Source organism: Neoarius graeffei, chromosome 24 (assembly GCF_027579695.1).
Source record: "Neoarius graeffei isolate fNeoGra1 chromosome 24, fNeoGra1.pri, whole genome shotgun sequence".
Taxonomy (NCBI): Eukaryota; Metazoa; Chordata; class Actinopteri; order Siluriformes; family Ariidae; genus Neoarius; species Neoarius graeffei.
In genome coordinates this window covers 15,182,992-15,304,175 of record NC_083592.1, presented here as the reverse complement: position 1 = coordinate 15,304,175, position 121,184 = coordinate 15,182,992, and the positions used below count along the sequence as shown (strand labels likewise).

General features: G+C 43.3%; 2 protein-coding genes across 5 annotated transcripts; one reads left to right on the top strand and one right to left on the bottom strand.

The window, feature by feature from the left end:
- The first annotated feature begins 284 nt into the window (after nt 1–284).
- Nucleotides 285–78,708, top strand: sart3 (spliceosome associated factor 3, U4/U6 recycling protein). Its single transcript, XM_060906775.1, has 19 exons — nt 285–684; nt 12,460–12,586; nt 17,289–17,396; nt 17,947–18,131; nt 18,308–18,413; nt 32,287–32,411; nt 32,511–32,666; nt 39,270–39,408; nt 39,919–40,026; nt 43,906–43,983; nt 44,227–44,285; nt 44,594–44,703; nt 44,917–45,029; nt 56,141–56,217; nt 63,814–63,982; nt 64,071–64,516; nt 72,133–72,285; nt 72,537–72,712; nt 76,753–78,708. The coding sequence occupies exons 1-19, from the start codon at nt 490–492 to the stop codon at nt 76,943–76,945; spliced, it is 2,823 nt and encodes a 940-aa protein (XP_060762758.1). The 5' UTR covers nt 285–489; the 3' UTR covers nt 76,946–78,708.
- Nucleotides 78,709–81,759: 3,051 nt separating this feature from the next.
- Nucleotides 81,760–91,077, bottom strand: ficd (FIC domain protein adenylyltransferase). 4 transcript variants are annotated; one of them, XM_060906774.1, is made up of 4 exons: nt 90,980–91,077; nt 90,139–90,320; nt 84,527–84,817; nt 81,760–84,079 (listed from the first exon to the last, which is right to left on the bottom strand). In XM_060906774.1, the coding sequence occupies exons 3-4, from the start codon at nt 84,795–84,797 to the stop codon at nt 83,001–83,003; spliced, it is 1,350 nt and encodes a 449-aa protein (XP_060762757.1). In that variant the 5' UTR covers nt 84,798–84,817; nt 90,139–90,320; nt 90,980–91,077; the 3' UTR covers nt 81,760–83,000. The 4 variants fall into 4 exon arrangements, with proteins under 4 accessions (XP_060762757.1, XP_060762756.1, XP_060762754.1 ...); XM_060906773.1 differs by lacking the exon at nt 90,139–90,320; XM_060906771.1 differs by lacking the exons at nt 90,139–90,320; nt 90,980–91,077 and adding an exon at nt 85,195–86,576.
- Between the last annotated feature and the right edge of the window lie 30,107 nt (nt 91,078–121,184).

The following is a 121,184-nucleotide window of genomic DNA, read 5'->3' as shown; positions in this document are numbered from 1 at the left end:
TAGCCTGCTGCCACCGTGACCCGACTTTGGATAAGCGAGAGAAAATGGATGGATAGATATTTATTTACCCTGATTGTATTGTGTAATGCGACTTTTGTAAAAATAAAGGATCATAAAAGTCAAAAGAAGAAAAAAAAACCTCCCCTCGGCCCTCTCTCTCTCTCACACACAATTTCACGGTGCAGAGTCGACTCCAGATTTTGGCTTCCCAAAACTTAGAATCAGAGAGTCGACTCCGTGTTCGACTCCCAGTGCTATTTTAACCACCGTTCCATTGAGTTGAGTTATTACATCAGTGTTAATACTTACTTTCGCAGGATGTTAGTGTTTAATTACTATCCTACAGCATTTTCCCGTTAATAAAGAAGACATTTCATGACATCGGCTCAGAGAAAATAAACGCAGGTCTATTTTTTTTTATACGTACTTCATTGGATCAGGCTGTAGCTCGGGCACGCGCATCTTGTTACCAGGCAGATCCACACAAACATGGCGGCGACTGGGAACGAAGCGGAGACGCTGTTAGCTGATATCAAGGAGGAGGAAGCCGAGGACATGGAGAGAGAAATGGAGTCGGGAGAGGATGAGGTAATGGGCGTCGAGAATTCCGAAGACGAAGAGGATGATGATACGTCGGAGGACGAGCGAGAAAATGAAGCAGAAATCCAGCGCTTGGAAGAGCAGGTAGGCTAAGCTAAGCTAACTAGCCTTCAGTTATGAGAATGAATGGCGAAGCTAACATGCTAGTTAGCCGTGGTACGCAGTTGACTAAATAGTGAAAAAGTGCCACTGTTTGTTACACCCTGTTGGTATAAATTATTTTTAAATTATGGAGACATTTTCCGCTATGTGGACCCACACGAAGCTTTCTTGGAGGCGATAGCTGCTAGTTAGCATCAACTCGTTATGCGCCAGCTAACTGTCTCTGTCCAACTTTAGCGTTTGCCTTTTACAACACACGAGCAAATGTTTATGTCGACAAAATGTCTGTCTGTAAACATGTAATAATCTGGATTTCATACGCAGAAATAAAGCTGTCTGGCTGAGTTACGCAGGGAAAAAGCTTCCTGGCGAAGGAACATGTAGTCAAACTGCGCGCCATGCCGTGGGCGTGCAACACAGCGCCTTCTCCTCAGAGCCCGGAGCGGCTGCTGAGGGGAATAAACAGATCATTATCTGGGTATTTGATCGGGTTAATCAGGTGTATCGAGACTTCTGCGGAGGGCGAACTAGCGACCCGCTGCGAAGGAAATTGCGCAACATCCTTTGACACGGGCGCATTGATTGATTGGGTTAAAAATTGTGATGAACGTCGATGCTGGTATTTTTATTCTCTGTCCGGGGAGAGTGTTGCCCCGGATGACGTCACACGTCAATTTGCATATCAATGTATTCATAGCGCTAATTTGCATATCACATTACAAATGAAGGTACAGGAAGACGAAAGATTTTAGCTGATATATTTTTTTTCTTCTAGGAAGAAGTGATCTTTGGTCATGGCACCAGGCACAAACTAAATTTTTCTAAGTTTAGGAAATGCTAGACTTTCTATCAAGAACAGGCGAAATGAAGCAGTGAGTGAGGAGTTAGTGAAAAGTGAGTTAAAGGTGCAATAGTCTTTTCTTTTTAATTTTCGTGCTTGCTTGAGTAATTTGAAATATATGCAAAACATGATCACAAATAATGGCCTCACCTCGGGTGTATTCATTTACTGAGGGGGAAAAAAAAACCCTGACTTCCAGTCCAGAGTGTGTGTTTTGCAAAATGTACATCCTGGGGGCGGAGCTTCAATAATGGAGGTGGGCTTAAGAGGACAAACATTTAAAGGTGCATTCGGTAAAAGATTTGTTATTTACCAGCTGGGAGGTCTGTATCATGAAATACCGTGACCGAGGTCTTGAAAGTACTGACCTCGGCCCGTCACGGTATTTCACCATACGGACCGACTTTAAGCTGGTAAATAATATATTTATTTTTTTCTTTACCAAATTCTAACAGAAAACGAGAGCGCCCGAAAGGGAAAACCGAACCGAACCGAGCCGAGCCGCCGGCTGTAATGCAAATTGCTTTCTCTTCGGTATACAAGTGCACGTCCATGGCAGGAAAACAACTACATTTTGCCGCCTATGTAGTCCCTTCTTTATACAAAATTGAGTCATTCAGGATTCAGCCATGTTTTTGCTTGGCGCTAGCAAGTTAGGTTTTTAGCTTTCTCCTGAAATGTTTTCTTTTATTTCTTCTTCCTCAGGGTAGTAAAACTCGCTTTCGCTGTGAACACTGTCGTTATCGCTATCCATTATTATTAATGCTATTCTCCTGAGAAATGCAAAAATAAATGTTGACAAAAAATGCTACTATGTTTGTTGTTGTTGTGAACGAGCGAGTCGCTAGAGGTCCGTAACCGGGGTCTGTAACTGGGGTCCGTACCGTAGGATACGGACCTGCTCGCCAGCCAATCGGAGCGCAGGATTTGGACCGTGAAAAAAATAAATGTTATTTACCAGCTGGGAGGTCCATATGGTGAAATACCATGACTGAGGTCTTGAAAGTACTGAGCGAGGCCCTCTGGGCCGAGGTCAGTATTCAAGGCCGAGGTCACGATATTTCACCATACGGACCGACTTTAAGCTGGTAAATAATATATTTATTTTTTTCTTTACCAAATTCTAACAGAAAACGAGAGCGCCCCGAAAGGGAAAACCGAGCCGCCATTTTGAATCCTCATTTACGGCTGTAATGCAAAAGGCTTCCTCCTCGGTATACAAGTGCACTTCCATGGCAGGAAAAAAAAGCTACATATTGCTGCCTATGTAGTCCCCTATTTATAGTCCCCTATTTATAAAATTGAGTCACTCAGGATTCAGCCATGTTTTTGCTCAGAGTTAGTAACAGTTACAGGTTTTTAGCTTTCTCCTGAAATGTTTTCTTTTATTTCGTCTTCCTCAGGGCAGTAAAACTCGCTTTCACTGTGAAGACTGTCGTTATCGCTGTCCATGCTGTAAAATTAATGCTATTCTCCTGAGAAATGCTGGCAAAAGTGTATAAGATTTTTGATAATCTTATAAATAAATCTTATAAAAAAAAAGATAAATGTTGACAAAAAATTCTACTATGTTTGTTGTTGTCGTGAACGAGCAAGTCGCCAGAGGTCCATAACCGGGGTCCGTAACTGGGGTCTGTATCGTAGGATATGGACCCGCTCGCCAGCCAATCAGAGCACAGGATTTGATGGCAACCGCACCGCAAAAAAAAAAAAAAATTTTCAGATTTGTTAGGTGTGTTCAATATTTAAATGGTTCCTGCCCACGTTTATGAAGCGGCACCCTCAGGATTGAAGGTGGCCTGTACATCGTGTTTATAAAATGACTGACAGGAGGTGTATCCAAACACAAACTAGCATTCTGGACCAGAGTTCTGTTTTCCAACCGGGTTTTCTCAGTGATTTAATATATTTTTTGCTAAGGCCATGGTCTAATCCATCCATCCGTTATCTGTAGCCGCTTATCCTGTTCTACAGGGTCGCAGGCAAGCTGGAGCCTATCCCAGCTGACGATGGGCGAGAGGCGGGGTACACCCTGGACAAGTCGCCAGGTTATTGCAGGGCTGACACATAGACAAACAACCATTCACACACTCATTCACACCTACGGTCAATTTAGAGTCACCAGTTAACCTAACCTGCATGTCTTTGGGAAACTGGAGCACTCGGAGGAAACCCACGCAGACATGGAGAAAACATGCAAACTCCACACAGAAAGGGCCGGGCTCGGACCCAGGACCTTCTTGCTGTGAGGCAACAGTGCTAACCACTACACCACCATGCTGCCCATGGTCTAATCCATTGATGCTTTTTTTTCCCCTTCCCTATTATATGAGACATGTCTTCCAAGTTATTTGTACAATTGAGGAATAAAAAAAATTCACCTATTGCACCTTTAAATACCAAACCCACTTACTTAATCATTAGAGACCTAATCTTGAAAAACATGACTAATTTTACCTCATGCACCTTGAAAATGGATACTCAGTTTTATTACTGTATCGCCAAGAAGAGACTTGAAAGCCAAGAAGGAAGATGTGTGAAGTTTGGACAAACAGTGGCGGTCAGTGATTGGTTGTTGGGAAACAGTGGTGATCAGTTATTGGTTGCAGGCGTAACGCAGTCAGGCATTACACATGGATGGTGAGTCAAGCGAGCCTGCTGTCTCAACTCGTATAACAGTAGCTGTGATGTGAGCTGGAGAGCTGTATTGAGTTCATTTTGCTTGTCATGTTACTGTCATGAGAAACCGAAAGCTATAGACACGCATGGGTAGCGGCATGTCACTAAGCGTATCGGTCAATAAATTAAGTGTAGTGGGGCCGCTACACTATGATGCTTTCAGGGAAACCCTGAACTATATAGATAGCCTACAGATTTTCCTGGACTGGAACTGCATGTTTATCAACCACAAGTAAAGTTCTAAGATTATATAGGATGAAAAGAGAGAAAATTGCATTTAAAGATTTAATTTTGACCGCAGCACAGGAGCATCATGGGCATTTTGACAGATGATGTCTGTTTCAAAACTTAACAGATTAGGCTTTGGTCCATTTCACAACCGCACGGATCTATCCAACAATTAGTTGGTTGATCAGGAACTTAGTCTCATGTGCTTCCTCCAAGACACACACAGCCAATTAACTGCATCTTTTCAAATTGCATCACAGGATGGCGTAACACGCTTGGAGTAAAGCGCTATCTACCCTCTTCTGCATACCTGAGCTCACAGATGTCTGTGATTGGCTAGTGTCTCTGTGATTGACAGGGAAGAGAGAGTATTAATCCCATCCAGCACTGAGATATTGTCATGACAACAGTAACAGCTTATTTTTTATAGAGTGCCTTTAGGCAAGGAGAGTTTTGTTAGAATTTGCTTTAGTATTGAGACTCCTGTGCAGTTTGTTATCCCCGCTGGCCGAAAGGCCCGAAGGGGGATTATATCGTGGCGATATCCGTCCCAAGAAGGAGAAATCCCAAGAACTGAAATCAACTCCTCTCACAATTTTTGGAGCAATTTCACGAAACTTGGCAGGACTCTTTGTTATAACGATAATGCGTAATTGTTATTTTATTCAATTCGGTCGCATTTTACCAGAGTTACAGCCCTTGATTAATAAAATTATGCTTTGACGATTTCATGAGTGTGTTTTTTCCTTCTGACATCAACTCCTCTCAGCATTTTTGGACGAATTTCTCGAAGCTTGGCAAAAGGCCTTGTTATATGACGGTAATATGCATATCGCAATTTAATTTCAGTTGTGAAAATTTTCCCAGAGTTTTGACCCTTGATTAAATAACTTGTACTTTGTCAATTTCATGAGGGTGTACGTTCTTCTGAAATCAACTCCTCTCACAATTTGTGCAGGAATTTCACCACGCGGACACGGGGAGAACATGCAAACTCCACACAGAAAGGCCCTCGCCGGCCCCGGGGCTCGAACCCAGGACCTTCTTGCTGTGAGGCGACAGCGCTAACCACTACACCACCGTGCCGCCCCGAATATGAATTGAAAAATCAAAATTTTCTGAGGGAAGGCCCCCCAGACCCCCCTCTTTGTGCAAGCACCTGTGGTGCTTGCAGCGGCTGCCTGCGTGGTTCGGGTACCGAGTGCATTCGGGCCACCACATTTTCCATTTGGGCCAGTAACTTTTCAGTTCCACTGGCCCAACAGGCCACCAGTGGTAAATGCTTAATGTCTAGGCCTGAACAAACTTGTACTTTGGCAATTTCATCAAGGTGTGCTTGCTTTCTGAAATCAACTTCCCTCACAATTTTTATCCCCCGCTGGCCGAAAGGCCCGAAGGGGAATTATGTTGTGGTGATGTCCGTCCATCCGTCCCGGATGATACATTCTGATATCAACTCCTCTCATGATTTTTGGAGGAATTTCACGAAACTTGGCAGGGTTCTTTGTTCTATGTCGGTAATTCGCATATTGCAATTTCGTTCAAATTCAGTTGCATTTTACCAGAGTTATGGCCGAGTTGCCAGCTTGGGATATTGTGCTGTCAGAGCACTCTTGTTGTAAATGCTATGGAACCGTTTTCTTTTCCTTTCCTCAGACCTCTGAATCACAGACTTGATGATATAATGTTGTTGCTGTTTTTCTGCTACAGTAAACCACCGTCATCTTTGTGTCTTTGTCTTAATAGCAAGGGTGGACCAGGGTGTATTATCTGTAATAAAGTCTCTGTTGCTGGTCTATTATTAATCCATGCACACTGAGAAACTGTTTTCTTTTACATGCTGATTTTGTCGTGATCTTTTGCAAGCTTCAGATTTCACTAAACAAACATGAAACCAGCGAGTGGTGCAGTGCTGAATAGTGAGAGTCTGATTAGTTTCAGACAGAAGGCTGTGTTTGGATCAGAGTCTAATCTTTTCACTAATCATGGCTCTTCTGCCCATTTTGATAAACATGTCTGTGTAAATTTACGAATGGAAACTTTGACTTATTGACTTCAGATAGCAATTACGATTTTATACTTTGATCATGAAGGTGAAAAAACTAAGTTTTTTTTCAGTCGTACACACGGATTTCGTATTAATGACTTGAAGGAAAGCAATCTTTAAATTAAGACAAATAAGACTAGCTGTTCAGTTTGGACAAAAGTAATGACACCCTATAAAAGCCAGATGTGTCGCTGATATGCTGCAGTACTGGAAAATTTTGCAGATTTAGGTGTAGGAGGGACTCTTTGACCATTATTCATTATTTCTGTTGTGTTGTGGCTGTCACCAAATGTAAATTGCTTACATATTTGGTCACTTCCAGGTTATTGGTATTTCTCAACATGTGTATGTGTATGATGCAAATAAGCCTTACTGAAATTTTTGTAAACCTGCTGTGCGTGTTTAGGTTGGTTTAGTAGAGGAAAATATTTCCATACACTTTTCTAAAACTTAAAAGTAAATAACATTAACGCAGTTAGTGGGATTGGGTTTGAGTAAATCTGACTGCTGAATAAATGCTATATTTTGTGAGCAGTATACTATTTTTTTTTTTTTTTCGTGGTCCAAATCCTGCGCTCTGATTGGCTGGCGAGCGGGTCCATATCCTACGGTATGGACCCCGGTTACGGACTTCTGGTGATTCGCTCATTCACAATAACAAACATAGTAGCATTTTTTTTTGTCAACATTTATCTTCTTTTTTTTATAATATTTATTTATAAGATTATCAAAAATCTTATCAATTTTTGCCAGCATTTCTCAGGAAAATAGCATTAATTTTACAGCATGGATAGCGATAACGACAGTCTTCATAGCGAAAGCGAGTTTTACTACCGGGTTGTTTTACAATCAGGGTACGCAAGCTAAAAATCACATTTAACACTTATTATCTTCAATATCAAAAGGCTTGACTAAATACACTTCAGGGTTCTCGCCAGCGCTTTATATGGTTGCGGCCCGCTACGCTAAAATTTCAGACCGCAACGGTAATTTCCCCCCGCTACGCTAAATTTTTAATATAGCGTAACGGTTGTTTTCAGTTGTTCATCACCATCGCCAAAAGTTTTTTTTTTCCTGCGCACTTGAGCAGTTTTCAAGGTGTCAAAATCAGCCTACGTTTGTTAGGAAACCCATGCCTGGAAATCAGTTCCGAGAGAGAGAGAGAGAGAGAGAGAGAGAGAGAGAGAGAGATCCTGGCGATAACTTTCTCTTGAGCTGGACTTCGGTGAATGACAATGGATGACGGACCCCCTCGCAAAAAAAGAGACATTCGCTCTTTCTTCACAGTTAGAAATGTAAGTGCACCACTTCTACAGGTTTTCCATCACGCTTGAAAACTTAACCCAAAGCCCTTTGATGAATGAAAACGTCTACTTTGTAAGCAGGTTTAGCAATATGACAGGGCGCACGTATCGGATGATTAGCGCTAATTTACTGGATCCCACTGTGGCTAACATTAACACACTGGTAATCTGCCTGCATGCCATCCATCGTTATATTTCTATAAGGAGACAGGCACAAGAGAGGTTGGAGGAGATGAAGGAAAGGACATAGGAGGCAGAGGAAAGGAGGTTTATAGATTATAATAGATTATATATTAATTATTTATTAAGGGGGCTGGGTGTATGTTATGCCTGAATGAAAATGCAATTTGTTTTTTTTTTTATTTTTATGTGCTCAGGCATTTCTTAATTTCTTAATACAATAAAACATTAATTATCTCTTTGGTTGTGTCTGAGTTTACATATCTTTTGACAACACCCTTTGTAGTTCAGTGAAATACAACAGTAGGTAACACATTGCCAAGATCCAAAGATGTAACAATTTTCCATCAAGGATATACAACATAAAAAATGCAATTTATCCCCTCCAGGAACGTCAAATATGGCCAATTTTGGGCATGATTTTTCAAAATCTCCGCACCATCCCCCCGCTCGGTCGCTACGCTCCCTCGCCATAACCCATTACGCTATTGTAGCCCTGTGATAGCTCTATTTACCATGCAAAAAAAATTTGGTGATTAACTTTATTTTTGGTGAATGTATATGTCATATTTAGCAAAATTACTCGTGTCATTTAGAAAAAGTGCTTTTTTGACCACAGGTAGCTCCAAAAGGGATGCACTTAAATCATTCTTTATACCATAAAACAAATATTTGGTTCCATATCATTGGAAACATAGTTAAGTTTTAATGTTGAATGCCAGTAAGTTTTCAGACTATTTTGATCAAATTAGTATGTAATTGTGTCAAAAAAATGTCCTCTCCGAGACAGCTAATTTTTCAATATAAAATAACATATCTAAAATGATTATTTTCATCCTAAAATGTGGTCAAGATATTGGGACATAAATATTAGAGACAACTAACACAAAGCTTACAGCCTTATATTTAAAAGCACTATGGAAGTAGTGGATTCTGAATTGTCCAAAAAAAATGTCCTCTCCGAGAATCACTTCATTTGTTTCTCCCATCTTATAGCAGATTACACAAAACTACCATACACACGTCAAAAAATTACCTGAAATCTGCTCTTTAACTTGTCCTTCACTTAAAAACTGGTACAAGAACCAGTTTGAATCAATTTGAATTTTGGACCCCTGTGACACAAACTTTGTAACTTGATTGTAAAACAACCCTACCCTGAGGAAGAAGAAATAAAACATTTCAGGAGAAAGCTAAAAACTGTAATTTGCTAACACTGAGCAAAAACATGGCTGAATCCTGAACGACTCAGTTTTGTATAAATAGGGGACTACAGGCAGCAAAATGTAGTTTTTTTTTTTTTTCCTGCCATGGAAGTGCACTTGTATAGACCCTTTTCAGTCACGTGACCTTCGTAAACGCGACCGCCATTTTGGACATGTAGTGGACTTCGGCTCGAATCAGTTTGAATGCGAGGAAGGCGACAAACGAAAAACAAAAGAAAAAGGAGCGAGATGCAGAAAACACCTTCACTAACCAGCGACGTAGGGCATTTACAGGGCGAGCAGAGGGAGAGGTATTTGCAAAAATTGAGGTTAGCAGGCTTAGAGAACGACGTTTACCTGCTTCCACCAGGATTGTTCACTGACGTACGGAAGTACACGAAGCCCTCGTCTTTACCTGACTTCGGCCCACATGATCTGTATACCTATGTCGTTAAAAACCCATCACCATACACATACACGCCAACATCCGAGGTTCCGGAGCGCGCTCCGGCTTGCTCCAGGAGTCCTCCGGCCGAGGTTCCAGAGCGCGCCCCGGCTTGGTCCAGGAGTGCTCCGGCCGAGGTTCCGGAGTGCGCTCCGGCTTGCTCCCCCTCAAATTAAGCAGCGCGCTCCGGCTTGCTCCCCCTCAAATTAAGCAGCGCGCTCCGGCTTGCTCCCCCTCAAATTAAGCAGCGCGCTCCGGCTTGCTCCCCCTCAAATTAAGCAGCGCGCTCCGGCTTGCTCCGGAGCAAGCCGGAGCGCGCTGCTTAATTTGAGGGGGAGCAAGCCGGAGAGCGCTCCGGAACCTCGGCCGGAGCACTCCGGGAGCAAGCCGGAGCGCGCTGCTTAATTTGAGGGGGAGCAAGCCGGAGCGCGCTCCGGAACCTCGGACGTTGGCTCCGGCAGCTATTTACACTGGATCCGGTGTAAATAGCTGCCGGATCATAATTACAGTAAACTAGTAAATACAGTAAAGGAAAAACTTGAGACTGAAAGGTTTTAACAGTCATCCAAATGACTGAACGTAAACATTGCTACAGTAACATACCAGCTAGTATGTTGTTGACATTAGCTAGTCAACAATAGCTATTACAGAAGAACAAAGAGGTTACAATGGGTTATTTTAGCCTATTTGGTTACACACTCGCCGCCACAGAATGTTAACAGCAATGTAATGCCTTTTCTGGCTAATTTTATTCATCTTACCTCCAACAAAGTGGTCACTACACAAGCGCTGGTATGCCGAGGGCTGCCAATCTGTCAATGGCCGCTATCCATCTTCTCCGTCGGGATCTGATAAAATGATAAACCTTGCCTTGTTTGTTGATGGTTACTACATCCAGGTGCACAACAATATAGTGGCATGATGGAAGTCTTGCTGGAAATAAACACTTTCTTTGCTGCCATTCCTCAATGTTGGCTGTGGTAAACTACTGGTAGTACATGTCCAAAATGGCGGCCGCGTTTGTCGTGACGTCACGTGAAAAGGGTCCATACCGAGGAAGCTGTAATGCAAATTGCTTCCGTGAATGAGGATTCAAAATGGCGGCTCAGCTCGGTTTTCCCTTGCGGGCGCTCTCGTTCTCTGTTAGAATTTGGTAAAGAAAAAAAAATTTACCAGCTTAAGGTCGGTCCGTATGGTGAAATACCGTGACCTCGGCCCTGAATACTGACCTCGGCCCAGAGGGCCTCGCTCAGTACTTTCAAGACCTTGGTCACGATATTTCACCATACGGACCTCCCAGCTGGGAAATAACACATTGATTTTTTTCGCGGTCCAAATCCTGCGCTCTGATTGGCTGGCGAGCAGGTCCGTATCCTACGATACGGACCCCAGTTACAGACCCCGGTTATGGACCTCTGGCGAGTCGCTTGTTCACAACAACAACAACAAACATAGTAGAATTTTTTTGTCAACATTTTTTTTTTATAAGATTTATTTTTAAGATTATCAGAAATCTTGTAAATTTTTGCCAGCATTTCTCAGGAGAATAGCATTAATTTTACAGCATGGATATTGATGATAAGTGTTCACAGTGAAAGCGAGTTTTACTACCCTGAGGAAGAAGAAATAAAATAAAACATTTCAGGAGGAAGCTAAAAACCTGTAACTGTTGCTAACACCGAGCAAAAACATGGCTGAATCCTGAATGACTCCTAGTTGTATAAATAGGGAACTACATAGGCGGCAAAATGTAGTTGTTTTCCTGCCATGGAAGTGCACTTGTATATCGAGGAGGAAGCAATTTGCATTACAGCCGTGAATGAGGATTCAAAACGGCGGCTCGGCTCGGTTTTCCCTTTCGGGCGCTCTCGTTTTCTGTTAGAATTTGGTAAAGAAAAAAATAAATGTTATTTACCAGCTTAAAGGAACAGTCCACCGTACTTCCATAATGAAATATGCTCTTATCTGAATTGAGACGAGCTGCTCCGTACCTCTCCGAGCTTTGCGCGACCTCCCAGTCAGTCAGACGCAGTCAGACGCGCTGTCACTCCTGTTAGCAATGTAGCTAGGCTCAGTATGGCCAGCGGTATTTTTTGGGGCTGTAGTTAGATGCGACCAAACTCTTCCACGTTTTTCCTGTTTACATAGGTTTATATGACCAGTGACGTGAAACAAGTTCAGTTACACAAATTGAAACGTAGCGATTTTCTATGCTATGGAAAGTCTGCACTATAATGACAGGCGTACTAACACCTTCTGCGCGCTTCGGCAGCGCATTGATACGGAGCGCAGTACTTTCAAGACCTCGGTCACGGTATTTCACCCTACAGACCTCCCAGCTGGTAAATAACATATGTATTTGCCACATTTAATGCAGTAGCCTGTAACTATTACTATGAAAATATGTGCTTTTTTAATTTTTATTAATGGACCATGGTAGATTGCTGGTCAAAGACATCAGCACTACTTCATACGAATAATTTAATTCCGTTTTAAGCTGCTTGTTGTTATTCCACTTTCCAAATTGGCTATTCTGCAAGTGGCTTAGTGGCACAGCGGCTGATGCCAGATCCAGGGCACTGTTTAATGGATATGTGTTGCATATTCATGCAGCCAGTATTTCTGTAATTTTTTTTCAGTGTCTCTTTAAAATGATGAAAGCGTTTGATTATAAATATCATGACCTTTTTCGTGAATCAGTGATGATAATTAACTATTTCATACGAATTTCTTAAAGTTTGCAGCAATACGTGACCGTATTAATGGAAGGTGATTGTTCTAGTCATGCCATTTTCATTAACGTGTGCACTGTTGGTTTGACCTTGCAGCTGTCGATCAATGCGTTTGATTATAATTGCCATGTGGACCTGATCAAGCTGCTGAGGCAGGAGGGGAAGCTGTACAGGCTGCGCAAGGCCCGGCAGAAGATGAGCGAACTCTTCCCTCTTACTGAAGGTGGGAGCTGAATTTTTTTTTTTCCCTCCATTTGCTAATTAATAAAAATAACGTTTTTATCCTCCTAGTCTGAGATTCCCGATGTATGTTGTTTGCCCTCCTATATTTCATATATTGTATCATATATATATGACATGTTTGTAAAATGGCTTTTAGGTGTATAGCGCATCATCACTGCTTTTTTTTGGGGGGGGGCTTACTTCATTCTAAACCAAATTTTTGCAAACAATGAAGTGAAACATTTTAAAGGGCAGAAGGATTTAGTTATGTAACTGTTCATTTGTTTGGAGCGTGGCTTTTTTTGTGTTCTTCACAGATTTGCCTCTGTGTCACGGCTGGTCCTTTGTTACTCTGAAAAACAATTGTTGTTTTTTTAGGACAAGCTGTTCTTCATAAGAGATTTGTCATGAATGGTGAAAGATATGAGTTACATGAGGTTTATATAAAACATGAATAAATTAGTGAACGTCTGGTGTACTTTTTGTCTCGCTGTGGGTGGGAGCAGTTTCTATTCCTATCCATCTGCGATGTTCATGCTCGGTGCAGTCGTAACGTATTGTTCCTCAGGGTGCATTCATTTAATGTGCTTGTGGAACTCTGAGTCACACATCTGAAACTCATGAAATAATTACCCTTGATCTTTGCCGGTTAAATTGAGCCTGTTATGAGCAGGTAACATAGTGCAGGAATCGCTGGAATGGAAAAGAAAATGCCACTGCAGATGACTTTTTATCCCCCGCTGGTCGAAAGGTCCGAAGAGGGATTACCGTATTTTCTGGACTATAGAGCGCACCTGTATATAAGCCGCATCCGCTCTATTTAAAAAAAATAAAAATAAAAAAAAGATATACAAGCCGCACCGGGCTATAAGCCGCAGATATCTATGTTGAAAAATTAGATATTTACTGCATGTACAGAACGATTTTGTACTGTAAATGTACATGTATGTACCTGAACAGATTCTTTCCGAACAGTGCCTTTTAACACGGCAGCAACTTTGCTGATTAAAACGGAACAGAACCAAGAGAAAATAACCGGTATTTATTTACCTTCATTTCTCCTGTGTTTGAAACCACAAGTCACTTTAATCATCTTCGCTGGATTTGAAAATAATTACCAGTTAGTAATTTGTCGTGCGCGTTCTATCTGCTAAAGATCTGCTAATTCTTCTTTGCATTGATTTTTCGTCTATCTTATTTTTGATTCTACTTCCAGTTAGAGCGCCCCAAGCGGTGGAAGAAAAATCCACAGAATAGCCGCACCTTTGAATAAGCCGCATGGTTCAAAACCTAGGAAAAAAGTAGCGGCTTATAGTCCAGAAAATACGGTATGTCATGGCGATGTCCGTCCATCCCGGGAAGGGTGCTCGCCTTCTGAAATCAACTCCTCTCACAATTTTTGGAAGAATTTTCCGAAACTTGGCAAAAGGCATATGTCTGTAGTACGCATATTGTTATTTTGCTCAATTTGGTCGTAATTTACCAGAGTTTCAGCCCTTGATTACACTACCGTTCAAAAGTTTGGGATCACCCAGACAATTTTGTGTTTTCCATGAAAAGTCACACTTTTATTTACCACCATAAGTTGTAAAATGAATAGAAAATATAGTCAAGACATTTTTCTGGCCATTTTGAGCATTTAATCGACCCCACAAATGTGATGCTCCAGAAACTCAGGCCCTGTCCACACGGCAACGGATTCAGGTGAATCTGATAAAATTGTTTATCGTTTCGGCCTCGCGTCCACACGGCACCGGCGTTTTGGGTGCCCCAAAACGATATTTTTTTGAGAACTGTTTCCAGAGTGGAAAAATCTGGCAACGGCGCCGTTGCGAAGTCGTCTGGATGAGTAGAACGGACTTGTTTACGATGACGTCACAACCACATGACTAGGGCCCTGTCCACACGGCAACGGATTCAGGTGAATCTGATAAAATTGTTTATCGTTTCGGCCTGGCGTCCACACGGCACCGGCGTTTTGGGTGCCCCAAAACTAAATCTTTTGAGAACGGGTTCCAGAGTGGAAAAATCTGGCAACGACGCCGTTGCGAAGTCGTCTGGATGAGTAGAACGGATTTGTTTATGATGACGTCACAACCACATGACTAGAACAACAGCACTCTTGCTGTTTTGTATGAACCACTGCATTGCATTCACTTTTGTATACAGCTTTTCTTTTAAATAAACAAGTAACTGAACCATTTCTTGAATTTCTTTTTTTTTTATTGGATAAGACTGCTTTTCAAAATGTTCACACACACAATATAAAAAAAGTTATCTAAATTATATAAAAATGCTTTTCAAAATGTTCACACACAATAAGAAAATTAAGTTATATAAAACTATGCACACTAATAAAACTAATTTGTACACACAGAAGGCACGATTTCCTCGCGTAGTCGCAGCCATCTTCTTCTTGTTGTGTGTTTGTTCCTGACAGTGCTTCACACCGGGTAGAAGAAGGGGTTTATGCGCATGCGTTTACTTCTATTGTTCTGGTGTCTCCGATGGGACCGTCTTACAGCGCCCCTAGAGGTGTGGCATGTGTATTGCATCGTTTTCAGCAAGCGTTGCGTTGCCATGTGTACCTGACATTTTACTGATCCGTTGCCCATGTGGACGCGATATATATATATTTTTTAATCTGCTAAAAAAAAAAATCTCGTTGCCGTTGTCGTGTGGATGTAGCCTCAATCTGCTCAAAGGAAGGTCAGTTTTATAGCTTCTCTAAAGAGCTAAACTGTTTTCAGCTGTGCTAACATGATTGTCCAAGGGTTTTCTAATCATCCATTAGCCTTCTGAGGCACTGACTACGTTTACATGCACATCCAAATCGAGCTGCTGTCGGTAATCGAGCTGAAGGTCCCAGCAGGGTGCCAGAGAAATCAAATCCTACATGCACAGTGTTTAAATCAAGCTATTGTGTGAGGTACATTGTGCACCCGAGCCACAGGTGGTGCTACACGCCCCATCGTGTTGGTACACTTCCGGTTGTCGTCATGAAGAAGAGCTATTCAAGAGTATAAACAAAGTGACTACAGGCGGAAATTAGCATGTACTGCTATAACCTGGTACAGACATCTGTCCTTAACACAAGGATAATGTTTAATTTGTGCACTGTCCCTTTTAAAAATAAAATAAACTCTAAGAAGAGTGTTTGTAGTTTGTATGTACGAACAGAAGTGTTCCTAATAAAGTGGGCGGCTAAGGTGAAGTGTCATGCCGACCGAGGCTGTTTTTTTTGACACAATTCATAGCTATGCAACAGCTGTACAGATGTATTTGGTGATACAGTAAGTGAGCTAAATTTTAACAGTGCAAACAATGCCACAAAAAGAAAAGATTCATGCCGTTGTCATGATTCGTTGTCATGCCGACCGAGGCTGTTGTGTTTCCCTTGTGGTCTTGTCACTTCCGGAAGGGGCAGTGCTGAAGTAAGTAGCTCGAATACGTAGCTCAATAGGGTATACATGCACTAAGTAGCTCGGCAGAAATCGCATAATCTAGATCGTGTAGCTCGATTCCGAGAAATCAAGTTCGGTTCAATTTCAGCCGAATTAAGGTGTATACATGGCATTTTGAACTTCGATTTCAGTCGAGCAACGGCAGAAATTCGATTCTCTCTATGTGCATGTAAACGTAGTGAATGAGCAAACACATTGTACCATTAGAACACTGGAGTGATAGTTGCTGGAAATGGGCCTCTATACACCTATGGAGATATTGCACCAAAAACCAGACATTTGCAGCTAGAATAGTCATTTACCACATTAGCAATGTATAGAGTGTATTTCTGATTAGTTTAAAGTGATCTTCATTGAAAAGAACAGTGCTTTTCTTTCAAAAATAAGGACATTTCAAAGTGACCCCAAACTTTTGAACGGTAGTGTAACAACCTCATACTTTCACAATTTCATGAAGGTGTGCTCACCTTCTGACGACAACTCCTCTCACAATTTTTGGACGAATTTCTCGAAGCTTGGTAAAAGGCCTTGTTATATGACGGTAATACGCATATTGCGATTTAATTTCGTTTGTGAAAATTTTCCCAGAGTTGTGACCCTTGATTAAATAACTTGTACTTTGACAATTTCATGAGCGTGTACGTTCTTCTGAAATCAACTCCTCCTCTCACAATTTGTGGAGGAATTTCACCAAACCTTGTTCGTATGACAGTTATACGCATATTGAAATTTCATTTAATTTGGGCAAATTTTACCAGTTATGCCCTTGATTATTAACAAACTTGTACTTTGGCAATTTCATCAAGGTGTGCTTGCTTTCTGAAATCAACTTCCCTCAATTTTTGGAGGAATTTTATGTAATTTGGCAAAAAGTTTTTATCCCCCGCTGGCCGAAAGGCCCGAAGGGAGATTATGTCGTGGCGATGCGCGTCTGTCCCAGGAAAGGTGCTCACCTTCTGAAATCAACTCTTCTCACAATTTTTGGAGGAACTTCATGAAATTGACAGGATTCTTTGTTATATGTCGGTAATATGTATATTGCAATTTTATTCAATTCAGTTGTATTTTACCAGAGTTATGGCCTAGTTGCCAGCAGGGGATATTGTGCTCTCAGGGCACTTTTATTACAATACTATGATTTTGTACTATATCATATAACACGTATGTTTTGGGAAATCCCTGTGTATGTGTTACATGTTGCATTCTTTCACTGACGCCATATTCTGATTGGTTGCACAGAGATCTGGCTGGACTGGCTGAAGGACGAAATCGGCCTGATGGAGGGTGACGAAGCCGAGCGTGAGAAGATCTACGAGCTCTTTGAGAAAGCTGTAAAAGACTACATCTGTAAGCATGGCCCTGTTTCTATAAAACGAACAGTCTGAATGAACAGTAATCTGACTCGCTCATTCCAGTAGCGGTTTGGAAAGCTCTTCCAGTTTTTTACATTTTTGTGGCTTTTGTTTTTACCCCCATCTGGTAGCAAAAGAAAACAGCTGGCACATTGGATATAACTGACCTATTAAATCCATTGTTTGTGGATTTATGTTATTACACTTCACTCTATATTTTGAGTTTCTAATCAGGAAAAAGCCATCTGCGGTGACGGCAAAAGAAATTTCATCCAAAAAAAAAAATCCATGACTCATTGTTGCTTGTGATTAGAGCAGATGTTATTGGTAGGTTTCTTTTAAAAAAGGAAACAAAAGTTAAGGCTTATCTGTACTAGAAAGTGCAATACAGACTGAAGGAGAAGGTGCAGCAGACGAGACAAATAAAAATAGAAAAGCTAGATTTGAGAGACAGTTCTTTTAGAAATAGTGTGACATTGCAAGAGGAGGATCCCCGTTCTTTATGTTGACGGTATTTTTGGACTTCCTCTGTCTGTTTTCCACAGGTCCTGACATCTGGTTGGAGTATGCACAGTACTCTATAGGTGGCATGGGGGCTGCGGGAGGCATCGACCGGGTGCGCACCATCTTCGAGAGGGCTCTGACCGCCGTGGGTTTGCACATGACTAAAGGAGCTGCGCTCTGGGAAGCCTTCCGGGAGTTTGAGATCGCCATCCTGTCCACCCTCCAGGTATTCTGTTGCTTTTCGTAGAGTTGGCGTGCACTTGGTAGCGAGCTTACAATCCAAGTTTTTGTGCAGACAGAAATGTAGCAGTTTAAGGTGGGGGAATAATAGCTGATTATACAAAAGATCCTGCTGTCTGCTACAGGGGATTAAACATTAACATGCTCTGCTATCTGTTACAGCCTCCTCCTGGCAGTATCTCGAGTCCTGAGCAACAGGAGCAGCTGAATGTGCAGCTCGAAAGGATCCACACACTGTTCAGAAGGCAGCTTGCCATACCTCTAATGGGTAAAGAGGTTACCTCCCTACATTCTGATTCTTTCATCCAGGTGGATCGGTCTGTTTCCTTTTCCTTGTGGTCTCTTAGACACAAACGCCTCTTATCCCTGTCTTCCTGTACGTCTCTGCCTTTCATATGTACAGTGGTGCTTGAAAGTTTGTGAACCCTTTAGAGTTTTCTATATTTCTGCATAAACATGACCTAAAACATCATCAGATTTTCACACAAGTCCTAAAAGTAGATAAAGAGAACCCAGTTAAACAAATGAGACAAAAATATTATACTTGGTCATTTATTTATTGAGGAAAATGATCCAATATTACATGTCTGTGAGTGGCAAAAGTATGTGAACCTTTGCTTTCAGTATCTGGTGTGACCCCCTTGTGCAGCAATAACTGCAGCTAAACATTTCCGGCAACTGTTGATCAGTCCTACACACCGGCTTGGAGGAATTTTAGCCCATTCCTCTGTAAAATAAAGCTCCTAGTCTGGGATGTTGGTGGGTTTCCTCACATGAACTGCTCGCTTCAGGTCCTTCCACAACATTTCGATTGGATTAAGGTCAGGACTTTGACTTGGCCATTCCAAAACATTCACTTCATTCTTCTTTAACCATTCTTTGGTAGAACGACTTGTGTGCTTAGGGTCGTTGTCTTGCTGCATGGCCCACCTTCTCTTGAGATTCAGTTCATGGACAGATGTCCTGACATTTTCCTTTAGAATTCGCTGGTGTAATTTAGAATTCATTGTTCCATCAATGATGGCAAGCTGTCCTGGCCCAGATGCAGCAAAACAGGCCCAAACCATGATACTACCACCACCATGTTTCACAGATGGGATAAGGTTCTTATGCTGGAATGCAGTGTTTTCCTTTCTCCAAACATAACACTTCTCATTTAAACCAAAAAGTTCTATTTTGGTCTCATCCGTCCACAAAACATTTTTCCAGTAGCCTCCTGGCTTGTCCACATGATCTTTAGCAAACTGTAGATGAGCAGCAATGTTCTTTTTGGAGAGCAGTGGCTTTCTCCTTGCAACCCTGCCATGCACACCATTGTGGTTCAGTATTCTCCTGATGGTGGACTCATGAACATTAACATTAGCCAATGTGAGAGAGGCCCTCAGTTGCTTAGAAGTTACCCTGGGGTCCCTTGTGACCTCGCCGACTATTACACGCCTTGTTCATGGAGTGATCTTTGTTGGTCGGCCACTCCTGGGGAGGGTAACGATGGTCTTGAATTTCCTCCATTTGTACACAATCTGTCTGACTGTGGATTGGTGGAGTCCAAACTCTTTAGATATGGTTTTGTAACCTTTTCCAGCCTGATGAGCATCAACAACGCTTTTTCTGAGGTCCCTAGAAATCTTTGTTCGTGCCATGATACACTTCCACAAACATGTGTTGTGAGGATCAGACTTTGATAGATCCCTGTTCTTTAAATAAAACAGGGTGCCCACTCACACCTGATTGTCATCCCACTGATTGAAAACACCTGACTCTAATTTCACCTTCAAATTAACTGCTAATCCTCGAGGTTCACATACTTTTGCCACTCACATATACACTACCGTTCAAAAGTTTGGGGTCACTTTGAAATGTCCTTATTTTTGAAAGAAAAGCACTGTTCTTTTCAATGAAGATCACTTTAAACTAATCAGAAATACACTCTATACATTGCTAATGTGGTAAATGACTATTCTAGCTGCAAATGTGTGGTTTTTGGTGCAATATCTCCATAGGTGTATAGAGGCCCATTTCCAGCAACTCTCACTCCAGTGTTCTAATGGTACAATGTGTTTGCTCATTGCCTCAGAAGGCTAATGGATGATTAGAAAACCCTTGTACAATCATGTTAGCACAGCTGAAAACAGTTGAGCTCTTTAGAGAAGCTATAAAACTGACCTTCCTTTGAGCAGATTGAGTTTCTGGAGCATCACATTTGTGGAGTCGATTAAATGCTCAGAATGGCCAGAAAAATGTCTCGACACTCTTTTCTATTCGTTTTACAACTTATGGTGGTAAATAAAAGTGTGACTTTTCATGGAAAACACAAAATTGTCTGGGTGACCCCAAACTTTTGAACGATAGTGTATGTAATACTGGATCATTTTCCTCAATAAATAAATGACCAAGTATAATATTTTTGTCTCGTTTGTTTAACTGGGTTCTCTTTATCTGCTTTTAGGACTTGTATGAAAATCTGATGATGTTTTAGGTCATATTTATGCAGAAATATAAAAAATTCTAAAGGGTTCACAAACTTTCAAGCACCACTGTATAATAATAATAATAATAATAATAGATCTTTATTGCTTAAGATAAAAACACATCCTATGTTACAGTGGAAAAAATAAAAAGGGCAGAAAAATGCAGAATAATAAAAAATATAAAACCAAAGTACAAACTGATTTATAAATACAAAAGCACAAGTAATATAATACTACATGAGATCAGTGATGATAAATAATAATAATACTGATGTATAATATATATTAAATACAACCTTCTAATGAAAAACTAAACTGTATCTAAAAATTAGGCGGTTTACAAAAGAGCTCATAAAACATGGCGTGTTTATTTTAGGTTTCTTAATTGACTTAATCGTATTAGTTCATCTGCTTCTGTCTGACAGAGTAATAAAATAATGGCTCAGGCTGGACGTCCAAATAAAGCTGTCGTAAAATCCTGAACAAATATAATGCACCAGCTTCCCAGATTGACCACCTCAATCAATCCAAGACTAAGCTCAAGTCTGAATAAACGTGATGCAGTGACACAGATGGTACACGAGGAGTTCAAATAATAGAACATGGAAATAATAATAATAAAAAAAATTCCATTTTCTAATATTTTCAGTGTGAAAACTCACTGCATCAGAAGTGTGTGGTTTCAGCTTTTCCATGCAAACCTACACACGCGCAAGTTCTACAAGGAGCCAAGAGCTGCCCACCCACTCCACCTGCGCCTCGCCAGATGGTCTGACTGTGTGTGTTGATAAAAAAAGGAGAAAGCCAGAGCTACTGCATCTCTTACTGAACAAAGCCAAAACCCATATTACGCTTCTGAGCAGCTTGGCACATGTTTCCCTGGCTTTTATGCTCTTTTCTAGGAAATCCATATTCCTCTATGGCTGCAGTAACCTGCACTTGTGCTGCTTTGTTTTTTTTTATGACCTTGAAATGGGGACAAGAACTGCGTGCATAAGGGAGTGTGTGTGTGTGTGTGTGTGTGTGTGTAATATATAAAATAAAACATCAGAATGAGGAAATGTGTGCTCTCTGTGGTTTTAACTGTGGTATAGTTATTGTTGCCAGATGGGCTGGTTTGAGTATCTCATAAACTGCTGATCTGCTGGGATTTTCACACACAACAAACTCGAGAGTTTACGCAGAATGGTGTGAAAACCAAGATACGTCCTGTGAGCGGAGGGTCTGCAGGCTGAAACACCTTGTTAATGAGCGAGATCGGAGGAGAAAGACCAGACTGATCTGAACCGACAGGAAAGCTGTAGTAACTTGAATAAGCACTCTTTACAACCATGGTGACCAGAAAAGCATCTCAGAACGCGATATGTGAAATCTCATGGTGGATGAGCTACAACAGCAGAAAACCACATTCCTGTTCTTAGCTGACAGGAATCTGAGGCAGCAGTGGGCACAGGCTCGCCAAAACTAGACAGTTGAAGATCTGGGCTCATGAAATGCCACCTGGCCTGATGAGTCTCGATTTCTGCTCTGCCATACAGATGCGCCAGCGGGAACCGCTGGTGCTCGTCATTGACAAACATAATCCGTCAGTGACGAAGAGAAAATTACTAGCAGTCGTCAAGTTTATTTGTATAGCGCTCAGTGTTTCCCACAGACCAGGTAGCAATTTGTGGTGGTCCACTGTGCCGATGAGGGAATCGTGCGCGGTGGTGTCGTGGCGGTCGGTGGAGTCGGTCATTGGGGTGTATGCAAAGTGTTTACAGCGGGCGGTGTTCAAACACACAGTATTTTTCTTCAGAGTCACCTGCTGGGACTATTTTAAAGCTACAAGAAGCATTTGAGATTATTCAATTCAATCTAAATTCATTTAAGTTCTTTAAGAGAAGACAGCTAAAACAATTTTTACCAGAACCCTGCCTGGTTTCATTCCTCGACCCAACTTTACATTACAGGGCAGGCCATTAGTTTGCTGGGCTTGATGTTGGTGGAAAACCTGTCTTTTTAAATTTATGAAAATTACTCACCAAAATTGAAGTTAAAGTTTAGTTTTTTGCCTTTTTGGTGGCAATCTTTCAATCATTCTTTAGTTGACATTCAAGGAATAAATTGCAAAAAACAAGCTGGAGGTTTTTATTTTAAATATTGAACTCAACACTTACCTCAGCCAATACTAAAATGAAATAAATAGTATAATGTAACAAAGTAATAATAAAGTAAAATATCATAATTAGATGTAAGAAACCACTTAAGGTAACACCAAGGCAACTAACAATAATGAAAAGCATTACCCTAATTGGTGCAAAGCCTGCATGCCCTATCAGAACATTTAATTCTGCGTGGCTTCCTGAAAAAAAACTCAAGTGCCCTATCGTAAGGGAAGTCATTGGGTTCGGGACCATTTATGGAGATTCGTAAGCAGGCTGCCAGGTGTTCCCCTTGGAGCCTATTCCTGAGGTCTGTTTTAATCTATGGATAAAGTACATTTTCTTCATCAAAGCACTAAATTTCCATTACATCAAAAAAAATAAAGGAATGCTGAATTTCTATGTGCTTACTCTATTCATAGCTGAGAAATCCAGTGCAGTGATGGTTTAGCTACTTCGCCAATAAAGCTAATAAAGATGTTTCTTAAAATATTCAGATTTTATGCTTCAGATAGCATCAACTAGGCGTCCCCGTGAGTATAACATTTTATTTAGGCTAGTGGGAAATCCTTATTTATTGTAAATGTCAAGCCATTATTAATAAACTTGCATGAATGCTGAAGCGGGATAAACGGGATAATGCAATAAGGCCGGTTCCTCGCGTCAAGCTGCTACTGTATGCATCAAAATTGGTTTACAGCCTGACTCAAGGATGTCCATTTCCTGTAAGCCAAGAAGGCTATGATAAAGCTCATCACGAGCACGATGTAGGCTACCTTTTAAAATAAGGGGTCGGAAGGTGAATCGGGAAGGCTGCGTTATTCAGGGATGAGAATGGAAAAATATTAAAGTCTGAAAAAAGCCAGGGGTTTGGGGGCTGCAGGCACCCAGCGGGGCCCAGGGGCAGGGAGCTAATGATTTTTGGCTTTTTTTTTTTTTTTTTTAACACCCCAAAACCATTAATTTTATCAGCAAAAAGTTGCAATGTATTTGGAAATAAATTTCCCTTCTTGGTGGACTACCAGGTGAAAATGATTAATATGGTACAAGAGACTTGTTTTTAATCAATTCACATTTGATGATTTCAAAAAATCAATGCACCTTTTAATGTAAACGAGCTCTACAGTATTATATTTCTGCATTTTTGCTATTCATGTCTTTGAATACTCTAATCCTTTAAAATGAAGTGCAAACCAGAAAAAAGTTCTATCATATAATTCTCTTAAGCTTTCTTCTGATGTTATCATGGTAACAGGAGGTCTTGCATATTAAGCAGGCAACATTCAACATCACTTATCACTTCCCTTTCAACTGCTGTGTGTAATAACGAGGTTTTATCTGGACAGGATGTTGTGTAATGTAATACAGATACCATATGGCCAATTTGAAGATCGAGATGGTGATTTTGAATTAAAGAACAGGCATGTACAATGGGCATTACATATTGGAATTTTTTTTAAAATCAAAAACTATAAGTGCATCTCAGCCTAAAGTTTGGGCAGACGCTCCCGCACGGCACATGCCAGCAATCCCCCCGTCCCCCTATGAAATGAGCAATAAGTAGGAGAGTTATACACGGTATCATACCTAAAATTTTATCAGAAATATAGATATGATACTATGATTCTCTCCAACATGCTACATTAGATAAGCTAACCCCATTTATGAAAAGATACACACTTATACATGACGTGTATTTGATATATGTGATATGATGTATATTCATACATTGTTACTTTACGGAAATCTTCAATAAGTTTGGTCTTTTCATGACAGCCTGTTATCTCATCTCATTATCTGTAGCCGCTTTATCCTGTTCTACAGGGTCGCAGGCAAGCTGGAGCCTATCCCAGCTGACTACGGGCGAAAGGCGGGGTACACCCTGGACAAGTCGCCAGGTCATCACAGGGCTGACACATAGACACAGACAACCATTCACACTCACATTCACACCTACGGTCAATTTAGAGTCACCAGTTAACCTAACCTGCATGTCTTTGGACTGTGGGGGAAACCGGAGCACCCGGAGGAAACCCACGTGGACACGGGGAGAACATGCAAACTCCGCACAGAAAGGCCCTCGCCACGGGGCTCGAACCCGGACCTTCTTGCTGTGAGGCGACAGCGCTAACCACTACACCACCGTGCCGCCCTCCAGCCTGTTGTAGACCTAAATATAATGCGCATGAAATGACGCTCCTCACCTCAACATGTCCTTTACAATCATTTAAGCCACCATGGGCAATGCTGAAATCACTGTTGCAAGCAGTACATCGCGCGAAACTGTCATTATTGTTGACCCTTATCAGACAGGGAGATTCTTTTGTGTAATCTGAGGTGAAGTGGGTTTTGTACTTTGGTTTTTTGGGGCGTGCGCTCTCTCTCTCTGCCATGCCGATCCTGTAGGCTGCATTGACTCAACTGAAAACTTCGGTCCTCGAGAAAAGAGAAGCCCGCCCACACTGAAAGCTGATTGGCTTATTTTGCTGAGTAACCCAATCAGGATGCTCTTTGTCTAGCATGCGCCCTCTCTTGCGCTCCCTCGCGCACTCCGTCATATGCGCGATGCAGACATTAATGTTTCGCGTGCACGTGCTTGCTCGCTTGCTCTAGATTCCGGGAGATATTCTCCAATGTGCGGGCATCAGGGAGCCGCTATCAATATGCGGGAGACTCCCGGAACTTCCGGGACACTTGGGATGTCTGCGTTATAAGGTGACCACATCGTTAACCATACCCCCCCGAGAATTTCTCAGTGGGTTTACATCAATCTCAAAAACGATAATTTTGGTCTGAAAAAGTCGGAAATCCGCCGATCAGCAGAAAATTCTCATCCCTGGTTATTTTTAATTAGCACGCCTCTCCGTCTGTTTCTGTGCGCGCGAACAAGAAGAAAAAGCACTATGAATGAACAGAACGATGCACAACGGAAAATTTTTTTTTTCAAAATCGCGAGTCTGATTGTGTGGTGCTGCGCCACACAATGGTCTATGTATGGGAAACCCTGGCGCTTTTAACAATAAACATTGTCGCAAAGCAGCTTTACAGAATTTGAACGACTTAAAACATGAGCTAATTTTATCCCTAATCTATCCCCAATGAGCAAGCCTGTGGCGATGGTGGCAAGGAAAAACTCCCTCAGACGACATGAGGAAGAAACCTCGAGAGGAACCAGACTCAAAAGGGAACCCATCCTCATTTGGGCAACAACAGACAGCATGACTATAACATTAACAGTTTTAACATGAAGTCAGTTTCGTTGATGTTAAACTCTTCATTGATGGAAACTTGAGTGCAAAACTGTTCATGACAACTGCAGTCCTAAAGTTAGCAAGTTAACTGTAGTCCTCAGCCATAAAAGCATTACTGTAAGAGTCCAGAGCGTCCTCCAGGTGTAACCCTCAACTGTCCTCATGGGGCCGTCCTCCACAGGAGCGATGCGATAAAACTCCAACCAGACACAGGGCACCAGGATGGATCAGGCAGGTCCGAGGGCCAGAAGAGGCCAGCATCTCAATCCCAGGACCAACATGTAACTCAGAGGGACAGATTGGGGGGGGGAAACACAGGTTGTTAGGTATGCCCTAAAAATGACACAAATATTAAGTCTGTGTGGTAGGCTCACAGAGACGAGAGTCTTGACATCAGGCATAACACAACAATGGCATGTTATTATGGTTAAAAAATATCATGACCTGCTCTGGCTGGATGCTTGATTGGGTGATGGGAGCACACTCCTCAGCAATGACGGGATGCAGATGGGACCACAGTGATGAATGTATTTGTCATCTGTATCACAAGTCATCCTTTATAGAAATCCCTCCATTTGCTGAAGTCCAGTGAAGAGACGGTGGGAAGCCAGAGTGTAAACAATGAGCACCAATCAAAATCGACTACACATAATGACCAAGTGAGCGCAAAGCTTTTGAACAGTCGCAATGCGTCTTAATCGGCCTGGTGTGGTGGTTTAATTATCTCTGCGTGAACCAAACAATGGCGCAGTCTAAGCTGGTGAAGTTTTTTGGGCAAGCTTCTTCAAGCACTGAAGATGATTTAAAGAACTGAATTCATTTGTAAACTTGCTTTATTTCTTAATTAACGTGTTTTATTCAGTTACATTTTTAGTTTTAGTAACCTTATATCGTGACTCGTATTGGCAACTAATTGCAATTAAATATACTTATCGGCCTATTCGGTTTTTAGCCATGCTGAATTTAGTTCGTTTGGTCCACGGCAGGCGTCGCTTATCCGCGCGATCTTCACCAGACTTGTGCGAGACTTCGAAACGTGAAGTGTCAGCGCCGCCATTTTGAAAACTGTTTTCCAAACGAAATATTGCACAGAAATGAGTTTAAATGACGGTTGCTGCCTGCTTTTTTTTTTTTTCAAATTTTCTTGATTGCTGTCAAAACAAACAAAACTTCCGGCTTGATTACATCAGCATTCGAAAGAGGGTGTGCACGTCTTTTGACAACGTTGGCAGATGTTGGTCACTTTGATTTCCGCTGTACGTTTTACTTCCGTCCTACGATGTCTCGCACAGGTCTCAGCGAATCTCGTTTACGGCCATTGCTTTGATATATGGACTGATATATATTACATAGCATATTTCAAACACTCATAACTTGCTATAGCAGTGACAAAATAGCGATCAGAAATGCATTTTTTCCGATATTTAATAAAATGAGAAATAGAATTTTGATGATAAAAAATTTGCCTTCAGTTCCCCTTTAAAGTGCCATTCCACCATTGGATGTATTCTTTGGCATAAAATACAATATATTTTATGACAACATGACTAGACAGAGAAATCTTTTAGCTTCAAAATGATATATCAAACATAATTTTTTGACAACGACAAGTATATTAATTTTGCGACCAAAGTCACCTACCCTTTTAATTTCCGCGCGGTAGTGAAACGTGATGTCATCGACAGGTTCCCCTTCTTGTGTACCACATGTCGGTCTATTTTTAGACCAGGAAACCCCCAAAGTGAGAGAGTCATTTCTCCTCGTATATGGGGGCCAAAAAAATTGCGAAAAATTGAGTTAATCTTTCAGTTAGCTAGATTTGTTGGTATTAGCTAGATTTATTGGTATTATTTTTATCGCGCTGTATCCACCATTGCTGATAATCTGTGCCATGTCACACGTCATGTGGTACACAAGAAGGGGAACCTGCCGATGACCTCACGCGCGGAAATTAAAAGGGTAGGTGACTTTGGTCGCAAAATTAATATACTTGTCGTTGTCAAAAAATTGTTTGATATATCATTTTGAAGCTAAAAGATTTCTCTATCTAGTGATACCATTTATATATGTTGTCAAAATATATTGTATTTTATGCCAAAGAATACATCCAATGGTGGAATGGCACTTTAAGGGCTGAAGCAGGTACGGGGGAGGCATGCTCAGAGCCCCTACCGTCCGTGAGCACATTGGACAGAGTCAGTAATACAGGGGTCGGTAAAAAACACCAACGTGAAAGTGCTGTCAGCCGGCAAGCAACTGAAGGGCTCTGTATTTTGGGAAGCATGGCGTGTTGTTCCCGTGGCTAACGCAGTGGCGTCGTTAGGCCCCATCACTCGGGGCTATAGCCCCCGGGTATTTTCACCCTCAAAAAAGTAAGAGATGAATACAAAACAACTGACTTGGATGTCATCTGGGATTTTGAATGTTGTAATATAATAATGTAGCTTAGAATTGTTCCTAAAGGAGAGATATGTGAGTGAGAAATGATATATTTTAGTTAAACTGATAAATTTTACTAGTGATATTTAAGTCAGTTGACACGTGCTTCAGTTTCCTGAGACATTATGGGTCTTGATGATAATGAGACAGAAACTGAAATTAAGTACATGCATGATAAACGATGTATGATGAAAAACGCAGTGTCATTCTGTGTTCAGTTCGTAAATCGACGGGAAATTCGAATTCCTTCGCTGTTAGTTATTCCAAGATTTTTCTCGACTCTGTTCAATTGTATATGAAGTTTTGTGTTGAAGTAAAGGCTAAAGAGAGTCCTAATACCTCTTTTGAATGATTCCATGCTAAAATAACCTTTAGTAAGCTCAAACTCCTCTCATCTCATTATCTCTAGCCGCTTTATCCTGTTCTACAGGGTCGCAGGCAAGCCGGAGCCTATCCCAGCTGACTACGGGTGAGAGGCGGGGTACACCCTGGACAAGTCGCCAGGTCATCACAGGGCTGACACACAGACAACCATTCACACTCACATTCACACCTACGGTCAATTTAGAGTCACCAGTTAACCTAACCTGCATGTCTTTGGACTGTGGGGGAAACCGGAGCACCCGGAGGAAACCCACGGGGAGGGCATGCAAACTCCGCACAGAAAGGGCTGCCGAGGGCCTTGCTGTATCTGTACAAATATTTGAATTGTGCCAGTTTGGTGTAAACCTGTATTAAGTCTACTTTGATAAGTCAGTAACTAAAAAAATACAGACTAAGAAAAAGTGAAAAATACTTCTTTGACTTTATTTTTCAAGGAAAAAAGTGGAGAATATTTTTCAGAAGCCGGGGGAACCCTGTGGTGGGGTCAGCATTTGGCATCAGTAGCATGAATCTATAGACTCAACCTGTCTTGTGTGAACAGTTCATGCTGGTGGTGGTAGTGTAATGGTGTGGGGAACGTTTCATGGAACACATTGGGCCTTTAATTATCAATTGAGCACCTTTCGAAAGGAATAGCCTGTCTGAGTATTGTTACCGATCATGCGTATTCTTTTACGGCCACGGTTTACCACACGCAGGACCACCTGTTAAGTATATGACCATTTGATGACTGAAGAAAATGGTCCACATTGATGAAATGTTGCTTGCTAGTAAGCCCAGGATACGCAGTTGATGGGAAAGAGACGCGTCTCTGACTAAAATGAGACAGCTTTGCTCTGTGTTAGATTCCCCTAAATGTAATTTCTGTTTTATATGAGCTGTAAATGAGTTAAAGGTCCCATGGCATGGTGGTTTGTTGATGCTTTAAACGGGCTCGTGGAGGTTTCCGGATGTTATATCCGCAGCCTTTCTCAAAATGAACCCTCGGCACATAGATATAGCCTCCTGGGAGAAAGCCCCATTTCAGCGCTTTTCCCAGTGCGTCGTTTTGCTAATGAGAAGCAGGAGGCGGGGAAGGGTAGAGGGTGGGGGCTGGCCATGGGGGGAGGGGCTTGACCAAGCTGTGCGCACACATACTCGCTGCTATCAGCGCCTGCTAAGACAAAACCTGTTCTCCCTCGGACTCCTTTCGTAAACTCAACGTGACACAGAGAAGAGAGAGTGAGAGTGTTCGGAGTGGTAGTTTACGAACGTATAATACCCTAGGCTTGAACACGCACTCCATAACCAAAGAGGATAGAAGCAGCAACTACAGCAACATATCGCTTATCCAACAGAAGACATGCATTGCGGAGCAATAGTCAAACATAAGCTCATAAGTTACAGTCAATTTCCAGACTAAACTCAGTTTAACAGAGCATGCTGCATGCTCTTTAGTTTTGTAGCGCAGATTACCTGGCTAACTGCAGGAAGCGGTTAGCTGCACAGCTAATGTAGCCATTGCTAGGCTAACACACCGATTTTAAAACACGGCAAAACGACTTAACAGTTATACACTTACTTGTTCGGTGTTTGTGGCTGATGTGGCAGGGATGCTTGGTACGGACCCAGGCTTCAGTGACAGTTGATGTGCAAAACCTGCCCTGTACTGTCCCAAGTTGTGGAAACATTCCTCAGGAAAATGCTTCCGACAAACATACACCGTCTTAGGTAGACTCGACGGCGTATTATTGGAGTAAATAAAATTAAGCCACTGCGTCTTCAGGGGCTCTCCCGTCGGCAGTAAAAACAGACTCCTTTCTGTGTTGTCACATCCATGTACAGCGCAATTTCCATGTTTCGCTCGCTTAGGTGATGCCATGTTGTTGTGTCCTCTATGGTCTCCTCACTACAACTGGGCGGGGCAATCCATACAGTGGGTGGGAATCCAGAGAGGGGGCGTGGGGATCATCTCCCTTGCTGACGTAGTAAAGGGAAGAGCTCATCGACGCGCCATTCTCAAATGTTGGGCATAGTTTGGTTTACACATTATGAAATTTCTAGCCACTGGGGTGACTTAAGAAGGTCAGAGGAACTCATTTTAACGTTAAAAAACCTCAGAAAGTGAAAATTTCATGCCATGGGACCTTTAATGGATTACGGTATGGTATCAGATGTTTGTGAAATCAGCGTGGATCAGAATAGATAACAACTAAGGCCAAGAAAATATAATTGTTTGTTTCCTATTACATCTTGAAAAAAAATAGGGTAGGTAGGTCTTTTTATTTTATTTATTTTTTTATCACACAAAATACCGGGTAGGTAGTTTTTTTTTTTTAAATAAATTTTAGGTGTGGGACAAACAGTGGCACATAGTGGGGAAGTGTCATTCTGTGACTCAACCATCCAGAACCAGGCCTAAGAAAACCAGTGAAGCTTGTGGAATACAGGATTCGGAGCCCATGGATAAAATATGGAGTGCTCGGACGCTTAAAGGAACTATAAACATAACTACAAATGTTGAACCTTAACTTTATTAGGAACACTATGTTGTGAACTTGTATGTTTAATATGAATACAAAGAACAATCAAAAACATCTTTAGACTTTTGGACCTGCTATTATACAAAATGATTAATCAGTGTACGTTTAGTATTTTTGTTTTGATAGCTAACATTTTTTTGAAACTCCGGCTTCCGTTTACATTCAAATGTCAGCGCCCGCAAGCCAAAATTGCTGAGCAGGCTTTCCAACGTGACTTCCATCGTGATATCGATACCGCCGTTAGCCTGGGCGCTGTGTGTATACTGTTTGCATGACTCGTCCAGCGGAGGATGATAATGTTCGTAGAGTTCTTTTACAGTTGAAAACTTATAAAATGAACTTATTGTCTTGCAATCTTCCGTGTGGTCGCAACCGATCACGATAATCGAGAACACTTCGTTGGCCGCCATGATGCCTAGCGTTGTGTACAACACAAGCCGGAGTTTCCCGGAAAGAGGTCATGACGTCAGATTGAGGCCGTGAGAAATCAATGAGTGTTTCTTGTCCGATATATGCGTTTTAGAATTAGTCACTTGTCAGATCGACAATATTATGCAAATCGTAATGCAGATATATATTTTTTTTTTCAAAATTTATTGTTGGTCGGCGAAAATACATTTTTTTTTTTAAACATCTAATAAAAAGTCTAGGGTCGGGGCATTTTTTAAACGGTCGGTCGGGTAACCGGAAACAAACAATTATTTTTTCTTGGCCTAACGGCTATTACTTTGCATAATTTAATGTGCATAGTGCAAATTGATTTGTATGTCTTTTTGAGGAAAATGCTTACAAAGAAAGTTTAATACTAACAGATATTCTTAAAAACTATAGTGCGTGCCCAGTGAGATTCCCTGATCCTAAAATCTGAAGAGTGTAAGAATATTTGGTTTCAGTGCATCGAGTGTATGTTAATAAGCCTTCTGTGAACTGTAGATATGGAGAGCACATACGCCGAATACTCTGACTGGACGGACGAGGGTGTGCCAGAGACCGTCACGCAGCACTACAAGCGAGCTCTGCAGCAGCTGGAGAAGTGCAAGCCTTATGAGGAGGCTCTGGTATAACACGCATCATACTGTGTTTCAAAAAATGAAGAAAAAAACCCAAAGCAAACTGTCCGCCATGGTCACGTCTGTGTGCTTCTTCCTGTGCTGCAGTTGGTGTCAGAGCCGCCGAAGCTGGCAGAGTATCAGAGTTACATCGAGTATGAGATGAAGGAGGGAGACCCTGCTCGAGTTCAGATCATATTTGAGAGAGCGCTGGGGGAGAACTGCTTAGTTCCAGACCTTTGGGCCAAATACACTACGTATCTGGTAAGCATTAGGACCTGCACTGTAGGGCCATCCTTAAAAAAAAAAAATCCGTTTCCTGTCCACCGGGTGAACAAAAAAATTTTCGGGAGGGAGGGATTTTTTAATTTTTTTATTATATATATATATATATATATATATATATATATATATATATATATATATATGGATGGATAAGAAATCGCAATGCTGTTTGCTTTTTCTTTCAGTACTTTTTTATTACAAAAGCAGACGCATTTAATAAAATGACAGTTTAATCAACTGAAACTTGTACAAAAACTTTAAGTTAGCATTTTAAATGCTGACTGCAACATTTGCAAAACTTTTACAAAGGTACTTAAAATGTCCGACACACGGACTTTTTGTAGTTCTAAATCGAGCGTTAGGCCGAGTTTGGATGAAATTACACTATTAAAATGATCACTGAATGATTTGTTTTTCTGAATCTTTACTATGTTGTTGTTGGCTAGAATACCATTTTGCGATTTCACACTTAAGCAAATGTTTGAAAACTCCGGATCTCCTTCCTTCATGGTGGCTGCCATTTTTTTTGTGCCGCACGGCGCATGCGCAGAGCTGATTCAGTTCTATATTCTGCGCGGAATGCAGGGCTTTCCACAAGCGCCGCTGCCGGCCATACAGCCGACTACACAATCAAGTCCAGCCGGCTACTTTAATGACTTATTTTTGTAGCCCACAGGCTCTAAATATTAATTTTCGATTTTAATAAAATTAAATGTTTATCTAACGGACTGACAATAGTGTCAAACTGAACCGCACTCATTTAAGTTGTGATTCGCGCTGTTTGTACCGATAATAACCACAAATTCCCCGCCGACTTCGTTGATCAAGGGAGAGTAAAGGCCAATTTATGTTGTCAATGCAGTCCTCGCAGACGGTGTCACAGATGGCGTCTGCGTAGCCCCCCCACCTTCGCAGACGCTCTGCGCGCACCTCCCAAAAATTGTGATCACCGCAGAAGCGTCGCAGACAAGAGGGCTCTGATTGGTCCACTCTACCTCCGCTGTACACGCACTTCCCCTTCCCTACTTTCCCGGTTTGGTTTGTTTTCACGACCGGCATTTTTAAAAACACGAGCGAAGATGGAGCAGCACGAAGAGCGGTTGATCGAGGAAGTGAGGAAGTATGTACATCTATACGACTCCAGTTCTAGTCATTATAAGTAACCGGAGGATAAACACTCCACTAACCACACCCACCAACTACTCCTAGCGATTTCGCGACTTCGCGCCCCCTTGCGTTGTAGCGGTGAATAACATCGCGCACGCCTATTACTGCCCGCTCAACGATAAATTACAACTGTCTGCGAAAAGCTATCTGCGAAAGCTTTGTCGCAAGAGCATGCAGAGGCCTTAACTCATCTGCGGCCCCGACATGCGGTGTGTGTGCGCGCACTCGGCGTAGGCAGTAGTGTGTCGGACGCGACATCGGAGGGAACAGAAGCAGAGATAACGCTTATTTTGTCTCCAGTAAACCAGTCTTCTCTCGTTCAATTATGTGCTGGCATCAAAAGACACCGTTGGTTGTAAATGAAACCAAACTGAGTGGTTGGAGTGTATTTTCATACACAAATGGAGAAATGTTCGCTGAGTGTGTAATTGTGTCGCCCCACTGCAGACCGTCGTCGTTGTTAATTCATAGCATGCTCAGCTGCGTGAATGTGTCATGCACCGAAAATAAGAGATTTACAAGCCAGGAACGCCTCATGATGCAATACGCAAGAAAAGAAAGAAGATTTACTGCCATTTTACTTTGTATTTGAGTAAAGTGAATAAATAAATGGTCTGTGGAAAATACATTTAATCCTGGGAACTGCGTGCACAGGAGTTTATTTTGTGTTACCCCCTCCAGCTGGCTACTTATTTGTCATGGCTGGCTAGTATGAGCCTTAGTGGAAAGCCCTGGGAATGCGGAAATGTCAAGTTCGATTTTAGATTTACGAACCCGAAAAAAATGTCGAAAAACCGGCGTTAAAAAAAAAAAAAATTTCAACCGCACAAACGGCACTCACCCGGCCGGTGGACCGGAAACAGAACATTTTTTAATAATGGCCTAGTGTTTATTCGCATGAAGATGATGCTTGGTGGTGTCGTCATACTTGCCGGCTTATTGCATCGGCTCTAACGCATGTCCAGTCAATCAGACTTGTGTGCACACCTTAGCACGGGGGTGGGGGGTGGAAAAACAATTATTTGAGATGCATTGAGTCATGATATCATAATCAGAATTGTTTAACACAAGTTTTCTTTCTTAAAAATCTTTTATCCTTTTGGTTGACTAATTCCTATCAACGTTCAGCTAAGGATGAACTTGTATTGAATTTGAATAGTAATTATCCTGTAATTATATACTAATGTAGACGGAACAAACAATACCATTTTTACTTTTCATTTGCATTTAAACTACACAAAGTGAGTTGTTGTTATTATTATTTTATTATTATATATTAAGCTTAAAGGAACAGTCCACCGTACTTCCATAATGAAATATGCTCTTATCTGAATTGAGACGAGCTGCTCCGTACCTATCCGAGCTTTGCGCGACCTCCCAGTCAGTCAGATGCGCTGTCACTCCTGTTAGCAATGTAGCTTGGCTCAGCATGGCCAATGGTATTTTTTGGGGCTGTAGTTAGATGCGACCAAACTCTTCCGCATTTTTCCTGTTTACATAGGTTTATATGACCAGTGACATGAAACAAGTTCAGTTACACAAATTGAAACGTAGCGATTTTCTATGCTATGGAAAGTCCGCACTATAATGACAGGCGTACTAACACCTTCTGCATGCTTCGGCAGCGCATTGATATCTGTGCTCCGTATCAATGCGCTGCCGAAGCATGCAGAAGGTGTTAGTACGCCTGTCATTATAGTGCGAACTTTCCATAGCATAGAAAATCGCCACGTTTCAATTTGTGTAACTGAACTTGTTTCATGTCACTGGTCATATAAACCTATGTAAACAGGAAAAACGCGGAAGAGTTTGGTCGCATCTAACTACAGCCCCAAAAAATACCATTGGCCATGCTGAGCCTAGCTACATTGCTAACAGGAGTGACAGCGCGTCTGACTGACTGGGAGGTCGCGCAAAGCTCGGAGAGGTACGGAGCAGCTCGTCTCAATTCAGATAAGAGCATATTTCATTATGGAAGTACGGTGGACTGTTCCTTTAAAAGTGAATTCTTAAGATTTTATTTATTTGTTCACAGTAATGGGTTTTTTTTTTTTTTTTTTTTTTTTTGGCCACTGGTATGTAGCTAGCTTTTGCATTTATTAGAAGATCCATGAAAGTCATTTTGAGGATTACTTGAGGCCCAAATGGCTTTCCGTCAATACCGGAACATCTGAAAACGCAATAAAACAGCATTTGAAATGCAGCCACAGTAAAAGAATGCTTCCAATAAAAAAGCCCGTTGAAAAATGTTAAGTACTAACATGGAGAAAAATATAAAAACGCAGCAAGATCTATAAAGAATTGCTGTATAAGCTCATCACGGCATTCTCAGTCGAACTGAATGCTGAGGTGCCTAGATACACACACTGTCACTCATACACATCTTGTTGCTATGGCGAACGTTATTTATTTATTTTTTAAAATCATTTGTGCACATCCTGCCTGCTGCATCTCACTCCGTTTATTCAAGAGCGTTTTAATGACATGCTAATGAGATACACCAGCCGCAAATACACAACGGCCCACTGGGGCTTTAGCACAGATGGAGAAAGGAGAGATGACGAAGCGAGAGCTTCAGGTGGAACAGCGCAGAAGGAAACGCTTCCCCAGATAAATGGAGGGAAAGCTCTTTCCTTCATGGTAAAAGAAGGAGAAAACACCTTCAGCAGCCAGAGCTTCAATTTCCTTTTTTTTTTTTTTTTTTCCAGGCAGGGAGTGACATTGACTGCTGCATTAAGGATGTTAATCCAAGTCTGACACAGTGGCTTTTAGTTTTATCCTGAAAGGTTCTCTAGTGGCTGATATGTAATTAAATCCACCGTTACATGCTTGTACTCTAAGCTGATTAAAATGATGCCAGCTGTGCATAACTGAATTATACGCTGTGTTAAACTTGAGAAACACTATTGCTTTTTTTTTCCTAATGGTTTCATCTGATATATTTATTGCTTTTAAAAGCAAAAGAGCATCTAGGTCGGACTAATTTCAGGAAATAGTAGCTGCCTTGGTACAGCTGAGCGGTGTAAAAGGTTTCTAAATTTAGCTTGTGTGCAAAATGAAGGTAAAATTATTATTATTATTATTATGTACGTGGCAGTGTCCAGACCTCTGTATACCTCTTCAGTGTTACATATTTTACGAGGCTATGAGTAAATACTGATGTATGTCAGACTTGTTCAGTAATGTGAGGAAGATGCTGTAAAAGAATGAGAGAAAAAAAACCCAAACAAACCCAGTGGTATTTGGAGAACAGCACACAACTTGTATGTTGCAATCACTTTCTCCAAAACTCTTAAGATATTTTTGGAAATTTGGGAATTGGATTTCAGTTTGAGACAAACAACTTCATCACAAGACATCAGGGCTGGGTTCCAGAACGTTTATTTATTTTTTTTAAGCAGAAAGCCGTCTCCCTCTGCTGGCAGAAAAACTGAATCGTTGGCTTGAATACAGAGAGACTGCTTGCTGGTCATAGCAGTTTGAAACGCCGTAAAGTGACTTGAAGAGCAGACTATTGGTTAGAAGGTAATGAAATGTACGAACGCTTTGAAGAGATGTATATGGGCATGGAGATTGGCGGATCTGATGAACAAGGCATCCAAGACAGTGCAAGATCAAAAAAAAAAACCCTCTGCATCTCTTGCTAGCCAAATTAAATTGATAACCCAGCATCGAACACTGATAAAATATTTAAGTTATTCCACGAAATCAAGTCGTAAATGAGCTGATAGCCAACAAGGCACGAAGCACTGAGTTGGCTATAAGCCATGTATGATGAAATTGAGTGAAATAACTGTTTGATTATATCCACATTCACTGGATTTTGAGAAACATCCATCCATTATCTGTAACGGCTTATCCTGTGCAGGGTCATGGGCAAGCTGAAACCCGTCCCAGCTGACTATGGGCAAGAGGCGGGGTACACCCTGGACAAGTCGCCAGATCATCGCAGGGCATTTTGAGAAACGGAGCATTTTTATTTTTTGCAAATTTGATGAATAAAAACTTTTATACAAAATCTCATCTCCTCTCATGCTATAATAATTCTTGAAAAATAAAAAAGATACATAAATACTTTCATTCCATATTTTGTCGCTTTTTGTATATTTGGGGGGGGGGTTGTTTTCAAGTAGTTTTTATTTCGTCCTCGGTTGGTTCGGCAACACGTTCCGCCATTGTTTTTCTCGACTCTTGGTATAGAGGTTTTCGACTTGACGTCATAGGGTCACGCGATACTGTTTACGCCGCCATTTTGGAGGTACAAAGCCACGCTTATCAGCAAACAACGCTTGTAATATCCATCTTCTTCATCGCTTACTTTTATCGTAGAATGCCTGATACGTGTTGTACAGTTAGCTGCCACAACAGAAGAGGGGATAAACCTGGATTAACGTTCCATAGGTTCCCGGCCGATCGATAGCGTCGCGAAAAGTGGATCGCGGCGATCAGGCGAGAGAATTGGCAGCCCACCGAACACGCGTTTGTGTGGCGAACATTTTGTCTCGGGTAACTTTTCCAAAAGTTTAAAGATATCGTATGCGAGATAAATGACAAATTATACATGTAGCCTAGCACCTAGCCTACACGTAAGCCCTGTTAGGCGGTGTTCAGGCTACCTGGCACCTAGCCCCACTAATCAGGCTACGATGGTTTTATATACGTGAGACGGGGACCGCTGGGCCTCATCAATGGGGCTACCTGGCACCGGGCTTCTTACTAGTGTTTGGGCGGCTTACGTGTAGTCTAGGTTTAACATACACGGTGCCCTCAGGCGAGGCAGAGCCATGTTGTTGGGTGGGTTGTACTTTTTAGATGTGAATATGCAATGGACAAAACTAGAATTCGATACTAGACATTAATTATTATGCGTTTTTCTATATGGTTAATGTAACACTCTGTCTCTCTCTCAACCTGGACACTATTTTTCTAACTGCAATGAATTTACTTTTATTTGGTATCACGTTGAAGTAGACTGTTATGGAATTTTTTGGCCACAAAATGTTGTTGGAAATCTTTGCATATGTTGTCATGGCAACCATTCAAACAATGCATGCTGTGAAAAGGGAAAATACATATTTTTTGACAAATCTCTGACATGTTGGGCTAGCGGGAGTCGCCATTGTTGTGACCGCCAAAATGGCGCCATCTACTTGTCGACATGGCAACGGTCACGTGGGTCGAAAACCTCTATATGAACTGATAGCCTAGTAGTGGAGTAGCCAATCAGAGCGTGCGATTGCTTGTATCCAGTGAACGTGGATAGAATAAATAGTTATCCATGACATTTTACTTAAGTCCACTAGAGCTTGTGTAAATTGATTTTTTTTTTCTTGAGTCAGTGCCTCCTGCCAGTAAAAATGATCTCTTAATTAGTATAATTAGTAACAATTATTTTATTTCATATCATTTCTTCAGGATCGCCAGTTGAAGATCAAAGAGCTGGTGTTGTCCTGCCATGAACGGGCAGTCCGGAACTGCCCCTGGACCATGGGCTTGTGGAAAAGCTACCTGTTGGCTCTGGAGAGACACTGTGCAGAGCATCATATAGTCTCTGGTATTGGATACAAAAGGCAGAAAGCAATACTAGACAGACAGGTGACAAATTAAAGGGGAAAAGTAAGGACCTGGGCCATCGTGAGCCACCAGAAGATGCACTTGATTGATTTTGATGATGGTGGTGGAGAGCGTCACTCCAAAATCTACCCCTAGATGTTACATTCTTGTTTAGAGCTGGTCAGCGTGAAGACCAGAGCAAAAGATTTACTTCATTTTCATCAAACCGTTCAGGTAGAGCTCATGGCCTGTGGGTGTGGGCGGGGTCATCCTGGAAGAGGCCACTCCCATCAGCATAGAAACATTTCAAATGTTCAAGATCAGTCAGAAGAACTTTGTACTGAGAAGACAAGTGGAGCCAAAAAAAAAAAAAATTTTTTTCCCTTGTAATCTGTCACCTGTCTGTATCTGATGAAATATTAAAGCGGTAGTGATGTTTCCATCTACGCCAGTTTAATGTGAACTGTCCTGGATTTCCACGTCCTAATTTTTAAAATCTGTTTTTCTGTAGACGTGTTCGAAAAGGCTCTGAATGCTGGCTTCATCCAGGCCACTGATTACGTGGAGATCTGGCAGTCGTACCTGGATTACCTGAGGAGACGTGTCGATTTTAGCAAAGGTGAAAGAACCTTTTTTGCACTGTATTAATGATTTCTTCTTCAGCCCTAATGTAGACTGACCAAAGGGGTGTTCACACGGCAACTTTTACTCCGGTGTAGCACCGGGGCTGCCCCGGTAGAGCGTTCACACGGTACAAAGTTATACCGGTGTAGCCCCGGAAAGCTGCTTAAACCGGTGCAAATCTAACCCTGCTCGGGAGGTGGTTTAAGAAATTTACTCCGGAGTAAATGCTAGTTTGCGGGGCAGCACCGATTATAAAATGGGCCGTCTGAACACTACAGGGGTAGACTCGCTACACGTGAGGAGAGTTGATTACATACGGGCATTGCATAATTTGCATCCTGGTATTTTGCGTTTCCAAAATGACGAATATCAACAACAACAACAGAACTGCGTGTTTTCCAGTGTTGCCAGATTGGGCGGTTTTAAGTGCATTTTGGCGGATTTGAACATATTTTGGGCTGGAAAACATCAGCAGTATCTGGCAACACTGGTGTCCTCATCCACGTTGTTTTCCCGTTGCTTGGTGATGCCATGACAACCGGGAAAAGGAAGTACATTTTCACGCATGCGCATATTTCATTTCCGCATTATTACTATCGTATAGCACGGTCGCAAAAACTGCCGTGTGAACGCAAGTGGGGCTGCACCGGTGCTAACACGCTTCTCTCTAGTAAGCAGGTTTGTGACGTGTGAACGCTCCACAAAATTTACACTGGTGTAAGATATATCGCAACAAAATACATCGGTGCAGCATCGATGCAAATATGTGCCGTGCGAACACCCCTCAAGACACGTTCGGTCTCTAATGGTAATGTAGCAAACGAGTAATGGAAGTCTGTCTCGCACAAAATCCTTTTCTGTAAATCTCTTCTTCAGCTCGTCCTTCAGTGGTGTCACGTAGACTAATATAATTTCTTTTCCCCCCTTTGTAGCATTTTGCTATCCTGTTACCTTCCTTTCTGCGTTTTCATAAAATCGTAAATAGCAAATATATTGTAGTAAATAATTCATAATCCATTATCCTCACTAAAGCAGCAGCAGCAGCAATCTGAACTCTTAATGACCAAGAGGAAAAAAATGGCTCGAGGAGGGGGCTGTCACCAGAGGGCAGTAACAGTGCTTGGCTGATTTGCATAATGTAACGAGTTGTAGTACTTGGTGCCATTACACACATCATCCTGAGCGCAACCAGAGGCAGAACTACAAATGAGTTTTCCCCCCCATTATTTTACAGTTTGGACAGATGTAATGTAATATCCTGAAGTTATTTATTGGGCGGCACAGTGGTGTAGTGGTTAGCACAGCAAGAAGGTTCTGGGTTCGAGCCCAGCGGCCGACAGGGGCGTTTCTGTGTGGAGTTTGCATGTTCTCCTCGTGTCTGCGTGGGTTTCCTTCCCCACGGTTCTGGGGGAGGACATGTGGTTAGGTTAACATGAGGCAACCTTAGGCTGAAGTGCCCTTGAGCAAATGTGACAAATAAAGGCTCCTCTTCTTTATTAATAAACTTTTGGAGTGAAATTACTCTAAAAGTGGAGTTGTAGCAGAAAGCTAGATTATATGCAGATTTACTCATATTTCCACTTTGAATGTAATTTTATAGATATGCATCATCTCTGCTGTTTTACAGTGCCAGATGAAGTATATGAAATTTAGGCAAATAAGTGTTTACGGATAAACATTAGGGTGAGCTAGACTTCCATTAGTTAGATTTTATAATCTCATAGCTCAAGGGTAGAAATATGGCCCTTTTCCACTACCCTTTCTCAGCTCACTTCAGCCCGACACGGCTCGCGTTTTGACTACCTCAGAACAGCACGACTCAGCTCGCTTCAGCCCTGCTTAGCACCCAAAACTCGCACGGTTTTGGAGTGGGGCTGAAGCAAGCCAAAGCGAGCCGAGTGAGGCTAGGGGCGTGAGCAGACACTCCCCTGTGCACTGATTGGTGAGGAGGAGTGTCCTCACATGCCCCCACACGCATGCGAGCACGCTGGGATCTGTAAACACCGCAAACCCGGAAGAAGAATAATTACGAATTACGAGAATTTCTGAAGCCTTATGCGCCTCGCCTCATCTATACGCTCTTGCCAGTATCTGTTGGCGTTGTCGGTGACAACAAGCCACAGCACCAAGACCAGCAACACTAACGACTCCATGTCCTCCATGTTTATTGTTTACTATCCGGGTTGTGAGACTACCGCTTAAAAGCTCACTGATGTCACTGTTTGCGCCGCTTAACGACATCACGTGACGTCCACCCACTTTCGCTAACTCCACCCAATGTGTCCACCCACTTCCAGCCAGCACGGTTCAGCGCAGTTGTAGTCGAAATGCAACTCCAACAGCCCTGCTCAGCTCGACTCAGCCCAACTCAGCACGGCACGGCTCAGCCCAACTCAGCCACGTTGGTAGTGGAAAAGCGGCACTAGAGAAGCAAACCTCAGACACCAAGCCTGTCTTGGTTCGTTGACTACAATTAGGGCAAATGAACCTTGATATTTAAGACATTCTTTATTTTTTATTTTTTTTGAAGATTGTACTAGGAATATAAAAGTTTACCCAATTCATGATAATGGGTTCACAATTTGATTTTCCCGTGATATTTAAAAACAACTTATTACTAAAGAAATGCAACATTTTATTTTCCTGTCTTTTTGTCAATTCTATTCCTTTTATTAAATAAAAGGACTGCTTTTGTTTCATTTTCTTAATAACCAACAATAAGTGCTTACCCACATTTATAAAGGTTGGACTAAAATATAATAGCCAATTAACAAAAAAGTTTTTTATTAAAAAAAAAGAAAAGTTAATAACAAATAGGCTCGATGGCCTTTCGATTTCACAAAACCTGTGAAATTTAGTTCCCTCTGAAATTTCGTCATTGTGATGTATGTTTATTTCTGTAATATCTCACAAAATATCAGGCCATTCTGTGGCTGGGAAGTTATTTAATTTGAGGGGATTAAAGCAAATAATGTGCATGAAATCGCTCGCTTTGTGCAGTCAAGCAGACAGAGGAAGTCCGTATGCGCAGGTTTACCTTCTTTTGGGTTTTACGGCAGCTGGCATCCACAGTGTTGCATTACTGCCATCTACAGGTTTCCCTTTGAGCGTGCACTGACAGTTCCATCATTCTGTCGCTAAATGAACAGCTGATCACACCGAGGTGCTCGCTGACCGCCGAGATTTATTAGTTTGGTCCTGCGTTTCCTTTCCTTTGTATATAACATAACGTCTTTTCTTCTCACTTTCCGTTACTGTAGTCGGTCTTTCATGTTTCATTCGCACACTCGCGTCCTCCATTTTTCTCTCCTGTTTCATATTTGTATCCCACAGTGCCTTGCGCGAATGGGGAAAGCCCAACACGTGATGCATGACGTAGGATCTTGAATTGGGTCACGGTGAAGCAGGAAAAAATAGCGGAAAATTTAGGGTCACATGGAGATAAATTCATTAATTGTGTTCTATTTAAAAAAAAAAATCTAATAAAATTGGAAGATTTGAATTCAGTAGCTTTCAGTCCACTAAACAAAAATAATTGCGTGTCGGGAAATTCTTTTTATGGCCTACAGTTAAAATCTGAAAGGCGATCTACCTTTAATAAACTTTTATGAACAGTTGTACTATCTCCATTTGCTGTGTTACTTCCACTTAGGGTGAAGTCATGTGCATTCCCGCTATTGTACGTTACCTAAACAAGGCAGTTACCTCTAGGAAAAACTAAGATTACACAGCCTGATGTTTATGATTCGTTTTTTATTTCATCCGTTCGAATAGTCACAAATTTGTATCAGGATTTATCATTGCTCGATATATCATTCCATGCCTAGAGTGTACTGTACACGTCAGTAATTTATCGATTGGTAATTGATTACAGAGGGGAGCAGAGAGCTAGAGGAGCTGCGGGCAGCTTTCACACGCGCTCTCGACTACCTGAAGCAAGACGTGGAGGAACGTAAGTGGTGTACTCCGTGCTAATCCAGAAGTAATTGTCTTTCTGATTTAGAGCAAATTCAAAATCTTTCGTATAATCCGCAAAGTTTTAATGGATAAAATGGATATCGTTATGACAAACCAAATGAGTTTGTATTTATTGAAAGGTTACCATATCATCTCTTAATCACATAAATCGACTCCTGCTTGGTATCAGTGCTGCTCATCATATGTTTTTGCCACAACTGTGGGCATCTGGTTACAGGGTTTACCGAGAGTGGTGATCTGTCCTGTACAATAATGCAAATCTGGGCCAGGATAGAGGTGAGCGCAAATCACACACCTACCATTCTAACATCCTCTTAAAACTGTATTGACATGTGTTTTTGAACTTTTGGTCGAATAGCCCTAGAATAAAAACCAGTAGTACACTGGAAGAGTAGTTTTACGCACATAATGATGCAGCTAAAATGTTTTTCACTGGGAATATTCTTGTTTATATTTTATCATCGATACACACATGTTCCTGTAAGTCTTACGGCTCGAGCACATCTGAGACAACTTTGGTTGAACCAGTCTGTAATTTGACCGCCAGCCGTTTTTTCTAATTTACTGTTTGTTCTCATCAACAGGCTTTGCACTGTAAGAATATGCAGAAAGCACGAGAACTGTGGGATAACATCATGACAAAAGGGAACGCTAAGTACGCCAACATGTGGCTCGAGTACTACAATCTGGAGAGGTCAGTATCAGAATGATGCATTAGTTCTACACGCACCATTACTCATCATGTGAGCCGCAGACAATAAAAGCAGAAGTACACAGCTCTGCCATAAGCTTTCATTTTGCCCTGTTATTACTTTCGATGAAGTTTTGTAATTGAAGTGTTTCGTTTGTGGATTGATGTCTCTGGTGATCCAAGTGACGATAATATTAAAGTCGTATCTGTTCTCAGGTCGTATGGAGATGCTGCACATTGTAGGAAAGCTCTTCACCGAGCGGTGCAGTGCACATCGGATTATCCAGAGCATGTGTGTGAAGTTCTTCTCACCTTTGAGAGGGTTGAGGGTAAGTGCTGCAGCTTTTTCAAAGCTATTTTGACCAGACACGGATTAAAAGCCTCGACTGGGATTTTATTATACTGGAAGAAACATACACTACCGTTCAGAAGTTTGGGGTCACTTTGAAATGTCCTTATTTTCGAAAGAAAAGCACTGTTCTTTTCAGTGAAGATCACTTTAAACTAATCAGAAATACACTATACATTGCTAATGTGGTAAATGACTATTCTAGCCAGGGTTTTTTCTAGAAAAATTTAGTCTGAGGGCGCTCACCATGGCGAGGGAGCGAAGCGGGGGGGGGGGGGGGAGATGGTGCCGGTTGTCTCCCCCTGCCGTGCAAAGCCTTTGAAAAATGCTCCAGTGGGACATTCTGAGGCTATCTGAGAGGGAAATTGTAACAAATTGTCTGTCAACATTGAAAAAGAAAGAAGTAATCATCTTCTGCCCCGGACAGTCTTTGGCTTTCTTCTGCTTCGTGCCGCGGGACGACATCTTTAAATGCCCAAGTGTCAACAAAAACAACTCGCGAACTACTTCTGTCAAAAGCTCCCGCGCCGGTCGGTGAAAGGTCATTCAGTCTCGAGAAATCTCGCTCTACAAGTCAGCCGACCTTGTATGTAACCCATGTCAAATCTCGCGAGAGCAGCCGCGACAAGTAAACAACTAAACAACATGGCGCCTCAGTCTGGAAAACGCCAATTCGGATTGTTTTTGCACCGTCTGGCGGTGTATCTACTATGATTGGAATATTTTTGGAGCAATTATAACGTATTTGATGATCAGACACATTGTCACGTAGTGTTGCTGGGATGTTTTCACGGAGTCGGTAAGGGGGCGCGCGCCGAGAGTAAGAGGGCGCAGCGCCCCTTTTCCCCCGTTTAGACGAAAGCCTGCTAGCTGCAAATGTCTGGTTTTTGGTGCAATATCTCCATAGGTGTATAGAGGCCCATTTCCAGCAACTCTCACTCCAGTGATCGGCTGTGCGATATATCGAATATACTCGATATATCGCCGAAAATTCTGTGTGCGATACATAAAATTATTATATCGTAACTATCGAGTATTTTATGGTCATCTTCCGACTTGCGTTCGTTTCGTGTTTGTTTAAAACATTTCCCGGTGGTTTTCTCCCTGTCCCTCAGGCAGTAACGTGAGAGGCTGCCTAAGGGTAAAGAAAACAATGTCACGCACTCGCCAACCAATCCCGGGCGACATCTCGGTGCTGAAAGGAACTTCCGAGAAGATTTTCTAGTTTCGGTTGTGTTGCCAGATTGGGCGGTTTTAAGTGCGTTTTGGCGGGTTTTGAACATATTTTGGGCTGGAAAACGTCAGCAGTATCTGGCACCACTGCCGGCGGGAAGATTTCCTGGTTCCGGTTTACAGCGCTGACTCAGTTCGTGCAATCGCTGATGTTGCATAGGCTACCGTGTAAGCTCTGGCAATTTCAGCGACAAATTAAAAATGGAAGTGGACGAATTGGTTCCTAAAAGACCTAGTAAGGGGTCAGTCATCTGGCATTTTTTTGGATATCGCGAGGAGGACGTGGAACAGCAAATGGCAGTTTGTAAAGTGTGCAAAAAACCCCTGTCATCACGAAAGGCAGCAGCCGGAATTATACACATCTGAGAGGCAGAGCCAGAAAACATTCAGTTCAAAAGTGTGCAAAGAGAAAAATTATGTTTTGCAGATCTCCCTCAATCAATCTCTCTATTGTGAATGTTCCAGTGGTTCTCAGTAGTCAGGTTAATAGCTTGGAGATCTATTTTTTTTTTTTAAATAATTTAATGAAAGAGCACTTTTCTTATTTAGGCTAAATGTCTCTCAGTGTTGAGCTTGCACTTTATTGGTTTGAGCTCTGAGCAGCTCTGTATTGTGTTGCCCCTTTGTTGCAATTTTTAAGATTGTTTTTGCAGTTTGTGCCACATCTTTGTTGAATAAAAATAGTCTTATTTCAATTCAATTGTGATTAATCACCAACATGAAAATTTAAAATGTGTTGCTGAAAACCACCTGTAAAGTTAACCAAGAATGTTATTTAATCTGCAGGGATTGTACTGAAAAGAGTAAAAGTTAGATTTCATGGGGTCCTTTAGAGGAGATTTAAATATATCGAGATATATATCGTGAAATGGAGAAAAATGTATCGGGATATTCATTTTTTCCCATATCGCACAGCCCTAGTTCTAATGGTACAATGTGTTTGCTCATTGCCTCAGAAGGCTAATGGATGATTAGAAAACCCTTGTACAATCATGTTAGCACAGCTGAAAACAGTTGAGCTCTTTAGAGAAGCTATAAAACTGACCTTCCTTTGAGCAGATTGAGTTTCTGGAGCATCACATTTGTGGGGTCAATTAAATGCTCAAAATGGCCAGAAAAATGTCTTAACTATATTTTCTATTCATTTTACAACTTATGGTGGTAAATAAAAGTGTGACTTTTCATGGAAAACACAAAATTGTCTGGGTGACCCCAAACTTTTGAACGGTAGTGTACATTTAGAAAATTACTGTCCTCTCCTTGTTGTCTGTGTTTCTTTCTTTTTTTTTTCCTTCTCTTGCTCTTTCTTGCCTTGGTTTCTCCTCTTATTTCTTCACTTTTTTCCTTTTTTTTTACGTATTGTTGTTGTTGTTAAAGTTTATGATACACCCGCGCCGAAGGAGGGGAGTATACTGGTTTACCTCTTTCCATCCGTCCGAAACACACTTTTTCTCAGCAACCACAAATCATAGCCACTTGGTACCAAACTTCAGCTTGGGGTTCTATACCGTGTAGACCGTTTTCAGGTCTGTCGCACATCGACTTCCTGTTTACCAGCTGAATGTATTTATGAAACGTATAGCATGGATTTACAAAATTTTGTAACATTTTTTCTCAGCAATTACAAATCACAACTGCTTGATATTTGGTACCAAGATTCAGTTTGGGGTTCTATACCGTGTAGACCGTTTTCAGGTCTGTCGCACATCGACTTCCTGTTCACCGACTGAATGTATTTACAAAACATATAGCATAATTCTCTCATTATTAACATAAATCCCTCACAGGTGAAGCTCCGTAACACCTTCATCCACACAATATTATTCCCGTTAAGCTAGTTTGGAAGGTTTATAAAACTAACCTGTGGTAGAAATATTTCCCGCATGTGGAAAAATACTTTGCAGCTGTAATCAAGCAGAATGAAGTGACCTCTGGACTCCTGTTGGTAAATAAAATGCCTCCGAGCCTGGACAAGATTTGTTTCAGTGATTTTAATTTGCATAACTTTTAATGAATCCTCTGCAGCTAAACAGAGACAAATCCTCAATTCATATAATTATGTACATCCTAAAATATATAGCATTTTATCAGCACTATAGGTGGAACATCAAACGCACAACCTTTTACAGGTGATTACAGGTTTTCTACAAACTCTGAATTTCAAAGACAATTGCAGAAAGCGTGACGTTCATACCATGAAAGGGATTGGCGTTATGGATGTGACCCGTCTGAACCAGTCCTCCACAAAATACATAAAACTCATGCTTGAATAGTGAATTTTAACATGGGGGATGAACTAGTAATTATGGACAAATGAGCAATGAAATGTGAATTTGTTTTTTAAATTTAATTGTATTTTTATTTATATGTACGGTACGAATTTAAGGTGTTTTAATATATTCAATCTGAAGCTTAAATTTGCCTTAAACACTGTAGTATTATGGACCTTCATTTTGCACTTAAAAAGGGTATTGGTTTAGATGTGGTTTAGGTACCAGCGCCATTTAAAAAGTATTGTTTCAGCACTGGTATGGGGGGGGCAGGACCCAAATAATACCCAGCCCTATAGAGGGCTGCCGCGTGACGTCACCGTACCGCGTGATTTTGTTAGGGCGCCATATTGGAAGACCAAGTACGTACATACATACATACAATACAAAACAAACTACGAGCGAGAGTGAAGTGATATTACAGCTGTTGTGAAGTGACATGATGGCTGATAATTCGGGTTATGCGAGTACATTACCAGCTGCAGAAAGGGCACAGTATGTGGAGAAACTGGCTGTGATAGATGGGTTTGACCCATATGATAAGACTCGGGGCAAGGGAGAATGGAAACATAAGGATCTTTGAATTATTTGGACATGGGGAAAAACTATATTTAAAATCCAAAGAGGCATGGAGGGAGGAAAATTAAAACAAAAGAAAGAAATGAAATATATAACATAAATGTGATAAAATTAAGGATGTTTTTATTCAGTAAACGTTTAAAAAATGTTCTACAACACTCTAGCCTAGTGACTTACCAGTAACAAAATGGTCGGAACATATTCTGTACTGCTGTAGACTTGAAATATTCAGATCCGCTCTGCATAAAGCAGCTAAATCCTCTCTCTGTCTCCTGGCAGAAAGCTCCTTGGTTTGCTCCCCTTGTGTCTCAATCACAGCTGGTATTCTGAAGAAAGACTTCTTTTCACCTTTCCCATCAGCTTTGTTAGAACCCTAACACAGCACAAAAGTTTACCATTGTAGATTTTTGATGAATCAAGTGCCTCGTAGGTTCACATACCGCGCACTGCCGTTATTTCCCCCTAATCACGAGTTTGTTGGTCTTCCAATATGGCGCAGGGTTTGTTTACTTCCGGTTTCGGGTGACGTCAGTGCAAGGGGTCTATTCACAAGATATGAAGCGTCTTTAATTGAAGAAAGGTAACTGATTTATTTTGGAAAGTAAGGAAATCTTTGGTGTACATTTATGGGTTGTTTTACAATCAGGGTACGCAAGCTAAAAATCACATTTAACACTTATTATCTTCAATATCAAAAGTCTTAACTAAATAAACTTGGTTGTTTATTGTAGCCCTGTGATAGCTCTATTTACCATGCAAAAAAAATTTGGTGATAACGTTATTTTTGGTGAATGTATATGTCATATTTAGCAAAATTACTCATGTAATTTAGAAAAAGTGCTTTTTTTGACCACAGGTAGCTCCAAAAGGGATGCACTTACATCATTCTTTATACCATAAAACAAATATTTGGTTCCATATCATTGGAAACATAGTTAAGTTTTCATGTTGAATGCCAGTAAGTTTTCAGACTATTTTGATCAAATTAGTATGTAATTGTGTAAAAAAAAAAAAAAAAGTCCTCTCCGAGACAGCTAATTTTTCAATATAAAATAACATATCTAAAATGATTATTTTCATCCTAAAATGTGGTCAAGATATTGGGACATAAATATTAGAGACAACTAACACAAAGCTTACAGCCTTATATTTAAAAGCACTATGGAAGTAGTGGATTCTGAATTGTCAAAAAAAAAAATGTCCTCTCCGAGAATCACTTCATTTGTTTCTCCCAGCCCTGCTTAAAGCTACACTTAATCTTCTTTATCTTATAGCAGATTACGCAAAACTCAGGGCTTTCCACAAGCGCCGGCTGCCGGCCATACAGCCGACTACACAATTAAGTCCAGCTGGCTACTTTAATGACTATTGTTTTCATAGCCCACAGGCTCTAAATATTAATTTTCGATTGTAATAAAATTAAATGTTTATCTAACGGACTGACAATAATGTCAAACTGAACCGCACTCATTTAAGTTGTGATTCGCGCTGTTTGTACCGATAATAACCACAAATTCCCCGCCGACTTCGTTGATCAAGGGAGAGTAACTCATCCGCGGCCCCGACATGCGGTGTGTGTGCGCGCGCACTCGGCGGAGGCAGTAGTGTGTCGGGGCTGTCGGAGGGAACAGAAGCAGAGATAACGCTTATATTGTCTCCGGTAAACCTGTCTTCTCTCGTTCAATTACGTGCTGGCATGAAAAGACACCGTTGGTTGTAAATGAAACCAAACTGAGTCGTTGGAGTGTATTTTCATACACAAATGGAGAAATGTTCTCTGAGTGTGTAATTGTGTAGCCACCACTGCAGACCGTTGTCGTTGTTAATTCATAGCATGCTCAGCTGTGTGAATGTGTCATGCACCGAAAATAAGAGATTTGCAAGCCAGGAACGCCTCATGATGCAATATGTGAGCTTGTATAGCCTATTACTGATTATTTTCGGTGCGCAAATCACAGTTTTCATTGGTGCATTAGTGTCTGGCATACACTAATGAATAAAAAAGATGCAATATGTTGTAATAATAATAATGATAATAGAGCAAATGTCTGAGAAATTAATATAGCTTGTCTATTATGCAGGTATACTTAGGCTAATAATAATATGAACGGTTTTTGAATAATGCTCTCCTGCAATAAATACATGGTCCGTGGAAAATGCATTTAATCCTGGGAACTGCGTGCACAGGAGTTTGTGTTTACTCCCCCCCCCGGCTGGCTACTTATTTGTCATGGCTGGCTAGTATGAGCCTTAGTGGAAAGCCCTGAAAACTACCATACACGTCAAAAAATTACCTGAAATCTGTTCTTTAACTTGTCCTTCACTTAAAAACTGGTACAAGAACCAATTTGAATCAATTTGAATTTTGGACCCCTGTGACACAAACTTTGTACCCTGATTGTAAAACAACCCTTAAGTAACCTGACATTCGGAGGGGATTTGTTCTATTCATGGTTCGATATTTTTCTGTGCACGTACATTGAAGTGTTGACATAGGGGGAGATTAGCATATCAATTAGTAAAAAGGGGAACTTTGATATGCTAATTTTCCCCACATGAGTGGCTAGGGGCCCCTTCCCCTTTTCTTGAAAAGAAAAAAAAAACCTGATGAGTCTAGGTTTAACTTCCAGATCGGATGTCAGAACAAATGTAGTAAAGCAACCAGGATGTTTTTCTTGGGATCATCCCCTTGTTTGCATCTTTCCCTTTCCTGTTTGAACGATGCATTTAACTATTAAGTGTACAGTGGTCAGAGTTTGGTTGGATACAGGGAAAGGTGTCAAATGTAAAAAAAAAAAAAAAAAAACAGCATCGTGAAACAACCGGGAAAGGGTTTATCCCTTGTAATTGTCAATATAACTAATGGGGTATTGGGTATAAATACTCTTCCCATAGATTAAAATCACTATATGGGTGTGCTTGTACTACCTTAAACATGAATAGGCAGTCAAAACAACAGTTGACCTACTTTCCGGACTTAGGATTTTTCAGAAAATATGCAAAAATAGTACCATATACAAATGCTTAGTTTATATTGAAGGAGTTGGATAATCAAAGTTTTTATTGGCTTAAAAGTTTGATAAAAGGTGTCTGTTGATAGGGTTAAAGGTTCATTCTAGTCATCATGTGGCCACATGGCCTGAAGTAGGGCGTACCAAATGGTAATTTTGTCCCGAAGCCATATTTGGGGCCCTCCTGTACCCCCACCAAACCTCCGAGTGCCCTGAAAAACTCTAAGTACACAGTAGAGTTCCCAAATATGATGATAAATCAGTTGAAACCCCATCAACATAAAAACTTTCCAAGATATGGACCCCCAAAATGTCAAAAAAATTGTGTCATTTAAAAAATCCACTTTTAAGGGGTTAATATCTATAAAGTTAGTAAACCTGTGCTATTTTTAGGTGCAGAATCAGATAGACAGGGCCAGAATACATACAACCCCGATTCCAAAAAAGTTGTGACAAAGTACAAATTGTAAATAAAAACGGAATGCAATGATGTGGAAGTTTCAAAATTGCATATTTTATTCAGAATAGAACATAGATGACATATCAAATGTTTAAACTGAGAAAATGTATCATTTAAAGAGAAAAATTAGGTGATTTTAAATTTCATGACAACAACACATCTCAAAAAAGTTGGGACAAGGCCGTGTTTACCACTGTGAGACATCCCCTTTTCTCTTTACAACAGTCTGTAAACGTCTGGGGACTGAGGAGACAAGTTGCTCAAGTTTAGGGATAGGAATGTTAACCCATTCTTGTCTAATATAGGATTCTAGTTGCTCAACTGTCTTGGGTCTTTTTTGTCATATCTTCCGTTTTATGATGCGCCATATGTTTTCTATGGGTGAAAGATCTGGACTGCAGGCTGGCCAGTTCAGTACCCGGACCCTTCTTCTACGCAGCCATGATGCTGTAAGGCAGCTGGGCCATAGAAGGCTCACGCTGCATGCTGCACACTACACGCTACACGCGTGTAAAGAAAAGTGGACAAACGTAGCATGACTTGCTCTGGGCCATAGAACGGCGTTCACGTTGCACGCTGCACACTTCACGCGTGAAGCGTGAAATGAACATGCACACTTTTTTTTCTAGGCATGAAGATGGAAATTCCAGTCAATGCATGCGGTCACCGCCGCGCCAGCCAATCAGAACGGGTCTAGGGAGATAACTCTATGCTTTCAGGGGAAAACTTCAGAAAAAATATAATTGAATGGTATAATTGAAAAATAGTTCTTCATCGGGATTGTCAAGCAGATTATAGAATGTTCGGTGAAATTCACCACGGGTTTCTCTCAGAAGGAAGTGTTCTCGGCTCCAAATTCTGTTCCTTTTTCTCTTCCTCTGTCTCAGTAAAAGCAGAATGAGGCAATCGTCGTCATCCGAAGAGTCCATATTGCTGGTTACTCGGTCAAAGTAGAACAGACGCAACACGTGAACATCCAAGCATGAAGTTTAATGGCCCAGGGTCCGGTTCTTCACGTGAACGTGTAGCGTGCAGCATGCAGCGTGCAGCGTGAACCTTCTATGGCCCAGCAGCCTAATTGATGCAGTATGTGGTTTGGCATTGTCATGTTGGAAAATGCAAGGTCTTCCCTGAAAGAGACGTCGTCTGGATTGGAGCAAATGTTGCTCTAGAACCTGGATATACCTTTCAGCATTGATGGTGTCTTTCCAGATGTGTAAGCTGCCCATGCCACACGCACTAATGCAACCCCATACCATCAGAGATGCAGGCTTCTGATGGTATGGGGCATGTTTAGATACGGCTTCTTCTTTGAACTAGAGTTTTAGCTGGCAACGGCGGATGGCACGGTGAATTGTGTTCACAGATAATGTTCTCTGGAAATATTCCTGAGCCCATTTTGTGATTTCCAATACAGAAGCATGCCTGTATGTGATGCAGTGCCGTCTAAGGGCCCGAAGATCATGGGCACCCAGTATGGTTTTCTGGCCTTGACCCTTACGCACAGAGATTCTTCCAGATTCTCTGAATCTTTTGATGATATTATGCACTGTAGATGATGATATGTTCAAACTCTTTGCAATTTTACACTGTCGAACTCCTTTCTGATATTGCTCCACTATTTGTCGGCGCAGAATTAGGGGGATTGGTGATCCTCTTCCCATCTTTACTTCTGAGAGCTGCTGCCACTCCAAGATGCTCTTTTTATACCCAGTCATGTTAATGACCTATTGCCAATTGACCTAATGAGTTGCAATTTGGTCCTCCAGCTGTTCCTTTTTTGTACCTTTAACTTTTCCAGCCTCTTATTGCCCCTGTCCCAACTTTTTTGAGATGTGTTGCTGTCATGAAATTTCAAATGAGCCAATATTTGGCATGAAATTTCAAAATGTCTCACTTTCGACATTTGATATGTTGTCAATGTTCTATTGTGAATACAATATCAGTTTTTGAGATTTGTAAATTATTGCATTCCATTTTTATTTATAATTTGTACTTTGTCCCAACTTTTTTGGAATCGGGGTTGTAGATATAGCAATTTACAGGTCTATATTCCCCTTAGAACAAAAAATATGGGCCTCCAAAAATGCTTGCAAATTAAGTGCGCAATTCCCGGACCCCAAAAGTGGGCGTGGCACCCAAACTTTGAAGGGCCATAACTCAAAAAACATTCGAGCTAGGAAGCTAAAATTTTGGATTCTTTCATTTGACATCATAAGGCACTAAGAAAATAAAAATAAGGCAAATTGAAGAGGTGTCACTGGGGAGGTTTGGGGCATTTGTGTGAATTGACATGGAATGACCCTACTCTTAGCTCTTCTCATTTATGCTTTTCTTGTCTATTCTCTTTTTCTTTCCTTGACTCTTCTTGTTTCGTGTGTTCTCTTAAAATTTCAGTTTTCTTGTACTTATTTCTTTTCCTCATTTGTTCCTTCTTTTACATCTCTCACTTTTTTTTCCCCCTGTGCGGTTTTCTGCCTTTCTCGAACTGCTTAAAGGTCATAGGCAATGGTCGGAGGTGAAATGTAGAATATCAACTTTATTGTCTAGAAGAACAACCCAAAAAGCGAATTCTGTCTTCCTATATTCAATCTTGCACTGGTTTGACTGTGCAGCCTCGGAATCAGACAGTGACTCGGCTGACTCTGATCGCGGTGACCCCGGACCTCAACAAGACTCGTGCCCAAACGATTTATCCTGGTAGTTATGATAAATTCCTACTTTCGTCATAATGCTAAATAAGAGCCCTTTTGAAGAATAATTAAACCGCCCTCCCTAGTGGGTATAGGTAACGATTACTTGACAGTGCGCCAGTAGGCCACATTAGCCTGCCATCCGCGGCATTATACTATTTATAGCCGACTCTAAGCGAGGAAATATCTCTTTGTCTCATTTCCACAGTGATTGTACAGGATCCCTCAGGATTCTTGACTTGTCAATTGCAAGCAAAAGTAAAAATGTTTACCTTCAATCTTCTCCTTTTTGCTTGAGCGTTGCTGGTCTGGTTCTTCTTTGACTGCTTGATTTTGTTTCACGCGCACAATCCACTCTCTCCACCTCTTCTCCTCTTTCGGAAAAAGCCAACCCTCTGGCTTCATGTGCACGATCCACTCTCTCCGCCTCTTCTCCTCTTCCGGAAAAAGCCAATCCACTCTCTCCTCCTCTTCTCTCCTCTCTTGGTAAAAGGTAAAAACTCCTTCCTGAACTGATCCTGTTACAGTTCACTGCACAACAATAAGGCACGGTTTTTCTTTGTAAATTCCTGAACGCACGTCTGCACTCAAGCCGAACGGCAATGTAAGTAAACAGAAGTGGACTCAACTCAAGCGGTTTGTTTGTCTTGAATGATGTCACGCGCCGAGTGGTCACGAAAATCGCTGAACAGAAATTCGCTGCGATCCGCACTAACTAACTATTACTTATTAACAATACTTCTTGGGACCAGAAGAAAATTACAGAGGGTTTTTTAACATATAAAGTTTCAAATGTGCATAAATTGAAAACAGTTGCCTATGACCTTTAATATATCCATCTGCAGGGTCGCTGGAGGACTGGGATGCTGCTGTACAGAAGACCGAGTCGCGACTGAATCGAGTGAATGAGCAGAGAGCGAAGGTAAGACTGACTCGCCTGTCCTGTTGTGTTGTCCCTATTGAGTTTAGAAAATGATTTATTTGCACATCTCTATGTAAATCACATTCAGACTTCCAGATGTTTATCATAAAATAGCTTCTCCTTGCTCGCGTGTATGACCTTTCACTTATTTATGCAGGTGTGTTTTAGTAGTTTCTGTACAACAAAGTTTAATATGTGCCAAATGTACAGTGCCTTGCAAAAGTATTCATCCCCCTTGGTGTTTGTCCTGTTTTGTCGTATTACAAGCTGGAATTAACCCTAATCATACCGGCATATTTTGCAACCAATTCATACCGGGTGGGGTCGGTTACGACCCCAAGTTATTTTTAGCCAAATATCGTTACATTTTTTATGTGTAGACAACAAAAGCTTCATAAGAGATCAATATTCTTTATTAAACATCTTGTTAGAGATCCACAAATACTATTCTATGTATATCTAGGACACCAATTTGATTCAACCAAACCTATTTGTCTCTTGGACAATCTGAATCACTATTGGCTGGGTGATAAAAAGCTGGAAAGACTGCAGTATATCAGTACATCTTCCTTCTGGTGTGATTCCAGGGGCCTGTCTCAAAATATCCTGGGCTCGCCTTCGTCCCTGCGGTGGCTGGGCCTTATCCCAAACAGTTCCATCTTTACCAATTATGTGGTCTTGGTCCACAGCAGGGTTGTTGGGCTGGGCTTGGCCTTGGGGAATTGCACCATTGTCCTGGCCTCGCCCACGCCCCCTGCCACGACCTCTGCCATGGCCTCTTCCCCTTCTTTGATTTATTTCAGCCTCTCTGTCGTCAGGGCGTTGTTGATTTCCATGGTGTTCAACCTCTGGATCATTATCACTGGCACTCTCAGTGTCACCTCTGTCTGATGCTTCAGATATGTGGTCTGCTTCTTCCTCAGAGTCAGATTCATTTGGTTCACTCTCATCTGTGGTACTGTCCTGCTCTAAGAGTCTTTGAATCTCTTCTCAAGTATCTCACTACTCTTGGTCTGCCTGCCATATTTCAATCTGAAAAGACAAAATTGGGTAAAATACACTGAATAAAAAACAAGTACTATATGGCTAAATAGTGAAAAATGAGTGGGGTCGTTTACGACCCCAATGGTTTTTGGTCCGATAAAAAGCAGGCATCGAGGGCACAAAGAATCCAGATGCGTATCCTGCAAAAAATGTGACAAATTCATGAAATTTCATGAAAAAATAACGCATATTAAATTTTTTTATCCTAAAAAATAGATGTCCGGGGTCGGAAACGACCCCACCCGGTATGATCAAGGCTAAAATGGATTTTTGGTGGGTTAGCACCATTTGATTTACACAACATGCCTACCACTTTAAAGGTGCACTTTAAAAAAAAAAAAAAAATTTTTATTGTGACACAAACAATAATTAAGATGAAAAAACAGAAATCACTCCCTTTCGTAGGAAACCCCTAAATAAGAGTAAATAAGAGCTGGTCCAACCAATTCACTTCATAAGTCACAGAATTAGTTGATTTAAGATCCATCTGTGTACAATAGGGCTGTAACGATACACCCAACTCACGATTCGATTCGTATCGCGATTTTTGACCCACGATTCGATACGCCCACGATTTTTTTTTTAAATGTTTTTTTTAAAAGTAGTAAATTTGACTTATTAACATTTACTTACTTACATTAACTATTTAATAACAAATAATTCAGACCACTGCAGAGAATGAGTAATATGTATGCAAAAATGAACAAATGTATATCCAAAGATTGTTTTATTTCTCAAAATAATACTGTTGAGCCGGAAGCTCTGTTTTTTTCGGTTCTGAAAAAGTCTCGTCTCGTCTCGTCTTCTTCCGCTTATCCAGGACCGGGTCGCGGAGGCAGCAGTCTAAGCATGGAAGCCCAAACTTCCCTTTCCCCAGACACCTCGGCCAGCTCCTCGGGAAGAACACTGAGGCGTTCCCAGGCCAGCCGAGAGACATAGTCCCTCCAGCGTGTCCTGGGTCTTCCCCGGGGCCTCCTCCCGGGGGCACATGCCTGGAACACCTCCCCAGGGAGGCGTCCAGGAGGCATCCAAAAAAGATGCCCGAGCCACCTCAGCTGGTTCCTCTCGATGTGGAGGAGCAGCGGCTCTACTCCAAGCTCCTCCCGAGTGACTGTGCTTCTCACCCTATCTCTAAGGGAGCGCCCAGCCACCCTGCGAAGGAAACTCATTTCAGCCGCTTGTATCCGCGATCTTGTTCTTTCTGTCATTACCCAAAGCTCATGACCATAGGTGAGAGTCGGAACGTAGATCGACCGGTAAATTGAGAGTTTCGCCTTTTGGCTCAGCTCCTTCTTCACCACGATGGACCGGTAAAGCGACCGCATCACTGCGGAGGCTGCACCGATCCGCCTGTCGATCTCACGCTCCATCCTTCCCTCACTCGTGAACAAGATCCCGAGATACTTAAACTCCTCCACTTGAGGCAGGACTTCTCCACCAACCTGGAGAGGGCAAGCCACCCTTTTCCGGTCGAGAACCATGGCCTCGGACTTGGAGGTGCTGATTCTCATCCCAGCCGCTTCACACTCGACTGCAAACCGCCCCAGTGCATGCTGAAGGTCCTGGTTTGAAGAAGCCAACAGGACAACATCATCCGCAAAAAGCAGAGATGAAATCCTGTGGTTCCCAAACAGGATTCCTTCCGGCCCCTGGCTGCGCCTAGAAATTCTGTCCATAAAAATTATGAACAGAACCGGTGACAAAGGGCAGCCCTGCCGGAGTCCAGCATGCACTGGGAACAGGTCTGACTTACTGCCGGCAATGCGAACCAGACTCCTGCTCTGTTCGTACAGGGACCGGACAGCCCTTAGCAAAGAGCCCCGAACCCCATACTCCCGAAGCACCCCCCACAGAATACCACGGGGGACACGGTCGAATGCCTTCTCCAGATCCACAAAGCACATGTGGACTGGTTGGGCAAACTCCCATGAACCCTCGAGCACCCTATGAAGGGTATAGAGCTGGTCCAGTGTTCCGCGACCAGGACGAAAACCGCATTGTTCCTCCTGGATCCGAGGTTCGACTATTGGTCGAATTCTCCTCTCCAGTACCCTGGAGTAAACTTTCCCTGGGAGGCTGAGAAGTGTGATTCCCCTATAATTGGAGCACACTCTCCGGTCCCCTTTCTTAAAAAGAGGGACCACCACCCCAGTCTGCCACTCCAGAGGCACTGTCCCCGACCGCCATGCGATGTTGCAGAGGCGTGTCAACCAAGACAGCCCCACAACATCCAGAGACTTGAGATACTCAGGGCGGATCTCATCCACCCCCGGTGCCTTGCCACCGAGGAGCTTGCAAACCACCTCAGTGACTTCGGCTTGGGTAATGGACGAGTCCACCTCTGAGTCATCAGCCTCAGTCTCCTCAGTGGAAGACATGATGGTGGGATTGAGGAGATCCTCAAAGTATTCCTTCCACCGCCCGACAGTGTCCCCAGTCGAGGTCAACAGCTCCCCACCCGCACTGTAAACAGTGTTGGCAGAGTACTGCTTCCCCCTCCTGAGGCGCCGGACGGTTTGCCAGAATTTCTTCGAGGCCGACCGATAGTCCTTCTCCATGGCCTCCCCGAACTCCTCCCAGTTCCAAGTTTTTGCCTCCGCAACTGCCCGAGCTGCAGCACGCCTGGCCTGCCGATACCCGTCGGCTGCCTCAGGAGTCCCGGAGGTCAACATGGCCCGATAGGACTCCTTCTTCAGCTTGACGGCATCCCTTACTTCCGGTGTCCACCACCGGGTTCGGGGATTGCCGCCACGACAGGCACCGGAGACCTTGCGGCCACAGCTCCGAACAGGTGCATCCACAATGGAGGTAGAGAACATGGTCCACTCAGACTCAATGTCCCCCGCCTCCCTCGGAAGCTGGGAAAAGCTCTCCCGGAGGTGGGAGTTAAAGACCTCCCCAACAGAGTGCTCGGCCAGACGTTCCCAGCAGACCCTCACCATACGTTTGGGCCTGCCAGGTCTGTCCAGCTTCCTCCTCCGCCAGCGGATCCAACTCACCACCAGGTGGTGATCAGTTGACAACTCAGCCCCTCTCTTCACCCGAGTGTCCAAGACATAGGGTCGGAGATCAGATGACACGACTACAAAGTCGATCATCGACCTCCGACCTAAGGTGTCCTGGTGCCACGTGCACTTATGGACACCCCTATGCTCGAACATGGTGTTCGTTATGGACAAACTGTGACTAGCACAGAAGTCCAATAACAAAACACCACTCGGGTTCAGATCGGGGAGGCCGTTCCTCCCAACCACGCCCCTCCAGGTGTCACTGTCATCGCCCACGTGAGCATTGAAGTCCCCCAGTAGCACAATGGAATCCCCAGTCTGAGCACCCCTCAGTACCTCTCCCAGGGACTCCAAGAAGGCCGGATACTCTATACTGCTATTTGGCCCGTAGGCACAAACAACAGCAAGAGCCCTCTCCCCAATCCGAAGGCGCAGAGAGGCGACCCTCTCGTTCACTGGGGTAAACTCCAACACATGGCGGCTGAGCTGGGGAGCTATAAGGAAGCCCACACCAGCCCGCCGCCGCTCACCATGGGCGACTCCAGAGAAGTGGAAAGTCCAGCCCCTCTCGAGGAGCTGGGTTCCAGAGCCCAAGCTGTGCGTGGAGGTGAGCCCGACTATCTCTAGCCGGTACCTCTCAACCTCCCGCACAAGCTCAGGCTCCTTCCCCCCCAGCGAAGTGACATTCCATGTCCCAACAGCCAGCCGCTGTGTCCGGGGATCAGGTCGTCGAGGCCCCTGCCTTCGACTGCCACCCAATCCACACTGCACCAAACCCCTACTGCTACCTCTGTGGGTGGTGAACCCACAGGAGGTCGGGCCCACGTCACCTCTTCGGGCTGAGCCCGGCCGGGCCCCATGGGCAAAGGCCCGGCCACCAAGCGCTCGCATACGAGCCCCAACCCCGGGCCTGGCTCCAGGGTGGGGCCCCGGCTGCGTCCTACCGGGCGACGTCACGGTCCTGGATTTTTTCTCCATAGGGGTTTTGTTTTTCAGAACTGATCTCAGTTCTGAAAAAGTCATTTTTCCAAATCGTGTAAATCCGTTAAGATTTTTTTGGGGGGGCTCTCTCACTGTCTCACTCTCATAGGGCCAATGATTTTCTGTGATCGCGGAAAACAGATGGAAATTACAGAATTTTTATGGTGAAACATTGCTCGCGTGTCAAAATGTAACTGCCACAGAAGGCTTCCGCCCAAGCAGACATGCCTTCAGTGTTGCCAGATATTGCTAACGTTTTCCACCCCAAAATATGTTCAAAACCAGCCAAAAAGCACCTAAACCTGCCCAATCTGGCAACACTGCATGCCTTTCCGGTCAAGTGATTGTGATTGGCTTGTGGCACACCTAGCCAGCCAATGAGCTGCTTGTTTACAGATTCGTTCCCCGCGTCGCAACCAGAATGGCGACCGCTTAAAAGAAATGAATGCTCTGCTAGTGGCGAGTGTGGACGTTGCGTGACTCGCAGAAGATTGTCGCAGGTCGGCGAAAAAACGACTTACTAATAGATATAAAAAAAAAAAAAGTAATTTAAGTAAGTTTAAAATGTAATTTAAATAAAAAGTAAAGTATTCATAAATTGAAGTTTGGAAGCGCCTCTGTTTTTGGGCTGAGGAGAAGTTTGCAAGGGTGTACCGCGATTCTGCCTTCTTGTATCGCGATACGGATCGTGGCTCTGCGTATCTCGATTTCGATACGCATATCGTTACAGCCCTAGTGTACAATCAAAGTGTCACATGATGTCTGTATAAATCAACCTGTTCTGGAAGGACCCTGACTCTGCTACACGACTAATCAAGCAACATGAAAACCAAGGAGCCTCCAAACAGGTCAGAGACAAAGTTGTGAAGAAGTTGGGTTATAAAAAAATATCCCCAACTTTGAATATCCCAGGGAGCACCATTAAATCCATTATAGCAAAATGGAAAGAATATGGCACCACTACAAACCTGACGAGAAGGCCGACCACCAAAACTCACAGACCGGGCAAGGAGGGCATGAATCAGAGATGTAACAAAGACTGCAATGATAACACTGAAGGAGCTGCAAAGATCCACAGCGGAGATGGGAGTATCTGTCCATAGGACCTCTTTAAGCTGTACACTCCATAGAGTAGGGCTTTATGGAAGAGTGGCCAGAAAAAAGCCATTGCTGAAGAAAACACATTTGGATGTGTTTGGGGAGTTTGCCCAACAGCATGTGGCAGACTCCCCGAACACATGGCAGAAGATTCTCTGGTCAAATGAGACAAAAATCGATCTTTTTGGCCATCATGGGAAACGCCATGTGTGGCGGAAACCCAACACCCTGAGAACACCATTCCTACAGTGAAGCATGGTGGTGGCAGCATCATGCTGTGGGGATGTTTTTCATCTGCAGGAACAGGAAAGCTGGTCAGGACTGAAGGAAAGATGGATGGCACTAAATGCAGGGCAATTCTGCTAAAGTTACACTGGAGTGGTTTAAAGGGAAACATTTTAAATGTCTTGGAATGGCCTAATCAAAGCCCAGACCTCAATCCAATTGAGACTCTGTGGCATAACTTGAAGATTGCTGTACACCAACACAACCCATCTAAGTTGAAGGAGTTGGAGCAGTTTTGCCTTGAGGAATGGGCAAAAATCCCAGTGGCTAGATGTGCTAAGCTAATAGAGACATACCCCAAGAGACTCGCAGCTGTAATTGTAGCAAAAGGTGGCTCTACAAAGTATTGACTTTGAGGGGGTGAATACCTATGCACACACCAGATTTCTGCTTTTTTCGTCTTATTGTTTGTGTCACAATAAAAAAAACCAATGCAACTTTAAAGTGGTAGGCATGTTGTGTAAGTCAAATGGTGCTAAAATCCATTTTAATTCCAGCTTGTAATGCAACAAAACAGGACAAACACCAAGGGGGATGAATACTTTTTCAAGGCACCGTATCCAGCTGCTTGATTAAGCTAAGTGAAGTAAGAGGAGGTGAATACTGTAGTAATGGACTCTGTGAGAAGTCGTGCGTCCTGCCCTGCGTAGAGATAAAGCCAGATCTGTCTCCGTTTACTGTTTTTACTAAGGCAAGTGTATAGCTCCAGCCATGATACTGATCTGCCACTACAGTCGACAGGAAGAAGTAAATAAGATCATCTTTCAGTGAAAAGTGATAACTTGGTGATGCTAAACCTGAGAGGATGTGGTAGGGACGGACGATGTTTCTTAAAGAGGTCGGCGCACATTTCCCAGAAGCCCCTGCACTAAGTAACAAGTCGCCATTTTTGATGCAATCGTTATTCCACTGTGTTAGGCTTGAACAACAATCTGCAACAATGCAGCGATATTCTAGGCCATAGGATCATAAATTGTAACACGTTTTTAAGGTACGTGCTTTCAAAATGCTGTGGCCTGTATGTAAACAAAAACAACAAATTGGATTCTGGGAAGGGTGAGATGGCCCCTTAAATCTGCGCATTATTTCTGGACGATTTTAAACGAGTAATGTCTCATTTAATGTAATGTCTGATGAAAGCCGTAAGGCTCGTCCATCTGATGCGCGTTTCTGCATACAGGCAGCAGAGAAAGAAGCCCTGCTCGTCCGGCAAGAAGAAGAGCGAGCCGAACAGCGTCGCAAAGCCAAGGCTGAAAAGAAAGCACAGAAAAAGAGCCAGAAAACTAACAGAACAGGAGACAAGAGGAAGGCAGATGATGTTGGTGAAGATGAATGGGGAGACGAGAGTGGTAAGGGCGGTAGAAGAATGCCGTTTACAATAAAGCAGCCTTTTTTATTTGAATTTGTTAATTCCGACACCCGTATACGATCTTCCAGATCGCAAGAGACACAGAGGTGAGGAGGATATCGCAGACGAGCAGATGGAGACGGAAAGCGGGCTGATCGGACGTCGTGCTCCTCCGCAACACAAAACGGAGACTCCAGCTGCCCGGAAAAACCAGCAGGTGGTGACGGAAGTAAAAAATACAACCGCCAGAATGCCAGATGAACGCAATGACTCGAGCAGCGTGTTCGTCAGTAACTTAGCCTTCAATCTGGAAGACCCTGAGGGTAAAATGAAGGCTGCGTTTGGGAGCTGCGGCACCATCGTGCAGGTGCGACCCGTGTTTACTCCAAAGGGAGCTTTCCGAGGATACTGCTACGTGCAGTTTGAGGACGAGCTGGCAGCTCAGGAGGCGCTCAGGCTGGACAGACAGGAAGTGGATGGACGGCCCATGTTTGTGTCTCCCTGCATAGACAAGAACAAAAACCCTGACTTTAAGGTATGTGCAGCAATTAAGATAGGCATATCAGGTGCAAATTCACTCCAAACTGCTTGAAACCGCTCTCATTGAATTCAGAATTGAATGCTGAACAACATACTTTTTTACAGAATTAAAGGCGTCGTGCGGTAATTTCAGCAATCAGGCTATATCATGTGTCAAAATGTCGGGTTTGGTGGGTTATTCAAGCCCCTCGGTTTCCCGCGATCTCAGTGTCACGATGCGCCCGCTACAAGCATTTAAAGTTGACGCGCACAGCCAAATTTAGGCAGCCAGCCGTTAACTAGGTCAACTTATGTGTGACGTCATACCAGTAACCTCCCTTGGGTGATGCTGGCCTGTCGCCATATTTTCTCTATAGCGTGCGTTTACCAGAGTTGTTTACATTGCAGATTTTGTGGATTTATTCAGTTTGTGGATAGTTTTGAACACTCAAAACACTATGAAATGATGTATTAATATTCTGTGATACAAAATGCCTAATCGGTGTATTGTGTTTGGCTGTAACAACACCCCATGTCGCTTTTAATAGGTCTAAGATCATCATGGGAGAGCAAAATAGATCTATAGGATAGAAACCAAAAGGCCAAATTTGGACTTGTGTCCAAATTTTACAGTGATTTATGCCACAGAGCTGCCTTTAACTAATAATTATCACTTATTACTGACGATTGTACGTTTACTAAACAATACAATACAAAGCTCAATACTCCCAGCCTATAACATACTGAATATCAAGTTAAAATCAACCGCAATAAAAGGAAAATGATGAAAACTGGAATATCAAGGGGTCTACTGTATCAGAAGGCCCACTGCATTTCGCGAGATCGCAAGCTGTCAGGTTGCTAGAATTCAATCTTTCTAGCTATACTTTCACCCCCTACAGCTATCAGTATTACACATAATCATAGATTAATCACACAGCATTCTAATTCAATTGAAAATGGTCTTTAAAAATACACACAAGTAGTGATTTAGTCAGAGAAACCAACCAAAACAAGTCTTCAAGTCGCCGGTCTTCTTCATTCTCGTCTTCGTTTCTGTCGTCGTCAGAACTGTCCTCATTTTCTTCTGAAGATGAGCGCTCAGGTTCAAATCTGTAAGGCTGGATACCACCAGGACATTCAGCTGTCAAAATCTCTACTTGTGGGCCATTTTCTTCTTCTGTATTGGTAAAATCAAAGCTAATTTCCTCAGCATCGCTCCTATTTTCTGGTGTGTCCGCCATTGCAACTGCACCGAGTGGTTACTGGTATGACGTCACGCAGCTGTTCCATTGACCGAGAGGGGGCGCTGTGAACGCGGGAAATTTCAAGTGATGGGCATGACCAAATAAGGACCGATTACAACCGTGGGAAGCTTTTGAAAAATCGACGGTCAATTTATTTAGAATCTCGAAAGCATTCTGGTGCAGAATAATGCGACTTTTATCGCCACTGCGTGACACCTTTAAAATGTTTATCCGTTCTTGAGATATTACCAGTCAAAGATTGAAAAAAAGGCTTAATTTTTAGAAACCTGACATAATGTTCTATATGAGGTTCACATGGCAGAGATGCCAATCACTACGATTCGTGCGTAGTCACTACGTTTTTGACAGTAGCACTACGAGGCTACGACCGTCTGTTCAGTTTATATAGGATTCATACGATTTTAGCATGGATGCGGTTCGAAACGCGTGAATCTATAAGGGTTCACGATATTTTGGCAGTGTTCTGTACATTTGAGGCCAATTATCGCTTGATAATTCAATATTTTGACTGTATTTATGGTCAAAGTTTGCTTCGATGGGTGCCGCCATCTTTGTTGACGAGCGTTCTGCGCATGCGCGAATTAATTATCGATGCCGCAATGGAATGTCGAGCAGCCCATGTCACTAGGTATTGAGGGGCTGTCGGGGTGTTGTAACCTCACAAACATGCTACTAAAGAAAAACTGTTGGAACTGAAACCGTCATCTTCTGAAGTAAATCAATCAGAACTGAATAAGTCATCTGACTTGATATTGATGAGATTAAAAGTGAAAGGAAGTTGATGAAAATTAAAAGTAATCAAAGTGACTTGACCTTAATCATGGGAATAAAAAGGAAATAGACATGTTCCAGTACAACTATTTGAGTATTGCCAATTGAGTGTTCCAGCATATTCTCTATAAACATTGATGGCATGTAATTTGCATTTGTTTTAGGGATCGACCGATATGTTTTTTTCAGGGCCGATACCGATTATTATGGAATTGGGATGCCGATAACCGATATGTGCAACCGATAAATGTAAACATTATAATTCACATGAAATTAAACATAGCACACACTGACACGGACCTTCATATCCATGAAATGTATGTTTAATTGTAAAATTGAACATGAAATTTTGTGCAGGGAGATGCCAGCAGCATTTGTACAATAAAGTCAAACATTAGTTAGAATAAAATCTCATCTCATTCATCTCTAGCCGCTTTATCCTGTTCTACAGGGTCGCAGGCAAGCTGGAGCCTATCCCAGCTGACTACGGGCGAAAGGCGGGGTACACCCTGGACAAGTCGCCAGGTCATCACAGGGCTGACACATAGACACAGACAACCATTCACATTCACACCTACGGTCAATTTAGAGTCACCAGTTAACCTAACCTGCATGTCTTTGGACTGTGGGGGAAACCAGAGCACCCGGAGGAAACCCACGCGGACACGGGGAGAACATGCAAACTCCGCACAGAAAGGCCCTCGCCGGCCCCGGGGCTCGAACCCAGGACCTTCTTGCTGTGAGGCGACAGCGCTAACCACTACACCACCGTGCCGCCCTCTAGTTAGAATAAAATGAGAAATAAAATAATAATAAAATAAATATTCACCAATTAAAAAAAAAAATCACTCCCTACTATATTACAGCTCACCATTTTCAGTGGAAAATAAATGAAAATACACACTGGATTCTTTTACACTAAGAAATGGTAGTTGGTAAGACTTACCAACTTCAAGTAGTTTTTAAATAACAAATCAAGTGTAGGGAGCTGCCTGCAGCATTTTTTAAAAAGTAAAATCAAACATAAAGTAGGCCATCACTCCCTGTTATGTAACAGCTTAACAAGTAACCATCTACATTCTAATGCTTTTAATGCCCAAGCCTAATATTCCCAATTTAGGAGGATTATATTGTAGTGAAGGAAGCATTACATGTAGTTTCAGCGAGACTAGTTGGTTGTAGGCTAATTCAAGTGCTTCCTTCCATAAGCTAAGTTTGCCTGGCTACACAGATGCAAATAGACAATTTTAACGAGTAGTAGATGAAGAATGTAAACATATAATGATGATGTGCTTTTGCAACTTGTGTGTTTGTGACTTATTGCGGCAAAAGCAGCGTGTCCTTACCTTGAAGTGGGATCTGCTTCTGCCCGAGTGCCCGTACGGCCGCCTTGAAACAGTTCACAGCATTTAGCTACGCGTGTTGATTGGCTGTATCCCTTGTGCTGCTTCTGCCCGAGTGCCCGTACGGCCACCTTGAAAAAGTTCACAGCATTTAGCTACACGTGTCGATTGGCTATATCTCTTGTGCCAAACAAATCAGATGTTGTGGTGGGCGGGACCGTGTTCTTGAACTCAGAGAGGCGAGTGCAGGAAAGGACGTGCAGTGACAGTCGCGTTAGGAACGAAATGGCTGCAAAAAGGCATGTTATCGGTGGAAATTATGGCCGATACCGATAACCCTAAAAATGCAGAATATCGGCCCGATATATCGGCCAGGCCGATTATCGGTCGACCCCTAATTTGTTTAGTAAACTATTTGAGTATTTGCTAATTGAGTGTTCCAGTATGTTATCTATAAATATTGATGGTATGTAATCTGCATTTGTGTAGTAAAGTTAAGAAAATAATATTCACTGTTTGAAAGTTGGTTGTATACAAATTACCAGAGAAGTCTTTACTTTGTGTGAATGTGGTGAGTTATGAGTATCACTCATGAGAAAATCATGAGTGATTGTGGTTTGGTTTTATTTTTCAGATACAGTAATTGAAAAAAAAATCAACAATTTTCTCCCCCAAAACCAACATGTCCCAGTTCGTTTTAGTCACCTGTATTCACTCAGAATGGCCCTAAAAAAGCACCAATTTCCAAAATTGCGGGCGCTCCGCTCGTATGCATGTGTCACTACACATTGATTTTCACAAAAGGTTGGCATCTCTGACATGGTCCAAAATGGGCCTCATTAACCAATGAGCGCTAATGTTTTTTCTTCATAACTCCCCCCCCCCCCCCCCCCCCCCCCATGGAAATTGGCAGGCACATAGACGGTTGTATACTGAATACAAAGTTTGAAAAATGAGTCAAAACCAATTCTGTAAATTTAGTATTTAATTATGCTGATTATATGGCCCACTCGCCAACGTAAGCTGGAAAGGGTACGGGCGACTAGTGACAACATGTACTTGACCGAGTGGGCGACTGGCTCGCCACGCTATATATATATATATATATATATATATATATATATATATATATATATATATATACACTGACAGTCAATGAAAATGTCCAGGTGACATTTATGAAAATAATTTTATTCATAAGCTATGAAATCATGTACTAGAAGCTTACAGATCAGTATACTGACATTTAACTCGAGATGAATAAACAAAAAATCACAATTGTTGTGAGCTTTGATAATGTACAGTCCGAACAAAATGGATACCCTGTAATTGGAAAGTTGCAGCTTCAGTACCGAGTATTGTCCCCACCAACAGCAATACAAGCAGTCAGTCTGCGACGCATACTGCGTATCAAACGGCAAATCCTGTCTTGTGGAATGGCCTGCCACTCCTCTTGAAGAGCCTGGATCAGTTGACCTCTGTTCATGGGACGAGGAACACGGTTCTGGATCTGAACACCAAGGTGATCCCATAAATGCTCCATGGGATTGAGATCAGGTGAATACGCAGGCCATGGCAGGGTTTGGACATTCAATCGACGCCCAACTTCTGAAAAACTTAGGCCGGCTTGCACCATGCCGAGGGCCCGCCATCTGTCATCTGGATTTAACCGTGGCATCTTGGACATAAGGAATACAAAAGTCGGCTTTTTCATGGCCTTAATAAAGGCTATCCAACCCATCCTTTCAACCGTGTACAAATTTTTGTTTTTCTCCAAAACAGCACTGAGCTGATTCCTAAAGACCACTCCCTGAAGACTATTGAAAAATGTTTGGATTGAGGAGAACTCATTAATGACTTCTGTGCATGCTATTCAATAGAAACATCTCAAAACAAACATTTCCCCAACTCCGTATTGCATAATATGTTGAATTATTGACCTGGACTTTTTCATTGACTGCCTGTGTGTGTGTATATATATGTGTGTGTGTGTGTGTGTGTGTGTGTGTGTGTGTGTGTGTATATATATATATATCAAACTACTCACTGCCTCGATGGTTTCTATCAACGATTCTCGCCCATTTTAAGCAGAACTTGGTCTATTTTACCGTTTTTTACGATAATTTCAATAGATTTTGTGAGACATTTGTCAAGTTGGCATAGACGCGGGCGCCGCCATATTGTTTACATGCGCAGTATACACCGCTACATGCAGCATGGCTGCGCGAAGTTTCGTTTCTTCCCGTTCATTTTCGTTGCTGCCCGTGAAGACAAATGTAACTTGAACCGCTATTGGTCAGACAGATTAGACCCCCATGAAGTTTAAAAGTCCTTGGCTTGACATTTCTGACAGCTATCAAAACAAACGGATATCGCTCAACAAGTATGATGAGCCAGAGCAGCCTGCAGGTGATGAGAGGGAGTATGTGGCAGGAGATGTAGCGCCCCAGGAGAGACAGAATGAGGAGGTGGAAGATGAAGATGACGAGGAGGCGCAGCATGATGTGGTGTATGACCCGATAGATGATGATGATGATGATGATCTGGATGAGGGTTTCGAAGATTGTGATGATAATGAGATGACTGAGGAAGAAGTTTATAGACAGTTGAAATTGATCACTCATGTATAATATGGTTGTATTATATGAATAAATATATAAAATCGGCTTGAAATTTGTAATTATAAATACGGACCAGTGCTACTCCATTCGGACCAGTACCTCTGAGAGGCACTGGTCCAAATGGACCAGTGCTCCCAAATTCCCGTTTCGATCCCTGTAATTAGGTAAAATCGGTACGCTGTCTTCAAAGTTTCACCAAATGGCTTTGTTTGTGCAATATAAAGCTGATCTTAAGTCTCATTTATACATCACAAAGAAGGAGAAATCAGTGTTAATTATAAAATATGCATCAATAAGCATTGAATGTCATTCACATCTACCGTACCATTCTCTAGCAAAATAAGGTAGTAATAGAATATTTCTGATCCCCTCTTTGGGCTCTGTAGGCCTTTGTATTTCTAAGTAGGGCTTACTAGTGTTTATATGAAAGAATACGAATGATTGATTGATTATTTTTGATTTGATATTCACAGCTTTCAAGGCTAACCTTGAAAAAACTGTGTGATGCACATCCAAGAAACAATTCACATTAATTGAAATTGACACTCGCGTTTCTGACTTCCGGGTTTTAAAAATATCATTCCAACCACTAAGACCTCAATATTTTTCATCAAAACAACTCCAGTTATATTCTAAAATAGTTATTTATTTACATTAATCAGTTTGATTTGAAAAAATAAGCGGGTAAAGCTATGAAAATTTCACTTCAAAGTCTCCCGTGAATCGTAATGAACAAAACTAGCGGACGGAAAATTTTGCTGAATGCTTCATCAGAAACAGTAAGAGCAAGAGAACATCCCTATAAAGCCGAGGTCACAACCGGACGTACGATTTTTTTGGCCATGCGATTTTTGGCATTTCCCAAATCGCTGCGTTTTTTTTTTTTTTTCTCATGGAGAAAGACGCACGTTGGCCGTAAGTTTGTCTTGCAACCTGAAAAAAACGTAAGCGCCCGTAGAGTTTGTTTGACATGACAAAGAACCTCTGCGGCCAGTCTACGACTCGAAAATCAGCACGTCACACGCGCGCGCCCTCCGTGCGTTTTTTGCACGTAGACCGGCCGTAGGAGCACGTACGGCCGGTTGTGACCGAGGCTTAAAAGATATCTGATTGATATTCAGGAGTAATCCAGTCAGAGAGAGACCGAGTGCTTTCCCGTGACTCAGAAAGCACCGGAGGTTTCCTAACGTCCTGCGAGCAGAGTTTTTCCTCTGTTGTACTGACTTAAACCTGCCGTTACTCCCAAAGTACTGAACAGGTCTTAACCAGATAAATTTCTTTGGAAAGCAGAGATTGTAAGCCTTTTAATGATAGAAAATATTCAAGAGTTAAGCAGTGACAGATTTGGAGACTCGGATGAGTGTCTGCATGCACGGTTTTCACAGCACGGCCAGCGAGCGTCTGATGCGCCTACTTGAGAGAGGTTAGTATATTGTCTTGCATGTTTTAGGGACATTTCAGATGGACACATTTTGCTTGGATGTGTGGAATTATTGAGTGTGTTGAGGCTTAAAAATCCCAATCCATACCAAGCTGATTACACAATGTGACACTGGTTGTGCACTACAAAGCGGTATAGGATTAACTTGAATTGCCGGTCGAACTGTTTATTGTTTCTGCTTTTGCTAGGTCTTCAAATACAACACATCAATGGAGAAGCACAAAATCTTCATCTCGGGGCTGCCTTTCGCCTGCACTACGGAGAAGCTGGAGGAGCTATGTAAGGAGCACGGCACAGTCAAAGCCGTCCGCCTCGTCACCAACCGCTCTGGCAAACCCAAGGTTTGGGTGCATGCTTCAATTTCCATTAAAATACAGTGACGATACTATGGCGATTATGACCTTGAAATGAAATGTTTAGAAAATTTCTCGCCTCCTTAATTGCAACACGTTGTGCACCGACATCTACAACCAGCAGAATCCCCAAACCTGGACAAGTGTTTTATGGCTCTATTTCCACAACGAATGTAATATGAGGTGCTTCTGTACGTTATAATAAGCATTATAAGCAAGATGTGCGTGCTGTTCTGTAGGGCCTGGCCTATGTGGAGTTTGAGAACGAGGCGCAGGCGTCTCAGGCCGTGTTAAAGATGGACAGGATGAAGCTGGAGAATTACACGCTCTCTGTGGCCATTAGTAATCCACCAGCCAGGAGGACCGAATTCACACCAGCTCTGGGAGGCACGATGCCTCGCCAGATTCAGGGCACGTGAGTACAACAGCACCTCCGAGTGCAGAGACATGGATTTGTCATATCCTGTTGATATGTAGGCTTGAGATCCAGATACTCTGACAGGTTCACAAGTAAGAAATAAAACTGTATGTTCCTGTATGTTCCAAATTACTCAAAGGGGACTTTGAACATGATTAGCTGAAGCATAATAAGCTCCGTAGCGGAAAAAGAGCCCGTTTTCTGCTCCCTTTGGTGGTGATTGAAAGCTACTGAAGAGCTCTTTTTAACCGTTATAATGTGGTCTTGTAACCGTATAACACTTATTCTATCCACATTCACTAGATATGAGCAATCGTGCGCTCTGATTGGCTACTCTACTCTTAGGATATCAGCTCATGTACTGTGAGTAGAGAGAAACAAAATGGAGCGTGTTGCTGAACCAACCGAGGACGAAATAAAAACTACTTGAAAACAACCCCCCCCCCCCCCCCCCCCCCCCCCAAAAAAAAAGCAACAAAATATGGAATACAAGTATTTAATGGGAAGAACATATTTAAATTTTTTTCCATTTTCAATAATTATTGTGATTTTGTAGATTTTTTTTCACAAATTGCTACTGTCGTTTTGTTGGTTTGTTTACATTCTAAGCCGGAATGATTTTGTCGGACGTTTTGTATAAAGTTTTTTTTTTTTTTTTTTTTTTTAATCAAATTTGCAAAAATGCTCCGTTTCTCAAAATTCAGTGAATGTGGACAAAGTTAAGGGTTGTTTTACAATCAGGGTACGCAAGCTGAAAATCACATTTAACACTTATTATCTTCATTATCAAAAGGCTTGACTAAATAAACTTGGTTGTTTATTGTAGCCCTGTGATAGATCTATTTACCATGCAAAAAAAAATTTGGTGATAACGTTATTTTTGGTGAATGTATATGTCATATTTAGCAAAATTACTCGTGTCATTTAGAAAAAGTGCTTTTTTGACCACAGGTAGCTCCAAAAGGGATGCACTTACATCATTCTTTATACCATAAAACAAATATTTGGTTCCATATCATTGGAAACATAGTTAAGTTTTAATGTTGAATGCCAGTAAGTTTGCAGATTATTTTGATCAAATTAGTATGTAATTGTGTCAAAAAAAAAAAAGTCCTCTCCGAGACAGCTAATTTTTCAATATAAAATAACATATCTAAAATGATTATTTTCATCCTAAAATGTGGTCAAGATACTGGGACATAAATATTAGAGACAACTAACACAAAGCTTACAGCCTTATATTTAAAAGCACTATGGAAGTAGTGGATTCTGAATTGTCAAAAAAAATGTCCTCTCCGAGAATCACTTCATTTGTTTCTCCCAGCCCTGCTTAAAGCTACACTTAATCTTCTTTATCTTATAGCAGATTACACAAAACTACCATACACATACACTACCGTTCAAAAGTTTGGGGTCACCCAGACAATTTTGTGTTTTCCATGAAAAGTCACACTTTTATTTACCACCATAAGTTGTAAAATGAATAGAAAATATAGTCAAGACATTTTTCTGGCCATTTTGAGCATTTAATCGACCCCACAAATGTGATGCTCCAGAAACTCAATCTGCTCAAAGGAAGGTCAGTTTTATAGCTTCTCTAAAGAGCTAAACTGTTTTCAGCTGTGCTAACATGATTGTACAAGGGTTTTCTAATCATCCATTAGCCTTCTGAGGCAATGAGCAAACACATTGTACCATTAGAACACTGGAGTGAGAGTTGCTGGAAATGGGCCTCTATACACCTATGGAGATATTGCACCAAAAACCAGACATTTGCAGCTAGAATAGTCATTTACCACATTAGCAATGTATAGAGTGTATTTCTGATTAGTTTAAAGTGATCTTCGTTGAAAAGAACAGTGCTTTTCTTTCAAAAATAAGGACATTTCAAAGTGACCCCAAACTTTTGAACGGTAGTGTATGTCAAAAAATTACCTGAAATCTGCTCTTTAACTCGTCCTTCACTTAAAAACCAGTTTGAATCAATTTGAACTTTGTACCCTGATTGTAAAACAACCCTTAAACAGTTATTCCACTCAATCTTACCGTACATAACTTGTAGTCAACTCGGGGCTACGCACCTCATCGGCGATCAGCTCATGTATGACTAGATTTCGTGGAATAACTGTTAAATGCGTGTGTGGTTCTGAGCTGTCGGGCTTCACAAATGCAGATCTCGCAGGCTGTCCGTGAAAAAGAACGTGATCATGCGAACAGTGCGCGCTCTGTATATTGTGCAGTGTTTAGGACCCCTGGTGTTCAATTGGTGCAACTGCATTACATGCAAAATTAACAGAATGCTGATTTGCATGATGCGACTTGCAGTATGACTATAATAAGCAAATAGAAAAAGCTTGTTACGGGAAAAACCACAAACTCTTCTATCCGGTGTTGGAAAACTTACAGGTTTACATCATAAAGCTCTGACATCGGAAACACCTTTCAAATGTTAAACGTCTCACAGAAAACCGCACCTTCTCACACATTTAAAAAAAAAAAATTTGTTTATCTGGTGTGCCGGGTCTATGACAGGTGAGGAAAGTTAAAGGCTTCACTGGGGAGCACTAAGTGACTTGGTGAAAAGTTCTGTTGAGAATTTAACTCTTTTTGCGTCTTGCCATGTAAACACATGATGCTCACGTGTTCAATCTGATAAACATTTTGCATTCAGGAGTTTCGCCAAGGTATTGATTAGGGATGGCGAAAACTAAAAAAAAATCTTGACCGACCACCGAGCCTCATTAGCCGGTTAAAGTCAGTTAACCTACAAGTTTAAACAGGGATGCAAACGGCGCACCTTTTTCACGGCTCATGCAGATTCGATTTTTTTTGGGGGGGGGGGGGCGTTGGAGTGTCTGAATAATTTCACATCACACACACACATCACATTATCTCTAGCCGCTTTATCCTTCTACAGGGTCGCAGGCAAGCTGGAGCCTATCCCAGCTGACTACGGGCGAAAGGCGGGGTACACCCTGGACAAGTCGCCAGGTCATCACAGGGCTGACACATAGACACAGACAACCATTCACATTCACACCTACGGTCAATTTAGAGTCACCAGTTAACCTAACCTGCATGTCTTTGGACTGTGGGGGAAACCGGAGCACCCGGAGGAAACCCACGCGGACACGGGGAGAACATGCAAACTCCACACAGAAAGGCCCTCGCCGGCCATGGGGCTCGAACCCAGGACCTTCTTGCTGTGAGGCGACAGCGCTAACCACTACACCACCGTGCCGCCCCTCAGAGTAAATTCTGTATTAAAATTACTACATAAGCAAATGCCGTTACAGTCCATGAAAAAGCCGTGAAAAAGTCGGCATCTGCGCCTTTAGTTTGTGTGGAGAGATATGATCTGCAATAATGTGCATTGTTGGCTACAGACCGAAACATACTTTCAGAATGCACTGGCTAAGGCAGGACTAAACTCGACCTTCTAATAATAATAATAAAAAAAAAAACAGAATAGTCTACACTTTTTTCTTTCGCCGAGTGGCAGTCAATGTTGCCAGATATTGCTGACGTTTTCCAGCCCAAAATATGTTCAAAACCCGCCAAAATCCACTTAAAACTGCCCAATCTGGCAACACTGGTGGCAGCTGTGTTCAACTGGGGCGGGACATGACTGAATGAGTGTTTCTGATTTGTCAGCTGTCGTCCTTACACTGCATGGCATGCCCCAAGCGTTTACAAACATAGAATTCCAGGTTCTCCGCTCCAAAATCGGCAGCTTCAAAACTATTGATTTTTATTTTATTTTTTTTCACCGACAACCAAAAAAAATTAACCGGTTAACGTTGATTCGGTCAACCACCGGTCAAACGGTCATCGGTTAACATCCCTAGTATCGATATTCGTGATCCTACACTTGGTATCGGTTTCAAAGTCAAACTTGTGACCCAAGTGTCCGAGTGTTAATCAGAAGTACGAATTGAATAGCGCTGTGGTGTAACAGGTTATATTATGGCACATAACGACAGTGGTTTAACGCTAAGCAATTTTTTGTTAATTGAGATTTTATGTTACGATTTCAGTCGTGGAAAAGGACGCACGCAGGTGTCTCTACTCCCTCGCTCTCTGCACCGTCAAAACACGCCACAGGCGAAAACGGAGAACGGCACCGCAACCAAACAGCAGGATGGCATGAGCGATGGAGTGCAAGCCGAAAACCCTGGAATGAAGCCTCTGTCCAACGAGGATTTTGCGAAAATGCTCCTGAAAAAGTGAAAAAACCGAACACAACCCGTCAACTTGCCTTGTGTCAGAAGCCATTCTGTGTCCTTAATGCGATAGAGAGGAAGAAAAGCAGTGCTTTTATTTTATTTTATTTTTCCTGTAAATACACAAACCCACCCAAGTTCTATTAAAAAAAGGTTTTATCAGTATGTCTTTGAAATGAGTGTTTGTTTGATTTTGTTTCGTTGATCATGATTTGAGTTTGGAAGAAATGAAAGTTGGCTTCTTACATGATGTCAAATAATCCATGTGGCCCTTGTTGTTTTAAGATTAGGCATATGCAAGACTTTAATATTTACTACGAAAATATAGCGTGATAAATTAGAAACTGTATGTATTTGCCATCAATTTGCAGATTTTTTTTTCTATACACTGCTTTGTTCAAAAAAAAAAAACTTTTAAAAATGTGATCAGCATAATTTATGTGCAGCGCTAGAACCCTGGGTGCTCACTATGTTGGGCACGAATTCCTCGACAAGACTCCTTTTCTGGATTCGAAGTTTGACTTCTGTAATTAACATGTTCTCAGATAACTGGATCAAAATAAGTATTTAGTAGGATCCTGTCAGGCGTTTTCTATCCAATACGTAACGTTGTTGTTCTCTGGAATTCTTAACCTGTAGTGTTGTGTTCTGTCGAGCTCCTGGTGTTTTCACTCTGAAAACAGTTTTTGCACAAACCTGCGAGTTTGTTGGGTCATGCATCAAGTCGAGCCCTGTTTTTAGGATTATAGTTCCAGATGGCCGACACAGTAGTTCTGCCTTACCTTGTTGGTGCAGTATTGAGAAATACGACTAGTGTTTGAGAGGCGAGAATTCCTGTTCCACTGCCAGACTGCACAAATCTAGAATCCGATTCAAATGCGAGATTTAAGATTTCTCTTCATAGAAAGTTCTGGCGTTTGATGATCTCCTTGGTTTCGGTCTGGATTTCTTACATCTGGTTGTGACATTGCCTTAGATTGTTCCCTGTCTCTGTGGAACTGAACGTTTAAGAATCTATGCAGCTGTTCATTGCTAGAACCTTCCATCATAGTTTGCCTGAATAACATATTCCCTCTGCCATACTCTGTGCGTGTGATATACACACGCACACTACGCCATTTAGTCGAAGTCATTTTGTCAAGATGAAAATGGAAGGGTCAAACCTTTAACTGAATATTTATTGTGTGTGATGTATATTATTTTTAGAATTTCCCCCATCAGTCCCTTTTTATGGAGTGTTTGTTGAGCGTTCGCCTGCCTCACTGGCAGGCCGTAACCGTTTTGTACAGCGTTTGTATATTTTGATCTGAAGGAACAGTAGCTCTAAATATTTGCTTCTGATCACCACAGTGGCCTCAATAGTAACGAGAAAAGAACCGTGCTGTTGCAATGTCTTGTTCAACTTGTCTGTATCCTAATTTCTTAACATGCATCTATCCTTTTTTTTTTTTTTGTCCAAATATGTTTACCTGATACGTTTTCCGTATCATTTTAAAATTGTATCACTTAATTTTTCCTCCAGAATTCTTTTCCTTCATTGTTTCCTAAATTGTTTATTAAGAATAATTAAAACATATGTGGTCATTTAAAACAGTGCTCGGTTATTTTTCTGTAACGTAAGGAATTAATGCTTGTTATAGGAAGATAATTATCGGATGTTCATAATAGTCGATAGGATCAGGTATTATTGGAAAAGGTTTATTCCTCTTGTACTGCAGCAAACACGAGCCTTTTTTTTTTTTAAGTTATTAAAGAACCACTCATTTATCAGATTTTTCTCTTATTGTAGCTATGGAGAGTTGTTCCCTCATCAGCCTCCTTTCCTCCTATTGTGAAGCTCAAACCAACCATTAAATTTTTCTGAAGTACAAAGCCTAACATCTGGAAGACTTTCCTGTCAGAAAACTTAGTTACACCTTTATGCTTTAGTGTTAAAGTGCTGATACAGGAGACTCCTTCCAAAAAAACAACCCACAAACACATTCTGAATTACGTGTTGGAGAAGTCCCACCATTTTTCTGTCTACCTAGAAGACCCACATAGGGGCCATTTGGCCCGACCGCTTTTCCCTAATACACTAATCACTCATTTTGTTATGGTAATGAGGCTGTTAGTGCAATGGCAGTGCCAGGATTGTGAGGCCACATCCACACGACAACGGCAACGTGATGTTATTTAAAAAAAATATCGCCTCCAAATGGGCAACGATCAGTAGAAATCAGGTCCATATGGCAACGCAACGCTTGCTGAAAACGATGCAATACACATGCCACACCTCTAGGGGCGCTGTAAGACGGTCCCTTCGGACACACCAGAACAACCCATACGAAAAAGAACAGTAAAGAACTTATAAGAGTTTACCACTGTCTTAGTAGTAAATCCTTATAAATATAAATAAATATATATGCCATGTATGATTTACTCCTGAAAGTGGCCCATTTTGCATTTTCCTCATACAAATTTTTTATGAAAATCTAGTATGTATGAAGTGAACATTGTGCATGGTTTTTACAGATAATGTGTATGATGAATTACACTGTCTTTGTATGCTTCATGTAATGTTTGTAGTTTTAAATTATATTTTACAGTTTAAAATGTACATGCCTTTTATGTGGATTTACATATAAAAGGCATATACATTTTAAACTGTAAAATATAATTTAAAACTACAAACATTACATGAAGCATACAAAGACGGTGTAATTCATCATACACATTATCTGTAAAAACCATGCACAATGTTCACTTCATACATACTAGATTTTCATAAAAAATTTGTATGAGGAAAATGCAAAATGGGCCACTTTCAGGAGTAAATCATACATGGCATATATATTTATTTATAAATCCTTATAAGGATTTATCCTTATATTTATAAGGATTTACTACTAAGACAGTGGTAAACTCTTATAAGTTCTTTACTGTTCTTTTTCGTATGGGAATAGAAGTAAGGACGCATGCGCATAAACTATTATGCGCGAGACTTCATATTAGCCACAAAGTCAGGAAAATCTGTTCGTAAAATTACATTATAATGACCAAATACAATGAAAAGTATTTTTCCAGTCTCACCTGTGAAAGGTAATCCCATGTGATCTCGTTTGGACGGTAAACCTGTTGGTACAGTTAAACGCAGCTAATCTTTATTCTCCGCTTTGACCTTTCCAATATGGCGGCGAGGATGACGTACGCGGAAGGCGGCGTCTTTAATGGTCCGGAATAAATTGAATACTACACGTTGATGGATTAATTTGCTGTTTCTCACCTGTGAAAGGTAATCCCATGTGATCTCCTTTGGACGGTAAACCTGTTGGTACAGTTAAACGCAGCTAATCTTTATTCTCCGCTTTGACCTTTCCAAAATGGCGACGAGGATGACGTACGCGGAAGGCGGTGTCTTTAATGGTCCGGAATAAATTGAATGATACACGTTGATGGATTAATTTGCTTTTCTACGCCCTTTTTTGAGGAATGTATTGTAGGACTTAAACCATCATCTGAAGAGGTGAGATCGCTCCTTTTTTCCCCTTATTTTTGCTGGCGGGATTGACTCTGCCCTAAGGGCTATTCTCTCTCTCTCTCACTTTGCACCAGGCATTACACAATAAATATTCACAGTGAAAATATTTTGTAAGCGCGTTTCATGAACCAAGTTATAGGATTTCTTGACAACTCGCATCGCATCGCAATGAGATCATTGGCACTACTGGTGTTAAGAATCAGACCATTTTATAAATGAATATTTTGCTGTAGAGCTGCAGTGTTTGTACAATTGCATGTTTTTGCTTCACTATTACTGTCACTATTCTGCTTCTTGCATTACTACTGTGAACTAACACTGAACATAATAATAATAATAATAATAATATCCAAGCTCGTGTTTCACTCTCACTAGTGCTCTGTAAGGCTTTTTCCTGGTGATATTCGTTACACTTCTACCCGGCGTGAAGCATTCACAGTCATGTGGTTGTGACGTCATCGTAAACAAATCCGTTTTACTCATCCAGACGACTTCACAACGGCAACGTTGCCAGATCTTTCCACTCTGGAACCCGTTCTCAAAAAGATTGCGTTTTGGGCACCCAAAACGCCGGTGCCGTGTGGACGCCAGGCCTAAACGATAAGCAATTGTATCGGAGTCACCTGAATCCGTTGCCGTGTGGACAGGGCCTGAGTGACTGCTCAAATGTATTTCACTCATAATGCATGGTTTTTCATTCTTTGTAAATATGCTTGGGTTTCTTTTTTTTTTTTTTTTACTATTTTTAGCACACAAAAATAAGTACTTCTGCAACAACCCTCCACACCAAAACTGGGAAAAAAGTTGCTTTTTCATTCTTTGTAAATATGTTTTTTTTTTTTTTAACAATAAATGTCAGTGTGTTGATCCCTCCCTTCCTTCCTGTTGATCCTTTCCACTGCATTACAGCTCAGTCCAGTTTAAGTCTTTATGGCTATGTTCACTGAGGTATTTATCCATCTCAGAACTAAAGCTTGCTCTCAAAAGAACCTCCTAAGCTGTAAGGTGTCCCCCCACACAAGTTCAAGTGGCTCCGGCCGTGTGCCACTAACAGCCACATTTCCATACCAAATGAGTGTCCACAATATTTCCATAACAAAATGAGTGTCCACAATATTTCCATAACAAAATGAGTGTCCACAGGGCCCTCATTGTGGGTTTTCTAGGTAAAAAGGCCAAATGGCCCCTCTCTGGGACTTCTACTTTAATAAATCCTTTTTTTTTTCCAGCATCGACGAGATATCCCTGTGTATGAGAAACTGTATTTGTGTATGTCTATAACAAGGAGAGGACAATAAATGTGCTGATCTCAATAATTTAATAATTCTTTCACACACAGTGATAACTTCACAATTCAGTAAAATAAATAAGGAATAACGTCATTCCTGAACTATAAAGTGCTTCTTGGTGCAAACCTCCAACATGAGGCACAAAGTGGTACTGTGCTTAATATTGTCCTGAGAACTAAATGTAATCTTACAAAAAAAAAAAGCAAAAATATTCCTCATTGCTCCCCTCGGTCAGGTCTGAAGGAATATTGAAATGGCACTTTTCACAATGAGAAAAATGTAGCTTACTAGCTTTAATTCTGTATTAGCAACATTGGGATACTTTAAAAAAAAATGGTGGTGGTGCTTCTGATTTGCTTTCTTTTCTAAAATTACATTTTAGTTCTGACGCCATTAAGATGTGCAAAAGGTGTGTGGCGTGCTACAGCTAGCACTCATAAGAATGACTACTGGTAACAAATAAAAATGATAAAATAATGACCTCAAACTGTAGAATTTTGCTAAGTCAACTTAATCCAAAAATAGTTTTTTGAATTTAAAGGAACCAACCCTAAATTCAGGTAAACACTGCTAAATAGCTAACATGTTTAGTATGTTAGCATACCTGATTACTAGCCGTTATAGCCCAAATCACCTCAGTTATCAAGAACACTTGCAGAAAACACTGATCAATTTTAAGCATTCCCAAACCACTCTGATGGGGGGGGGTTACACATTAGCTGCTACGAGTGGAAAACAGGAACTAGCATGAAACCACAAAATGGGGAAAATGGAACGTAATAGCTTAAATAGAACACAAGCAATGAATTGGCGTTCTACGTTAACCATTTGTATCTAATATTTTTCTTTGAAGCAGAATTAAAAGCATTTGATTTCCTCCAGAGAACTAGAAAATGTACATCAAACAAGAGCAAACCTTTTGTTAAAAAGGTATTTCTGAAATCATTTATCTGTCAGCAAAAAATAACTAACCTATACGTACATTTCCGACTATTGTAATAAATTATGCAAGATTTGATTCGTGCATCAAATGATCATGAAATTAAATGGACCTTTATTTCCACTAAACTGGTTAAATTAAGATGCTCTCATCAGATGACTCGTGCTAATTTGTTGGATCTCCATCAACCTGTAATGAGGAAAGACCAGTTTCATGAAAGCATTGTCATAATGATGACTATCGAGCAGACCCCGAGTCTGAAAGTGACCAACGGTCATTCGTGATTCATAACACGGTCTTATCATAAATCACTTCAGTTATGCACTGGTATAGTCTGTTTACAGTTAGGACAAGCCTGATTGCTAGCATCAGGTAAACCCACTGCATGTTCTGCTGTAGCTATGAGCAGCGTGTCTAGTGTGATTTCCGTACACTTGGCAATAAATCGAATGAACGGCCGAACGTCACCCTCATTAGCTGTGTCCAAGGCGGCGTAATACTCAGCCCTTTGCTCTTTCCGGATGGTGATTGGTGGATAATTCGCCTGCATCAGCACTAGGTTCATCAACAGCCTTGATGTCCTTCCATTCCCATCTATGAACGGGTGTATATAGACGAGTTTGTAGTGCGCCAGAGCAGCAAATTCCACCGGGTGAAGGTGCAGCGCTTCATCCGAATTAAGCCACTGTACTAGCTCCTGCATGTGCCGCTCCACATCGTTCGGATGCGGTGGAATGTGATGACCTACAAACACTTGATTAGTCCTGAATCGCCCCCCTTCCACTGGATCAGTGTATCCCAGCACTCGCCGATGGATCTCCAGGATATCGTTGACTGTGATGGCCCCAGGGCGTGACAGTAACGTAGTGTTGATGTACTTCATGGCGGCATCAACACCAATGGCTTCGTTCTGCTCATGCAGGCTCTTTCCTGGCACGGCGTAGCGCGTTTCAATAATGTGCCGGATCTCGGACAGAGTCAGTGTGTTGCCCTCGATGGCCACCGTATGGTAAATATGGTGATAATAAGTCTCCTCCAGGATCCGACGAAGAGCAGAATTGCCTTTTGGAATGGCCATAAGACGTTGCACTTTGTCATCGATGATGCCAAAGTAACGCTGATCAATTTCCTCCACAAGGGGAAGTGTGCGATCACGGCTCACCAGTGCCCTCTGGTGGCAGGGTGAAAGGGCAAGCGCTCTGCTGTACAGGTGCTCGGCCTGAACCACATCCTTCTCCTCCTCAAGGATGGTGCCTAGCTCGGTAAGGGCATCCACAAAGTCTGGGTTCATGTTGAGTGCATGGATAAGAAGTTTGTGTGCCTTCTCCCTTTTTCCCTGCTTCTTCATCTCCAGGGCCTGCTGGAGAGCAGCCTTCGCCTCCAACTGTGACTCTGTGAACATAAATTCATGACATTACTTTACTTTATTAAAAAAAAAAAAAAAAAGTTTCAAAAAAAGTGTTTGCGAGCTTCCACTACAAGAGATTCTCTTCATGGACAACAAAATCTGTTTGCTTCCAATACCAAAATGCTGCTGGCCTGAAACCAAGAATTGGTGATGTAAGGGGTCATTTTGTCTTGATGACCAATAAAATAAGATGTAAAGATTAACTTGACAAAATTTAAATACTGCAGCTGACAAATGCAAAAACCTACATTTAATAATTATGATTAGTCAAATTAATTCACCAGAAACTTTGTGTCAAGTTTTGGAATATCATCGTTTTGGCTTCTTTTCTTTCTCACCCACAATTCAGTTCACAAAGGACTTTATTAGCTGCTTGAATCAAATGCTCAATATTACAAAGGAAAACTAAACTTTTTTTCCTTCCACCCTACCTTTACTGGGCTTGGGCTTTTGAGGAAGGAGCTCAAGTGCAGTATAGGGAACAGTGAGGCTGGTCGAGTGCCCCACAGCACGATAGGTGTTTCCCCATAACTGGCAGCGCAAGAGAGAGATGCCTTTCAGTTTGGTGCAGCAATTCTCTTCCACACCCACCAGAGGCAGCAGCAGGACCAACACCGAGCCCAACAGGACGAAGAGGACGGGCCCCCAGCCCCATAGCAGAGGACTAGTGCTTACGTGACGCAACACCGTTATCGCTGCCATCAGTCGAGATGTCCAGCATTCTGTAAAGGAAAGCAATACCTGGTGTTTTTCCAATGCACATTACGATTAAATGTTTAATAGCTGACTCGAATTCATCAATCTGACCATACCAGTCTGACCACAATACTAATTGTGGTCAAGATGGTGCTGAAATGCTTGTTACTGTATCTGATGACAGTTTTCTGATTCAATCCAACAACATTTTATGCTATGAACATTATTTTGACTGACATGATCATAGGACAGAACCTGGAGTTGAGCATTCCCATCACACTTGAGAACTGATATCTGAATTATCAGAAATGAACACACAACCTAAATGAGCATTACTCTAAAACAGCAATTGTTATATTAGGTAGAAAATTTGATCCAAATCAAATACTAGTTTGAATATTACTTGCTTGTGTCATGAGGTCATCAACTGTGGTCTTGATACAGACCCAGCAAAGTACTTGAGCAGGTTGAAGCAAAGACTTGAAAAATATAAAACAATCAGCATACACTATATGGCCAAAAGTTTTTGAACACCTGACCATCAAACCAATGTGTGTCTTTAAAAGATTCCATTTGCGGTTATAATAAGCTCCATGCTTGTGGGAAGGCTTTCCATGGCATTTTGGCTGTGGGGATGTGTTAATTCAGCCCCAAATAACAGTGAGATCAGGCACTGATGTTGGGTGAGGAGGGCTGGGGTGCAGCAGTCCTTGTTCCAGTTCATCCCAAAGTGGTGTTGAGGTCAGGGCTCTGTGCAGGACATTCAGGTTCTTCCACTCCAACATTGGCAAACCATGTGTTCATGGAGCTCATTTTGTGCACAGGAGCACTGCCATGTTGGAAAAGGTCAGGCCTGTATTGTAATGACTAAAGACATTCTATAATACAATTGTGTGCTTCCAATTTGCAGCAGCAATTTGGGGAAGAACCACATATGGTTATTCACATATGATCAGGTGTCCAAACTTGTGGCCCCACAGTGTATGGAAATAAACTTCTTCCTTGCAGTACTTCAACTACCCTTGTGGGTTTATTTTTATGCCTCCACCACCATAAGGTACAGGAGGCATTATGTTTTCGGGTTGTCCGTCTGCCCGTGCATCCCGAAACCTTGTGAACGTGCCATCTCAAAGGCTAATGAAAGGAATTTCACCAAACTTTCACCATTTGTGCGCTTTGGGACAAACATGAACTGATTAGATTTTCAGATCAAAAGGTCTAAGATCAAGGTCACTGTGGGGTCAAATGTCTGTCTGAAAACCTTGTGAACATGATATCTCCAAGGCTAATACAAGTAATTTCACCAGGTCAAGATTACTGTGAGGTCAAATGTCCATCCCCAAATCACAACTTAATAAGGTGTGTAGTCTACCGGGTGGAGGCATCCCCATCAACGCCATTGGCATCAAGTTCTATCTCATATATAAAGATTTCCATCTTGGCCGCTGTAGCAGATCCTCCGTTGTAGCTAATCACATGCAGGATGTAAAATATTTAGCTGAAGCCAGATGTACAGGAAAGGAAAGCTTTTTTAGACTTTCATAGACCTCTCTGGTCTGGGGGGGGGGGGAAATCACGAAAGCAAACAAACAACCTAAAGATTATTGGATTGTGTAAAGATCTCATCTGTTCAGACTCATCTCATCTCTAGCCGCTTTATCCTGTTCTACAGGGTCGCAGGCAAACTGGAGCCTATCCCAGCTGACTACGGGCGAAAGGCGGGGTACACCCTGGACAAGTCGCCAGGTCATCACAGGGCTGACACACAGACAACCATTCACACTCTCATTCACACCTACGGTCAATTTAGAGTCACCAGTTAACCTAACCTGCATGTCTTTGGACTGTGGGGGAAACCGGAGCACCCGGAGGAAACCCATGCGGACACGGGGAGAACATGCAAACTCCGCACAGAAAGGCCCTCGCCGGCCACGGGGCTTGAACCCAGACCTTCTTGCTGTGAGGTGACAGCGCTAACCACTACACCACCGTGCCGCCCCCTGTTCAGACTCCATGGCGTTAATCAAAAGTGGTAGTGTGAAGCTCCACTGAGAAACAAACCATAACCAGTTCATAGTGTCTTATTTATAGTCATGAACTAACTGCTACTGGTTATGCATTAAAAGGTAACTTGCATTGCCAATTCAGTCATGTTAGTTGCCAAAATAATTAATTACATGTCCCATTGCAAATGAAGACTGGTTAGTTGAATATACTGCTTGGGTCATAGTGTTGTGTATTGATACAGCACTGAATTGTATTAGGTAATGGATGCAGTAACTATGAAAGTATGAAGTAATTATTATATACCTTGTGTCCCCAAGATGGCACCGCAGATGCCTACCTTGGTGCGTTGTGCACATTTTGTCTTATTTTGTTTGTAAACTCAGTCCACTGCTATGATACTTGAACCTCTTTCACCAGAGAAGGAGTTCATGAACACCAGGCGAACAACTCCAGCAGACTTATTTCCAACTTTCCTGGGTCATTCGTGGAATTATTGGACATTCTGGTCAAAGGTGCTCTCACCTTTGCTCACCCAGTGAGATGCCGAAGGAGAGGTAAATGCACTGGTGCACTCGCGCCTCCGTCAGCGTAGACTTCGCATTCCACAACCTGTGATATTTCTCTCCAACGTATGATCATTATACAATAAACTGGACAAACTCCAGCTGCTGATAGGGAGAAACAGAGACATTTCTACGTCTTCCGTTTTATGCTCCATCTCACCATTTACCCCAAAACATGATGCTGATCAGCTATCTCTGGTGTTCAGACATCTTTAACACCTCACTGGAGACATGCCATGTGCCAACCTGCTTCAAGGCCTCCACCATTATCCCCGTCCACAAAAAGCCACAGATCACAGGATTAAATGACTACAGACCCATTGCCCTGACTTCTGTGGCTATGAAATCCTTTGAGTACCTTGTGCTTTACCACCTTAAAGCCATCACTGACCCACTCCTAGACTCCATGCAGTTCGCCTACAGATGATACTGTCAACATGGCTCTTCATTTCATCCTCCAGCACCTGGACTCCCCAGGAACCTATGCTAGGATCCTATTTGTGGATTTCAGTTCCACCTTCAACACTATCATCCTGGCTCTTCTGCAGGACAAGCTTTCTCAGCTGAGCATGCCTCATTCCACCTGCAGGTGGATTGCTGACTTCTTGTCGGACAGGAAGCAGCACGTGAAGCTGAGGAAACATCTCTGACTCCCGAGCCAACAGCACTGGATCCCCCAAGGCTGTATCCTCTCTCCTCTACACCAACAACTGCACCTCCAGTCATCAGTCTGTCAAGCTCCTAAAGTTCGGAGACGACACCACCCTCATTGAACTCATCTATGATGAAGAGGAGTCTGCCTACAGGTGGGAAACTGACCACTTGGTATCCTGGTGTAGGCAGAATAACTTTTAGCTCAATGCTGTGAAGACAGTGGAGATGATTATAGACTTCAGGAGGAGCTCTGCCACATCCTCCCCCATCACCCTGTTCGTCTCCCAGTAACCTCTGCGGAGTATTTCCGATTCCTGAGCACTACAGTCACTCAGGACCTCAAGCAGGAGACGAATATCTGCTCTCACCAAGAAAGCACAGCAGAGGATGTACTTCCTGTAGCAGTTGAAGAAGTTCCATCTGCCAAAAGACAATGATGGTACATTTCTACATCGCCATCATCGAGTCCATCCTCCCCTCCATAACCGTCTGGTACACTGCTGCCACTGCCAGGGACAAGGGCAGACTGCAGTGCATCATTCACTCTGCTGAGAGGACGACTGGCTGCAACCTTCCATCTCTTCAGGACCTGTATGTGTCCAGAACCCTGAGGAGAGCAGAAAGGATTGTGGCCAACCCCTCTCACCCTGGACACAAACTTTTTGAATTACTCCCCTCTAGTAGCTTGTGTTCCATTAGAACCAAAACCTCATGCCATTAGCCCAGCTTTTTCCCCCACTGTAGCTGGCCTCATCAATAAGGTCAGAGACCCCCACTGACTCTAACCTCACACTTTCAATCTGTGACATGAATGCACTTCCTCACTGAACTGTAATTTTGGTCATCTTCATTCTGTGAACTTTTACTGCACACACTGTACAGCTTGGGGGGTGGCACGGTGGTGTAGTGGTTAGCACTGTCGCCTCACAGAAAGAAGGCTCTGGGTTCGAGCCCAGGGGCTGACGGGTGCCTTTCTGTGTGGAGTTTGCATGTTCTCCCCGTGTCTGCGTGGGTTTCCTCCGGGTGCTCCGGTTTCCCCCACAGTCCAAAGACATGCAGGTTAGGCTAACTGGTGGCCCTAAATTGACCGTAGGTGTGAATGTGAGTGTGAATGGTTGTTTGTCTCCATGTGTCAACCCTGCGATAATCTGGTGACTTGAGAGGTGTACCCCGCCTCTCACCCATAGTCAGCTGGGATAGGCTCCAGCTTGCCCGTGACCCTGCACAGGATAAGCGGTTATGGATGGATGGATGTACAGTTTGGTTATTTATTTAACCCATTGCGCATATTCTCTTCTCACACATTCATGTCATGGCTCTTCTTCACCTTCATCCCGTGACCTGTTTTTGCACATACTGTACAGCTTGGACTTCAAAATAACCCATGTGCATACCCCTTAAATATGTCCACGTTTCAAATTTGTATACACTACCGTTCAAAAGTTTGGGGTCACCCAGACAATTTTGTGTTTTCCATGAAAAGTCACACTTTTATTTCCCACCATAAGTTGTAAAATGAATAGAAAATAGAGTCGAGACATTTTTCTGGCCATTTTGAGCATTTAATCGACCCCACAAATGTGATGCTCCAGAAACTCAATCTGCTCAAAGGAAGGTCAGTTTTATAGCTTCTCTAAAGAGCTAAACTGTTTTCAGCTGTGCTAACATGATTGTACAAGGGTTTTCTAATCATCCATTAGCCTTCTGAGGCAATGAGCAAACACATTGTACCATTAGAACACTGGAGTGAGAGTTGCTGGAAATGGGCCTCTATACACCTATGGAGATATTGCACCAAAAACCAGACATTTGCAGCTAGAATACCACATTAGCAATGTATAGAGTGTATTTCTGATTAGTTTAAAGTGATCTTCGTTGAAAAGAACAGTGCTTTTCTTTCAAAAACAAGGACATTTCAAAGTGACCCCAAACTTTTGAATGGTAGTGTATTTTAGATTATTTTTTTATTCTATTTAACCCCTTCGGACACAAGGAAAAATGCTATGGAATGTCATACTATGGAACTTCACGTGTACAATTGTACACATTACGTCCAAAGGGATTATATAGACTTTTGTCTTTTTTCCAAGCTATTTTATCGTAACTGTTCAAGTACCAATCACCAAAGCAAATTCCTTGTATGTGAGAATGGACGTGGTAATAAACTTGATTCTGATTCCATCCATTATCTGTAGCCGCTTATCCTGTTCTACAGGGTCGCAGGCAAGCTGGAGTCGATCCCAGCTGACTATGGGTGAGAGGCAGGGTACACCCTGGACAAGTCCTCTGTGTCAGCCCTGCGATTCTGAAATAAATGAGTCAGTAGTGAGTCACTCCCACAGTTATAGTGGCTATACAGCATATTTCTGTGACTCAGATGACAATACTTGGCAGTGCTGATGTCTGATGCAACATATTCAGCTACGGTATAACAGCAGGAGGAGATATGCGGTATAATAATAATAATAATAATAAATGCCATCACATCATAAATTAAGTAACTTGCTTTTTGTGTGTATATAAAATTATACATAAAATAAACCCAGCTATAGCTGTTAGATAAATTTATTAAGGTAAAATTACATGCAAGTAGGATAATATACTAATGTACAATTGAACTAAATATATGAAACTAAACCAAGGACAGCACAATAAAGTTGCGGTGTTAATGCCTTAGAATAAAGAGTTATATCTACTACTGATACACACAAAGACTGTTCAAACCACTAATCTCCTCTCCACCTATGGAATCATACTATTCACAAATACTACTTAGTAAGGAAGGTTAGATTTAATTTATTCGTTAATTCTTAACAAATAAAATTATATTTTAATACATGTGTATAGTGACAAAGGCATTCTATTCTAAATCGATATGGTTTAAAAAATAAAATAAAAACAAATTTCAAAAGCAAATAAAAACTAATTTCTGCACAGCATCACATCTGTTCACTACAGGCTTACCTTTCCATAAAGGAAACAACGCTGGTGTTTCTCAAACTGTCAATAAAAATGGTGAATTTTCTATCCGCTTTATCTTCGCCTCCGTCTGTAACCCTGCTGTAACACTTCCGGGTATGTGACGTAGTTTGAACTCGAACGCGATTCGTCGTCTCGATGTGGAACGTGCTCGATGATTGGCTAATCTCAGACTGGCGCACATCTAAACAGCAACACGTTTACCTGATCGTAGGGACTTCTGATTGGATGAGACGAGTGAACCCATCTAGCCGCCATCTTACCACTCACATCGCATGTATTTGGCTGACGTGTTAAACCGTCGTTTTGCCCCAAGAAAAATATCTCCTGACTTTCCCCCCCTTTCATCACCTCCTCTTATTTTCTCACCTTTACCCACATTCCTTACATATCTTTATAGCGCTCCCTTTCACTGGGATTGTTTTTTTTCTTTTCCAGTCCAGTCTTGATCATTTTTTTAACGGCTCTTTCACTATTAGTCTATAATTATTTCAGTGTAGATTATTTCAGTTCTCTTACAGTGTATCTCTCTCTTTCATATATTTCTTCCTTCCTTTCTATCCATTTATTATTATTATTATTAAAATAATTATTATTATACCAACACAAAGGCTGTACAATACTTCCTTTCTATTTAGGACAGTTGTTGAAACAGGATTATTTTCTCATGTTATTTGCCATTTTCACTTCATTCTCACAGTCATGTCTTAACAGTATTTATTGGTCACATTGGTCGCAAGCTGAATGAATATTCATCTCATCTCATTATCTCTAGCCGCTTTATCCTGTTCTACAGGGTCGCAGGCAAGCTGGAGCCTGTCCCAGCTGATTACGGGCGAAAGGCGGGGTACACCCTGGACAAGTCGCCAGGTCATCACAGGGCTGACACATAGACACAGACAACCATTCACGCTCACATTCACACCTACGGTCAATTTAGAGTCACCAGTTAACCTAACCTGCATGTCTTTGGACTGTGGGGGAAACCGGAGCACCCGGAGGAAACCCACGCGGACACGGGGAGAACATGCAAACTCCACACAGAAAGGCCCTCGCCGGCCCCGGGGCTCGAACCCGGACCTTCTTGCTGTGAGGCGACAGCGCTAACCACTACACCACCGTGCTGACCCAGAAAGAAATATATGAAAGAGAAAGATACACTGTATAAGAGAAAAACTGAAATAATCTCCATTGAAATAACTATAGTAGTAAAAAAGCCGTTCAAAAAATGATCAGAGATTGACCTGGAAAAGGAAAAAAAAGAACAATAACAGTGAAGCGGAGCGCTATAAAGATATGTCAAGAATGTGGGTAAAGCTGAGAAAATAAGAGGAGGTAATGAAAGGGAATTAAAGTCATGAGACACTTTTATTGTGGCACGTTTGATCGGATACGACAGTTTAACACACAAGCTAAATACACGCGATGGGAGTGGTAATATGGCAGCCAGATGGATTCAGTTTGACTAGCCTATGAGGTCTCGAGATTTTATAAAGAGCTCAGTGTCAAATACACACCCTTTCTGAATAATTCAATAATTTATTTTATGAATACTTAAAAAAATATTAAACGCTTATAGCACACAAGTTTTTTTTTAAGTGAATGCAAATGCAGTTCACAATATGACCACTAAAGGGCAGGATCTATCCATCCATCCATTATCTCATATCATCATCTCTAGCCGCTTTATCCTGTTCTACAGGGTTGCAGGCAAGCTGGAGCCTATCCCAGCTGACTACGGGCGAAAGGCGGGGTACACCCTGGACAAGTCGCCAGGTCATCACAGGGCTGACACATAGACACAGACAACCATTCACACTCACATTCACACCTACGGTCAATTTAGTTTAGTTTATTTGACAGGGACCATGCATAGAGTAGCTTCTATACCAGTGGCGAACCGTGAGCACTACAGCTGGGCCTTCACCTCAGCCCTCATATTGATGAGAAAATAAATAATCGCGGGCGGCACGGTGGTGTAGTGGTTAGCGCTGTCGCCTCACAGCAAGAAGGTCCTGGGTTCGAGCCCCGGGGCCGGCGGGGGCCTTTCTGTGTGGAGTTTGCATGTTCTCCCCGTGTCCGCGTGGGTTTCCTCCGGGTGCTCCGGTTTCCCCCACAGTCCAAAAACATGCAGGTTAGGTTGACTGGTGACTCTAAATTGAGCGTAAGTGTGAATGTGAGTGTGAATGGTTGTGTGTCTATGTGTCAGCCCTGTGATGACCTGGCGACTTGTCCAGGGTGTACCCCGCCTTTCGCCCGTAGTCAGCTGGGATAGGCTCCAGCTTGCCTGCGACCCTGTAGAAGGATAAAGCGGCTAGAGATAATGAGATGAGATGAGATGAGATAAATAATCGCGGCAAAGGCACAGAGGATGACTTGAAAGCGTTAAGTAACTGATCGTTTAATTAACGACGACAAGGATGTAAACAAACAGACCATAACATCACAACTTCCCCAACAGGAAACATTGCATAAAACTCGTGACCTTAAAAAAAAAAAAAAAATATATATATATATATATATATATATATGCTAACAGCACTATTAAATAACAGCGTACAAAAAAACAAACACAATCTTCAAATCTTCAAACTGTAATGCAATTTCAAATGAATAATTCTTAAAGTTGGCAATAAAAAGACATATATTTTAAATTGACATGAAGTACAAATAGCCTACATTTCCATTTCGGGAGGCGCATCAAATAAAAGTCTTTTTGTTTGTTTTCTTACAGCCCGTCATCCATGGATACCTCGGATAATTTTCCATCTTGAAATGCCTTTCCACCGTTTTTCCATTTTCTTTTAACTCTAATTGTGGAGTTGGTCTTCCGTTTTTTATTATCTCCAGCTTTTCGGTGAAAGGTCGCCTTGAAAAAGGCGATGCTAGCAAGCTAGCCACAACGTCGCTCTCGTTATCCGCCATTCAACTCTCAACCACTAATTCTATCAATTTTATTTTGCCCGCTACTGTCCTGTCGGCTAGGAGCATTGGCTAGGACTTCATGAAGGCCTACAATCTTTTGTTTTTGTCCCGCCCACTTAAAATCAAACATTGATTGGTCAATTTCCCCATCATTCTCCATATCAAAATACATAGCTCAGGCCTTCTCAGGGACTTGTGAAGTCCTAACCAATTAATGAGCTCGCTCTCCATGAGGGACGATTTTGATTGGACAGCGTGTTTCAGCCAGTAACCCTTTCATTGCTGATGTGAACTTGACAGTAAACTTAACTGAAGAACACGTGAGAAATGTATTAGTGTATGGTATTAAATTAGACAGTTTTTTAAAAAATATATATGCATATTTATATTATTTATTAGCTACTTTTGGTCCAAAATTTTTAAGGCCTTCTCTGAAGGCCTAGAAGGCCCTGACACTAACCACTACACCACCGTGCCACCGCAACATCAAGTTATTCCATTTATTTTAATAGCTTAGCCATAAACTATCAGATGGCGCCACAAGAGTGGCAGCTAGTTGCAGTAGCTCCGAGCGTGTTTGTGTGTTTTGGTATGTTTTTGTACTTTTTTCGTGTTTCTTTCTGCACTAGTCTCAGTCGGACGTGTGCACCTTGGGATGCACTACTCGTGAGACTGTGCATTTGTATTTTTCTCTTTTTCTTTCTGGGGCTAGTTAAATCGGCATCAGCGGACCCTTTTAGCCACAGCTCCATTGTGTACACTCGGGAGCAGCTGTTAGCACTGCGCAACACCAAGGTACTTCCCGTGGAAAGACCGGTGATCCCCGCAGAATTAAGGAGAAGGAGATGCAGATCTGGAATGAAGTGCCGGGAGAAGAAAAGACGGTATAAACCATGTATACCATCTGTCATCATGGGAAACGTAAGATCTCTCCCTAATAAGATGGATGAGCTAACGGCACTAACCAGGCTGCAGAGGGAGTACCAGGAGTGTAGCCTTATGTGCTTCACAGAGACTTGGCTGAATGAACTCTCACCTGATTCACACATCACTGTGGACGGATTTCAACTCGTGAGAACAGACAGGAAAGCCAAGGAGAGCGGTAAGAGGAAAGGAGGGGGTATAGCGATGTTTGTGAATGACAGATGGTGTAACCCGGGACACATCAGGGTAAAGGAGCAGTATTGCAGTAAAAACATTGAACTGCTAGTGGTTAGCATTCGGCCATATTAACTCCCGAGGGAATTCTCGCACGTTATCACGATAACTGTGTACATCCCCCCAGTGGCCGATGCTGCTGCAGCCTGTGAGCTCTTACACACTACAATGTCAAAGCTTCAGACATTGCACCCCCAGTCCCTGCTACTAATCTCCGGTGACTTCAATCATGCTTCCCTGTCCTCCACTCTCCCAGCCTTCACTCAGTATGTGAAATGCCACACCAGAGACAAGAGAACTTTGGATTTAATGTATGTGAACACCAAGGACGCATATAGTTCATCACCCCTCCCCCCGCTGGGCCGTTCTGACCACAATCTGGTTCACTTGTCCCCTACATGCATATCTATGGTGAATAAACAACCACCCACCAAGAGGTATGTAAGGAGCTGGTCTGAGGAGACCAGTATGGCACTGAGGGACTGCTTTGACACCATGGACTGGGATGTGTTGTGTGAACCTCACGGGGATGACATTGATAGCCTGACAACCTGCATCACAGATTACATTAATTTCTGTGTTGAAAACACTGTGCCAGTCAGGAAGGTATGGTGTTTTCCCAACAATAAACCCTGGGTGACCTCTGAACTAAAAGCCCTATTAAACGAGAAGAAGAGGGTTTTTAAATCTGGCAACAAGGAGGAGATGAGGAGAGTGCAGAGAGAGCTGAAGAGGGGGATAAGGAGAGGCAAGGACAGCTACAGGAGGAAGCTGGAGGAGCACCTCAAGGGGAGAGGTATGGAGAGGCCTGAAAACCATCTCTGGCCACAAAAAGGACAGTGGGAGGGGCCCTGTATCTGGGGGCCAAGACTGGGCAAATGAGTTGAATCTCTTTTTCAACAGATTTGACTGTGCCACCCCACCCTCCCCCACTCACCATAGTCCTGACCGGTCTGTGATATCACTCCACCCCCCACCCCCCATAATACCTCTGACACCAACAGCTCCCTCCTCACACCACATCAACCCCCTCCGATCCCTGCCAGACCAATGCACACACTCCACCCCCAACCTCACTCTACAGGACTCACACCTCGGCTACACCCCTTGCCTCTTCATAACAGCTGATCAGGTGTTGAAGGAGCTGAGGAGGATCAAGACAAGGAAAGCTGCTGACCCTGATGGTATCAACTCCAGACTGCTTAAAGACTGTGCAGATCAGCTCTGTGGGATTCTTCTGTACATTTTCAACCTGAGCCTCAGTCTGGAGAAAGTTCCACTTCTGTGGAAAACATCATGTGTGGTTCCAGTTCCCAAGACTGCGCACCCCAGGGAGCTCAACCACTTTCAGCCAGTAGCTTTAACGTCTCACCTAATGAAGATCATGGAGAGGATTGTTCTCTCCCACGTCCGACACCTGGTGAACAGCGAGATGGACCCCCTGCAGTTTGCATATTGACTGGGGATTGATGTGGATGACGCTGTCATTTACCTGCTACACCGGTCACTTTTGCACCTGGAGGGCACTGGGAGCACTGTGAGAATCATGTTCTTTGACTTCTCCAGTGCTTTCAACACAATCCAGCCATCACTGCTTAGGGGGAAGCTGGAAGGAGCTGGTGTCAACTGCCACCTGGCTGCATGGATCATCGACTACCTCATTAACAGACCGCAGTATGTGAGGTTCCGCAACTGTGTGTCTGATGTGGTAGTCTGCAGCACAGGGGCTCCACAGGGTACAGTGCTCTCTCCTTTCCTCTTTACACTTTACACATCTGACTTCAGCTACAACACGGACAGCTGCCACCTCCAGAAGTTCTCAGATGATACAGCCATCGTTGGACATGTGTCAGAGGGGGACGATCTGGAGTACAGAGAGGTCATCACCAACTTTGTCGCCTGGTGCGAACTGAACCACCTGCACATCAACGCCAGCAAGACAAAGGAGGTGGTGATCGATTTCAGAAGGACAGTTCCTCAAATTGCACCAGTGAACATCCAGGGTTTGGACATTGAGATCGTGGAGGAGTACAAATACCTGGGTGTTCACCTCAACAACAAACTGGACTGGACTCACAACACAGATGTCCTGTACAAGAAGGGCCAAAGTCGTCTCCACCTCTTGAGAAGACTGAGGTCTTTTGGTGTGTGCAGGACACTGCTTAGGACTTATGACTCTGTGGTAGCATCAGCGATTTTCTACGCTGTGGTCTGCTGGGGCTGTGGACATTCAGAGAGGGACAGGAAGAAACTTAATAAACTGGTCAGAAGGGCTGGCTCAGTCTTGGACTGTCCTCTGGACTCCATTGAGGTGGTGGGTGAGAGGAGGATGTTAGCCAAGCTGACCTCTATCATGGATAACCCCTCTCACCCCCTACATGAGGCTGTGGGGGCTTTAAGCAGCTTGTTTAGTAGTAGACTGCTACACCCACAGTGTAAGAAGGAGAGGTACCGCAGGTCATTCATACCTGCTGCTGTCAGACTGTATAAACACCCACAACTTGTAACGTAGCACCAATAACCTGTTTGTCGTTTAATTTGCACTACTTCACCACTACTACCTCTGCCATCTCTCATCGATGCAATTATTATGTGCAATAATATAGGCCCTAAACTATTTTTATGCATACTTAAATATATATATAATTTATGCATATATGTGTGTATATATACAGAGTCTACCTCATCTCATCTCATTATCTGTAGCCGCTTTATCCTGTTCTACAGGGTCGCAGGCAAGCTGGAGCCTATCCCAGCTGACTATGGGCGAGAGGCGGGGTACACCCTGGACAAGTCGCCAGGTCATCACAGGGCTGACACATAGACACAGACAACCATTCACACTCACATTCACACCTACGGTCAATTTAGAGTCACCAGTTAACCTAACCTGCATGTCTTTGGACTGTGGGGGAAACCGGAGCACCCGGAGGAAACCCACGCGGACACAGGGAGAACATGCAAACTCCGCACAGAAAGGCCCTCGCCGGCCCCGGGGCTCGAACCCGGACCTTCTTGCTGTGAGGCGACAGTGCTAACCACTACACCACCGTGCCGCCCTCAGAGTCTACCTGTAATGTGCAATTTTTCCGAGCCTCTCAATAAGGCAATTTTTCTATACTTTTTCACGGTAGATAATGCAAATAGTCCTCTGTATTTAATCCTTCGTTTGTCTAATTTTTATTTCAGTTTTATTTGTTATCTGTTTGACATTTTCTTGCTACTGTAACACGTGAATTTCCCCGATGTGGGATGAATAAAGTGAATCTAATCTAATCTAAATTAATGATTAATGAATTTATGAGACTGATCCCTTTTTACATGAGACTGACTTGATAAGCCTATTGCACCTACAGTAGTAAACATTCTGGTTCACACTCCAGTCTAGAAGGTGGCAGTAATGCACCTAAAAGCTGTTTGCCAACCACCATAAAACAATATAAAAGAAGAAGAAGAAGAATTATCCCAAGGGCGTGCATGTGACTGCTTGAGCGGCACCAGGTTCGAGCGTGCTAAGGCAGGACATGACCTGCTGGGGCTCCAGGACGAAGCCCCCCCCCCCAGGAGCCCCGTGATGAAGCCCCTCAGCCCAGATGGAGTGGGCTGTACGACCCCTTGAACAGTGAGAGTTACAGAGTTTTCATGTTTTCAGTGAAGCAGCAAGTGGTTTAAACACTGTTACAAAAAAAAAGGGGTAAAACTGCAGTAAACAGCAGAAACTCAATCAGGAATGGCGTTAACAGGGTTTTGATCAAAGCAATGTGCTCATTCTTGTTTGGCTAGTCGGTTTACCTCCATGATACTTATTAGCCAGAAGTTAGCTGCTTGTCAGAAAAGTTGTCTAAAGTTTTATAGATTACATGTTTCAAAGATATTTTTGAGAAAGTTTTCAGTGTCTGTGTTGGTCAAGTTGTTATAAGCTGAAAGAGAGAGTTGCTGTGAGGAAAGGCAGCTGGGTAAATGTAAGAAACGGGACTTCTTACGGCCCGTCTGTGTCCTGATGTGTCGATGTCATAGGAGCGCTCCGGAGCAAAGAGGAATAAACCACACGAATGAAATCAAATCTGGTTTATTCGAAGCAATGCTCAGAAGGGGAAGAACAGAGGTTACATTTTTATAGGCGACAGGATACAGATGTCGCAAATATCACATAGCTGGGTTTAGCCTTATATGGAAAGGTTTGAGCATTCTATATATTGTGCAATAGGTTACTTATGACACTGTCAGCTGGATTGGGCTAGCACTTCCTCCAGCAAAACAGGAACAGTTGTGCAGACAGAGTTGTCAGCAAGTTCATCAAAAGGTTACAGCAGTTAAAAAAAGGTTAGTTGTGCAGACATAGTTGTCAGCAAGTTCATCAAAAGGTTAGTACACAGGCTCGAGAACATAGCAGCTTATGCATATATTCTAACAATCCCCTCTTTTATACTTCAATACTTATTTAAGTATAACGTTATACAGGGGTATCTACTCTTTGCCTTAACGCCATATATCCGGGTTCAGAAAAGGCCGTGGTCATGAAGTTAGTGGTAAAGGTACTAAGATTGAGGGAGGCGGATATGCATCGACTAGATATGCACCCACGAGATATAGCAGTCAGGGTAGTAGAATCATTGTTGTGCGAAGGCTTTAACGAGTTGGTGGAACTACTAGTGGGCATAATATGACAGACATAACATGACTCGTTAGTATGTTCTCTGGCAGTCCAGTTTGCAAATTGCCAAAATACATTATCGTGTGGAAACGCCTGTGCGGGTAGCCCTGCCCCAAGCGTGATGAGGATGAAGAGTAGGATAGCCATACTGGTCACTGGCTATGTTTCTGTTTCCTACGTTGTTCTAGGAGAGGTTTCTTCTCGCCTTTCTCTTTGATGTGTTGGCAGGCTTTGGCCAGGAACTCATGGGTGACCTCCACGGGACTCACCGACTATCCCCTCTTTGTAGGTCAGCCGAAACCGGATTTCTCCAGATGCTGGCAGAGGCGATCCCTGAAAAGGCCGTCAGCTATTGTCTTGGCAGATCACTGAAACACAAAAACCTGTTGGGCATTCACAATACTATTAGCTGTTAATTGGGAGCCTTCTTCAATCGTCCCGCATGGATCCACTGTGGAAAGAGATCAGTTAGCACAGCCGTGCGGGTTACAGCAACTACCTCTGTGGGCTCACTGTAGGGTGTTTCCCCCAAGGGGGTGTTCAATTTTGCAAACTTTTTGACCAGAACCCGATCCCCAACCTCAAAAGGGTGTGTGTTTTTTCTTTTGGAATGAGTGGCTTTTTTGAATTGACACGTGTCCAATATTCATCCAATGCCCTGACGAGACCCGCAGAGTACTCACTGAGGTGCACATCGAGGTCGCTCGTTCCCACAGCCTGCATCCCCCGGCGCCAGGGTAAGGGAAACGGCCGTCCCATAACTACTTTGTACGGCGAGAGGTGATCGAGGGCGGTTTGTGACGTCATACGCATGTCAGCGAGCACTAGAGGTAAGACCTGCAGCCAGTTCTTGGAACCGGTATCCTGCATGACTTTTCGGATTTTTCCCTTAATCGTACGGTTAGCTCTTTCCACGATCCCTGAAGACTGTGGGTGGTATGGAATATGGAAGCGCCAATTTATTTTCAGTTCTCTGCACAGCAACTGAGTCACTTTAGCTGTGAAAGGCGTTCCTTTATCTGAATCGATTCCTACAGGGAGACCATACCGCGGGATAATTTCGTCTGTCAATTTTAACACCACTGTCCGAGCATCTTCCTTGCTGCAGGGAAAAGCTTCTATCCAGCGTGAAAATTTGTCAACCATGACCAAAAGGTATTTGAACGGTCCCTGTTTTGGCATGTGGGTGAAATCTACCTGCCATTCTTGGAAAGGCGTGTCAGGCGTAGGAAGGTGCTGATGTACCGCGCCTGGTTTAGATAGATTATTCTGGGCGCACGTCAAAAATTATCCAAGATATTGTGTACGTCTTTGTGCAAATTATTGATACAAAATGTTTTTTCCAGATCCTCTACTACCCCTCTTCGGCCGCGATGAGTGGGACCATGAAATTCGCGGACGAGGAAAGGGATGCAGTGTCGTGGCAAACAGAGACGGCCCTGCGCATCAATCCAGAAACCATCTTTTTCCTGTGCCTGTTGGGAATCCCAAAACTGGTTATCTGAGACGGAGGCGGAAGCCTGCACAGTTTTTAGATCTATGTCGGGCAAAATGGCACTGACCATATGACTGGTAGAGACGAGAGCCATATTTAAAAAAGGTGGAAGCGGAAGAGAGGCCGCAGCCTGTTTGGCGGTACGATCGGCTAAGGAATTTCCCCTTATTTCAAACGTATCCCCGGTGGAGTGTGCGCGCGTCTTGACTATAGCTAATGTTTTGGGCAGATGACACGCCGTGATCAAGCCCTGAACCAAGGATGAATGAGAGATAGGTTTTCCATCAGCTGCTGTGAAACCACGGGATTCCCAGATGCGCCCAAAATCATGTGCCACGCCAAAGGCGTAACGAGAGTCAGTGTAAATAGTGACATCTAAGTCTTGAGCTAGGATGCATGCGCGCGTTAGGGCATACAACTCGGCAGCCTGTGCTGACGAAAAAGGAAGGGAGTAGGCCTAAACTATTTCATCAGGCAGGCGGCATACGGCATAACCACAGAGGAACACACCGTCGGACGGTTTAGAACATGAGCCGTCGACAAACAGAGAATCACCAGACACAAGAGGAGTGGAACGCAAATCAGGACGAATACTAGTGTCATGTAGAATAGTAGACAGACAATCATGAGAGTCGACAGGTTCGCAATCGTCCTGAGCGTTGAGAAAGCGTTGAAGAGCGTTGGCCAGGCCTAAGGGTCCCATCTGCATCTCATCATTGCTGAGGAGTGTGCTCCCATCACCCAATCAAGCATCCAGCCAGAGCAGGGTCATGATATATTTTTTACCATATTAACATGCCATTGTGCGTCATGCCTGATGTAAAGACTCTCGTCTCTGCGAGCCTACCACACAGATTTAATACTTGTCATTTTTAGGGCATACCTAACAACGTGTTTTCTTTCTCTCTCTCCCCCCCCCCATCTGTCCCTCTGAGTTACATGTTGATCCTGGGATTGAGATGCTGGCCTCTTCTGCCCCTCGGACCTGCTTGATCCATCCTGGTGCCCTGTGTCTGGTCGGAGTTTTATCGCCCCACTCCTGTGAAGGACGGCCCCATGAGGACAGTTGAGGGTTATACCTGTTAAAACTGTTAATATTATAGTCAGGCTGTCTGTTGTTGCCCAAATGAGGATGGGTTCCCTTTTGAGTCTGGTTCCTCTCGAGGTTTCTTCCTCATGTCGTCTGAGGGAGTTTTTCCTTGCCACCGTCGCCACAGGCTTGCTCATTGGGGATAGATTAGGGATAAAATTAGCTCATGTTTTAAGTCGTTCAAATTCTGTAAAGCTGCTTTGCGACAATGTTTATTGTTAAAAGCGCTGTACAAATAAACTTGATTTGATTTGAAGAGCATGAGCAACAGAGTCAAGAGAAGAGGTAGGCTTAATCGTGAGGTTCTCAGTAGCCAATAAAATGGTCTCGTAACCAGAACGGCGTTGGGAGGACATGTGTTGTGTGTTAAGATTGCGGAGAATCTGAGAGACCTGATGGGACGAGTGAAGAATGAGAGGGTGTGAGAGAACGATTTTTTCCGCGTCTGTGACCATCAGCGCACAAGCGGCCACAGCCCGTAGACAAGCAGGCAAACCCTGTGCCACAGTGTCAAGAGTTTTAGAGAGAAACGCACAAGGCCGCATACCTCCCCCATGTTCCTGGGCCAGGACCCCTGAAGCGGTTCCGGCCTGGTGAGAGACGTAGAGATGGAAGGGCAGTTCATAGTTAGGCAGGCCCAGGGCGGGAGCAGCGCAGAGGGCCTGTTTGAGCGCAGCAAAGGCAGACAGCATCTCTTCAGTCCAGACCAGCGGCTGAGTGAGAGGATCATTGTGATGCAGCGCAGAGCGGAGGCACTTATCATAGATAGAACAGTCAGGGATCCATTGTCTGCAATAGTTGATGAGGCCAAGAAATGACATCAGAGCATGCTTTGTGGCCGGGCGTTGTGTGTCCAGAATGACCTTGATGCGGTCCTGGGTAAGCTTCCTAGAGCCCTGAGAGAGTTCATGACCAAGGTAACAGACAGTAGACAGACAGTATTGCAGTTTAGTGCGTGATACCTTGAAACCCTTGGATGCCAGCAGCAGTAAGAGGGCGTTCGTCGCCTCCTGGCAGAGAGTTTGGCTCTCGGCGGACACCAGCAGATCGTCCGCATACTGGAGGACCATGGAACCCGGGGGAAGGCAGAGGTTGTCAAGTGCGTTTCTGACCACGGCCGCAAAGACCGCGGGGGAGTCAATGAAACCCTGTGGCAGCCTTGTCCACGTGTACTGCTGGCCCCTGTGTGTGAAAGCGAACAGAGGCTGGGTGCGTGATTCAACTGGGACACTAAAAAAGGCTGAGCAAAGGTCAACAACAGAGAAATGTGTGTGATGGTGTGGGATAGAAGCCATAAGGGAAGGAACATCCGGCACCAGCGGCGCCACAGGGACGATAAGTTCGTTTATTTTCCGGAGATCCTGAGTGAACCTCCAGGTGCCATCAGGTTTGGGCACTGGATTGACGGGTGTATTGTAAGAGCTTACACACGGAACCACGACGCCCTGCTGTAAAAGGGAGGAGAGAACAGAGTCAATACCATTCATTTTGGCCGGTGAGAGAGCATACTGTTTAATGTATACTGGGTTAAGGTGTTTAACAGTAGCTTCATAAGGTGCGCAGGTGACACAGCCTACATCGTTCTTGTGCTCTGCCCACAGAGAGGAAGGGAGAGAATCTAGGGAGGAGGGAAGAGACACAGACACACAGGCAGAGTTAAAGATATTATGAGGCACTTTCAGGCTAGATAGAGCCACAACATCTGGGGGGGAGTCATCAGCTGTTTGTACAGTCATGCATGAGCCACTAAAAGAGATACAGAAACCAAGAGAGCTCATGAGATCGCGACCCAAGAGGTTGAAGGGGCATTCAGGCATGAAAACAAAAGAGTGAGAGAAACAGAGTGAGGAGTCAGAGGGACACGACACAGACAGAAGCGGAGTGAATTTGGAAGCGAAGGGAACCCCATCAATTCCCACAGAGTTAGCAGACCGTGAAGAAAGGGGCCCCTCATAATCTTTCCCCATGGAGGACAGGGTAGCCCCTGTGTCCAGTAGAAATGAGTATTCCACCCCATCTACATTTAAAACCACAATGGGAAGGTCCTCATTATCAGGGGAATGGAAAGAGAGGTGCAACATAGAAACGGTCGGGGGTTCCATGCTCTGCGGGCACCCCTATTGTCGCGATTGGTAGGGGGCCTGTCCACCATTAGGAGGGCCACGATAAGGCTCCACTACCTGCTCCTGATACTGCAAGCCCCGTGAACCTTCGACTGCACCCCTATCCCACCCTTGTTCGTCCCGCTGCTTCTTGTGACATTCCCTTATCCAATGACCTTCTTTTCCACAATAATGACACCTGCCTTTCTTGCCTTGTCATTATCCGTGCTCAAAACCTGGATGGCTTCCAGGAGACGCTCTTCATCATACATATCGCCTAATTTGCTCTGAAGGATAAAACGGTAGTCTGCCCCTGTCAATTGGCAATTCCGAGATGCCTTAACTAGCATATCCACAAAGAGGAGAGGCTTATCCGGGGAGGGCAACAGACTAATAATATCCCTTAGGGCAGAGGGCGATGGGGGAGTTATGTCGACGCCGTTACGCTTAGCCACCCAGACGCACGCAGTATTGACCGGTGGCGGAGGGCGCGATCCCCCGTCCGGACCTACATCATCAGGGTTATCCCAATCATCGTCCCCTTCCTCCCCTTCCTCCTCCTCATCGTCGTCGTTTTCCGCAGCACCATTCTTCCCCGACCCTCTAGAGTTTTTCTTACTGGAAGTCGATTTTACACTAGCCTTCTTTTTCTCAGTCCCTGTATCTGCTCTGGGCTCTACGGAAATCCTCATCTCAGCTAGAGAAGAATAGAGCGACGGGACAGGCGCAGGTTGAGGGTTAAAGCTAGTGCTCGTGGGCAGTGTCTTTTTACCCTCGTCTGTATAGGGCGGTGGGCCAATGGGAGAATCTGGAAGGGAATTAGAACTAGTGCAATATGGTGTTTTAGTTTTAGATCTAGGTTTAGGGATGGCTTTTAGCACAGGCCCGGGCGTATATATCTTTTTAGTTGATCCCACACCTCCTTCATTCCATACCATTTTCATAGCTTTCTCGCATATAAGGATAATCCCAGTCAGGGTCGCCCTGCCCTTCATACATCATACAATGGGTTGAAGCCAGCTAACCAGGATTAAAGGTCCCACTGCGAGGATAGGCAGGAATCTGAGGATTTGCCTCAGTCCACCCGGCCAAATTATCCAAAAGTGGAACGACATAATATGTTAAATTACAACGTTGCATCCAATCTTTGGGCGTTTCGCCTAGTGCTGGCTTAGGGAACGAGCTGCCCATAATTAAAATACCCTTCTTTTGACAAGGCCACAAGAGACACAGAGGAGCATACGACAAAACCTTAATTTGTATAGCGCGCTCTGCCCAGTACCATTACTGGGGTTCCACTCTCCCCTCTAAGGGGCTACTCGACGTCCAATGATACTGCCAACCAGGTAGTCAATCAAATCTTGTCTTACCTGATCAGGAGTATCACGTCGGGGTCACCAAATTGTAAGAAACGGGACTTCTTACGGCCCGTCTGTGTCCTGATGTGTCGATGTCATAGGAGCGCTCCGGAGCAAAGAGGAATAAACCACACGAATGAAATCAAATCTGGTTTATTCGAAGCAATGCTCAGAAGGGGAAGAACAGAGGTTACATTTTTATAGGCAACAGGATACAGATGTCGCAAATATCACATAGCTGGGTTTAGCCTTATATGGAAAGATTTGAGCATTCTATACATTGTGCAATAGGTTACTTATGACACTGTCAGCTGGATTGGGCTAGCACTTCCTCCAGCAAAACAGGAACAGTTGTGCAGACATAGTTGTCAGCAAGTTCATCAAAAGGTTACAGCAGTTAAAAAAAGGTTAGTTGTGCAGATATAGTTGTCAGCAAGTTCATCAAAAGATTAGTACACAGGCTCGAGAACATAGCAGCTTATGCATATATTCTAACAGTAAGAAAAAAAACTGACTTAGCAGTCATAGCATAGCTTCATAGCCATCGTGTGTAATAAAGTTAGGAGTCATGTGATTCAGGAGAAAAGAGCCACAGATGGACACAGAAGGGATAAGAACCATTATAAACATTAATATAAAGAAATGTGATGTTTTAATCAGTGTTTTGGGGGGAAAAAAAGTCAGCAGTGAGGCAAGTGTGTGATTATCTACCATGACTAACTGAACAGTCAGAAATAGGGGTACAGTAGGAGTCCATTTCTGTCCCCAAAGGTAGAGTTAACACTAATATACCCCCTAGGGCTCATTATTGGACCTCAGGGTAACTATCGGCCCTTTTCCACTACCCTTTTTCAGCTCACTTCAGCTCGCTTCAGCCCGACACGGCTCGCGTTTCGACTACCAAAAACCAGCACGACTCAGCTCGCTTCAGCCCTGCTTAGCCCCTAAAACTCGCACGGTTTTGGAGTGGGGCTGAAGCGAGCCAAGCCGTGCCGAGTGAGGCTGGGGGCGTGAGCAGACACTCCCCTGTGCACTGATTGGTGAGGAGGAGTGTCCTCACATGCCCACACACGCCCCGCGAGCGCGCTGGGATCTGTAAACACCGTAAACCCGGAAGGAGAATAATTACGAATTACGAGAATTTCTGAAGCCTTATGCGCCTCGCCTCATCTATACGCTCTTGCCAGTATCTGTCCGCGTTGTCGGTGACGACAAGCCACAGCACCAAGACCAGCAACACTAACGACTCCATGTCCTCCATGTTTATTGTTTACTATTCGGGTCGTGAGACTACCGCTTAAAAGCTCACTGATGTCACTGTTTGCGCTGCTTAACGACATCACGTGACGTCCACCCACTTTCGCTAACTCCACCCAATGTGTCCACCCACTTCCAGCCAGCACGGTTCAGCGCGGTTGTAGTCGAAATGCAACTCCAACAGCCCCACTCAGCTCGACTCAGCACAGCACGGCTCAGCCCAACTCAGCCGCGTTTGTAGTGGAAAAGCGGCATATGTGTACCTTTTTTTTTTTTAGGGCCAAATAGGTAGATATATGTTCCCAAGCGGGCAGCACGGTGGTGTAGTGGTTAGCGTTGTCGCCTCACAGCAAGAAGGTCCGGGTTTGAGCCCCGTGGCCAGCAAGGGCCTTTATGTGCGGAGTTTGCATGTTCAACCTGTTTCCTACCGACAAGCTGTACTACAACACCGAGAACAGTGACAATGAGGATGAGTTTGAAGCTTACACAGCTGTTCAGCATGAGCAGGAGCAAGATTTTAAGGATGAAGATGAGGTTTCTTTGAGGAGCCTATCCCCATTAACCCCGTTAGGTAGCCCAGCTGACTACGGGCGAAAGGCGGGGTACACCCTGGACAAGTCACCAGGTCATCACAGGGCTGACACATAGACACAGACAACCATTCACACTCACATTCACACCTACGGTCAATTTAGAGTCACCAGTTAACCTAACCTGCATGTCTTTGGACTGTGGGGGAAACCGGAGCACCCAGAGGAAACCCACACGGACACGGGGAGAACATGCAAACTCCGCACAGAAAGGCCCTCGCCGGCCACGGGGCTCGAACCCGGACCTTCTTGCTGTGAGGCGACAGCGCTAACCACTACACCACCATGCCGCCCTTCAGTGGGAAGTATCATATTCCACACCTAGAATTTTATTTGTGGTAAATACCCCAAAAGTCCACACATTTTTTTTTTGAAGTTAGCCTTAATATGATTATGTTCTATTAAAAAAAAAGTTAAAATTTAAGTCTGTCAGTTTATATGTTTTAGTGTTAAATGTATCATTTTTTAAAATTATATCAGAATGTTATGTATTTATTACATATGATTTAGTATAATGTATAGTAATCATATTTACAGTGGTGCTTGAAAGTTTGTGAACCCTTTAGAATTTTCTATATTTCTGCATAAATATGACCTAAAACATCATCAGATTTTCACACAAGTCCTAAAAGTAGATAAAGAGAATCCAGTTTAACAAATGAGACAAAAATATTATACTTGGTCATTTATTTATTGAGGAAAATGATCCAATATTACATATCTGTGAGTGGCAAAAGTATGTGAACCTTTGCTTTCAGTATCTGGTGTGACCCCCTTGTGCAGCAATAACTGCAACTAAACGTTTGCGGTAACTGTTGATTAGTCCTGCACACCGGCTTGGAGGAATTTTAGCCCATTCCTCCGTACAGAACAGCTTCAACTCTGGGATGTTGGTGGGTTTCCTCACATGAACTGCTCGCTTCAGGTCCTTCCACAACATTTCCATTGGATTAAGGTCAGGACTTTGACTTGGCCATTCCAAAACATTCACTTTATTCTTCTTTAACCATTCTTTGGTAGAACGACTTGTGTGCTTAGGGTCGTTGTCTTGCTGCATGACCCACCTTCTCTTGAGATTCAGTTCATGGACAGATGTCCTGACATTTTCCTTTAGAATTGACTGGTATAATTCAGAATTCATTGTTCCATCAATGATGGCAAGCCGTCCTGGCCCAGATGCAGCAAAACAGGCCCAAACCATGATACTACCACCACCATGTTTCACAGATGGGATAAGGTTCTTATGCTGGAATACAGTGTTTTCCTTTCTCCAAACATAACCCTTCTCATTTAAACCAAAAAGTTCTATTTTGGTCTCATCCGTCCACAAAACATTTTTCCAATCGCCTTCTGGCTTGTCCACATGATCTTTAGCAAACTGCAGATGAGCAGCAATGTTCTTTTTGGAGAGCAGTGGCTTTCTCCTTGCAACCCTGCCATGCACACCATTGTTGCTCTGTTAGGGTTTTGCTGGGATTCGAACCTGGTTCGTTGGTGTGATAATCCAGCAAACCCCCACTAGGCCACCAGGGGGATGACTCAAATGCAGAGGCGTGAGGCGGAAGTAGAAAAAGAATCAAAAGGTTTATTTAAACTATATACACTATATACAGGGCAAAACAAAAGACAAAAAAAAACCAAAGAGTATAATCCAAAAGAAAAGCAAAGTGCAAAAATACAAAAGCTAAGAAGATCAAAAAACACAGTACAAAGGAAACTGGAGATAAACATAACAGCACAAAGACTCCGTGACAAGAGGACTGAACTCAGGGGTATAAATAGACAAACTAATTAAGGACACAGGTGAAGATAATTAGGCAATTAACACAAACACAAAACACAGGAACAGTGGCGGCCTCTAGAGGCCAAAATAAACATGACATGAAAAGGAAATAACAGCGGCCTCTAGAGGCCAAAACAGTCCTAGTCCTAACAGGACCCCCCCCTCTAGGAGCGTCTCCTGACGTTCCCAGGGCGATCCGGATGGGCCGAATGGAAGTCCCGACATAGTTCTTTATCAAGGACATCCCGAGCAGGAACCCAGCAGCGCTCCTCAGGACCATAGCCCTCCCAGTCCACCAGATATTGCAACCCGCCGCGGACCCGGCGGGAGTCAAGCAGGCGATTCACAGTGAACACAGTCTGCCCCTGGAAGATGCGGGGGGGTGGGGGGTTCCTAGGGGCAGGGGCATACGTAGACGTCAGTACGGGCCGTAACAGGGAAACATGGAAAGTGGGGTTGATCCTCAGAGTCCGGGGCAACTGGAGCCGGTAGGAGACAGGGTTCACCCTGCGCGCCACCTTGAAGGGGCCAATGTAGCGAGGAGCAAGCTTGCGGTTCTCCACCCGCAGTGGAAGGTCCTTAGTGGACAGCCAAACACGCTGCCCAGGGCGGAAAGCGTGTGCAGGTCTTCTATGGCGGTTGGCCTGAGTCTGGTTGGTTCTGGAGGTCTGTATGAGGGTCTTCCTGACCTTGCTCCAGGTCTTGCGACACCGTCTCACATATTGGTTGACCGAGGGCACCCCCGCGTCCTCCTCCTGGTCCGGGAACAGAGGTGGCTGGAACCCGAATTGGCACTGGAATGGCGACAGCTTGGTGGCCGATGACTGCAGGGTGTTGTGGGCGTACTCCGCCCATGGCAGCCAGGTGCTCCACGATGTCGGGTTATCCATAGCCAGGCCTCGCAGGGTGGTTTCCAGGTCCTGGTTGAGCCTCTCCGTCTGACCATTGGACTGTGGGTGAAACCCAGAGGAGAGGCTGGCAGTGGCTCCGATGACCTTGCAGAACCCGTGCCACACTCGGGAGGAGAACTGGGGCCCTCGGTCTGAGACGATGTCCTGTGGAAGACCAAAGACTCGGAAGACATGATTAAACAAAAGTTTCGCAGTTTCAAGAGCAGAGGGGAGTTTGCACAGTGGTATGAAGCGGCAGGCCTTGGAGAATCTGTCAACTAAGACCAAAATGACCGTGTTACCTTGTGACTCAGGGAGACCCGTGATAAAGTCGACTGCCACGTGGGACCAGGGACGCCGGGGAATGGTCAGAGGATGCAGGAGACCCTGGGGACGCTGTCGTGGGTTCTTGGTTCTGGTGCAAACCTCACAGGACAGGACAAATGACCTTACTTCCTTCTCCATGTTAGGCCACCAGAAGCGTCTTTTCAGGAAGTCCAGGGTCCTCCGAGCTCCCGGGTGGGCGGTGAGAGGGGAAGAGTGACCCCACTGGAGAACCTTGGCCCGGGCTTGATGTGGGACGTACAAGAGGCCAGGTGGCCCCGTCCCAGGACCGGGGTCCTGGCGTTGGGCTCGTCGGACAGCCTCCTCAATACCCCAGCGGACAGGGGCCACAATCCGGGACACAGGGATAATAGGCCCGACTTCATTCTCCCTGTTAGTGGCAGAGAACAGTCTGGACAGTGCGTCAGGTTTGGTGTTCTTGGAGCCGGGGCGGTATGAGAGGGTGAAGTCAAACCGACTGAAAAACAGGGCCCACCTAGCCTGTCGAGGGTTCAGTCTCTTGGCTTGCTGGAGGTACTCCAGGTTCTTGTGGTCAGTCCAAACCAGGAATGGATGTTGTGCTCCCTCCAGCCAGTGCCTCCACTCCTCAAGGGCCAGTTTGACCGCTAGCAGTTCTCGATCCCCCACATCGTACCGGGACTCAGCAGGACTCAGGCGGTGGGAGAAGTAAGCGCAGGGGTGCAGCTTTCCTTCCGAACGTTGAGAGAGCACCGCGCCGACACCACTGTCCGAGGCGTCCACCTCCACGATGAATGGTTGGGAGGTGTCCGGGAGAACCAGAATGGGTGCCGTGCAGAAGCGGTCCTTGAGGTCTTTGAACGCCTTTTCTGCCTGAGGAGACCAGCCATAAGATCCACCTGTCCCTTTGGTGAGGTCTGACATGGGTGCTGCCACAGAACTGAAGTTCCTGATGAACTTGCGGTAGAAGTTAGCGAATCCTAAGAACCGCTGAACCTCCTTAACGGACTTGGGAGTAGGCCAATCCCGGACGGCCAGGGTCTTGGCAGGGTCCATTTGGAGTTGGCCTGTCCGTACAATAAATCCCAGAAAGGAGACCTCGGGAACATGAAATTCGCATTTCTGGGCCTTGGCGAACAGATTGTTCTGTAGCAGCCTCTGGAGAACCTGGCGGACATGGTGGCGGTGCTCCTGCACGGTCTTGGAAAAGATAAGGATGTCGTCGAGGTAGACAAAAACGTATAGGTTAATCATGTCCCTTAAGACGTCGTTGATTAGGGCCTGAAAAACAGCTGGTGCGTTGGTGAGTCCGAAGGGCATCACCTGGTATTCGTAGTGCCCAGACGGGGTGTTAAAGGCAGTCTTCCACTCGTCTCCCTGTCGGATACGGATGAGGTGGTATGCGTTCCGTAGGTCCAACTTGGTGAAGACGGTGGCGCCTTGGAGCAGGTCGAAAGCTGTGGACATCAGCGGAAGGGGATATCGGTTGCGCACAGTGATCTTATTCAGGCCCCTGTAATCAATACATGGTCGGAGCCCCCCATCCTTCTTGCCGACAAAGAAGAAGCCGGCTCCAGCAGGTGAAGTGGAGGGTCGAATAAACCCAGAGACCAGGGCATCTTTGAGGTATTCCTCCATGGCCTTGCGTTCTGGCTGAGAGAGTGAAAACAGTCTGCCACGAGGAGGGGTAGTCCCAGGGAGCAAGTCGATGGCACAGTCGTAGGCCCGGTGCGGAGGAAGAACGGCGGCCCTGCTCTTGCTGAATACCTCCTTGAGATCCCAGTACTCTGTGGGAACTTGAGATAACTCGGTGAGATCAGGGGGCTCGGCAGGAGACACAGGAGAGCTAGAGAGCAAACAAGAGGCATGGCATGCAGGGCCCCATTCCACAACCTGGCTTGTTACCCAGTCTATGCGAGGGTTGTGGCGAGTAAGCCAAGGAAGGCCTAGAATAACTGGGAACTCAGGTGAAGGAATCAGGTGCAGGGATATTTCTTCCTTGTGACTTTGAGACTGGAGGAAGACTGGAGAAGTAACTTGAGTGACTCTTCCATCACCTAACGCTTGGCCATCGAGGGCAGACACAGACAGAGGGACTTCAAGAGGTGCAGTAGGTATATTGATGCTTTGGGCGAAGTGAATATCCATAAAGTTCCCAGCCGCCCCTGAGTCTATCAAAGCTTGACAAGAGTGGACAGACTCACCCCAGGAGATGGAGACCGGGATGTAGATTCCTTGGCCAGGGAGTCCGGGAGAGAGGGTAGGCCCCGTCACAACCCTCCCTCGGCTGGACGGGGCGGTCCTTTTCCCAAGAGTTCGGGACATGATGCTCGGAAGTGACCAGGCTTGCCACAGTAGATGCAGCACTTGTCCCTCCTTCTGCGCTCCCTCTCAGATGCGGAGAGGCGAGTACGACCCACTTGCATGGGTTCTGGACAGTCACTGAAGGAGGTAGACGGTCTCCAGGTAGAGGTAGGGAGGCTGGGGGGGCTCAAGGCTTGGTGGCGTTCTCTCATCCTGTTGTCCAGACGAATAGCATGTGAGATGAGGGTTTCGAGGTCACTTGGGCATCCAATAGAGGCCAGACCGTCCTTGATGGGGTCAGACAGACCATGGTGGAAGGCTGACACCAGGGCAGTCTCGTTCCATCCACTTACTGCTGCGAGTGTTCGGAACGAGATGGCGTAATCTGCGACGCTTCCTCCTTGCCGGATGGACATGAGCTTTCGGGCTGCGTCGGTACTGATGTCTGTCTGATCGAAGACCCGAAGCATCTCTTCAGAAAACAGCTGGAAATCAAAGCACTCAGGTCCCTGTCTTTGCCAGATAGCAGTAGCCCAGGCTCGCGCCTTACCAGCTAATAAGGTGATCACAAAGGCAATCTTGCGGCGATCCGTAGTGTAGGTGGTAGGCTGAAGCTCAAAGGTGAGTTGACACTGGGTAAGGAACTCTCGGCACTCACTGTGCTTGCCGTCATACCTCTGTGGTGCAGGAAGGCTGGGTTCACGAGGTGAAGAAGGCAGCATTGCAGGAGGCACTGGAGCAGGAGTGGGAGCTGGATCAGGAGCAGGAACTGGATCAGGAGCAGGAGATGCAGGCAGAGCTGTCAGCTGTGCCAGGGTTTTCCCAATTTGCTGAAGCAGTTCCTCGTGGCGAGCGAGGGCCTCACGTTGGCTGGTGAGCGTACGTCCATGAGCGTCCATGGTCGCTCCGAAGCGTGTCAAAGCTGCCATAATTCCCTGAAGGTTGGCCGGGTAGACAGTTGAAGCAGCCTCTGCTGAGTCGGTCATGACGGAGTCTTTCTGTTAGGGTTTTGCTGGGATTCGAACCTGGTTCGTTGGTGTGATAATCCAGCAAACCCCCACTAGGCCACCAGGGGGATGACTCAAATGCAGAGGCGTGAGGCGGAAGTAGAAAAAGAATCAAAAGGTTTATTTAAACTATATACACTATATACAGGGCAAAACAAAAGACAAAAAAAAACCAAAGAGTATAATCCAAAAGAAAAGCAAAGTGCAAAAATACAAAAGCTAAGAAGATCAAAAAACACAGTACAAAGGAAACTGGAGATAAACATAACAGCACAAAGACTCCGTGACAAGAGGACTGAACTCAGGGGTATAAATAGACAAACTAATTAAGGACACAGGTGAAGATAATTAGGCAATTAACACAAACACAAAACACAGGAACAGTGGCGGCCTCTAGAGGCCAAAATAAACATGACATGAAAAGGAAATAACAGCGGCCTCTAGAGGCCAAAACAGTCCTAGTCCTAACATGCTCAGTGTTCTCCTGATGGTGGACTCATGAACATTAACATTAGCCAATGTGAGAGAGGCCTTCAGTTGCTTAGAAGTTACCCTGGGGTCCTTTGTGACCTTGCCAACTATTCCATGCCTTGCTCTTGGAGTGATCTTTGTTGGTCGACCACTCCTGGAGAGGGTAATGATGGTCTTGAATTTCCTCCATTTGTACACAATCTGTCTGGCTGTGGATTGGTGGAGTCCAAACTCTTTAGAGATGGTTTTGTAACCTTTTCCAGCCTGATGAGCACCAACAACGCTTTTTCTGAGGTCCTCCTCAGAAAAATCAGAGAATCAGAGAAATCTCCTTTGTTCATGCCATGATACACTTCCACAAACATGTGTTGTGAAGATCAGACTTTGATAGATCCCTGTTCTTTAAATAAAACAGGGTGCCCACTTACACCTGATTGTCATCCCATTGATTGAAAACACCTGACTCTAATTTCACCTTCAAATTAACTGCTAATCCTAGAGGTTCACATACTTTTGCCACTCACATATATGTAATATTGGATCATTTTCCTCAATAAATAAATGACCAAGTATAATATTTTTTGTCTCATTTGTTTAACTGGGTTCTCTTTATCTACTTTTAGGACTTGTTTGAAAATCTGATGATGTTTTAGGTCATATTTATGCAGAAATATAGAAAATTCTAAAGGGTTCACAAACTTTCAAGCACCACTGTATATGTAAAAAATGTGTAGGCTATGTAAATTCGTGGTATGGTGTGTGTTGGGTTCGCCCAGAAAGAGACCCTGGATTCCTTCGTGAATGCCTTTCCCTCGGGCCCGAGGTGGACGAATCAACAGCTCGAACACAGACAAGGGAACACGTGAGAGTTGTTCACATGCCAGTTTATTCGCTCAGTCACTTCGTCCAAATGAAAACATTTTTGGAAGCATCTTATAGTGTTTCTGTGTTTATGTTTTGTCTTCATGCGTGTGTGTGTATGTAATGGGTGTGTGTCTATGTGTAAGTGTGTAATGATCTTGAATCAATCATAATATAAAAACATATTTGCTGACAGTAAGGTACAGATAGATATCAGAGTTTTGGCTTATAATCAATATTATGTCTGATTCTTCGTGGAATAGTTTGGAATGTTAAACATAGATAATGTCTTGCCTACGAAGAAGGTCAAAAAACACTAGTTTGCACAGAAAGGATCTTACTAATTAACAGGAATAATTCTTAACACATGAATGTGTGTTAAGTCAGTAAATTACATCTTGATTCCATCATCATAAGTAAAATAACAAATAACAGTATGTATTTCATAATGCTAAAACAAGGAATGTTATAAGAGAATAAACATAAAAGAAAAATAAGAACAACTTAACCACAAGAACAATGAGAATATGTCTGAAAGAGAGAGAACAATTGAACAACTAACAGGATTAAACTCATAACTAAATTAGGTTAATGCTTTTAAACTAAAAATCCTTAGAATCATAAGATCTTAATTATAATGTCATTATGGAACTAATCTAGAACTATAAAACTAATATTAATCACAGAATGCATTCATTAATCACTAATTAGATTCTAATTAGATTAGTGTTACACCCTAGCAGGACGATAATATACATTATTCTCTCTATGCAGAGGTTTGCGGGTAAGACTATTAATCATCTTATGCATTCTGTCCATCAAGCATCTCAAAATGCAAGGTCCCAGGAAAATAAACAAAAGAAAAATCACCACTACAGGGATGCACATAGAAAAAATAGCAGACCAATTACCAAACAGTCCAGAAAACCACACCCACCCTGCCGTATCCCCATGTTCATCATGTTCTAGTTGTTGAGCAATCTGTCTCATTTGATGTACGGCTGCACCTATTTCACCATCCGGGTTATCATTAGTAGGAATAAAAGTGCAACAGCTGTCTCCGATCATAGCACAAACACCCCCCTTTTCTGCTAACAAAATATCAAGGGCCATACGATTTTGAGTAGTCATTAGACGCAGGGCGGTTAATTCAGTCCTAATACCATCAACAGCTTTAATGGTTTCATTAACAAAGCTGGCTAAGCGATAATGTGTTAATTCTACATTCTTCCATAGATCAGCTACACCAAAATGAAGAAACATTGATGTCCAAAACCTGTGCCACCTAGTAGTAAGATGATGTTCCAGGGGTGGAAAATTATGAATGACATCTCGTTTTGGGCGATGAGCAGAGAAAGGATGGATAGCAGTGATAGCGTTTTTGAGTTGTATGGGAGCGCAAATGCCTGACCAGTTGGTGGGAAACGAAACAAGGAGATTACTATTACTGCAGTACCAGTACCAGTTTAATGCCAATTTAACACCAGGATAATTATTAGGGTGTGGTGGAACACAATTAGGATGAGCCCTACATGTATTCTTGATATATCCGATACTGTTGAGTGTACAATCAGTTAGCGGAGGGTTACATCGACATGAATTCGGGATCCAGCGAGGACATGGAGAGGTGACGGAGTTCTGATCATATATCTGCTTACATTGAGACTTAGGAATGTGTCCTAAATAAATGTTACTTTTTTGAGAGTAATTCCTTCTGAAACAATGAGGGAAAGTGAAATTAGAAGGCATATCTACTTTTAGAGTAGTGAGAATAGAATCTTGTAATATAATGTCGGGGGTATTTGTGCCATGTACTGAAGAAGTCTGGTTTAACTTTGCTACCACAGAAGGGTGAGGAGAGTAATTACAGAAAGGGCCCCAAAATTTAGAAGGTTGGCCTTTTGGCCCCCAAGCATAATATAAAGCTTCAGAGCATAACGGCAAAGGTGGGCGTGTAATAATAGTAGAGGATGGCATCAAATGACATACATAACAACTTTCATTTGTGTGAGCCCGTGCAGTCCAGTTAGCGAATTGCCAGAAGATGTTGTCTCGAGGTCCAGCTCCAGCGGGTAACCCTGCTCCGAGCAATAGGAGAATAGTCACGAAGGCTCGGGCGGGTAACCCTGCCCCGAGCAAGGAAGTGATCCTGAAGGCTCGGGCGGGTAGCCCTGCCCCGAGCAGTGATGTCACGAGACCCGCGATGTGGACCATCATGGTTGTAGTGAGGTGGTTCGGTTCCACGGTTCCAAACGGTTCACGGTTCGGATTCCAGACTGGGCGCAAGATCTCTTCCCCCTTTTCGTTCACAACGTCTCACAGGCGGTAACGGATTCTCAGTCAGCCGGACTGCACAACTCAGTCAGTGTTTGCACACAGGTCAATTCTATAGCACAGAGAAAGGGAGAAAGAGAGAGAGAGAGAGAGAGAGAGAGAGAGAGAGACTGGATAGGGACACAAAAAGCGTTAATAGCAACTGATTATTGTAACACAACTTTGTTATGGAGCCTTCTTCAGTCGGGTGGCATGGATCCACTGTGGAAAAAGGTCAGTTAAGACAGCAGTACGAGTAATGGCGACTATTTCTGCAGGCTCACTATATCTAGGTTCTCCCAATTGTCCAAATCGTTTAAAAAATTGCACCAGTACCTTGTCTCCCACTTGGAAGGGGTGTGTGTTTGCTGATGGTGGAAATGATATTGTACTATTGACCTTAGTACAAATTTCATGCAATTTATCGATAAGGGCTGCAGAATACTCATCCATATGTGTTTTCAAATCAGAGGTACCCAGAGCCGGAGTCCCTTTTCTCCAGGGGACAGGGAACGGTCGCCCAAAAATGATCTCGTAGGGGGAATAGCCGCCGAGACTAGGCTTCGATGTCATGCGAATTTCAGCCAGTGTGGCTGGCAATAGGTCTACCCAATTTTTGGAACCTGTGGTCTGCATAGCCTTAGTTAGTTTGTCTTTCAATGTTCGATTAGTACGCTCTACGATACCAGAAGATTGAGGATGGTATGGAATGTGAAAGCGCCAGTTTAGTGAAAGATACTTACACAGATCTTGTGTGACCTTTGAGGCGAAAGGGGTACCTTTGTCTGAGTCTATGGCATCGGGAACCCCATAACGAGGTATTATTTCTTTTGCCAGCGTACGAGTCACTACCTTTGCATTCTCTCTAGAACACGGAAAGGCTTCTACCCATTTAGAGAATTTGTCCACAATCACCAGGAGATATTTAAACGGCCCACAGGGAGGCATGTGTGTGAAGTCGATTTGCCATTCTAGGAATGGAGATGTCGGTATGGGTAAACACTCGTGTTTCGCGACTGCTTTGGAGTGATTGTTCTGTGCGCAGATGAGGCATCTCTCGAGAATTGAATCCACCAAACTGTTTAGATTGGCTATACAGAAAAGTTTGTTCATGTCCCCCTTTACCCCCCTTCGTGCATGGTGTGTCACGCCATGAAATTCACGCACGAGGAAGGGAAGGCAATGTGATGGAAGACACAGGCGGCCATCTTGGCTGTACCATAGGCCATCAGAGGCGACATAAGCAGCTTGTAGCTGCCAAAAGGCAGAATCATTTGGAGAAGCTGAAGCCTGTAAAGAGATAAGGTCTAAATCTGGGATCAGACTACTAGCAAGACAAGATGTATTACATGATGAAGGGTCTAGACCAGGAGACATGACACCAGAAGCAGCAGCAAGTTTTGCCGTTCGATCAGCAAGAGAATTACCCATGCGTTCAGGGGTGTTTCCTGAGGCATGCGCTTTAGTCTTAACTATGGCGAGTGACCTAGGGAGATGACAAGAATCAATAAGGTTTTGTACTAAGGTTGAGTGTGAAATGGGCTTCCCGTCTGCGGCGTGGAAGCCCCGTGACTGCCAAATCTTCCCAAAATCATGAGCCACCCCAAAGGCATAACGAGAGTCTGTGTAGATTGTGACGTCCTTGCCCTGAGACAAAATACAAGCACGCATTAGTGCATACAATTCGGCTGCCTGAGCGGAAGAGAACGGGAGAGCATAGGCCTCGTGTACAATGTCAGGCAGGGAACACACAGAATAGCCACAGAGGAAAACACCATCTGAAGGTTTAGAACAAGAGCCATCAACAAAGATTACTTCCCCAGTCTCCAGAGGGCTGGAGGAAAGATCAAGCCTGATACTAGTAGTATGCAAGATTTCAGATAGACAATCATGATCGGTGTCCTCTAAGGTGTTGCCCTGAGAGTTAAGAAGGCGTGCGAGAGCGTGACCTACAGTATTAGAGGATGTGGTACGAATTTCGAGATTGTCAGTAGAAAAGAGAATGGTTTCATATCCGGAGCGTCGCTGCGCAGTCATATGTTGAGTCTGTAAATTTTGCAATACCTGTTTAACTTGATGTGACGAGTGCAAGATCAGTGGGTGAGACAAAACCAATTTCTCTGCATCTGAAACCATCATAGCACAGGCGGCGACAGCTCTTAGACACGCAGGCAAGCCTTGAGCAACAGTGTCTAATGTTTTAGATAAGAACGCACACGGACGAATCCCCCCTCCATGCTCCTGAGCCAAAACACCAGACGCCGTACCTTGCTGTTCACAGGCGTAGAGATGAAAGGGCTTTGAGTAGTCAGGTAAACCCAGAGCTGGGGCGGAGCAGAGAGCGCTTTTGAGGGAGTGATAAGCGTTAATCATAGTTTCAGTCCAGGTCAAAGGATGTCGTTGTGGGTCTTGATGAGAGATTGCAGAACGGAGAATCTTGTCATATGAGGAGCAGTCAGGGATCCATTGTCTACAATAATTGATAAGACCCAGAAAAGACATGAGGGCATGCTTAGTAGCAGGGCGTTTCGTGTCTAGAATCGCCTGCACCCAATCAGCTGACAGCTTACGACAACCTTGTGAAAGTTCAAAGCCCAGATACTTAACAGTGTCCTTGCAGAACTGGAGCTTGGTTCTGGAAACCTTGAAACCCTTTTTTGCCAGATGTTGGAGCAGGCGCAATGATGCGTTTTGGCAGATTTCCGGTGACTCAGCGGATATCAGAAGATCATCGGCGTAGGTCAGGATCACAGAGCCCTGGGGGAGGGAGAGGTCACAAAGTGCGTTACGAATTACAGCTGAAAAAACAGCTGGAGAATCAATAAAACCTTGTGGTAGGCATGTCCAAGTATACTGCTTCCGTCTGTGCGTGAACGCAAACAAAGGCTGTGTGTTTTCTCCAACTGGAACGCTGAAAAAAGCAGAGCAGAGATCAATGACGGAGAAACAGCAATGATCAGCAGGAACTTGTGATATTACAGAGGAAACGTCAGGTACAATAGGTGCTACAGGAACAATCAGTTCATTAATCTTACGCAAGTCCTGCGTAAAACGCCAGGTACCGTCCGGCTTGGGCACGGGGTTGACAGGTGTATTGTACGGGCTAGTACACTCTCTCACCACGCCTTGTTCAAGGAGAGACTGTAAGATAACATCAATCCCTTTGACTTTATCCTCAGAGAGAGGATACTGGTTAACATAAACAGGGAGCAGATGTTTCAGCTTAGCTTCATAAGGAACACAATGAACTAGGCCTACCTTATCCTTCTGTTCAGCCCAAAGAGAGGAGGGAATTTCAGCCAGAACCGTAGAAGGGTCAGCAGAGGGAATAACAGGGTTTACAGAAGTCATGCAAACAGCAGAGATATTTGGTACAGTCACATGTGAAGAAAGATAAGATAAAGCAGGAGGCAGCGAGTCAGGAGTGCAAATAGTCATCTTGGATCCCTGAAACGAAATGGATAAATGTAACAGACTCATTAGATCCCGTCCCATTAAGTTAAAAGGACACTGTGACATCAACACAAAAGAGTGATGTTTACGAAGTGCTGGGTCAGCGGGACAGGTTACCAGTAACGGAGGAGTGCAAGGGGAAGAAAAAGGGACCCCATCAATTCCCACAGAGCGAA

Bases quoted from the DNA above. Each gene is read 5' to 3' on its own strand.
- ficd (XM_060906771.1), bottom strand. From the start codon at position 85,333: ATGGTCAGGTGTTCAAAAACTTTTGGCCATATAGTGTATGCTGATTGT. The intron at 84,818-85,194 runs GTAATATTCAAA...TTTCCTTTACAG, and splicing joins TGACCTCATGACACAAGCAA to AATGCTGGACATCTCGACTG. The intron at 84,080-84,526 runs GTAGGGTGGAAG...TTATGTTCACAG, and splicing joins AAAGCCCAAGCCCAGTAAAG to AGTCACAGTTGGAGGCGAAG.
- sart3 (XM_060906775.1), top strand. From the start codon at position 490: ATGGCGGCGACTGGGAACGAAGCGGAGACGCTGTTAGCTGATATCAAG. The intron at 32,412-32,510 runs GTATAACACGCA...CCTGTGCTGCAG, and splicing joins AGCCTTATGAGGAGGCTCTG to TTGGTGTCAGAGCCGCCGAA. The intron at 44,704-44,916 runs GTCAGTATCAGA...ATCTGTTCTCAG, and splicing joins GAGTACTACAATCTGGAGAG to GTCGTATGGAGATGCTGCAC.